The 144,179-nt window shown below is 32.2% G+C and overlaps 3 protein-coding genes and 1 long non-coding RNA gene across 6 annotated transcripts; 3 read left to right on the plus strand and 1 right to left on the minus strand.

The window, feature by feature from the left end:
• Positions 1-6,618: 6,618 nt before the first annotated feature.
• On the plus strand, positions 6,619-116,911 carry LOC127737785 (beta-arrestin-1-like). Of its 3 annotated transcripts, none has more exons than XM_052248705.1 (13): positions 6,619-7,175; positions 54,329-54,359; positions 61,323-61,383; positions 64,396-64,637; positions 77,280-77,339; positions 88,665-88,732; positions 92,231-92,366; positions 93,549-93,633; positions 97,501-97,573; positions 103,534-103,680; positions 104,080-104,166; positions 105,421-105,561; positions 116,629-116,911. In XM_052248705.1, exons 1-13 carry the CDS (start codon positions 7,120-7,122, stop codon positions 116,717-116,719), a joined length of 1,278 nt encoding a protein of 425 aa, XP_052104665.1. In that variant the 5' UTR covers positions 6,619-7,119; the 3' UTR covers positions 116,720-116,911. The 3 variants fall into 3 exon arrangements, with proteins under 3 accessions (XP_052104665.1, XP_052104664.1, XP_052104666.1); XM_052248704.1 differs by lacking the exon at positions 6,619-7,175 and adding an exon at positions 45,270-45,522; XM_052248706.1 differs by lacking the exon at positions 6,619-7,175 and adding an exon at positions 51,312-51,406.
• Positions 107,284-110,805, plus strand: LOC127737795 (uncharacterized). Its single transcript, XR_007999816.1, has 2 exons — positions 107,284-109,876; positions 110,317-110,805. It is a non-coding gene; the product is annotated as an uncharacterized LOC127737795 (long non-coding RNA).
• Positions 116,912-123,836: 6,925 nt separating the features above from the next.
• Positions 123,837-128,302, minus strand: LOC127737792 (LITAF domain-containing protein-like). Its single transcript, XM_052248712.1, has 4 exons — positions 128,243-128,302; positions 126,915-126,978; positions 125,064-125,280; positions 123,837-124,266 (listed from the first exon to the last, which is right to left on the minus strand). Exons 2-4 carry the CDS (start codon positions 126,973-126,975, stop codon positions 124,161-124,163), a joined length of 384 nt encoding a protein of 127 aa, XP_052104672.1. The 5' UTR covers positions 126,976-126,978; positions 128,243-128,302; the 3' UTR covers positions 123,837-124,160.
• Positions 128,303-136,256: 7,954 nt separating this feature from the next.
• LOC127737781 (macrophage-expressed gene 1 protein-like) lies at positions 136,257-140,569 on the plus strand. Its single transcript, XM_052248698.1, has one exon. The coding sequence runs from the start codon at positions 136,301-136,303 to the stop codon at positions 138,518-138,520; it is 2,220 nt and encodes a 739-aa protein (XP_052104658.1). The 5' UTR covers positions 136,257-136,300; the 3' UTR covers positions 138,521-140,569.
• The last annotated feature ends 3,610 nt before the right edge of the window (positions 140,570-144,179 follow it).

Below are 144,179 nucleotides of genomic sequence, written 5' to 3' on the forward strand. Positions count from 1 at the left end.
AAACAAAATGACAATGATCAACATAAATTAACAAAGGACTACTAGCAGTTACTGACATCCCAGCTCCAGACCATCATATGAAAATCAAGCACTATCCCTCCCGTTCGGGGCTTATATTATCATACCATTATGACCGGATGAAAAGCATGTTGATTATTTGGACTATCATCTTTCTGACTTTAATTATTATATCTTTTAATTATCATTATTAGCTCAAATATTCCCTCACAATTATCTTTTGGTTAAAAATGTATGTTTCTACTAATCCGATAATGGACCTCGTATCTACGTGTCAAAGACAGTTTAAGCAGATTATCTAAACAATGGACAATAATTGCTTAATCCGTAGTTACATGTATTTCTTTATTATTCTGTTTTATATACTTCTTAAAAATAATTTATATTCAGTTTTGGAAAGGTTCTCGAACCGTAAACACCGGACTCAATATTGTAACATCGTTTATATTCTTGTTGGATCGTTTATTAAATTGTTAAACTTTATACCGACTTGAATCTTCATTTAATACCCAGCAAATAGTCTGGCTATACCATCATAAAATATACGAGATGAACATAACCCGGCGTATCATGCCAACAACTGGTTTTAGAATAAATGTGTTTATTTCCGATGCAAAGACCCTATGAATATCAATATTAATTCCAAAAAATGCCATCTTAAATGACCTGATAACAGTATCGTAACTATATCCCCTCTGAATAAGTTTGTTTAAAGGTTTGGTTAGATTTTGAGATGAATTACGACATTTTTGTGCTTTGTATAGAATATTACCATAAAAGATGGGATGTGAAATAGCTGAACGTATAAGATGTCTGCACGAGTAGTTGGTTCTTCAGATTGGTGCTTATGATTTTTCATGAAGAAAAGGGGATAAAGTAAGTAAGAAGTCAAAATTTGAATGAAATTTATATACTGTAAGAAAAGGGGTAAAGTAAGTAAGAAGTTAAAATTTGAATGAAATTAATATACTGCAGGATGGGTATACGTTTAAGCTGCTAATAATAATCAGAACGATTGATGAATCATTTGGATTTTGGCATTACAGTAGCAAAACATTATAATGTTCGGGGAAATTAAGCAATAACGTTTACATCTTGCGCCCATTACCATTACATTTGAGCGTAAAAATCATTACATTTGTGCGCAGATTTTTATTACATTTGCGCGATTCATTTTACAGGTAAAAACAGGAAAGCTAGATAATACACATTCCGTTTCTTTACCATAACGGTTTTCAATATCTAAATTAGATAAGGTACTACTCATCGAATTCATTTTTGGACGATCGTTTTCGGTGGTCAGTACATAAAGAAAATTCTAGGTGTGCTTGACTCCAATGCGGCGTTCGTTATAAGAAAGTTAGGACATAGAAGACAAGTTAGATTTTATACTATTCAATAACCTTCATATATATTACTAGTACTTATTTACTTGCGCATATTGAATTTTGATGCATTTATATATATATATATATATATATATTTATAAACAAGTCTAAATTGAAAACGACGTTCAAACCTATGATTGCGTTGGATAAAAACCGCAATTTTTATACGTGTGCATGCAAAACAATTTCTTGGTAGAGGGGTCTAAATACAGCACAAACAACATTTTCCAAAAGACCAAAAAAGTGAAAAAGTATATTTCAACAAAATGCATTTGACTGACAGGTCGAACAACTGATGTTCTTAAACCCTGCTGACTGCCATTGGCGATTGCCAAATAAACTGATCACAAGATGTAACAAAATGGATCTTTAAAAATTATTAATCTAATACCAAACAGAAAACAATACACTTGCGGAAAAGATGGTATACCGCAAACAAAAGGTGCAAAAATTAGTACACCATATCCGGATTTCAACAATTAATGTCTCTTCAGTGATGTTAGGGATCGAAACAATATTTGGAAGGCCATAAAATTTACCTCAATTTAGGATAGACTCTTGAATTTTAAAGAGTCGAAATAGGATGAACGGATCATATAAACCCGAAGGAAAATATAATACAAGCCCAAACGAAAAAAATATAAACAAGTCTAAATATATATATATAAACGAGGAAATGTGGTGATTGCAAATGAGACAGCTATCCTTCAGAGTTAAAATAAAGTGGTAGTAAGCAATTATAGGCCACCGTACGGCCTTCAATATTGAAAAAAAAAACATTTCTTATAGTCGACTATAAAGGCCCCGACATGAAACAATTCAAACGAGAAAACTAACGGCCTCAAAACGTTCAAAATATGTTATCAAATGGGAAATCGCACGTGTCTATCCGTACGCTCAGCCAGTGATATCTGTAATTTGTCGAGCGATTGTATTTTCTAACTAATTTACACTTCCATATTGATTATGAAACTTCTTACATGTACAAAAGAACTCAAATACTTCCAAGTGTATTTCAACTATGCAACGGAGATTATATGTTGGCTTATGGTGGTAAATCATTTTTTAACATCTATATTGTTATCCACATATGACAATATATAAATAACACATAGCTGAGAGGGTGATAGAGCAGATTGTTACCCCGAGAAAACATTGTCAACTGAGGCGAAGCTAAGGTTGACAATGTCTTTTCGAGGGGTAACAATCTGCTCTATCACCCTCTCAGATATGTGTTATTTAATTTATTATACTGAATGTTCTGTTATTACTGTCTATTAAATTTCAAATTCAAAGTAATAAACTATGTCATCTTGTACATAACAATCATCCGTATTTATCAAAGCGCACACTTGAGCAAGCGTCTCCGTGAAGGGTAATAGAGTATTTGCCATGGGTTAGAGTAAATTGTCTCCCTCGTATTAACCAATCAAAATCTGACATTTTGACATGAAGTATAATAACATGTTTTGATACATGCAAAATTTCACATGACAAATACAATGTTTTCGCAAAGAAATCGTACAGTATAAAAAAATGTACAGATAACGAAGCGTACACAATTTGAAAATAAAGCCATGTAAAAACATGCATTTTTTTTCAGCCAATCCAGGTAACACAAAAACCTACAGTCTTTACAAGTTTTATAAGTCTTAACTATACTATTATCAAACATGTATGTTTTAAAAGATATGAGGCGCGGGAAACTTGAAATTCATAATTATTAAAAAAAAGTGAGCAAGCTTTCATCAGCGGCAAGGTCGTGCGTTGTTTATATTTGCCTATAAAGAGTCAGCTTAAGATATGAAATACTTTAAAAACCGCTTGCAGTAAGAGATGAGTAATACAGCAAAGAATATATTGACGAGAAATATCATCCGAAGAATAGATATTGGAATTTCCTGAAAATTGTAAATTCTTCTGTGTCTGAACTCCGTGGTACACGGTGTGTTCGATTCGAAAGCGTATACGTCCGGATTCATTTGTATCGGGGTTATACGGGGTGAACATAATTTAAATGTAGATAAATTTTCTTATATAAATTCATAAAATCATTTATATATTTCGCCGTGATTTTTACAGTGACTGGTGAGCATCTGCTCAACAGTGTGGACATTTTCTTCAGTGGCCATTACTGAATGCAATTAAAATTGAAATGAGTCAACATTTTTTTTATGTATCTCTCACTAATACAAAGCATGGACAGAAAGAAAAGATATGCTATCCTCCCTCCTGCAAGACACGCAAATCATGTGCTATTTTCTTTCAACATTAGAATACTGCCCCTTTCAATTGCCAGGGAATTGACGACAGACTCGATCTTAATTAACTTTATAAGTATTACAGAAGAAATTTAGCTTTTTCTATATTGTTGAGCCTGACTTGATCAATCGCATCCTTTGTTTGAAAGTAAATTTGATATTAATGGGGTCCGAATTTAAGTGGCCAAATATTTAGTCTTGACCAATTTACTGGTATTGGCAACATTAAGCATACCTTCTTAACCGTCTTGTCTTTGATAATGGAATTAATCTCTGAATGTCTCAGTTGTGAGATCTACCTCTTCTATAGAAAATAATGTATTGATGTTGACCTTTAAATGTCTTTTGGTGTGTTTGGTTGCTGTCTCATTACCGTAAATCCTACATCTCCTTTATCAATCGCATAGTTCTTCACCCCTTTATCATTGTACTCTTAGACTAGATGGTGTGATCAAAAGTAGATGAATATTATACTCAATCAATGCCTGGCAAAAGATTGAGGACAGAAAACAGCAACCAAACGACTTAAATTATCAAAAGACACATCAGTAAAACAGATTATATAGAATATCAACAGGTAAATATTCTTAATGGGTTACATAGACAACAGACAATAGACAATAGTTTATTAGCACATTCGCAATTATAACAATTGGTAAAGGCTCAATAAAGGTACATTGTATAGAAATACATAAAATACAAAAATGCAAAAATACAAAATTACCACAACTAAATAATCAATACTTTCTGATCAGAATATTGATATTTAATATCATCAATTGTTTTGTAAAATATTATTTCTAACTTTCGACAATTCAGAAATGTAATTTAAACATTTCTTTGATATTTTTACCGACCCACTGTTTTTATTTTATGCTATCAATATGTTTATTTCTAAAATTTGGGTAAAATTAGGACAATTTTGTCACAAGGATTTCTCTTTCTTTTTGACAGAGACATATGATTGTATTATATGTCTCTGTTTTTGATATTCAACTTGAGGCAATGCCAAATAAAGTGATTTTGATCTTCAATTTTGTTGCATGATATCTTTCATTGCTTACCGTGGGTAATTCTGTTATACCTCACTCTTTCTATTTCAAGAGAATGAGCACCTAATTTTATTCTAGCTCAGTCAGGATTCTACTTCGTCAAAATTATCTTCCCATTACGCCAGTTCATTTTTACAATCGTAAAAATGGAAGCCATTGTAGGGATGACGCGCTTCCAATTTAGCTCTTGAAAACCGATAAATTTATCCACATAGCACCATTACGATCCTTATATGCCAGGTGTATTTTAAAAGACAAATGTATCTACTAGCTAATGAGCATCAGTTAATGTACTTGTCTGCATTCAGTCAACTTAAAACTATTGTCGGATCGGTTGTCAGGTGGAATTTTTGGAAATTCATAAACATTTAAAAAAATTCTAATTAAATATTTCGTGGAAGGTCAGACTAAAAATTTTCAGTGGTTGAAGACTATAAACCCTCATTATCACACACAAAAAATGAAGTTTTTTCGAAGATATGCATTTTTAAGATCCAACTTAAAAGTCAGTCGTCAAGTACTTTTAGTAAAAATTTGCTATTCAAACACACCTATTCTGTTTTTGTGATTCATTAGAAAGGTATTTCACTTGACCCATATATTTAAATTTTTTAGTACTGTGAACTTTCGATGTTATAAAGTCAACCTGTAGCCTTGATATATAAAAATAATAGAATCTGAAGCGAGATGATGTATCAAATACTCTTGCTTTATACGTTTTCAAGACAAAATATTTAACTCAAACACGCCCTAACATAAAAAGGTGCACTCGATTTGATCTTTTCGATGCAATTGTTACCCATTTTTTGAATTTTTTCTTGAGTTACATAATGGAAGGGCAGAAACGAAAAGTAAGGAACAAATAGATTGATATGTTCTCCGTCCGTGGTAAAAAAAAATAAAAAATCGGAGGTTATGCATTTTTTAGATCCAACTGAATAGACAACCATGTCGTCGACTTGGTATCTAATTGTTCTGCTTAATTATGTAATAGATAAATTGATAAAACTTATGCAAATTGTGTTTTTATGAAAAAATACATCGTAATTTAGCCGAAAACTGTCATTTTATTTGTTTCTATTAACTTTTAAAAATTTTGTTACTATAGTAAACATTACAGTAAGCATTTATCGCCTTCTCTAACAAAGAGCTTCGATTCTTTTGTTCTCTTTCAACTGGGTTTCCGCCTGAGCTATAACAGAACGATCAGACTTGAAAGTAAGTTGATCAGCATAGTATGGTGTGCGTTCTCCTACCTTTGAAATATTACGGAAAAATCTAATTTTTCAGAATTTAAAAATTTGGAGCGTTGATCTTGTAAGTTTTAATCTAATATGCGCTGATTAGATTGATTAACAAATGTTTTAATAATGTCATAAAGGGGAACCCAAGTTTTTGTTGACATGTTACAACATTACCTGATTGCCCAAGGATTCGTTTTCCAAGTGGCTTTAAATAAAACATATAAGCTAATGTATGATCAGTTTTAACTAATGGTTTAAATATTTAATAGATGACATAATAATTTTAGTTCTTAAGGGAAATCTAGCTAATTCAGCTCTACTTTCATCGTTAGAAGTTTTACAAATTAACTCCTAGAATTTCTTTATTACATTTAATGTGAAATTTTTCATAAGGGTAAGAGTCACCAGAGACATATATACACTCTCTGGAGTCACATATTTACATATGAACATATCTGTAGCTTATAGTTTTGTAGTTTTTTGAGTAATCTAATATCTTATAAAGACAATATAATTGTTAAAATGGACATTATTTTGATTAAAGTAAATATTGGTTTCCTCTTCCGAGTCTGAGATGAGATTTATCGTGAATAAAAACATGGGTATCCTGTGTTGCAGGTGCCCGGAGGGAATTCCCTATCGTGACGTCATACAAATGTGTATTCTGGTCACGTGACATATGTGTCAATAAACGGAGAACATGAAACGATAATATTTTAATGGAAATCAAACGAGGATTTTTGTATTTATAATCACCATTCAGTAATTCTTTGTGAAATAATCGAATTTCAATACAAAGCATACATTTTGGAAGCATTGCAAAAAATATACTAATGTCTGTTTCATATTTAAAGTGATTATTGAAAAAGGTTATAGGTGAAAACATCCGTCAACATGGCGATTTTACATCTCGGATGATGCAGACTCGAAACTGTATGTTTTCTGTATGATCTCATAAATTTGAATTATAAAATTTCACAAAATGATAGGTTGCCAAATCGTTAAAAACGGTATAAGTTTGTAGTTCAGATCCTGGGATTTAACAGCTCACGCAGTCCATATAGACTCAGCATCCTTAAAATTGTGTATTGGACAGTAATCGTTTGTTTATTAACTGTTAATGGGCTATTGGAAATATTATTCATAATACCAACAAATGGCAGGGAACGGACAAACAGATACTGATGACCAGAAGCATAAACAGGGAACTAGGTGAGTTTTGCACCAGGTGAATCCAAATTGAAATAATTGTAAATAAATAAATATGTCAAGTAAATAAATGATAAAGTATGTTTGAATCAATTAACAATTAAAGTACATCATTAACATTGGCACCAAATATTTATTTAGTTTGTTCATAATCTCGATATTTCTTGAAACATAGTGATACCATAATTTTTTTATTGGTACAAAATAAACAAATGTATAATGGTAAATTATAGAGAAGATATTTTTGATTAGAATTTGAATGAGTTCTGGCCTCAGACAAAATAAACGGATAATGTCATTGTTTATTTCATAGGGTGGTAGTGACAAATATGGGATTGGAACTCTTAACCCTAGAATCGCCTAATGGTTCCCTTTTTGTCTAATAAAAGGTCCATTTTTCAGATCTTCATTTGTCACCAAAGGTAGCATATGTGTGGTCTGCCCATACATTGCACATGTTTATATGACAAGACAACCAAGAATCCTTTAACACCTCAATCATGTCAATAGACTATTTTCATATTATCGACTTTTGACTCCGGATTATATAATTTGTCGACTGGTTACCTTGGACATCATGGTACCAAGTCAGGTAAGAGCAAGCTAAAGAAGTAACACCAAGCGTTCAATCGGTACAATTTTTGGGGAAAATTACCTGCTTAACATTTTTTTTTCACTACAAAATCATCGGAAAACAATAAACTTTCCCCTCAAATTACACCGATTATATGTTTGATTTTACTTATTTTGGTCGCTCTTACTTGACCGAGTACCATGATGTCCAAGGTAACCAGTCGACAAATTATATAATCCGGAGTCAAAAGTCGGTAATATGAAAATAGTCTATTCAGTTAAATGGCTAGCCTCATATTTGTGATTTCAAACGTAACTTCCACATGATCTTTTTAACCCTCTTGCTGCTGGAGGGACACACATGTCCACACTAACTGTCCCAAGTGTGCACAAGGGACACATATGTCCATATTTTTAATTTATGCAAGCACCTGTTCAATACTGTACATGTATCTCTTTCAAATAAAACAAGTTCATACCTTGTATATAGTGTAATCTTTTTCCTCAGTGGGTCACCAATTGAAGCCTAAGGTCATCATTGTGTGACATCATATATCACTTGACTTCATAGACAGTTCAAATGCATTGTGACACCACAGATGTCCAGTTGCTGTATTTCCTGGCAAACCAAATGCAACCACATTAAACTAGAATCAGCAAGAAAGTAAAGACATCCATACTGTAACAGATACAATGTAATTTGATCTTTTAAAGCATCCATACTGTAACAGATCACATAATCTTTATTAGGCATCCATAGATTCCATACCGCAACAGATGATATGATCTGCTTAGGACATTAGTACCCTAACAAATCATATGATCTTTTTAAAGCATCCATACCATAACAGATCACATGATATGCTTCAGACATCCATATTGACTGTAACACATCTATCTTCCTCAGATATCCTTATTTACTGTAACAGATCATGATATCCTTATTTACTGTAACAGATCATATCTGCCTCAGATATTTTTATTTACTGTAACAGATCATATCTGCCTCAGATATCCATATTTACTGTAACAGATCATATCTGCCTCATATATCCATATTTACTGTAACAGATCATATCTGCCTCAGATATCCATATTTACTGTAACAGATCATATCTGCTTCAGATATCTATATTTACTGTTAACAGATCATATAATCTGCATATATACTTCAGACATCCATACAGGAACATATCACATGTTATTTATAAAACTTTGATGTAAGTACAGAAATAATGTGATTACTGCAGTAAACCCCTGCTTTATTTGTAAAACTTCAAAAACAGTATCTACATGTAAATGTTCTTATAGATTATCAATGGTTCTTCAAACCAGATGAAGTTCTCATTGAGATGACTATTTTACACTGTTAACTGTAATGATATAGTCGCAATTGTATAAATGGGTCTCTCATCACTTTATACAATAATGTTGAAAATCAACCAATGTTCAAACCTAGGTCTAACATCCATAATAAAAGTATTTATAATTTTGAAGCAGGATTTTTTTTGCAAGTTTTTGAATATATCTAATAAAAAATTCAAATTTTGGGTCCTCTTAGATTTCTTATTTCTATGTTGATTCCGATTTGTTTAGCATTACTGATTATAAATTCTTTATTGATTGAATGGTTGATGGTTTTTAGACATCCATTTTTAGGATAAGAATATGCTGTCATCAATATTTGACCTACATTTTGTATTCAATTATTCATAGTCATGATAGTACTGAAATGTTTACATGTACACTTGGAAGAAGGATATGGATACATTTGACCAAGGAAAACAAAGATGTTTGGTTAGGGTCTATATTTAGTCTTACACTACCACAAGTGCTGACACTGAGGGAACCCACCAATGAGATGTTATGTGTGTTCTTTGACTTCAAAAAGTGGGCATACAATAGCTAGTACTGGTAAAACAGTTCTTGACCATAACATCCCTTATCAGACCAGATATGCAGCATTTTTTACATCCCGTACATCCAAATTGACATTCAAAAAAACAATCTTTATAAACAGATGAAAGTTATTATAATTAGCTACAGTACTGTTCTTATTTTTTTAGTCATGGTCAAAAAAGTTTTGGAGAAACACCATACCCTTGACAATTTGTGTAACATATCTAAAATAAATGCATCCTAAAGTGAACACTCCTTAAACTGTTCGTATGCATAAAGATAGTGATATCACTTATATGGTGAAAATTCAGGTCCTATCAAGGAATGAGCATTTGTCTGTGAGAGCTTGGATTTTTATTACTGTGCATTTCCTATAAAAATTGTTTATGGACCAAACAATTTATAAAGCTGTATTCTGAATTTATACTTTCAGAGTTTTGAACAGGTAAACAATTTCTTTTCAGTGGCTGGTTAATTAATAATAAGTGCTCAAATTAAAGGCTTAAACTGCTTGCCTAGGCAAAGTAACATAATAGAAAATATACTGCATTATCAGTATCATTTATAAAAGATACATATTACATAATATAATAGCTATTTTGATTAATAAAGTTTTACATTTTATGTTGATGAAGGACTACATGTACATTTGTACTTTAGATCATCTTTATGTTGGTAATAAATATCTACTTATTTTATCAAGATAAAATGCAGCCTTAGAGTGTATGACATCTTTGATGTTTTCAAATGGAATGTTTTGATTAGAAAGTTGAAAAAAATATCGGTAATCAGAAGTACATGTATAATATCTGTATGTTTTGCATATATTTCAAACTAGTATTTATGCTTTAACAAAATTAAAAGCTTGTTGGATTTGGGTAACTTAAAAAATCATTAAAATTTAAAAGACAAGACAATGCTATACAGCCTTGGTGTTTTACTGGCTCAGAGTATGTAAGACATATATTTTATAGAATATGAAGTAATAAGTTTATAAGAGAGTTATCTCCCCTATTTTAGTTTGTTTTCATGCTATATTACTTAAGTTATATGATTCATATCTCTAGTTACTAACATTAAGCATAAGTAATTTTGTTTTTACACTACTGGACATGTGTCTCATCAACAGACACATTTCAGTTGATTCTTGAAAAAAATGGATATAAAATGTTATTATAAGCATACTGTCCTATTAAATAGAAATGTATACAGTTTAAATTTATGATAGAACAGAAGTTTGACAAAAGAATTTCTGTTTTCCAAATTCTGTATTTTTTCTCTGTTTAATTGTTGTTTACATTTAAACTATAAGTTTTTGTAAGTAAAAAGAAGATAGAGTTGAAACAAATATTTATATAGGTCATATAATTATGCATCTTTTGTTTCTGAATTATTTCAATATTTTGCTGTAAGAGCAAAATTGGAATTATAAATCAAAGTTGCAGTATACATTAAGATATGTACACACCTATATAATGTGTATAAACATGTATGATGTTATATTTACATATATCCTTCCTAACTGGTATATGTATGCGTAGTTTCTTAGGAAATCATCAGTTTTATTGAGGAAGAACATACAACTAATCCTCACTTTCCATTCTTGTGTTCACGTTCACGGAAGGACATTGCAGACCAAAATGTTTTATGAGATATTTTGTAAACAATACAATCCTTTGTGAGAACTCTAAAACTGCTGGGTCAGTTAGAGCCAATGTTGGCTAAAATTACAAATGTACATCATACGAAAACATCTTCCAAGTACATGTGTACTTATATATTTAAAAAAATATAAGTTGAAAATATGAACAGCTTTATCCAACATTTGTATAGATGCTTAACAGATTTTTGTGCATTTCAAAATGTATTCTCAATTTTAATTAAAGAAATGGTATTTCAGTATTGGTAGAATTTGTTATAAATGTATCTCTTGAAGATAAAAGATGAAACATTCTCTTTGGGCCTCAATAGGAAATGGAATCAATTTTCCGCCATTTATTGTACTCTAGGAAACACCATCAGAGTTATCTAATAAAGGTAATAACAATTTGTGTGAGCATAATCAAGAGTGAAAGTTGTCTGATAGTTCACTGACTATTGATGATGATACAGACAAATCTATATGTTTTAAACAAGAGATGTGCATTTAAGATCAGGTCAAAAACTTTGGAACATACATCTCAATATTAATACTTTAAAAATCCTTACAACCTCATGAATGTGGTTACAATTTAACCCCAAATTATATTGAAAGTTACATGTACATGGTTGTGTATATATAACCTTTGCACCTTTTGTTTGCGGTATATCATCTTTTCCGCAAGTTTATTGTTTTCTGTTTAGTATTAAAATTTTAATTAAGATCCATTTATTACATCGGTGATCCGTTTATTTGGCAATCGCCAATGGCAGTCAGCAGGGTTTAAGAACATTTGTTGTTCGACCTGTTAGTCAAATGCGTTTTGTTAAAATATACTTTTTCACTTTTTTGGTCTTTTGGAAAATGTTGTTTGTGCAGTATTTAGACCCCTCTAACAAGAAATTTGTTTTGCATGCACACGTATAAAAATTGCGGTTTTTATCCAACGCAATCATAGGTTTGAACGTTGTTTTCAATTTAGACTTGTTTATATACATGTATATATATATACACGTATAAAAATTGCGGTTTTTATCCAACGCAATCATAGGTTTGAACGTTGTTTTCAATTTAGACTTGTTTATATACATGTATATATACACGTATAAAAATTGCGGTTTTTATCCAACGCAATCATAGGTTTGAACGTTGTTTTCAATTTAGACTTGTTTATATACATGTATATATATATATACAAGTCTAAATTGAAAACAACGTTCAAACCTATGATTGTGTTGGATAAAAACCGCAATTTTTATACGTGTGCATGCAAAACAAATTTCTTGGTAGAGGGGTCTAAATACAGCACAAACAACATTTTCCAAAAGACCAAAAAAGTGAAAAAGTATATATATATAAAAAAAAATAGAACAAATTGTTTCATGATTGTCTTTAACCTAGCTTCTAAGGGAAAATGGTATTTTGTCTATACACTGTACAACCGAACTGTATACTTTTCTTAAAACCTGGTGGATACAATCACACACTGATGTATACATGAAGAGCATGCCAAGAAGGTAGTTAACAGGCTTAAAATATCAACAGTGTTGTTATTTCCAATGTGGTCCTTTATAATTATTGGCTTACTGTGGGTATTTATTATAAAGGTAAAAAAAATCATACTTAATCAGGGACATAGTATTGAAAATATTAAGAATAGTAATTAAGTTATTATCTAGAGATAGCATCTGACTACTTTTTTTATTAAATACTTGAAGCTGAATAATGAATTTAATGGAATCAGGTAATGCATTGCAATCCTGAATTGCTTTTTAATAAAATGCTGTTAATTCGATGCCTCTAATTTTAGACATTACATAGTTGTTATGAATTGACCTTGTATTGTGGTCATTGCGTTTGTTAATATTTTTAATTTTGTTGATCAAATAAGATGGACATGTATTATAAAAAAATCTTGTGAGCACTGAATCAGTCCAAGTTTGTATACGACCGCAAAAAAATTTTGTGGTCGTATATTGGTATGACGTTGGCGTCGTCGTCGTCATCCGAAGACACATTGGTTTTCGCACTCTAACTTTAGTTTAAGTGAATGGATCTTTTTGAAATTTGACCATAAGGTAAAATACCACTAAAGGAAGGTTGGGATTGATTTTGGGGGTTATGGTACCAACAGTTAAGGAATTAGGGGCCAAAAAGGGGCCAAAAATAAGCATTTTCTAGTTTCCAGACAATGACTGTGGAACGGTGTATGGATCTCTCTGAAATTATACTACAAGTTTCCATACCACAAAGGGATGGTTAGGATTTGCTTTGGGGGGTTATGGCTCAAACCGTTTAGGAATTAGGGGCAAAAAAGGGGGAAAAACAAGGTTGTCCTGGTTAATGGACAAATACTTTAGTATAAAACATAATTTAAAGCAGTGTAAGGGAGATTAATCAAATACATCATTGAAATTATCTCCCTTACACTGCTTTTAAATTATGTATAAAGTAATGGTTAATAAACAATAAAGATAATTTAAAACAGTGTAAGGGAGGTAATCCAAATACAACGTTTTGGTTACTTCCCTTACACTGCTTTTAAATTATGTTTAAAGAAATGCATATTTATAAAGGAAGACCAGTAAAAATATCTGCAAATGTTGCATCTTTTTTTTTTACAAAAAAATCCATATGAAAGATTTGACACTATATTTTTAATTCTATTATAAAATAGATTAAGTTAGCACTATGGTAAATTTAAATGGGTAATTATGGTTGCCAACTCCATTGGAAATTTGAATTGAGATTATGACCATATCTTGAGGGAAAGAATTTTTTTGGGGGAAAAAGGGGAGGGGGATAAAAAGAAATTGTGGGGGTTCAATTTTTTCTCATTTCAGATTTCAGAAATTAAAAAGAATTATTCTTCAAATATTATTTTTTTTTTCAAATTTCAAATATTGAAAAATTTCAAGAAGTAATCTTTAATTGCACAGTATGGCGCATTAGATTTGTAAAATCTTTGATCACATTTATTTATTTGTTATGCCGAATCTAACAGTGTATTTATATTTTTAATTTTGGGTCCAGTTTTCAAATTGGTCTACATTAAGGTCCAAAGGGTCCAAAATTAAACTTTGTTTGATTTTAGCAAAAATTGAATATATGAGGTTCTTTGATATGCTGAATCTAAACATGTATTTAGATTTTTGATTTTTGGCCCAGTTTTCAAGTTGGTCCAAATTTGGGTCCAAAATTAAACTTTGTTTGATTTCAACAAAAATTGAATATATGGGGTTCTTTGATATGCTGAATCTAACCATGTATTTAGATTTTTTATTTGTGGACCCCGTTATCAAATTGGTTCATATTGAGGTCAAAAGGGTCCAAAATTAAACTTTGTTTGATTTCATCTAAAATTGAATTATTGGGGTTCTTTGATATTCCAAATCTAACCGTGTATTTAGATTTTTAATTTTGGGTCCTGTTTTTTAAATTGGTCTACATAAAGGTCCAAAGGGTCCAAAATTAAACTTAGTTTGATTTTAACAAAAATTGAATTCTTTGGGTTCTTTGATATGCTGAATGATATGCCAAATCTAACCGTGTTTTTAGATTTTTAATTTGGGTCCCGTTTTTTAAATTGGTCTTCATTGAGGTCCAAAGGGTCCAAAATTAAACTTAGTTTGATTTTAACAAAAATTTAATTCTTGGGGTTCTTTGATATGCTGAATCTAAACATGTGTTTAGATTTTTGATTATGGGCCCAGTTTTCAAGTTGGTCCATGTTGGGGTCCAAAATTAAACTTTTTTTGATTTCAACAAAAATTGAATACATGGGGTTCTTTGATATGCTGAATCTAACCATGAATTTAGATTTTTTATTTGTGGGCCCCGCTATCAAATTGGTTCATATTGAGGTCAAAAGGGTCCAAAATTAAACTTTGTTTGATTTCATCAAAAATTGAATTATTGGGGTTCTTTGATATTCCAAATCTAACCGTGTTTTTAGATTTTTAATTTTAAGTCCTGTTTTTGTCGAGCCTGCGACTTTTGTCGCAGAAAGCTCGACATAGGGATAGTGATTCGGCGGCGGCGGCGTCGTTAGCTAACTTCTTAAAAGCTTTATATTTTAGAAGGTGGAAGGTCTGGATGCTTCATACTTTGTATATGGATGCCTCATGTTACGAAGTTTCCGTCAGTCACATATCCAATATCCTTGACCTCATTTTCATGGTTCAGTGACTACTTGAAAAAAAAGTTAAGATTTTTTGTAATGTTAAATTCTCTCTTATTATAAGTAATAGGATAACTATATTTGGTATGTGCGTACCTTGCAAGGTTCTCATGCCCGTCAGACAGTTTTCACTTGACCTCGACCTCATTTCATGGATCAGTGAACAAGGTTAAGTTTTCGTGGTCAAGTCCATATCTCAGATACTATAAGCAATAGGTCTAGTATATTCGGTGTATGGAAGGACTGTAAGGTGTACATGTCCAACTGGCAGGTGCCATCTGACCTTGACCTCATTTTCATGGTTCAGTGGTTATAGTTAAGTTATTGTGTTTTGGTCTGTTTTTCTTATACTGTATGCAATAGGTCTACTATATTTGGTATATGGAATGATTGTAAGGTGTACATGTCTAGCTAGCAGGTGTCATCTGACCTTGACCTCATTTTCATGGTTCAGTGGTCAAAGTTAAGTTTTTGAGTTTTGGTCTTTTTTTCTAATACTGCATGCAATAGGTCTACTATATTTGGTGTATGGAATGATTGTAAGGTGTACATGTCTAGCTGACAGGTGTCATCTGACCTTGACCTCATTTTCATGGTTCAGTGGTCAAAGTTAAGTTTTTGAGTTTTGGTCTTTTTTTCTAATACTATATGCAATAGTTCAACTATATTTGGTGTATGGAAATATTTTATGATCTATATGTCAGTCACGCAGGTTTTATTTGACCTTGACCTCATTTTCAAGGTTCATTGCTCAGTGTTAAGTTTTTGTGTTTTGGTCTGTTTTTGTCGAGCCTTCGACTTTTGTCGAAAAAGCGAGACATAGCGATCCTACATTCCGTCGGCGTCGTCGTCGGCGGCGTCCACAAATATTCACTCTGTGGTTAAAGTTTTTGAAATTTTAATAACTTTCTTAAACTATCCTGGATTTCTACCAAACTTTGACAGAAGCTTGTTTATGATCATAAGATAATATTCAAAAGTAAATTTTGTAAAAAAAAAATTCCATTTTTTCCGTATTTTACTTATAAATGGACTTAGTTTTTCTGCCAAGAAACATTACATTGACTCTGTGGTTAAAGTTTTTGAAATTTTAATAACTTTCTTAAACTATCCTGGTTTTTCTACCAAGCTTGGAAAGAAGCTTGTTTATGATCATAAAATAGTATCCAGAAGTAAATTTTGTTAAAAAAAAATCCATTTTTTCCGTATTTTACTTATAAATGGACTTAGTTTTTCTGCCAAGAAACATTACATTCACTCTGTGGTTAAAGTTTTTGAAATTTTAATAACTTTCTTAAACTATCCTGGATTTGTACCAAACATGGAAAGAAGCTTGTTTATGATCATAAGATAGTATCCAGAAGTAAATTTTGTAAAAAAAAAATCCATTTTTTCCGTATTTTACTTATAAATGGACTTAGTTTTTCTGCCAGTTAACATTACATTCACTCAGTGGTTAAAGTTTTTAAAATTTTAACAACTTTCTTAAACTATCCTGGATTTGTACCAAACTTGGACAGAAGCTTGTTTATGATTAAAAGCCAGTATCTAGAAGGAAATTTTGTTAAAATTTTGTTTGATTTTTTCCGTATTTTACTTATAAATGGACTTTGTTTTTCTTCCAGTTAACATTACATACAGTCTGCAGTTTAAGTTTTTAAAACATTTATTAGATTCATAAACTATCCTGGATTTTTACCAAACTTGGACAGAAGCTACTAACAATCAAAAGATAGTATAGAGAGGAATATTTTTATTTATTTTTTTCCTCATTTTTGTTGAGCCTGCGATTAACAGCAAAAGTAGGCGAGACACTGGGTTCTGCGGAACCCTTACAAATTTTTCTTAAACTATAAGCAATAGGTCAACTATATTTGTTGTATGGAAGAATTGTTAGCTTTACATGCCTGCCTAGCATGGTTCATCTGACCTTGACCTCATTTTCATGGTTCATTGGTCAATGTTTAGTTTACTTGGTTAAGTTTATGTGACAGTTGTAATAAAGCTTTATATTTAGGACTATTAACATAATATCAATGATTAGTAAAGAAGGCGAGACATTTCAGTGTGTGCACTCTTGTCTAAATTGGTCTACATTAAGGTCCAAAGGGTCCAAAATTAAACTTAGTTTGATTTTAGCAAAAATTGAATTCTTGGGTTTCTTTGATATGCTGAATCTAAACATGTGTTTAGATTTTTGATTATGGGCCCAGTTTTCAAGTTTGTCCAAGTTGGGGTCCAAAATTAAACTTTTTTTGATTTTAACAAAAATTGAATATATGGGGTTCTTTGATATGCTGAATCTAACCATGTATTTTGATTTTGGACATTGGACCATAATAGGTAAATAAAAAAAAATCAAGTTCTTAGACCACATTCTTTCTGTGTCAGAAACCTATGCTGTGTCAAATATTTAATAACAATCCAAATTCAGAGCTGTATCAAGCTTGAATGTTGTGTCCATACTTGCCCCAACTGTTCAGGGTTCGACCTCTGCGGTCGTATCAAGCTTCGCCCCAGCGAAGCATTTTATTTAATATGGTAGAACATTTTTTAAACTAGATAATTCCATTTGTTTTATACTAGTTCTTGAGCCCATACTTTTAATAAAATGAATTGTTTTGATTTGTGTCATTTAGTAATTTATTTTTCAAAGCTTGAGATATACCATCATCCCATGAGGAACAGGAATAATCAAAGTTACACTGTATAAGTTAAGGACCATACTCAAAGTGACACTGTATAAGTTAAGGACCATACTCAAAGTGACACTGTATAAGTTATGGACCATACTCAAAGTGACACTGATAAGTTAAGGACCATACTCAAAGTGACACTGTATAAGTTCAGGACCATACTCAAAGTGACACTGTATAAGTCAAGGACCATACTCAAAGTGACACTGTATAAGTTAAGGACCATACTCAAAGTGACACTGTATAAGTTAAGGACCATACTCAAAGTGACACTGTATAAGTTAGGGACCACACTCAAAGTGACACTGTATAAGTTAGGGACCATACTCAAAGTGACACTGTATAAGTTAAGGACCATACTCAAAGTGACACTGTACAAGTTAAGGACCATACTCAAAGTGACACTGTACAAGTTAAGGACCATACTCAAAGTGACACTGTATAAGTTAAGGACCATACTCAAAGTTTTCTGTGTTCAGCAGTTAAACAGATTGCACCTAATATGAACACTTTTTGATAATATTGTTGACTGCAGATTTTGGTCTGTCAATTCCTAAATATTTAAATAACACTTTTTGATTTTATATTTCCATTACAATTGATTTGAAATTCAGTTACATTTTTTAATTTCCTCTTTGGACCAAAAAGATTGGAGCAAACTCTCATTATTGATAAGCCAGTCACTACATAATTCTAGTTGGTTGCCAAGTTTTAGAGAAATAACATCATGGTTTTAATGGGAAAATATTACAGTACCATCATCTGCATACAGGATTTATTATTGGTGTTTAACACCATTTTGAGTACTCTTGGCAATATTATGGCTGCTAGCCCTTCCACAGGAAAACTGGCAACCCTTGTCAATGAAGATAGGAGTTGAAAGCACCTGCCACGAGCTGGGTTCATACTCATAAACTCAGTGTTGACAGTCTAGTGATTACTGTAGATGAACTATTTAAGACCACTTGGCCCCATGGCCCAGAATACAGGAGAAGTTTACGGTCAGAGTTAATGCCGATAGACATGCCATTGACATAACAAAGATAAAGTAAGGGTCCTAGGACAACTCCTTGTGGTACTCCAACGGTTATGTCTGCCAAGTTTAGTTCTGTTCCAGTAACATTAACCAACTTTTTTCTTCCAATTAAACATTACCCAAACCATTTGATGTTAGGAATTCCAATCACATGTAGCTATTTGCAAAGAATTTGATGGTCAACTGTACCAAATCCATTTTGAAGCTTGATCATTACCTTCCCGGTATACAGACCTTAAGATGTTTGAAATTTTATATGAATGAAGAAATGAATAAAAGCTGATTCAAATATGATCAGAAACTATACTACTAGTTATAGATACATGTAGATCAACTATATAGGTAATATGCATAGTTAGAACAGTAGCCACAGCTTTGATAAAAGGTTGTTTTATCCTGTACTTTTAAATGAATTAATCTTATTAAGATGATACATTTCCTTACATTTAAAATCTTCTGTTATCAGACTTACTCTATTGTTGAAAAAAAGCCAGAACTAACTTGGTAAAAATCTTGCTATTTGCTATGTTCAACTAATACATGGGTAACATGTTTCTTACAGATGAAACACACATGAACTTTAAGTTCAGATATACAATACATAGAGGTTTTGCTTAGTCATTAGGCAGGGATGTGATTTTTTTCTTTGAATCTGTGATGTTGAAATTGGCAATTCAGTGAGCTTGCCTTTAAAGGGATCAATATTTCTGTAACCTGGACTTACTAAATATTTTTCAGAATTATGTTCTCTTTAATTTAGATAAAACCCTTGGCAGTGATTTTTTTTCGCAAATATTTTTTATTGATTTTCTCTAAAATTGCTGGAAATTTTAAAAAGTGTGAAATAAAATATGGAGCTAGAGAAATTAAAACATACACATGATACAGGGAATCCTATAGTATATATTCAAGATGAGGAAGAGTTTTCATGATGAGGCATATACCTGTACATATTAAGCTATAGTCATACTCTAAATGGCACAGACCTGCAATTTCTAAGAAAAATTAGAATAAACATTACTATAAGATTTGAGCTAACAATATTACCCTATTAGATCCTATTACCATCATGTAGCATGTGTCATCTTACTGCTGTAATTGGCCCTATAGAATGTGTAAATAAACTTATCAGAAGCCTTATCAGAAACCAATGTACAAATTGAAACCCAAATTAAATCAAACAATTACTTGGCATAAAACATCCTAAGTACATTTATAATGGTTAAACAGAGAAAATGATATAGTGTTTTTATAGATTAAATGATTTCACTGTAAATGTTTACAGCTGTGTAATTAGTTGTTTCAAATTGAGCATTCATTGGTTGATGTTATTGAATATCTGTGTCAAAGATGACTGTGGATATTTATTAACAATAGTGAAGCTACAATCCCTTCTTCTTTTTCTAGATTGTGACATCTTTACTATGGTGTAGTACTTTGTAGACTGTTATTTGTCATTTTGTCGGAAATTGTCCGTCAACTCCTTATTGGAGTTATTGCTCATTAATGAGGATTTTTACCAATTCTTAATGTTTTTCTATAATCTTGAAAACTATAATAGATAGATATACATTTTATATATACCAAAAATGATCAGCAAAACGAGATCTTCAAATAAGTCAAACTGGACTGATATGGTTAGTCGAATCCTTATTGGTGTTCTTGCTCTTTGATGAAAATTTTACCAATTTTTTGTGTTTTTGTATATTGTCTTACTGTAATAGATATATGGACAGTTTACATTTATAACAAAAATTATCAGCAACACAAGATCTACAAATATGTCAAATTCTGCTTAAATCTTTCGTAGACTTTTATTCCATGAGTGATTGCCCTTGAATGATGATTTTTGTTACCCTTTTTTGTGTTTTGGGCAAAAACTGAAGAAGGTAGAGAGAAACTTTAAACAGAGAAAATGATCAGTAATACAAGATTTAAAAAAAAAAAGTTTCGTCATGAATTTTATTTGAGTCTACAATGTTGAAGTGTCCCTTGTTGAAGATGCACACAATTGACCTAGTTAGCGACACAGGCTCTTTAGAGCCTCTAGTTTATTTTGGCCGTGTATGTTATCTTAATTTTTTTCTTTGCCCTTAGATCTACAAATAAAAATTAATATCTTTATTAAATTATTCGGATAAAGATACAGTATACTAAAAACCAAAGTCAAAACCTTAGACATTAATTCATGTTAACAAATATCATTATTTTAAGCTTTATTATATACTTAGTAGTAAATACAGATAAATTGTATGTGTAATACAATCATTGGCAAGCGTGCTGTATCAGCCACCCGTGATGATATCGATATCAGCACTGTTGCAAAGGCTTTATCACACCTTTAATCTGTATGACGTCACGTCATCGATTGCAGTCACTGTTGCAAAGGCTTTATCAAACCCCTAATCTGTATGACATCATGTCAAACCTATAATCTGTATGACGTCATTTCAAACCTCCTTACCTGTATGACATCATGTCACATAAAAAACATCTACGTGAGGTATATGTATATATAATAAAGTGTATATGATATGGCTTTTTCAATATCACACACCGTATCAACCCTCAACCAATATAATCCCTCGAGCAGAAAAAAAGCCATATGATATTCTCTATTTATTATTCCACACTATTACATGATAATAGCCTACCAGATACAAGCTGTGATGGGTTATACTTTAAGAGAAAGTCAGGATAACCTATTTATATAAAAAAATAAGTAGATGTACCTTGTTTGATTCCAAATGAGAAAACTATCCACCAGAGACCAATTGATGTAGATGTAAGCAATGCATAGTGTGGATATCTATTAAATTTAAACTTAAGACAAACATAAGGCTTCCCTTACATAAGTTAGAGAGCTAGTGACAGAGAGAGACATATCTTCTTAATTTGTAGCTCTTTGTATATATACTAATACTTTAAATTGCTCATTATTTTAATCTAATCAAATTTTAAGTATAATTACTGTTTTTTTTTCTTTCTTTGTGTGATGTAATTTTATTTGAATGGATACCACTCTTTAGAATTCCTTAGATAAACTCGATAACCTAATGCAAATGGACCAGTAGCAGTTAACACACCAGGATTGATAATAGTTATCAACAAATAAGGATTACTAGTAACAGTCAATAAATAAGGATTATTAGTAGCAGTCAATACATAAGGATTACTAGAAGCTGTCAAGAAATAAGGATTACTAGTAATAGTCAACACATAAGGATTACTAGTAGCAGTCAACACATAAGGATTACTAGTAGCAGTCAACACATAATGATTACTAGTAGCTGTCAACACATAAGGATTACTAGTAGAAGTCAACAAATAAGGATTACTAGTAGCAGTCAACACATAAGGATTACTAGTAGCTGTCAACACATAAGGATAACTAGAAGCAGTCAACACATAAGGATTACTAGTAACAGTCAACACATAAGGATTACTAGTAACAGTCAACACATAAGGATAACTAGTAGCTGTCAACACATAAGGATTACTAGTAGCTGTCAACACATAAGGATAACTAGTAGCTGTCAACACATAAGGATTACTAGTAGCTGTCAACACATAAGGATTACTAGTAGCAGTCAACAAATAAGGATTACTAGTAGCAGTCAACACATAAGGATAACTAGTAGCTGTCAACACATAAGGATAACTAGTAGCTGTCAACACATAAGGATAACTAGTAGCTGTCAACACATAAGGATTACTAGAAGCTGTCAAGGAAAAAGGATTACTAGTAACAGTCAACACATAAGGATTACTAGAAGCTGTCAAAAAATAAGGATAACTAGTAACAGTCAACATATAAGGATTACTAGTAGCAGTCAACACATAAGGATTACTAGTAGCAGTCAACACATAAGGATTACTAGTAACAGTCAACACATAAGGATAACTAGTAGCTGTCAACACATAAAGATTACTAGTAGCTGTCAACACATAAGGATTACTAGTAGCTGTCAACACATAAGGATAACTAGTAGCTGTCAACACATAAGGATTACTAGTAGCTGTCAACACATAAGGATTACTAGTAGCAGTCAACAAATAAGGATTACTAGTAGCAGTCAACACATAAGGATAACTAGTAGCTGTCAACACATAAGGATAACTAGTAGCTGTCAACACATAAGGATAACTAGTAGCTGTCAACACATAAGGATTACTAGAAGCTGTCAAGGAAAAAGGATTACTAGTAACAGTCAACACATAAGGATTACTAGAAGCTGTCAAAAAATAAGGATAACTAGTAACAGTCAACACATAAGGATTACTAGTAGCAGTCAACACATAAGGATTACTAGTAGCAGTCAACACATAAGGATTACTAGTAGCTGTCAACACATAAGGATAACTAGTAGCTGTCAACACATAAGGATTACTAGTAGCTGTCAACACATAAGGATTACTAGTAGCAGTCAACAAATAAGGATTACTAGTAACAGTCAACATAAAGGATAACTAGTAGTAGTCAACAAATAAGGATTACTAGTAGCAGTCAACACATAAGGACTACTAGTAGCTGTCAACACATAAAGATAACTAGTAGCTGTCAACACATAAGGATTACTAGAAGCTGTCAAGAAATAAGGATAACTAGTAGCAGTCAACACATAAGGAATACTAGTAGCTGTCAACACATAAGGATAACTAGTAGCTGTCAACACATAAGGATGACTAGTAGCTGTCAACACATAAGGATGACTAGTAGCAGTCAACACATAAGGAATACTAGTAGCTGTCAACACATAAGGATTACTAGAAGCTGTCAAAAAATAAGGATAACTAGTAACAGTCAACACATAAGGATTACTAGGTAGCTGTTAACACATAAGGATAACTAGTAGCTGTCAACACATAAGGATAACTAGTAACAGTCAACACATAAGGATAACTAGTAGCTGTCAACACATAAGGATAACTAGTAGCAGTCAACACATAAGGATAACTAGTAGCTGTCAACACATAAGGATAACTAGTAGCTGTCAACACATAAGGATAACTAGTAGCAGTCAACACATAAGGATGACTAGTAGCAGTCAACACATAAGGATTACTAGTAACAGTCAACACATAAGGATAACTAGTAGCAGTCAACACATAAGGATAACTAGTAGCTGTCAACACATAAGGATAACTAGTAGCAGTCAACACATAAGGATAACTAGTAACAGTCAACACATAAGGATAACTAGTAGCAGTCAACAAATAAGGATTACTAGTAGCTGTCAACATTTACATAAAAACAACATATTATTATTCAATCACATCCTTTTGTTATTTTTAGGTCTTCAAACAAAGATAAATGAATAATGCATGAAATATTTGCCACTGGACATTTAGCAAACACCACTAATCAATAAACCAACAAACAAAACTAATTTGACATTTTCCATTGATTTCAGGATAAATTTTGAACTTTGAAAAGTTGTGAAAAATTAATGAAATAGGAATGTCACAAGTCAAAATATTCTTGATTTTCATTTACATGAATTAAATTCATGCAGCGACTGTACTTCTATATACATGTAAGAGATATGGTCAGTTTTTTAACAACATGGTGTATAATTTGTTATGTGAGATAGATTTTGAATTTATAATGGAACAGAATATGAGGTAGGTTACTATTGAGGCCTGTATCATGTTGTAATGTTCTGTGAGGCCACCATAACAAATTCTTTGTTTGATGTTGCCTACCCATGCCTTGTAGGGTTGGGTAGGTAGGTAGGGATTTTGTTTTTTTGGCCAACAACATAAGGTACATGTTTTAGACAAGAAAACAATGTTAGAGCACTAAAAAAACTTTAAAAAAATAAAGGAAACGATTTGCATCATAAATTTTTGGGTAGGCTGCTTTTGAGATGGGTATGTAGCCAACATCAAACAATTTCAATTTTATTTTTGGCCTGATTTATATTTGGATCCGTTTATATGGCCTATGTGCAAAATCAAAGTATACTTGGTGTAGGGATGCAGAGGATCATAACAATCTTCCAGTAAATATTGGTTGCACTGACCTTACATTTTATTGCTTTTTACAATGACTAAATTGCCAACCTCTTGCCTCACAGCAAGGTTATGAACTTAGTTGTGTAATAACACATGATGACTTCCAACACTAGTAGGTTTCTCTGATATTTATATTTTAATCCTTTAAAAATTGAAGTTAATTAAATTTGACTTCCATAACTATTTAATCATTATTTTATGTGAATTGTATAAAGTATAATCTAGAACAAGACATGCAGATTTATGCCTTTTTTTGATAATGTATGTGATAAATGTAGCATTGACTTCAGTATATTTGATTTGCAGATAATTTTATTCCTACATGTTGAAGTAGTCCAGCAACTCTGAAAATAATTCTTTAAGACAAGTGTTTAAAGGATTTTTATGCCCCACCTAGGGGCGTTATGTTTTTCGGTCTGTGTGTCCATACGTCTGTCTGTTCGTCCGTCTACCCCGCTTCAGGTTAAAGTTTTTGGTCAAGGTAGTTTTTGATGAACTTGAAGTCCAATCAACTTGAAACTTAGTACACATGTTCCTTATGATATGATCTTTCTAATTTTAATGCCAAATTAAAGTGTTGACCCAAATTTCACGGTCCACTGAAAATAGAAAAGGATAGTGCGAGTGGGGCATCGTACTAAGGACAAATTCTTGTTTCTGTATATTTAGGTTATAGTTTTAATTGATGAAGGTAACAGATCTCCAATTTTTTTCTTTTCTTTGACCAAAATTGTTTTAATCATTACTAAAGTACATTGTACTGTTGAATATTTGTTGCCTATACCAAAAGAATCCTGCATATTCATGAAAAAGGCTTCTGTTTTTTTATGTGTTTGTACATGTACATGTCGTAGCATATGTATATGATTCACGCTCCTTTCATATATTTCATTATAATTGACATTGACCTTATTTTTATGCTTCAGTGCCCAGATTAAGTTTTCAGGATTAGGTTTGTACCTCAACACTTATCCATGATAAATTATTATTATTTTTTTCATTTTCCTTGATTCAGTCTCAAGAGTTCATTCACATTCAAGTGTTGACTCGGAGGTATAAAAGTTTGGTCATCTGGATTTCTCATGTCCAGCTGTAAAACCCATGTAGAGGAGGCCTCCGTTTGGTAGTGCAGGATACAGTCACATCTGTTCTGAATGTTATTAAACCTGTTTCCTTGTTTATGGAGACTACCATGCATACATTCTGCATGTTATATAACATTTGTAACAACTCATGAGGGGTCTGTAGGTTATCTGTTACAATGCAACAATTTTGGCCTCTTTTTTTGCTAGAAGAAGTGCCCGACACCATGGTCATCCTACTTGCAGAACTATCCATCTTGATTTAAATTAATTTTCTTGTCCTGAATAATAATGCTGAATAGACATGAAATATTTGCCAATGGACTTTTTTAGCACAAAACAAACAATCATCTTAATTTCTTGATAACTTGTTAACTTCTCTATGTCAGTTGTTCTCTGGTTGAAAGTTGTCTCATTGGCAAACATACCACATCTTATTTTTATAATCAGTCAGTTAGAGTTGTTTGACCTCTGAGCCTCCTCATGGGGTTTTTAGTCCCCTACCAACGAAGTCGAAGGGGACTTTAGGTTTTTACTCCATCCGTCTGTCTGTCTGTCTGTCTGTCAGATCAAGGTCGAATTTTGTTCTGGTCTAATGATTTTGTGCAGATTTCTGGTCCTTGGACTTAGAAAATTCACTCAAATAATCAGTTTTCCTCACTTGTTTTTGTCATGCTTGAAGATGATGATTTGATAATTGATATATAGTTTTATCATGACAAGTTACAGATCAAGTTCGAATTTGTTCCAGTACAATGAATTTTTAACCGGTAGGGGACTATGTTAGTATGTATTGCCAGGCAATACTCACAGAATGCTTGTTGATTATGTGATTACTTGGCCATTTTTATAGTGATTATTTGATTACCAGACCAAATATTTCATGATTATTTGATTATTTGATAATCTAGGACTGTATTTTTTATTATTTGATTATCTTGTTTAAAAAAATAATTAATGATTATGTGATTATATGGGCAAAAATTTTTTTCATATGTGATTACTTGGACACACCCATGAGGGGCCTCACCTCTCTGAAATAGTTCAATGTTGCATCCGACTAGACATTTAAGTTGTCTTTGTGTCTGTTGATTTAAGAACTTTGCCTGTCCCATTGGTATTTCCCCCCTTTGTTATTTTAAAGATATTAGAATATTTCAATATGATGAAGAAAATTTGTTTGTTTATCATTTAGTAGTTTACCTTATTGAGACCTTCTTTATATGACTTCTTCTTCAATATCCTGAAAATCACTCAAATAGTACAGAAAAAGGAGACAATTATAACTATACATATTAAAAATATATATTTTGACATAATAAACCATACTGATGTTGCATGCAGATGTTTTTTTATTAAACTGAAAATTTTGCAGAATAAGCCCATCCTGTTATTATGACATAGTTCAGACTAATTCATTGTCTTATTGCACCTCAGCCAAGACCCTAATAAGTCCATCCTGTTATTATGACATAGTTCAGACTATTTCTTAGACTTATTGAGTCTACTCCCATACCACCTAGGCTTATATAACACAGCCTTGACATATAGATCTTAGTAAAATCATGATAACCAGAATCCTCAAGAGTCTGTATTGTATATTCAGCAGATATAAACCAAGATACTCAAAAGTTCATTGTGACTCCTGATCAATAAATATACAGGAAGGATTTTCACTTGAAGTTATTGATTTTGTACTTAAAAATTACAGATGATTCAAGTTCAAAACCATTCATGTGTGTAAAAACATTAGGATTAGAGGAAGTCTTTTGTTTTACAAATTTTGAATTATAAACCAAGCAATTTGGATTTTTCCCAATGAGAAGTTTATTAGTGTTGATACACATATTTTGGATTTTACCATCATCACTAGTGAATGGACATATCTTGACCACAAAATAAAAGTCCATCCATATTTTAAATCTTTGCCAAGAATTATTACATTAGATTTCCTGAAGGACTAGTTAAAAAAAACTTTCATGGTACAATATAAAGTACGGTTGCCTATAACATCCACTTCATTTGAACTTTGGTTGATAGTTGAACCATTGACAATCACATCACATCTCCTTATTTTTATATCTGTCAATGTTTATTGACCATCGGGGGGAGCAGAATCCCAACAATGTATACCAATGTGTTCAAGTTTCAGAAAGCTTGCTAAACAAAACCAAGTCACATTTGCCTTTTTATGCCCCTGCAGTAATCAACAGGGACTTATGTATTACCCTTGACGGTCTGACCTTCCGTCTTTCCGTCCGTCACTTCCATTTTTGTTGCAAAGCTTGAGCGGGGGCATTCACATCCTCAGACACATTCTTCTTTTATTTAACCATGTGAAGGCAAAGTCATTTGCAGTGGTAGATATTTCAAATTTAAAAACATGTACACCAGAAACAAAGGGAAAATTAAAAAAAAAAAAATGAAATCTGATTCTTAATTTTGATTTTAATTGACCAATTCAGAAATGCTGAATATTATGTGAACATGTTTTTTATGCCCCACCTAGGGGCATTATGTTTTTCGGTCTGTGTGTCCGTTTTTCCTTCTGTCCAGCTTCAGGTTAAAGTTTTTGGTCAAGGTAGTTTTTATACGACCGCAAAAAAATTTTGTGGTCGTATATTGGTATGACGTTGGCGTCGTCCGGCGTCGTCGTCGTCGTCGTCGTCGTCGTCCGAATACACATTGGTTTTCGCACTCTAACTTTAGTTTAAGTGAATGGATCTTTTTGAAATTTGACCATAAGGTTAAATACCACAAAAGGAAGGTTGGGATTGATTTTGGGGGTTATGGTACCAACAGTTAAGGAATTAGGGGCCAAAAAGGGGCCAAAAATAAGCATTTTCTAGTTTCCAGACAATAACTGTGCAACGGTGTATGGATCTCTCTGAAATTATACTACTATTTTCCATACCACAAAGGGATGGTAAGGATTTGCATTGGGGGGTTATGGCTCAAACCGTTTAGGAATTAGGGGCAAAAAAGGGGGAAAAACAATGTTGTCCTGGTTAATGGACAAATACTTTAGTACAAAACATAATTTAAAGCAGTGTAAGGGAGATAAATCAAATACATCATTGAAATTATCTCCCTTACACTGCTTTTAAATTATGTATAAAGTAATGCTTAATGAACAATAAAGATAATTTAAAACAGTGTAAGGGAGGTAATCCAAATACAACGTTTTAGTTACTTCCCTTACACTGCTTTTAAATTATGTTTAAAGAAATGCATATTTATAAAGGAAGACCAGTAAAAATATCTGCAAATGTTGCATCTTTTCTTTTTACAAAAAAATCCATATGAAAGATTTGACACTATATTTTTAATTCTATTATAAAATAGATTAAGTTAGCACTATAGTAAATTTAAATGGGTAATTATGGTTGCCAACTCCATTGGAAATTTGAATTGAGATTATGACTATATCTTGAGGGAAAGAATTTTTTGGGGGAAAAAAGGTGGGGGGGGGGGGGATAAAAAGAAATTGTGGGGGGTCAATTTTTTCTCATTTCAGATTTCAGAAATTAAAAAGAATTATTCTTCAAATATTATTTTTTTTTCAAATTTCAAATATTGAAAAATTTCAAGAAGTAATCTTTAATTGCACAGTATGGCGCATTAGATTTGTAAAATCTTTGATCACATTTATTTATTTGTTATGCCGAATCTAACAGTGTATTTAGATTTTTAATTTTGGATCCAGTTTTCAAATTGGTCTACATTAAGGTCCAAAGGGTCCAAAATTAAACTTTGTTTGATTTTAGCAAAAATTGAATATATGAGGTTCTTTGATATGCTGAATCTAAACATGTATTTAGATTTTTGATTTTTGGCCCAGTTTTCAAGTTAGTCCAAATTGGGGTCCAAAATTAAACTTTGTTTGATTTCAACAAAAATTGAATATATGGGGTTCTTTGATATGCTGAATCTAACCATGTATTTAGATTTTTTATTTGTGGACCCCGTTATCAAATTGGTTCATATTGAGGTCAAAAGGGTCCAAAATTAAACTTTGTTTGATTTCATCTAAAATTGAATTATTGGGGTTCTTTGATATTCCAAATCTAACCGTGTAATTAGATTTTTAATTTTGGGTCCTGTTTTTTAATTTGGTCTACATTAAGGTCCAAAGGGTCCAAAATTAAGCTTAGTTTGATTTTAACAAAAATTGAATTCTTGGGGTTCTTTGATATGCTGAATCTAAACATGTGTTTAGATTTTTGATTATGGGCCCAGTTTTCAAGTTGGTCCAAGATAGGGTCCAGTATTTAAACTTTGTTTGATTTCAACAAAAATTGAATATATGGGGTTCTTTGATATGCTGAATCTAAACATGTATTTAGATTTTTGATTATGGGCCCAGTTTTCAAGTTGGTCCAAATTGGGGTCCAAAATTAAACTTTGTTTGATTTCCACAAAAATTGAATATATCAGGTTCTTTGATATGCTGAATCTAACCATGTATTTAGATTTTTTTATTTGTGGGCCCCCCTATCAAATTGGTTCATATTGAGGTCAAAAGGGTCCAAAATTAAACTTTGTTTGATTTCATCAAAAATTGAATTATTGGGGTTCTTTGATATTCCAAATCTAACCGTGTATTTAGATTTTTAATTTTAGGTCCCGTTTTTTAAATTGGTCTACATTAAGGTCCAAAGGGTCCAAAATTAAACTTAGTTTGATTTTAGCAAAAATTGAATTCTTGGGGTTCTTTGATATGCTGAATCTAAACATGTGTTTAGATTTTTGATTATGGGCCCAGTTTTCAAGTTTGTCCAAGTTGGGGTCCAAAATTAAACTTTTTTTGATTTCAACAAAAATTGAATATATGGGGTTCTTTGATATGCTGAATCTAACCATGAATTTAGATTTTTTATTTGTGGGCCCCGCTATCAAATTGGTTCATATTGAGGTCAAAAGGGTCCAAAATTAAACTTTGTTTGATTTCATCAAAAATTGAATTATTGGGGTTCTTTGATATTCCAAATCTAACCGTGTATTTAGATTTTTAATTTTAAGTCCCGTTTTTTAAATTGGTCTACATTAAGGTCCAAAGGGTCCAAAATTAAACTTAGTTTGATTTTAGCAAAAATTGAATTCTTGGGGTTCTTTGATATGCTGAATCTAAACATGTGTTTAGATTTTTGATTATGGGCCCAGTTTTCAAGTTTGTCCAAGTTGGGGTCCAAAATTAAACTTTGTTTGATTTTAACAAAAATTGAATATATGGGGTTCTTTGATATGCTGAATCTAACCATGTATTTTGATTTTGGACATTGGACCATAATAGGTAAATTAAAAAAATTCAAGTTCTTAGACCACATTCTTTCTGTGTCAGAAACCTATGCTGTGTCAAATATTTAATAACAATCCAAATTCAGAGCTGTATCAAGCTTGAATGTTGTGTCCATACTTGCCCCAACTGTTCAGGGTTCGACCTCTGCGGTCGTATCAAGCTGCGCCCCAGCGAAGCATTTTATTGATGAAGTTGAAGTCTAATCAACTTGAAACTTGTACACATGTTCCCTATGATATGATAGTTTTTTTACCCCAATTTCACGGTCCACTGAACATAGAAAATGATAGTGCCCACTTCAGGTTAAAGTTTTTGGTCAAGGTAGTTTTTGAAGTTGAAGTCCAATCAACTTGAAACTTAGTGCTCATGTTCCATATGATATGATCTTTCTAATTTTAATGCCAAATTAGAGTTTTGACCCCAATTTCAAGGTCCACTGAACATAGAAAATGATCCATGTACTTTGGACACATTCTTGTTTATATCATTGATTGGGCAAGAAATTATGTTTATAGGACATTCAGGATGTGCAATGAAGTAAGATTCAAGGAAGAATATTGATATCTGAATTAGTTTTACAAGTAGTATAGAGACCAGGAACTTAAGTTGGCTTAAATAATCTTTTCCCTTTTATCTGCATATATGTTAATTCATAATTTTCAGAACCTTGATTCCTGTTGATTGAATGAACTTGTCTAAATTCTGTATAAGTATGGAATATCATGGAATTAAACAAATGGGACTAGCCTTGATATTTCCTGGCTCAGCAAGGATCAGCAAGGCAAGAGTCAACAAAATATTAGTTTTTAAAAATATAATTTATAAGGAAAGATTTTTAAACAGTTTTCTTTCACTTTCATTATCCTTAACCTATTTTGGTAGGTATTGTTAATATAACACAGTTAACACACAATTTAATGTACAATGTACAACATTTTTAGATATAAAATTTTGTTACAAGCTTTATCATTTTCATATGAACAACAATATAGATCTATATAATTTCCAAATATAACAAGATTGAAAAAAAAAATTCTTCACTTCTTCTGCAAGTGCATCATATGGTCATTTTCCCGGTTGACTGATTTTAGGTTATATGTATTGAAAAACACTGATGATTGTAAAAGTATGAGTCAATTTTTCACTGGGAAAATTAATTTAGTTTCAGCAGTTTATTCTTGTCTTTGGTGTCTTAAAAACTATCTGCTAATTGTGGGGAATGTTCTCATTTTAAGCACTAATTGTGGGGAATGTTCTCATTATAAGCACTAATTGTGAAAATGCCTTATGTGACCAATTAATGGTATCATGTAGATACCTTAATCTTAGCACTGTTCTCCTTATTTGTATTTCTAAGCTATGATTCTTTAAAGAAATTGTCCACTGGACAGCTGGGTTATATATCAAAGGAGTGTTGATCTGTAGTTATTATTTTCAGGTATTTGTTATTCTCTCTGTCTGGAATCATGGACTACCAAAGTTACTGATTGAAATATTGTAATTTTGCAATAAAAAATCGTCAGTATGGAGCCAGTTGATGTCATTATGAGAAATAAACAAGACCGAGAAAATTAATATGTTCTCTTAATAACAAGATCATATGGCAAATGAAGTCAATTAAATTATTCTATGTAATATTAGTGGAAACCAGTAGGTTTGGAAGTCAATAATATGCGCTATAAATGTTCCCTTAATAAACTTATTTTAATTAAACCAATTGTCTGCACAATGGTTGTAAAAAGTCTAAGGTCAAAGGACGATTCAGTGGCAACTGTATTGATAGAGTTTTTTGTTTTTCCCTTTTTTAATTGCATTATTTCCTGACAATGTGGCTAATTACTTTGCACTCTAACTTTAGTTTAAGTGAATGGATCTCTATGAAATTTTACCATAAGGTTCAATACCACAAAAGGAAGGTGGGGATTGATTTTGGGGGTTATGGTACCAACAGTTAAGGAATAAGGGGCCAAAAATAAGCATTTTTGTAACTTCCAGACATAACTTGTGTGTAAGTGTATGGATCTCTCTGACATTGTACCACAAGGTTCCATATCACAAAGGGAATGCTGGGATTGATTTTGGGGGTAATTGCCTCCAAATTTTAGGAATAAGGGGCAAAAAACAAGCATTTTTCTAGTTTCATGACAATAACTTGTGTTCAAGTGTATGGATCTCTCTGACATTGTATCACAAGGTTCCATATCACAAAGGGAATGCTGGGATTGATTTTGGAGGTAATTGCCTCCACATTTTAGGAAATAGGGGCCAAAAAGGGGCAAAAAACAAGCATTTTTCTAGTTTCATGACAATAACTTGTGTGTAAGTGAATGGATCTTTATGAAATTGTACTACAAGGTTTCATATCACAAAGGGAAAGCTGGGTTTGAGTTTGGGTGTAATTGCCCAAAAAGTTTAGGAATAAGGTGCAAAAAAGGGGCCAAAAATGAGCATTTTTCTAGTTTCCAGACAATAACTTGTGTTCAAGTGTATGGATCTCTCTGAAATTCTACTGCAAGGTACCATACCACAAAGGGAAGGCTGGGATTGATTTTTTTAGGAATTAGGGGCCATAAAAGGCAAAAAAACAAACATTTTTCTAATTTCCAGACAATAACTTGTGTTCAAGTGTATGGATCTCTCTGAAATTGTACTGCAAGGTACCATACCCCAAAGGGAAGGCTGGGATTGAGTTTGGGGTGATGAATCATAAGGGGGTTCAAAAAATTTGGGGGGGGGGATTTTTTTTTCCTTTTTTTTTTCTTTAAAATTTTCCATTTTAAATTGGTTATTTCTGATTTATATATAAAAGCAAATAATAATGATATGGTTTGAATAGGTAAATTAAAAAAATTTAAGTTCTTAGCCCACTTTCATTCTGTGTCAGAAACCTATGCTGTGTCAAATATTTAATTACATACATATACAATCCAAATTCAGTGCTGTATCAAGCTTGAATGTTGTGTCCATACTTGCCCCAACTGTTCAGGGTTCGACCTCTGCGGTCTTATCAAGCTGTGCCCCAGCGGAGCATTTTATTATTAGTGTTAACCAAATTTGGTTCAAGTGTACATTATGTTCAGACATTGCCACACTTAACTTTGGCCTCTTTTTCATGCTCTAACCAGTGGTCAGTGATTTATTCTCATGCTGAGGTCTTTTCCTTACTAATAGTAATTATTCATCATAGGTCAATAATAATTCTTATGTGCATTGATTGTAACAAGTATTGGTTGATAAATACAAATACAACTGCATTCCAGAAAACTTTGACTAACTATTTTTGAGTCTCTTCAACTTGCCTAATCACAAACTTTAACATATTAACTATGCACAAGTTTTAAAGACAATTATGGCTTTACCTTGAGGCTCAAAACAAAACAACATAAATGTAATGATGTATAAATACTTCAACTTTTGAAACTATATGACCAAATGGGACCTTACAAGAATAGTCAAAAATGACAAAGGCCAGCTTTGACTGATGGAATTGTATCTGAGTTTCTTAATAATTCTGAAATTTATCAACAGAAAATTATAAGAGCTCTGTGTATAACATCATCATCTAAAGTAAATATTTTTCAATATTGAATCCTATTCATTCATGATCATTAAAATTGTATTTAACAATGTAATGGATGATATACTCTTATTTATGAATGTCAATTTTATTCATTTCATTTCTCCTGTAACAGATGTTCAATTACTTCCACAAAACTATTTGATAGTTGTGCTGTTTAAGTAGTTTATACAGGCAGTTCATATTACTTAGTTCCTACATATAGAACTGAATTTTGGTTCCTGATGAGTTTATTTGGGCAGGACAGTAAGAAAATCATAGTTGATATCTCTGAGTACTTAAATTCAAAGTTGAATATCTTAGAGTACATTGGTTCATAGTTGGTATCTCAGAGTACATTGATATATAGTTTGTATCTCAGAGTACATTAATTCACATAATTGCTATCTCAGAGTACTTTTAATTCACAGCTTCACAGCTGGTATCTCAGAGTACTTTAATTTATATAATTTGTATCTCACAGTATTTGAAATCATAGTTTGTATCAAAGTACTTTAATTCATAGTTGGTATCTAAGAGTACTTTTATTCACATGTGGTATCTCAGAGTACTTTCATTCATAGTTTGTATATCTGAGTACTTTAATTAACAATTGGTGTTCGAGAGTATTTTGATTCACAGTTGGTATCTAAGAGAACTGAACTTTCATTTACAGTTGGTATCTCAGGGTACTTTAATTCATATAATTTGTATTTCACAGTATTTGAAATCATAGTTTGTATCAGAGTACTTTAATTCAAAGTTGGTATCTTAGTGTACATTTATTCACATGTGGTATCTAAGAGTACTTTCATACACAGTTGGTACCTCAGAGTACTTTAGTTCACTGTTGATAACTCACAGTACTTTAATTCATAGTTGGTATATCTGAGTACTTTAATTAACAGTTGGTGTTTGAGAGTATTTCAATTCACATTTGTTGTCTTTTGATTCTAAGTTTGTATCTTAGAGAACTGAACTTTCATTCACAGTTGGTATCTCAGAGTACTTTAATTCATATATTTGTATCTCACAATTTTGAAATCATAGTTTGTATCAAAGTACTTTAATTAATAGTTGGTATCTTAGAGTACTTTTATTCACAGTTGTCATCTCAGAGTACTTTAATTCATCATAGTTGGTACTCAGTGTACTTTAATTCAAAGTTGGTATCTCAGAGTCTGAGTACTTTTATTCAAAGTTGGTATCTCGAAGAACTTTAATTCAGTTGGTACCTCAAAGTACTTTCATTCACAGTTGGTACCTCAGAGTACTTTAATCAACAGTTAGTATCTCAGAGTACTTTAATTCATATAATTTGTATCTCGATTCTTTAATTCATAGTTGGTATCTCAAAAGTACTTTCATTCACAGTTGGTACCTCAGAGTACTTTAATTCACTGTTGATATCTCAGAGTACTTTAATTAGTCCCCTACTGATGAGGTCGAATGGGGACTTTAGGTTTGCACTCCATCTGTCTGTCTGTCTGTCCTTCTGTCAGTTCAGAAAATCAGTTTTCCACACTTTTTAATGCCCCACCGTAGCAGAGGGGGCATTAAGTTTTACCCTTGTCCATCTGTACGTACATACGTACGTACGTCCCAAAATTGGTTTCCATTCTCTAACTTTAGTTTGCCTCAACTAAATGTTATGAAACTTATAAACAATGCTTATTACCACAAAACTCAGATCAAGTACAAATTTGGGCAGCGTCACTTTTACAGTTATTGAGTTATGTCCCTTTATAACGTTATATGCAAGCAGGTGCATCATCTGTGTCCCATTGACACATTCCCCATTTATTTCTTCCTGCTTGAAGATATTGAAATATGTTTGGTATATAGTTTAATCATGACAAGTTACAGATCTAGTTCAAATTTTGTTCCAGTCTGAAGATTTTGTCCAGAGCTATGGTCCTTGAACTTAGAAAATTCACTCAAATAATCAGTTGTCCCCACTTCTTTTCCTAATGCTTAAAGATATTGATTTAATGATTGGTATATTGTTTTATCATAACAAGTTACAGATCAAGTTCGAATTTTGTTCCGTTCTGATGATCTTGGGCAAAGTTATGGTTCTTGGACTTAGAAAATTCACTCAAATAATCGGTTTTCCGCACTTTTTATACGACTGCAAAAAAATTTTGCGGTCGTATATTGGTATGACGTTGGCGTCGTCGTCGTCGTCGTTGTCGTCGTCGTCATCCGAAGACACATTGGTTTTCGCACTCTAACTTTAGTTTAAGTGAATGGATCTCTATGAAATTTTAACATAAGGTTCAATACCACAAAAGGAAGGTTGGGATTGATTTTGGGGGTTATGGTACCAACAGTTAAGGAATTAGGGGCCAAAAAGGGGCCAAAAATAAGCATTTTTGTAACTTCCAGACATAACTTGTGTGTTAGTGTATGGATCTCTCTGACATTGTACCACAAGGTTCCATATCACACAGGGAATGCTGGGATTAATTTTGGGGGTAATTGCCTCAATATATTAGGAATTAGGGGCCAAAAAGGGGCAAGAAATAAGCATTTTTCTAGTTTCATGACAATAACTTGTGTGTAAGTGTATGGATCTTTCTGAAATTGTACTACAAGGTTCCATATCACAAAGGGAAAGCTAGAATTGAGTTTGGGGGTAATTGCCCTAAACGTTTAGGAATAAGGGGCCAAAAAGGGGCCACAAATAAGCATTTTTCTAGTTTCCAGACAATAACTTGTGTTCAAGTGTATGGATCTCTCTGAAATTATACCACAAGGTTCCATATCACACAGGGAATGCTGGGATTGATTTTGGGGGTAATTGCCTCAAAATATTAGGGATTAGGGGCCAAAAAAGGGGCAAAAAACAAGCATTTTTCTAGTTTCATGATAATAACTTGTGTGTAAGTGTATGGATCTTTCTGAAATTGTACTACAAGGTTCCATATCACAAAGGGAAAGCTGGAATTGAGTTTGGGGGTAATTGCCCAAAACGTTTAGGAACAAGGGGCCAAAAATAAGCATTTTTCTAGTTTCCAGACAATAACTTGTGTTCAAGTGTATGGATCTCTCTGAAATTGTACTGCAAGGTACCATACCACAAAGGGAAGGCTGGGATTGAGTTTGGGGGTGATGAATCATAAGGGGGTTCAAAAAATTTGGGGGAGGGGGGATTTTTTTTTTCCTTTTTTTTCTATTTTTCCTTTTTTTTTTCTTTTAAAATTTTCCATTTTAAGTTGGTTATTTCTGTTTTATATTTAAAAGCAAATAATAATGATATGGTAGGAGATACACACCAAACAGGATGTGTAAATTATTATATAATAAGTATTGTGCAATAGCAAGAAATTTTCAATTGCACAGTATTGCACAATAGCAAGAAATCTTCAATTGCACAGTATTGCGCAATAGCAAGAAATCTTGAATTGCACAGTATTGTGCAATAGCAAGAAATATCCAATAGCACAATATTGCGCAATAGCAAGAAATTGTCAATTGTACAGTATTGCGCAATATCAAGAAATGTTCAATTGCACAGTATTGTGCAAAAGAAGATACTTCGTATAAATTGCTTATTTCTTGACCAATTTCAATGGGGTTTTATTCTTGAATTCATGGGGTTCTTTAATATGCTGATTCTAACCGTGTATTAAGTTTTTGGATTTTGGGCCCCGTTTTTAAATTGGTCCACATTTAGGTCCAAAGGGTCCAAAATTAAACTTTGTTTGATTTCATCAAAAATTGAATTATTGGGGTTCTTTGATATGCCGAATCTAACCGTGTATTTAGATTCTTAATTTTTGGTTCCGTTTTCAAATTGGTCTACATTAAGGTCCAAAGGGTCCAAAATTAAACTTAGTTTGATTTTAACAAAAATTGAATTCTTAGGGTTCTTTGATATGCTGAATCTAAACATGTATTTAGATTTTTGATTTTGGGCCCAGTTTTCAAGTTGGTCCAAATTGGGGTCCAAAATTAAACTTTGTTTGATTTCAACAAAAATTAAATATATATGGTGCTCTGTGATATGCTGAATCTAACCATGTATTTAGATTTTTGATTTTTGGGCCCCGTTATTAACTTTGTCCACATTGAGGTCAAAAGGGTCCAAAATTAAAATTTGTTTGATTTCATCAAAAATTGAATTCTTTGGGTTCTTTGATATGCTGAATCTAACCATGCGTTTAGATTTTGGAAATTGGACCATAATAGGTGAATGTCCAATTTAAAATTTTTAAGTTCTTAGACCACATTCATTCTGTGTCAGAAACCTATGCTGTGTCAAATATTTAATCACAATCTAAATTCAGAGCTGTATCAAGCTTGAATGTTGTGTCCATACTTGCCCCAACTATTCAGGGTTCGACCTCTGCGGTCGTATCAAGCTGCGCCCTGCGGAGCATTTTATTTCTATCATGCTTGAAGATATATTGATTTAATAATAGGAATATAGTTTTGTCATGACAAGTTACAGATCAAGTTCGAATTTTGTTCCTGTCTGATGATCTTGGGCAGAGTTAATTGTCCTTGGACTTGGAAAATTCACTCAAATAATCAGTTTTTTTCACTTTTTTCCTCATGCTTGAAGATATTGATTTGATAATTGGTATATTAGTTTAATTATGACAAGTTACAGATTGAGTTAGAATTTTGTTTTGGTCTGATGATTTTGTGCAGAGTTATGGTCCTTGGACTTACAAAATTCACTCAAATAATCAGTTTTCCACACTTTTTTTCGTCATGCTTGAAGATATTGACTTGATATTTGTTATCTAGTTTACACCATGACAAGTTATAGATCAAGTAAGCATTTTGTTCCAGTACAATTAATGTTTTACTGGTAGGGGACTATGTGTTGCCATGCAATACTCTCAGAATGCTTGTTCATAGTTGGTATATCAGAGTACTGTAGTTCACACATGGTGTCTACGAGTATTTTAGTTCACAGTTTGTATCTTAGAGTTCTTTCATTCACAGTTGGTATTTCAGAGTACTTTAATTTATATAATTTGTATCTCACAGTATTTGAAATTATAGGTTTTGTTGAGCTTGCGAAATTGTTTTTTTTTTTCACGAAAATCAAGAAATAGTGATCCTAGATTCCATCGGCGTCAGAGGCCTCAACATTTAGGTTCAGTTTGTGGTTAAAGCTTTTTGGACATCAACAACTTTGTCAAATATACATGGAATTTTATGAAATTGGGACAGAAGCTTCTTTATGACCAAAATAAAGTATTTAGAGCAAAATTTTGGAAATATTTATTTTCATTTTTCAGTATTTTACTGATAAATGGACTTAGTTTTTTTACAGTTAACAAGTAGATACAGTCTGGAGTTAAAGTTTGTTACACATCAGTTTGTCAAACCTTCATAGAGTTTTATTGTCGAGCCTGCGACTTTTGTCGCAGAAAGCTCAACATAGGGATAGTGATCCGGCGGCGGCGTTAGCTAACTTCTTAAAAGCTTAATATTTCAGAAGGTAGAAGACCTGGATGCTTCATAATTTGTATGTAGATGCCTTATTATATGGAGCTTCCGTCTGTTATATGCCCATTGTCCTTGACCTCATTAGCAAGGTTCAGTGACTACTTGAAAAAAAAAGTTAAGATTTTTTGTAATGTTAATTTCTCTCTTATTATGAGTAATAGGATAACTATATTTAATATGTGTGTATCTTGCAAGGTCCATATGCCTGTCAGACGGTTTTCACTTGACCACTACCTCATTTCATGGATCAGTGAACAAGGTTAAATTTTCATGGTCAAGTCCATATCTCAGATACTATAAGCAATAGGTCTACTATATTTGGTGTATGTAATGATTGTAAGGTGTACATGTCCAACTGACAGGTGTCATCTGACCTTGACCTCATTTTCATGGTTCAGTGGTTATAGTTTAGTTTTTGTGTTTTGGTCTGTTTTTCTATTACTGTATGCAATAGGTCAACTATATTTGGTGTATGGAAATATTTTACAATGTACATGCCAGTCTGGCAGGTTTTATTTGAACTTGACCTCATTTTCATGGTTCATTGCTCAATGTTAAGTTTTTGTGTTTTGGTCCGTTTTTCAAATACTGTATGCAGTAGGTCAAGTATATTTGGTGTATGGAAATAGTTTACGATGTACATGTCAGTCTGGCAGGTTTTATTTGACCTTGACCTCATTTTCACGGTTCATTGCTCAATGTTAAGTTTTTGTGTTTTGGTCTGCAAAAGGTCAACTATATTTGGTGTATGGAAATATTTTACGATGTAGATGTCAGTTTTGCAGGTTTTATTTGACCTTGACCTCATTTTCATGGTTCATTGCTTATGTTTAGTTTTTGTGTTTTGGTCTGTTTTTCTTAAACTTTCAGCAATAGGTCAACTATATTTGGTGTATGGAATGATTGTAAGGTGTATATGTTTGTCTGGCAGGTATCATCTGAACTTCACTTCATTTTCATGGTTCATTGGTCAATAAAATTGAGAATGGAAATGGGGAATGTGTCAAAGAGACAACAACCCGACCATAGAACAGACAACAGCAGAAGGTCACCAACAGGTCTTCAATGCACCGAGAAATTCCCGCACCCGGAGGCGTCCTTCAGCTGGCCCCTAAACAAATATATATACTAGTTCAGTGATAATGAACGCCATACTAAACTCCAAATTGTACACAAGAAACTAAAATTAAAAATAATACAAGACTAACAAAGGCTGTTCAGTTTTCCTGGTTAACCTTTGTTTCGTAGATACTATAAGCAATAGGTCAACTATGTTTGATGCATGGAATGATTTTAAGGTGTACATGTCTGTCTGGCAGGGTTCATCTGACCTTGACTTCATTTTCAGGGTTCATTGGTCAATATAGAATTTCCATGGTTTGGTCTGTTTCTTTTATACTATAAGCAATAGGTCATCTATAGTCTGTGTATGGAATGATTCTATTAAAGGTGTACATGTATTTCTGGCTTGGTTTATCTGACCTTGACCTCATTGTCTTGGATCATAAATGTTAATGTGATACTTGAAGTAAAACTTTATATGTAGGACTATCAACATAAAATCAATGGTCAGTATAGTTGGTAAGACATTTCTGTGTGTGCACTCTTGTGAAACTTTGGCAGTAGCTTTTTAACCATTAAGAGATAATGTCTGAAGCAAACCTTTGAAAATATTTTTTTTTCTATTTTTATACGCCCATTTACGGGACGTATTATGGTATACCGTTGACCGTCTGTCCGTCCGTCTGTCTGTCCGTAGTCAACATGTCGGACATTAATTCAAAAACTCTTTAACCAATATGCATGAAACTTTGATGAATTGTTTATATCTATTGACGTGAGCTCCCTTTCGTTTTTTATAAATTTCAGATTTACAGTTTCCGAGTTTTGGGGTTTTATTCAATAAAAAAGGGGGATTTTCCAGTTTTCAGACAATAACTCAAAAACAATTTCACCAATTTGCAAGAAACTTTGGTGAATTGTTTATTTCTATTGACATCAGCTCCCTTTTGATTTTTATAAATTTCAGACTATACGTTTCCGATTTATGGGGTTTTATTCATTACGAAAAGGGGGATTTTCTAGTTTTCGGACAATAATTCAATAATGCTTTCAGCATTTTTTATGAAACTTTGGTAAATTGTTTATATCTGTTTTTGTAAGCTCCCTTTTGAATTTTATAAATTTTCAATTTCTCATTTCCTAGTTATAAGATTTTATTTGTTTATAGTATGACATCAGATTTACTAAGTATTGCGCAACAGCACAGTGTATCGCACAACAGCAAGAAATCTTTTATATAACCAATTTCAAGTTCTTTGACTACATTTATTCAGAAACCTATAATATATCAAATTTTAAATTACAATCCAAATTCAGACCTGTATCAAGCTTGAATATTGTGTCCATTTTTGCCCAACTGTTCAGGGTTGGACCTCTGCGGGCGTATCCAGCTGCGCTCAGCGAAGCAGTTTATTGGTATTTTTCTGATAGAAACCCGCAGAACCCCTTATGAATTTTTATCATAGTGCTTTGATTCACAGTTGGTATCTTAGAGTACTTTAATTCATAGCTGGTGTCTCAGAGTACTTTAGTTCACAGTTGGTACCTCAGAGTGCTTACATTCACTGTTGATATTTCAGAGTACTTACATTCACAGTTGGTATCTTATAGTACTTTAATTCGTAGTTTGTATCTCCTCAGAGTACTTTAGTTCACAGTTGGTGTCTCAGAGTATTTTAATTCACAGTTGGTATCTTAGAGTTCTTTCATTGACAATTGGTATCTGAGAGTACTTTAATTTATGTAATTTGTATCTCGCAGTATTTGAAATCATAGTTTGTATCAAAGTACTTTTATTCACAGTTGGTAACTTGGTATATAATAGTACTTTAATTGATAGTGTACCTCGGAGTCCTTTAATTCACAGTTGGTATCTTACAGTACTTTAATTCAGAGTTGGTATCTCAGAGTACTTTAATTCACAGTTGGAATCTGGGAGTACTTTAATTTACAGTTGGTATCTCGGAGTACTTTTATTCACAGGTGGTATCTCGGAGTACTTTAATTCACAGTTGGTATCTCGGAGTACTTTAATTTACAGTTGGTATCTCAGAGTACTTTAATTTACAGTTGGTATCTCAGTGTACTTTAATTCACAGTTGGTATCTTACAGTACTTTTATTCACAGTTGGTATCTTACAGTACTTTTACTCAGAGTACTTTAATTCACAGTTGGCATATCGTTGTACTTTAATTCACAGTTGGTATCTTATTGTACTTTTATTCCCAGTTGGTATCTCAGAGTACTTTAATTCACAATTGGTATCTCAAAGTACTTTAATTCATATAATTTGTATCTCACAGTATTTGAAATCATAGTTTGTATCAGAGTGCTTTAATTCATAGTTGGTATTTTTTGAGTACTTTTATTCACAGTTGGTATATCAGAGTACTTTAATTCACAGTCATTACATCAGAGTATTTTAATTCACAGTATTTCTGATTAAGGACCAAATAAGCCTAAAACCATGGATTCTACTTGTAATATAATTTATCCAAACAGAAAATCATTTATGTTATAATTTTACCTAAGTCTTAGATTAAACCAAATTCATTTGATGTAATAATGTTGAATCATTATGCAAAACAAAAGTGATAAAGATTTGGAATAATTGTAATATTAATATTTACATGCAAAATGCTAACAAATCAACAGGCTGTATTAATTGATGGTTCATTTAGAATCAAGATTGGAATAATTTTACAATGTTTTAGATTACTAGCTATGAATTAGTATTTGAAATTTAAAAAACATTGATACATTTTAAATTTCAAATGCTGAAATTGGTGACTAATACATGAATTTATCTAATGGTTCCAGCTAAAATATATTGATTTCTATATATTAGTCACTTACATATGCTCTATACATGTTCTTAAAGCTATTGCCAGCTTCATGCAAAGGTTAACCATCATTGTTACATCATAATTGTTGACACATTGTAAATTATAGAGGGTCTTAGAATGGGTACAATACATTGTATAGAATAATATTTACGTAAAATGCAGCTTTTATTTGAATTCTAAAAGAAAAAGACCTGAAACAAATTGAAGGTTGCTGTCTCAATATATCCAAAACACCTTTTATTCATAAAAATAAATATATCGTTTGAAAAAAATAATGAATTCATATATCAAATTATGATAGTAAATCAAAGACATCTGATAAAAAGTATATTATTTTGAATATTAAGGGGAAAATGATCCTCAGCTCTTCCCCCAGTTGATAACACACATGCACGAACTACAGACAATGCACAAATAAATATGTGCAATTATAATTTTGTTAGATTATACATGATTTAGATGTCTTTTGATTATAGCGATGTTGGGTTGCTGTGTCTTTGTTAGTTACTGCAACATCTTCTTTAATTGATATTTAGGGAGATTATATAATTACTCAGACTTAAGATATTTGACACAACTGGTTTAAAATGTGGAAACTTTATTTACATAACTCCCAAATGTGTATTTTCTCTTGGAAAATAGAAATTTAAATTGCCTTACCATAATTCAAGAAGTGATTAATCAGTTGTTAAGAATCTTTCATAAGGATTTTGGACTGCAGTATAACTCCTCGGAGAGAAACATTCTTGTTTTAACAAAGAGATGGTAAATATAAGTAGAACTGGGTTCTTACTAGTTTGGTTTTGGCTGTGCAGGGGTAATGACTTTCCAATCACTATCAGTGAGAGTTTTGCCAAAACCTCGACAGTGAAAATACATTAACTGGGACATGAAGATGATTTATTCTGAGAAAAACAATGTACACTAATGTTTGTAAGGAATATTTTCAAATATTTATTGTGATTATAAGACAAGCGCCATTTTGGATGACAGGGTAAGATTGTACTTTAAAATTTCTGTTTATGCAGATTAAACTTAATGAATAGGGAACTTAGATGCTGAAGAAAAAATAATACAGTATTTTTTTGAAATGGGGTTAATGTAGAATAATCAGTATACATACAAAATATTATATTGGATTATATATCATTGATAAATTTACTCTGGCAAATTTTGAATTCCTAGATTGCTGTTGCTAAAACATATTAATCATGTCTTAATGATATCCCAAATGCAGTTATCTGATGGGCTTCTTTATCTGCTCAAAACATGTTTACAGCTGGAGAAGTACACATTTGCTTCTTACCGTAACTGTTATTTAATTAAATAAACTGTCAGAAACAATATGAAGGTTTTCTTATAATTATTTTGCAGAAAAAGACAGGAAAGTAGTTCAAACATAACTGATTTAGAAACAAAATGCAATTAAATTTTGTGTATGCAGTTTACCTCAACATTGACACAAAACTGTTACTAACAAATACACAATTACATTGTTTACATTGTTAAAGATTAAGTGCCACTAGAGAAGAAGGAACTAGTTTTCCTTTCCGGAGCACTTGAGTTCATCTTCTGTTTTTGATAGGGTTTTTCTTGATCTTATCTTTAGTTTACTGTGTAGTATTTTGGGGATTGTGGATTGTTGATTGTTGATTGTTGATTTTCTTCCATTTTGCCTATTGGAGGTTTGTTTTTTTCTTTGACTTATTTTTTGAAAGTCCTGATAAAAAATCAACTGTAAAAAATATTTTTGTTGACCATAATTTTTTCACAACAGATTTGATAGGTGATCTAAGAAGGATAGAATTCAAATGCAACAGACAGAAAATGGGTTTTACTTCAAACTAAGAAGATCTAATAAACAAGTATCAATCTTGTAGCTCTGAAATTATATAAAATGTGTGTAGCTAATTGAAATCAGTACATTGAGAGAATAATATACCGGGTATATAAAGAGCTGACACATAACTAAACATCTCAAATGGAGATATCCCTTTTGCCTTTTGAAATTGATCCTGTTATATATATCTCAAGGAAATGAAATGAAAATTAGTATGAACTCAGTGATCTTTAAACTATACATTTCCTTAAATTAGAAGAGATGAAATTTTAAAGGTATAATGAATGTTGATTAATTATTTTCTATATTGAACAGAGAAGTAATGAATCAGTTGGTAATGAATCAGTTTTTCGTCAGTGTTCCAATATTTTTCTGTTGCTTTAATTACTCAGGGATCTATATTTTGTGTTTAAATACTGAAGTCATATTTAATTGTTCCATAAGCTGATTTGTTTGAGGTTATTCTATTTTACCATTGATTTTTAATTTTTTACTTCTAAGACCTACAGTTCAAATTCAATTTTTAAAAGAGCAGCTGCATGTACCATTCAGTTTCTGTATATATATATATCTCAAGGAAATGAAATGAATATATATATGGCCTTGCAAAATAAGAAGTCAATGGTGTTGATCACACTATGAGGAAAACATGCAGAAAGTGGTATTATTTTGATTAACGCTTTTGCAAGTATAGCTCGGTGCATGGAAAAACCATATGGCATAGACATAATAGATGGATGATTAAAAAATAGAAAATACAGTTACATACATTGATGGACTCAATTTAGTATCTGACATAAATGCAGTTATTGCTGTGTTGTGGAATTAAATTTTTAATCATTCATGACAAATGATAAATAGAGTATGATGGTCATGATGAAAATAGTCCTTCATGAATAACTGAGCAATTAAAACATGTGTAGTCTACATAGAAAACTATGTAATGAGTAATTATTGTGTTTTTGTCCAGAATAATGCATGAAATGATTTAAAACTGGTTGTTGAGCATACAACAATCCATAAATCAATCCGTCAGTTTTTGCTATCTTAAAAATCCATAATATAAAGCAATGGTAATTAAGTGTAAGGGAAATCACCAACATGTAATTCATTTGCATTATTTTGCTCTGCTTTTAATCATTTTTTTTGTAGAAAATATGGTTGGGGCAAACATGAGTGTGTAGGGAAAAATGCATTATTTCTTATGAAGCAAGAAACTTTGCAATCTGATTGGTTAATTTCACGGGTGTAAATAGCATCTCACTCCAGGTAAACTATTGACCTGTGGGGATAAAAAACAAGTACCAAATTTAGTAAAACCTACAACTGATCAGTAGTTTCTGTGAGAGTATGTCAAGTTTCACAACAGAGAGGATAAAAAGGCATATATACTTGTGTATAATATGCTCCAGCAATGTCAAACTTCATTTTATTATCAGTTTTATACCCCAGTATGTAAAAATGTGTAGTGGAAGTTCTTCATAAGAATTTTCCTTCCAGTTAAAAAAATGAGTAAAGGAGTGCACCATAAGAAATAAATTTGTTTTGTTGGTGTATTCAGGAGTATACAGAACTTTACACCAGTGTTGAAATTTCCATACACCCCTTAGTACATAAAGATAACTATTATTGTCGAGCCTTCGACTTTTGTCGAAAAAGCGAGACATAGCGATCCTACATTCCGTCGTCGTCGTAGTCGTCGGCGGCGTCCACAAATATTCACTCTGTGGTTAAAGTTTTTGAAATTTTAATAACTTTCTTAAACTATCCTGGATTTCTACCAAACTTGGACAGAAGCTTGTTTATGATCATAAGATAGTATCCAGAATTAAATTTTGTAAAAAAAAAATCTTGTTTTTCCGTATTTTACTTATAAATGGACTTAGTTTTTCTGCCAGGAAACATTACATTCACTCTGTGGTTAAAGTTTTTAAAATTTTATTAACTTTCTTAAACTATCCTGGATTTCTACCAAACTTGGACAAAAGCTTGTTTATGATCATAAGATAGTATCCAGAATTAAATTTTGTAAAAAAAAAAATCCTGTTTTTCCGTATTTTACTTATAAATGGACTTAGTTTTTCTGCCAGGAAACATTACATTCACTCTGTGGTTAAAGTTTTTAAAATTTTAATAACTTTCTTAAACTATCCTGGATTTCTATCAAACTTGGACAGAAGCTTGTTTATGATCATAAGATAGTATCCAGAATTAAATTTTGTAAAAAAAAAAATCCTGTTTTTCCGTATTTTACTTATAAATGGACTTAGTTTTTCTGCCAGTTAACATGACATTCACTCTGTGGTTAAAGTTTTTAAAATTCTAATAACTTTCTTAAACTATCCTGGATTTCTACCAAACTTGGACAGAAGCTTGTTTATGATCATAAGATAGTATCCAGAAGTAAATTTGTAAAAATCAAAATTCCATTTTTTCCGTATTTTACTTATAAATGGACTTAGTTTTTCTGCCAGTTAACATTACATTCACTCTGTGGTTAAAGTTTTTAAAATTTTAATAACTTTCTTAAACTATCCTGGATTTGTACCAAACTTGGTTAGAAGCTTGTTTATGATCAAAAGTTAGTATCTTGAAGGAAATTTTTAAAAATTTTGTACCTGTTTATCAGTATTTTACTTATAAATGGACTTAGTTTTTCTTCCAGTTAACATCACATACAGTCTGCAGTTAAAGATTTAAAACATTTATTAGAGTCATAAACTATCCTGGATTTTTACCAAATTGGGACAGAAGCTTCTTACAATCAAAAGATTGTTTCGAAAGTAATATTGTTATTATTTTTTTTCCTCATTTTTGTTGAGCCTGCGATTAACAGAAAAAGTAGGCGAGACACTGGGTTCCGCGGAACCCTTACGAATTTTTATTTTCTTTCATCCCTTATTTTGTATGTATGATTTTTATGACTTGTTCCTGCAGGTTACTACTAAAACCACTAATGATGTTAATTGGACAATCATTATTGTTCCCATCATAGTGCTGTTACAACAACTCTCTCTTTCCTGCTAATTAAATGTATTTTATGACAACAGATTTAACTGGTTAAGACAGCTATTATTCCTAAGTTCTTGATTTATTTTCATATTTAGATAGAAACTATACATACTATTGTCACGAAAGTGTGTAGCAGTAGTGTTCTTGCGAACTTTTTTGTTTATATATATAAAATAGGGAGATGTGGTATGAATGTCATTGAGACAACTATCCACCATAGTCCAGTTGACGTTGATTTCAGTAACTGTATGTCACCTCAGGCGGCCTTCAACAATGAGAAAAACCACAGGCATTTGTCTTTGAGAAAAAAAAATTACCTCTATACATATGTACTGAATAGTAGGTAAACTATAAAAAAAAAGTCACTGACATGTCAGAATGTAAAATAATCAAATTTTATCTGACATACAATTTCACACTGGTGTCCTTCTTGAACTATGAAATAGAAATAAATTCATGTTGGTAATAGTAAAAGCAGAGTAAGAGGTCTCCTTTTGATTTTTGTATTGGAAGAACTGATTTATTACCTCTTTTACTGTGATTTTAACTGTGTTGAGGATGTGTAACACCTCTGAGGAGCCAAACATTTCTAGAATTAAACTTTTTGCTATTAACCTGATTTTTGGGTTTATATGACTGTAAAAAAAATTATTGGTGAAGAAAAAATCATATGGTGGTGCACTTCTTTTTTTGCTACGACCATTTGAAAGTACCCAATTTTGATGATTTTCCCATTTTTCATAAATTTTTACCCATTTTTGGGCTATTATCAGGAAAAAAATCACAGTTTCACAATTAAACTTTTTTTCATACTTTCACTTCAAAGATGAAGTGGACCAATCTGAATAGATTTAACTCAAAAAAACTAGAGGTAGGTGTTAATATAAGAAAGTACATGTATTATAAAATTTTGTTGCTTTTTCGTGTCAAATTTCCTATGCTGTCAATTTTGTAAATTTGGGATTTTTCTCTGTTTTTAGAACAAAAAGCATACTATTTCAACTTCTTTGTTATAAATGATTGAAAAAATACATATCTAAGAAATTTGAAAAGAAAAAATTGATATGGGATTTACATGTTTCTGGTAAAATCATTTCTTATACCCCTCACCCATTTTCTCGACATTTTGGCTAAAGAGACTGACTTGTTTGGTTATAAAATTTGAAATTTTTATTACTCAAAAACTACTTATTGTAAATACACAATTTTTTCACAGAGTTAAGTTGGATAATGATATTTTTTAAATTCATTGATATTTTCCACTGGTATCACATGTTTTGGAAATAATTTCCAGAACGAGATTTCAACGAGACTAAAACGTCAGAAGAATACATCCTTAAAGACTACAAACAAATTATACCATAATTCAAATTTTAGAAACAATGAAAAAACAAATAGAAGATAGAATGATCCATGGAATTAAATGATTTAAAGTACCTAGAATAAGAAAAGAAAAAAATCAGCTCATGGAAGATCTATGAAAATTACATTTCTCTTATGTATCTTATTTTTAAAAAAGAAACTTCAAGAGAAAAAATAAACAGTTTATATAGTAATCCAATACAAAATATGAAACACAAAGTTATGATTGGAAACTGTTTGTGAGATGAGTGTTACACATCTTCATGTACATATTGATTTTTATAGATCTTTTTAATGAACATTAATGTGCAAGAATTCTTTTTTATTGACATTTTTCACAGAAATTACAAACAGTGTGATCAACAGAATCAGTGTATTGATTGAGCTGATTGGCGTTCACCTGACTGTAATCACCTAAGGTCTTTGTCACGAACTTGTTCTTTTATTAATGTTACTTCATCAGCTTTCAGTGAAAATAGAAAAGTACTACACTTCAACGTGACAACAAAGCCGATTGAAAGTATCACATGTTAATGATATTAGTTAATTAAGTAAAAAGTCATTTGTTTAACAAGTCTTCATTGTGTGTGGTTGTTTCTCTGACCAACATGCCTTGTGCCAATAATGTGGGAGAAAGTCTCAAAATTTCAGCAAGTAAAACAAGGTAGGGTGTTGATATGTCTGTGTCTTTTCATCTTGCATTCATTTTTTTATGAGCTTATTTTTCATACTCTAGCTCTGTATTATCTAGTCAAATTAGTTAGTAATTCAATTTGATATCTAAAATTACAAATATTGTTTAATAAGTACTATTAAGTTGAATGAATAAGTACTATTAAGTGGAATAAATAAATACTAAATGAAATTTTAATGTAATAAAATGATTTAATTTGCATTATAAGAATTAATTGAAATAATTCATTTTAAATGGTCTTTGAACCATTGTCATATTATGTTTCTAAAATGCAAAAGCAAAGAAATTGTTATTTTTATGGATTAACGGTACTCAAAATATTTTTGCTGTTGTAGTCCATATTTACTTTTGGACATTTTACAAAATAAGGAAGGGATGAACTGAAGCAGGAAGCAATGTGGGAGGGTGGAGTAAGGAGTGTAAAAGTTCAAATAAAAGGTCAAGTGTTAAGATTAGCACTATTTCATCTCAAAACCCAACAAAAACATTTACAAGTACAAAATGTTAAAAATAAACATAATTTGTTTTAATTACATATATTTAATGGGTATGTCAATTAACTTTAAGCATCAAGTGTTCAAGTTCTGCCTACAATTATATGTTAATTAAGAATGCACAGTATTAAACAATACCTGTGCGTTTTTCCACTGTAGGGCAGCTAAAATTTACTTCTGAAGTGAAAATCTTTGTGGGAAATAGTTTATTTCATGAATTGAAATTAATAATCCATATGCTTTTAACCCCTGGAAGTGTTGAATGGAGAGATTTACTCTATATTAAAAAAATAGATGGAAAAAAAATAAGTCAAAAGAGTAATTTGCAATAGCAACATGTCAATAACTCTTTGTTACTTTTATTGTACAAACACAAGCTGCTTTGACTATAAACATCAAAAATGTTAATATTTTATGTGACAAATCACATTTTTTTAAGAACAGACTATACGACTTTATAAAGGGGAGATTTAATGTGAATTTCAGTCATCTAGCCTTGTAGAGAATTATCTAGTCGTTTTACAGATTCAGAACAAATTTGTCAATAATGTATCTGCTATCTAAAATTACAAATATGTTTCAAAAGTTTTATATTGGAATGAATACCAAAGCTACTTTTTAAAGCAATAAAATGATTTAATTTGCATTAAAAGAATTATACAGAAATAATTTATTTTTAATGGTCTTATGACTGCAAAAATATGAGTTGAAAGAAAGTTACTTACCAGTATACATTAACACAAGGTTTGACTTTGTTAATGGGTGTTGGTAGGAGAAATATATGATAGTGGTAGAGTGTACTGAGGATAGATTTGATTAAAACTTGATAAAAAACATTTACAAGTACAGAATGCTAAAAAAACATTTCTGTCAATTAACATCTAAGCATCACTTCAGAAAGTGTTCAAGTTCTGCTTACATTTATATAAGTGAATAAAGTAATGACATTATTATATAATATCTGTGCCTTCTACCATACCTGTGACATTATAAAAGACATATTTGATGCACTTGACTTGACAATGCAATATTTATTGATCTTCAAAACCAACATCCATGATTTTTACAGGTTAGTTAAGGTCCAGAACATATCAATATACATTTAAAACTCAACTATAAGTTATGAAATCTCTCCTTTATTTTATCCTGGTATATATTTGCATAATATACAAATTCAGAAATGTTTGCTGCTCTTGTTTTTGACTTTTTGTTAGATACTTGGAACTTTTTCCACTGGTCTATCCATATAGAAAATCTTATAAAATCCTTGTTATTTTTCAATAATTTAATTTTGGATGTAACGTGTCTTCTGATTGGCTGACGTTGTTTTGTTTATCAGCTCATAGACATAATTTTGTCATGTGACCGTGACGTCATCAACGTTTTTTCATGGTTTACTCCGGTTTAAAATGGAATTTAGAATTAAATTATAAGAAATGACTGTAAATATTTTTTCTGTCTATGAAGAAATAACATCAAAAATGTGGTGCACACTTTACGCGGGTTATTCAGTGTGCACCACATTTTTGATGTTATTTCTTCATAGACAGAAAAAATATTACAGTCATTCCTTAAAAGTTTTTGAAAGAAAAAAAGGTGCCAATGGTAAATAAATGAAAAATCTAGAGAGAGTCATCTACCACCAAACAATGTCTTATATCTCAAAAACAAGGACATGGACCTGTCAAATTTTTTTCTGCTTTTTTAGTTTGGTTATTTATACATTATCAAGTTATAACAGTCTTTTAAAAAGCTTGTTATTTTGAAACAGAGCAGCTAACATCCTTGATACTGAATTTGCTGTATATCAGAAGCTACATATATGGTGTAAATGCATAAACTTTTTAAAGTCTGACTCCTAATGTTGTCTTGCCAAGGATCCCCTTTCAAAATCCTAAATTTCGCCTTATCTTGAATCAGTGTGGGTAATTTAAAGGTATGGTATTAGATATGACATTTATATTTGATATGTAAAATGCAGTAAATTTATTGTAAAATATATTTACTGTAAATGCAGAATTTTTTGTATGCTTTTATAAAATTATCAAAAAAAATTCTTAATTTACAGTATAGGAAAATTTTATGATTGAGCATTTCTGAAGTGTAGATTTTTTATTCAATTCTATTCCATAACCTTGATGACACAGATAAAGATTTAGATAACATACATAAATTGGAAGGTTATTGTTTGTGTTAATATGCGTTCAAATAATGTACAATTACAAGTAGTTAAATTAAGGATTTCAAACCAGTGCATAATGCTTTCCATGATCTTCCAATACGGCCAGTGTTTTATGAAAGTTTCCTAATTTGTGACCATCTTGATTGGTTTACACGTGAAACTTGAGTGTTTGTATCTGATAATCAACTTTTAATGAAATAAATTTTTCTTTTTCAGAGTTTTCAAGAAAAGCAGTCCAAATGCAAAAGTAAGTATTGATTTTCGAAATTTTGGAAATTATCAAACTATATACAGAAAACAGTCAAACCTAATTGTAATTTGCCTTATTTTTCTTTTTGCAATTAGTACATTTTTTTTTCCAAATTATGGTGTATAAGATAAATTTTCTGTTGCAAAATGAAGTGGTGTATTGACAGAAGTTCCCAACCTAAAAACACAGTTTTCTTGCAATATTTAGTTTTTGTATTGCCTCAACTAAGTAAACAATGTAAGACTTAGGCGTGCTGTTAACAGCAACAATGTGTTTGTAAGTAGGTCAGTTTAAGGGCCTTCACTAATAGTAGGTCCATGAAATTGGTACGCAGTTTTAAAAGCATTTGAACATCTCATTTCCATGGAGATTATTTGGTCCGCCTCTTATGTCATGATTTATATTGACTTTGAAACTTACTATGAAATACTGTGAAACTATTTACTGGTGTAGTGGAATTAACCATATATGGATTCTAAAAAACTCTAAAAGAACTTCTAGATAATTTTAAATCTTGATCTCTCTCTGAAATTTACAACACTTTATACCACCATGCTCCATTTGAAATTGAAAAATCGTCTTAATAAAGAAATAATCCACAATTTTTTTCAATATAAAAATAGTAGCATACGCTATACATTTAGTGCTTTGGGATACCATACGGCATATTTTGTTAATAGTGAACAAAAAGGTACACAGAGGGACAAGTGATAAGTATGCTGGAGTTTCTTATTGACAACATATTCGTTGAATTTGGAGGTAGACTTTTCAACAAATTGTCGGCATTCCTATGAGAACGAACTGTGTGCCTCTCCTGGCCGACCTCTTCTTATTTTCATAATGATATGAATTGTAGTTCATTCAGACACTAATGTCAAAAACAAGAAGATCAAAGAAGCCAGATCATTGAATTTCACATTCAGATATATTGATGATGTTCTTACCATTTACAATCCAAACTTTTCTGATTGGGTTCCATTAATATATCCTCCAGAACTAGAAATTAAAGAAAAACAGACACAGCTTCCTCTGCCTCATTTTTAGACTTATACCTCGATTTGACATAAGTCACGGTTGCGAAACACGTGACTTCGTCGTGATCAGTTTCACGGAAAAATGGTGCCCGTCAAATTATTATAGTTCGCTTGGATGTAAACTTTAAAAGTAAGTATTTACATATCATCGTGTTCACACATAGGACCCCCCTCATCATATGCGTATTTTTCGTGCGAATATTTTAATGCATTTAAAGTTATATTTCACTGTTGGTTTCATAGAGAACATTCACAAACTATTTCAGACCTGCTGAAGATTGTTTGGGTTGGTGTTAACGATATGACCGTAAAATCACTGTAAATCCATTTGTGTGTCTTATTTTCACCAATCGTGTACAGAAACTTACCCAAATTTACTAATTCATTCATATAAACTAGCGTCGGTGTATATTTTTGACATTATTGCGAACTGAACGCAATAATATTTTTTTTGTCAATAAATGATCAGTGTACACGATATGTTTAAGTGATCAGTTCCACGGTTTAATTCTGAAACAGTATGATAAGATCACATTTAATGTTTGTGGTTGTAATATTGATGAACTGCAGAGTGCACGTTTTGTCTTTTGTTTTGTATTCCCTTTTTAGGCAAAGGAGAATATATTACTGTTAACGAACATTTGGTTGGAATGAATACAGAGCGCTTTGTGTGCCCTTGTACTTTCTCACGTTTTGGAGAAGGATAATGTCCCTCTGATATCTTTCGCACTCTCTCGTATTGTGACAGTGTATGGCGATTTTTATAATATCCTCATTAAATTCCTGTCTGTAATGTTGCAAAATTGATATTGTCTATTTGGTTAACTCTTTGGCTGTCTGACAGTTTTTTCTCGATGCTTTTGGAGTTGCTGTGAAAGCTTTGTTTTTTCCGCATAATGGGACCTATAATCAGAGAAAACTAGATATTGGCAATACCCCCATCCCACTTTCTGCTCTGCCATATGCACGAGTATAGTTCCACATATTTTAGATTAGACAGTGATGTTGGCATACAACTTCAAATTGTTACGCTGTCTGTAAGACACAAATGATGACCCCGCCTGACCATAAGAAATTATAAATTTAACAATTTGTATGATGATGTAACTGAAGGAGGACAAACCATTATCTGTTTATGCAGCTACATGTAGTACAACAAACAACCAATAGTCCAACTGCCTGTCTTTTCCAGAAAATTTGTAAAAAAAATAAAATCCTGTGGCCATGCACACCTACTTTCTGTGTTTGAACATCTTACAAAATATTAAAGCTGACCGTATCTTCAAAACCGTAGGAGGAGATAGCTAGACAAACAATGTATCCTAATCCGGACAGACGGACAGCAATAATCCTAGATAACACACACAACAAATGAAGTTTTTCTGAAGTTATGCATTTTTAAGATCCACTTGTAAAGTCTGTCGTCAAGTACTTTAAGTAAAAAAATGTTATTCGAACACACCGACTCTGCTGTTATGACTCATCAGTACGATCATTGACCAGAATATTTCTTTTTTAAGTACTTTGAAGTTTTAATGTTATTAAATCAACCTGCAGTGTAATCATATAACAATAATAGAATCTGAAGCGAGATGATGTAGCAAATATTTTTGTTTTAAACGTTTCAAGACAGAATTCTCAACTCAAACACGCCCGAACATTAAAAGGTGCACTTGGCTTTTTCTTTTCGATGCAATTATTGCCCATTTTTAGGATCCCCCAAAAAAACTATCTTTGGGAGCAGAGATGCAAATTAATATTTAAGAAAGATAAATCTATTATCTTTCTTTGGAATTTTTTTTCGGCGGAATTTATACTTATGCACAAAAAAAGATCCACTTTGAATTGAACCGGCTACACTAGATTGTTTAATGAAAATTTGTCTATAATTTAAAAGTTTACAAATATCTCGAAGCTCCGTTAAGTTAAAGTTATATGTTCCTTTATTATATCTTTAAAAGCCTAAAAAACAGATGTAAACAATTTAAATATACCAATTTAGCTTTTTCTACCTTCTCTGCTCTGGCAAAGAGTTTAATTTCTTGTTTAATTTCAACTGGATTTCCGCCATTTTCCCAGATAAACCTAATATGATCTTATCATACTGATTCAGAATTAAACCATGGAACTGATCATTTAAACATATCGTGTACACTGATCATTTATTGACAAAAAAAATATTATTGTGTCAGTTCGCAATAATGTCAAAAATATACATCGACGCTAGTTTAAATGAATGAATTAGTAAATTTGGGTAAGCTTTTGTACACGATTGGTGAAAATAAGACACACAAATGGATTTACAGTGATTTTACGGTCATATCGTGTACACCATCCCAAACAATCTTCAGCAGGTCTGAAATAGTTTGTGAATGTTCTCTATGAAACCAACAGTGAAATATAACTTTAAATGCATCAAAATATTCGCACGAAAAATACGCATATGATGAGGGGGGTCCTATGTGTGAACACGATGATATGTAAATACTTACGTTTAAAGTTTACATCCAAGCGAACAATAATAATTTGACGGGCGCCATTTTTCCGTGAAACTGATCACGACGAAGTCACGTGTTTCGCGACGGTGTAAGTGGTCATCTCAGTACTAGAATCTATGACAAACGAGACGATTTTAATTTTGAAATTATAAATTTTTCCCCCACCTTAGCAGCAATATACCTGAACTTCACCTGCATATGGAATATACATTTCCCAACTCCGTTTTGAATTTTCCTTGGAGTTCGGTATTTTTGTTATTTTACTTTTTACTTAGTTTACATGCAGAGGCGGATTTTGTGGGAAAATTTGGTTGATTATATAGGGAATCACTGAAGCTTGACTGGAGCGGGCCCCCTCTTATGAAAATTTCTGGATCCGCCACTGACATGTTAAAGTTTGTGATTATGTCAGTTTAAGGGGAAGCACTGAGTGTTTAGGTCAATGACATTTGGTATGCAGTTGTATTAGCATTTACACATCACAATCATTCCATGTGGTGTGGACACTGTTTATGACAAAACATATTTTTTGTAAATTGATTTGGAGCTTAGAAGTGAAAGGTTTTGCACTACAGCAGTATATTGACCTTCAAAGATGAAAATATTTATGATTTACTAATTAAAACAATTTACTCTATCATGTAATTCCTAGGTATTAATGGTTCAGCATATGATCAGAGGATGTTAATTGTATTTGACATTTTATCTGCTGTGTTCTGATGAGAGAGAGAAATCAATAGATATTTTCTGTAATATCTGAAGGGCATTATGAGTGAAGAAGAAATTATTAAGCATCCTTAATACAAAAATGACAAAATATTATCAATTTGAATAATTGGTTGTTTAGAGTACAAGTATCTTACACTTGAATTTTTACTTTGTTCAGTTGTATGCCTGCATACTAAAGATATTTGACATTCCAATTATTTTCAATACAACGACAAAACAATAAGGATTTATGTGTGCTGCATTCTTGTTATTCTGAAGGCTTCATGTTTTTCTTTACTTTTCTCATAATTTTGCTGGAAATGTAAAAAACCCAATAGAAAATAAATTAGTAAAAAGGAATTGAATATGATAGCAGCGTTACAGTCTAAAGAATCTATCACTTCTTGGAAACTGTTTGTTAGAATTCCATCAAACTTGAACAGATTCTACTACATGACATGTTATGCACCTGTTATTTAAATTTATGATCGTTTTTGTATTCCAACACCTGTTCCTTTTAAGTTATATCTGCTCCTATTATTGGAGACAACAAGCAAAACATGTTTTCAATGGAAAAAAGTAAAATCACAAAAATACTGAACTCTGAGGAAAATTCCAAAAGGAAAGTCCCTAATCAAATGGCAAAATCAAAAGCTCAAACACATCAAACGAATGGAAAACAACTGTCATATTCCTGACTTGGTACAGGAAGACTCTACAATTTTATACAACAGCAAACAAATTTTGAGGTCGTATATTGCTATCACGTCGTCGTCGTCATCGTCCGAAGACATTTGGTTTCCGGAAAATAACTTTAGTGTAAGTTTATGGATCTCTATGAAATTTAACCAAAAGGTTCAATACCACAAAAGGAAGGTTGGGATTGTTTTTGGGGGTGATGGTCCCAACCGTTTAGGAATTAAAGGTCAAAAAGGGGCCCAAAACAAAAAATATTTTTTGGGGGGAGGTCAATTTTTTTTTCTCAAGATTTAAGAATTTGTCAATTTTCCAAAGAAAAATTTGGGGTCACAATTTATTTTTCTAATTCTTTGTATATAGTCTGAAAACAGATTTACTAAGTATTGTGCGACAGCACAGTGTATTGCACAAAATCCTCAATTGAATATAAATTCAAATCATATAACCAATTTCAAGTTCTTAGACTACATTTATTCTGTGTCAGAAACCTATGATGTGTCAAATATTTAATTACAATCCAAATTCAGACCTGTATCAAGCTTGAATATTGTGTCCATTTTTGCCCCAACTGTTCAGGGTTGGACCTCTGCGGTCGTATCCAGCAGTGCTAGGCGAAGCAGTTTATTTACATTGCAGCTGTTCAATTTACTAGTTTTATCATGATTATAGATTATGTATTTGATAGATGCCCTGCTTTGAGTTGACTTTAGATTTAATTGGTATCCTTTGCAGTATTTAAATTACAGTAACTTCTTAAATTCACTGCCCATAAATGCTTCAAATAAATTATAAACTAGCTTCATGGGAAATATTTTTTGAAAATATCAATGCTCACATTAAAATTCAATGTATTATTTAACAGTCTAGTTCTGATTTTAATAACTTAGTTTAAATGCAAACTGTGACTGTATATATTTGCAAATATTGTACTGGTATGTAAGTGAAAAAAATTGATACAGTGACTTACACGCCACATCAAGTGGACAATTTTATTTACTTTTCAAAAAGAATTTTGACATACAAAAATATCTTATTAGCCTACCAGAGTAATTTAGAATTTGGATTACAAAATTAAGAACTGCAAATTTACAATTACCTACAAATTACTTATTAAACTGGTCAATGTATAATATACCAAAATAAGAAAGAATATGTAACTTTTGTAAAGAACATATTGGTGATGAATACCATGTATTATTCATCTGTAAAAATTCAGATATAGTTGAATTAAGAAACAAATATTTACCACAATGTGATAGAAATAATCCAAACTATGCCAAAACGGAAGGTCTTCTGATACTTTGCAATACTGAATTATAATAAGAAATTGTCAATATTTATTAGAAAATCATCTATTTAAATTTATAATGTCATATTCATTTGTAGCTAATCACATGCTAAATATATATATATTATCACCTATGACATTTTGTTACAAACTGTAAATGTGTCATAGTGTTTTCAAATAAATCTAGAAAAAAATCTTAAAATCTTGAAAATTAAGAATTTATAGATGAATATATATATATATATATAATCAGGATTATTCTGCAGAATAATACTATTTACCAATTATGTTTAAAAATGAACATTCTACACCAATATCTGTTTTTAGACCTGATGAAGTTTATTATTGCATTAATTGGATTTTTAATCCATTTTGTTTTGAAATATTGATGAAATGATAACATGCTATTAGGTAAATGAACAAAATGTCATGCATTATTGAAACAAATAAAAATCTTTAATTATGGCTGTGCTAATACTGTGCCAGTTATGAAGTGTACAGAGGAGGGAAAGACACACACCTTGTATATAAATAACAAAGACTAAGTGTATATGATATAGCTTTTTCAATATCAATAATCCACCTGGCAAAGTTCTTGGGATTACATAGGTGTCTTAGGTTGATGCTGGTGTTAATATATTGAAAAAGCCATATAATCTCTATTTATCACATCATTAAAATGTGATAATTTCAATGTGATATATTTATTTTATGCAATTCCTTTATGTTTTAGATTACAGCCTACCTGGGAAAAAGAGATTTTATAGACCACATAACACATATAGATCCTATAGGTTAGTACTTGTGTGAATAAGGGGAAACTTCTATCATGTTATGGACAGTTGTAATTTTCAACTAGTGTAAAAAGAATATAAAAGGCAATAGGACAGATGATAAATGCTCTTGTTCACACAGAATTTATGTATTCATCATAAAGTTTTTAAAAAAAATCATTGTCTTGAACATTTTTACATGAATAAACAAAGTTTTTGATGAAATTGATTAGCATTACAAATTTTGTGTATTTATTAAGTTAATTTGCAAGTACAGTTTGATTAATAGTTGTTTTTTGCATTACGTCAAGTGGCAAATATTTCACGCATATTGAAGACGAGGAAGTATTCTACAGTGAATGATGATAATCCAGTAAACATGCTAATCCATTTATGGTTTTGTCGATACTTAAAATGGATTTCAGAAATTACCAAAACATGAAAAATATTGGGACAGTACAACAGACCACTTAAACCACCATAGATTACCCATTGCCTTCAACAATGAACAAAACTAAACCGCATAGCAAGATATAAAAGGCAGCAACATAACAAATGTAAAACAATTCAAATGTTTACCTGAAGTCAACATGTGCCTATCCCAAGTCAGGAGCCTGTACTTCAGTGGCTGTCGTTGTTCATGTCAGGGCCTTTTATAGATGACTATATGGTATGGGTTTTTCTCATTGTTGAAGGCTGTATGGTTGCCAATAATTACTTACATCCAGTTCATTTGAACTTTGGTTTATAGTTGTCTCATTGGCAATCCTACCACATGTCCTTATTTTTTATAATGAGCAATTTTGGTTTTAACACTTGATATTTTTCAAAACAGATCTGCTAGAAAATTGGTTAAAAATGGTATGCACGAAAATTTTGAGGATTTTGGTTGTAATTAATGTCAAAGCTGGTTTCATGTACCTATTTTTGTATGAGCCAAGATGTTTTTTAATACAAGATGAATGTTTTCTGATTTTTTCTGATTTTATGAATATTCCTTCAATTCTTCATATTGTTCCATGTAAAAATGAATGTAGTTCATACCAATTATAGAATTGTATATTAAACTAAAAATTCTAATACATTTGTAAATCTTAACTTATATTTATTAATAAGGTTAAATGATCATGCTACATTTATTACATAAAGTTTGCATTATATACAATGTATACTTGAAATATGATGAACAGGTTATAAAATTATAATTCACAGAATATTTCTAAAATAAAAAATCAATTTTAGCCTGAATTTTACACTCTCTAAAGTGTAGTTTAATATCAGTTAATCATGCTGAAATGAATCCTTTAAAGTGTTGATTGGTTTGAAGAAACTTTACAGAAATTTTCCCAGGGCTTCGTTTCTAAATATCACTATGGTACAATCAGACTGTTATAATGAAAGCATTTCTAATCTTAGGTAATTCAGATCAACATTACAAGACTGATGTTAGATCTAGGAGTACAGACCCAGTAGGAAGATTGCTTTTACAAAACTATTGTGAATGACATTCTTTTCAAAATTGAAGGGTATTTTATGTTGAAACAGAAATAAATCAACATCTTTGTAAGACATTCTGTGTAGGATTACTCTATTTGTAAATACTGTCAGAATGGTTTCTGTCAGATCAACATAAATATAGGATATTGAAAAATAAATTATGCAATAAGATAAACAATAATATAAACAAACTAATTGCTTTATTCAAATCACAGTGCAAAGACCTAAGTGTTTAAATCATAACAGAATATAAGTGCAATAACATTCAGATATCTTACGTAGTACATCAAATTATCGCCATTACATGTACATGTATATATAAGAAAAGGACACAGCCTAAACAGTTAGCATTAAATATAAACATAAAACTAAAGATTAAAATAATATTTAAATGTATAAAAATATATTTTACTGATTCTTGTTAACCATTTTTATGTGCAAAAACAGAACAGGTGAAAAAAAATTCACATTTAACCAAAAAAGAAATAAGTAAAGAACAATGCTGTGGAGCTCTAAAGCTTTCTGTAATGACCAAACAACAACAGTCTGTAGATCTAAAGCCTTCTGTAATGACCAAACAACAACAGTCAATAGCTCTAAAGCTTTCTGTAATGACCAAAACAACAACAGTCTGTAGCTCTTAAGCCTTCTGTAATGAGAAAACAACAATACTTGGAAGCTCTGAAGACTTCTGTAATGAGAAAACAACAACAGTCAATAGCTCTCAAACCTTGTGTAATGAGAAAACAACAATACTCAGTAGCTCTCAAGCCTTCTGTAATGAGAAAACAACAATACTCAGTAGCTCTCAAACCTTCTGTAATGAGAAAACATCAATACTCAGTAGCATTCAAACCTTCTTTAATGAGAAAACAACAATACTCAGTAGCTCTCAAACCTTCTGTAATGAGAAAACAACAATACTTAGTACCGGTAGCTCTCAAACCTTGTGTAATGAGAAAACAACAATACTCAGTAGCTCTCAAGCCTTCTGTATTGAAAATGAACAATACTCGGTAGCTCTCAAACCTTTTATAATGAAAACAAAAAATATGCTCGTCAGCTCTTAAATCCTTAATTCCATTAGGATTTTAGTATAGTCAATATGTTTGACTTACGTAAAACTAATTACTGTAAATTCAGAAATTATTACGAGGTTTTTATTAATGGGAATAATGCGACTACTTGAGTATCGCAATAATAAGAACTCGCATTCTGTTATCAAATACATATATCGTAATAATTAAACTCGCGTTTTTGTTAATTCTTAAGAAATTGCAATAATAAATGCACGCAATAATTTCTGAATTGACAGTATATAACTGGTGATGCATGTATAGTAGGTCATATGTCTTACCCTGTTGTGTCCCACTCTCACTGTTATTTTAATTTCAACTGTCATTTGAGGGAATGTGGAGTTATTAAAATGAATACAAATTTTTTAAGTGTAAGAAAAAATCTATTGTCAGATCAGGCATTTTATTTTTTATTAGAAAATATCATATAAATTAAAATGTATAATTAATGTTATTTCAGATGGTGTAGTACTGGTTGATCCGGACTATTTAAAAGAAAGAAAAGTTTTTGCACATGTATTGGCAGCTTTCCGTTATGGCAGGGAGGACCTTGATGTCTTGGGACTTACATTTAGGAAGGACCTTTTTCTGGCCTCCATGCAAGTTTATCCACCTATTAAAGACCAACAAAGACCATTAACAAGGCTTCAGGAAAGATTAATCAAGAAACTAGGGCCAAATGCTTATCCTTTCTTCTTTGAGGTAATTTTTCATTGCAGTATTTTTTTATTTATATATTTGGAATATGAATGAAGATTTGGTATGATTCTTATAAGTTATACATTTAAAACCAGAAACAAACACAGATACCAAATTAAGGGTTCACAGACTTCGGGCAAGCTCTTATATTCTGTAACAGGTTTAAACCAGTTTTCAACAATGTTTAGAATTTCCATAATTATTTTTCATATTTTTGTGAATGATGATGGATGTATTGTTATAATTATAAAAATAAGAAGATGTGGTAGTATTGCCAATGAGACAACTATCCACCAGAAACCAAATGACATAGAAGTTAACAACTAAAGGTCCCAAATGACATAGAAGTTAACAACTACAGGTCACCACCTTAAAGCCTTCAACAATGAGCAAAACCAATACCCAATAGTAAGCTATAAAAGGCCCTGAAATGACAAATGTAAAACAATTCAAATGAGAAAACTGATGGCCTGATTAAGGTACAAAACAATAAACGAAAAAAAAATATAACAAACAGCAACAAACACCATCCATTGAATTACAGGCTCCTGACTTTAGGACAGGCACATACAGTATGTGGCAGTGTTAAACATGTTTGCTGGCGCCAAACCCTTCCCCTAACCTTGGACAGTTAATCTCGGGTGAGCTGTGAAATTCTGATATTAACGCCAGATGATATAAATACATTAACATAATGACATTATTTATTTATTGATGTTATATTAATATTTTTGTTTATTTGTCAACATATTATAAAAATACTAAAGTTATATCTAACTCCCTTTCAATTTTGACCATTTTTGAAGGTATTTAATGGCTGAAAACATGAATATTCAACCTACAGAAATCCTAGCTTTACTTTACACATAAGGCCATGTTTTGTTCAGTAACTTTATTACCTCCCATGCATGGTCATAAAACTTGGGTTGAGCAAATATAAAAATATAAAAATACATGCAATAGAATTTCAGAGGTTGATTATAATTAACCTTTAAGGAATTGCCTTTTGTTCAATATATCTGTATTTTGAAATAAAAGTGAATGATTTTTGTATGTGAATAATTGGAGACATTTACTGCTTCATTTGTCGATTACTGTTCAAGTTAACACAATAAACTGTGATTAACTTCATTTCTTCTCAAACATTGGAAATGAAATTGTCTTTTAATTCATTTATGTGCAGTGTTAAGATAAGATGGTAGCCATAATCCATTTCATTTCATCAATTGAATTGCCACAACATGTTTGATTCTGACAAAATGCAATCTGATTAATTTGAAATAAATGAAAAACTTTGATATTATACAAAGTAAGTCTTATACTTACTTACATTTTTCTAATTACTATTACTTGAAGTATGAATTTATCATATTCTAAAGAAATTTTATACAACATCATGATTTGATTTTTTCTAATGATTTTTCTCTGTTTCTCAATTGATGCAAACACCAAAAATGGACAGAATTCCTTGCTTTGTTTATGTCATCCATTTCACTTTTCACTTGTTTTTATGCCCCTGCAACTAAAAGTTGGGGGGCATATTGTTTTACCCCTGTCTGTCCATCCGTCTGTCCTTCCGTCCGTCCCATTATGGGTGTATAGTTATTCCACATAACTCCTCCTACAGTTTGAATGCTAGGAAGTTTTCACTTTGCTGGCTGTTTGTACATATATTGGAGGTGTGCATGTGGTTAGGGTTTGGATTTTTATTAATATTTGCTCTTTTGCGAGATAATTGAACTTTGTCATGTTTGGAGTATAAGAGGTGCATAACCTTATAGTTATTCCGCATAACTCCTTTTTCAGTTTGAATGCTAGGAAGTTTTCACTTTGCTGGCCGTGGTCAGGATTTTGATTTTTATGCCCCACCTAGGGGCATTATGTGTTTCGGTCTATACGTTTGTTCATTCCTTCTTTCGTTCGTCTGTCCGTCCGTCTGTCCTGCTTCAGGTTAAAGTTTTTGGTCAAGGTAGTTTTGGATGAAGTTGAAGTCTTATCAACTTGAAACTTAGTACACATGTTCCCTATGATATGATCTTTCTAATTGTAATGCAAAATTAGAGTTTTTATCCAAATTTCACGGTCCACTGAACATAGAAAATGATAGTGCGAGCGGGGCATCCATGTGATAACTCCTCCTACAGTGAACCATAGACCTATGTGCTCCCATTTACATTTTATTCTAAAATAACACTAAGCATCTGCGGGGGCATCATTTGTGTCTCCCAGACACAATAATATCTCAAAGAAATTCCTACATTGACTTTGTTATAATACAGATACTTCAGAGTGGAGTGCGGGGGCATCACTTTGTCTAGTTTTTAATTACTGCAAATTCAGAAATTATTGCGTGCATTTATTATTGCGATTTTTTAAGAATGGACAAAAATGCGAGATTATTTATTGCGATTTCAGGAAAATCTGCATATTGATATCTGTATCAGATACCAGAATGCGAGTTCTTATTATTGCGATAATCAACAAGTCGCATTATTCGCATTAATTAAAACCTCGCAATAATTTTTGAATTTACAGTACTTGACCAATTTGAACCAAATATGGCTTGATTGGTGTATGTAAGGCTATGTATGGAAATCCCATTGTTTAAATATAACATCATGTTGTATGTTACTTTGTGCTGATGTCATGTATTGCCTTAAAACAACATAAAACTCATGTTCAGAATGAAACCACTATTTTTTAACCAGTCTTTTATGGTATTGCTTTTTCATTAGTATTCTTTTAACAAGAGTTTTTTTCTATAAATATTACTTGGATTTTGCTTAAATTTACAGATTTTTCAGATGTTATATTTTAAAATTTAACATAGAGAGACTAACTTTGCATAGACTAGAACAAATCAGATTTCAAAATGACAAGTTACTAACTATGTAGAGACTTCATTAGATAAAGAAAAGACTGACAACAAATGACTAACTATGTACAGACTTGATTGATCAATTAAAAATTACAACAAGTGAATAACTATGTACAGACTTGATTGATCAATTAAAAATGACAACAAGTGACTAACTATGTACAGACTTGATGGATCAATTAAAAATGACAACAAGTGACTAACTATGTACAGACTTGATTGGTCAATTAAAAACTGACAACCAGTGACTAACTATGTACAGACTTGATTGATCTATTAAAAATTGACAACAAGTGACTTACTATGTACAGACTTGATTAGAACAGATAAAAATGACAACAAATGACTAACTATGTACAGACTTGATTAGAACAGTTAAAAATGACAACAAGTGACTAACTATGTACAGACTTGATTAGAACAGTTAAAAATGACAACAAGTGACTAATTATGTACAGACTTGATTGATCAATTAAAAAATGACAACAAGTGAATAACTATGTACAGACTTGAATGATCTATTAAAAACTGACAACCAGTGACTAACTATGTATAGACTTGATTGATCTATTAAAAACTGACAACAAGTGACTAACTATGTACAGACTTGATTATAACAGTTAAAAATGACAACAAGTGACTAACTATGTACAGACTTGATTGATTAATTAAAAACTGACAACCAGTGACTAACTATGTACAGACTTGATTGATCTATTAAAAACTGACAACAATTGACTAACTATGTACAGACTTGATTGATCTATTAAAAACTGACAACCAGTGACTAACTATGTACAGACTTGATTGATCAATTAAAAAATGACAACCAGTGACTAACTATGTATAGACTTGATTGATCTATTAAAAACTGACAACCAGTGACTAACTATGTATAGACTTGATTGATCAATTAAAAACTGACAACCAGTGACTAACTATGTACAGACTTGATTGATCTATTAAAAACTGACAACAAGTGACTAACTATGTACAGACTTGATTAGAACAGTTAAAAATGACAACAAGTGACTAACTATGTGCAGACTTGATTAGATTAATAAAAGACCAACAACAAGTGACTTATTATGTACAGACTTGATTGATCAATTAAAAAATAACAACAAGTGAATAACTATGTACAGACTTGATTGATCTATTAAAAACTGACAACCAGTGACTAACTATGTACAGACTTGATTGATCTATTAAAAACTGACAACCAGTCACTAACTATGTATAGACTTGATTGATCAATTAAAAACTGACAACCAGTGACTAACTATGTACAGACTTGATTGATCTATTAAAAACTGACAAGTGACTAACTATGTACAGACTTGATTAGAACAGTTAAAAATGACAACAAGTGACTAACTATGTACAGACTTGATTGATCAATTAAAAAATAACAACAAGTGAATAACTATGTACAGACTTGATTGATCTATTAAAAACTGACAACCAGTTACGAACTATGTACAGACTTGATTGATCTATTAAAAACTGACAACCAGTGACTAACTATGTATAGACTTGATTGATCAATTAAAAACTGACAACCAGTGACTAACTATGTACAGACTTGATTGATCTATTAAAAACTGACAACAAGTGACTAACTATGTACAGACTTGATTAGAACAGTTAAAAATGACAAGTGACTAACTATGTACAGACTTGATTGATTAATTAAAAACTGACAACCAGTGACTAATTATGTACAGACTTGATTGATCAATTAAAAAATGACAACAAGTGAATAGCTATGTACAGACTTGATTGATCTATTAAAAACTGACAACCAGTGACTAACTATGTATAGACTTGATTGATCAATTAAAAACTGACAACCAGTGACTCACTATGTACAGACTTGAGTAGATCAATTAAAAACTGACAACAAGTGACTATGTACAGACTTGATTAGATCAATTAGAAACTGACAACAAGTACTAACTATGTACAGACTTGATTAGATCGAATTTAAATCAGACATCAAGTGGCTATGCATTGATAAGACCAGATCTTGTTTAAAACTGACATCAAGCAACTTAATATGCACAGGCTAAAACAGATCAAAGTTGAAATTGACATTAAGTGACAAACTTTGCAGAAGTTAAGTAATATAACGTTTGATGGGATTGATAGGATTGATTGAATAATGATTGTTTTATGCCGAGGCATCAGTCACATTTAAAAAAGGATGAAATGAAATTATATTGAAATGAAAAGTTGGATGGGAAGGGATACAAAATGGAAAGAAATTTTGACTATCATAGGAAATAGATTGAGAGGTGAGTAGGGTTAAAAATTAATCCTTGACATCATCCCCCACATATGCCCACTGTTTAGTACTGAATGATTTTGGATGGATCTTTTTAGTGCTTGAAACTTAACACTCTCCTAACAGGTAAAACATGTATGTCCAGTCTAAACAAAGTGTTGCATATCTGATATGTCCAACATAACTTGTTGGTGTCATATCCCCTCAGTCTGATATTAAGGTCTAAAAGCGGGGTTCTCTAGGATGTAATTTAATCTGAAGGGAAGTATTGTATCAATCTCAACTAAGAGTTAAGCTGAAATGATTGCAAGCACGATATACCATTTAAAAAGTTTTAAATGCATAGTACAGAAAATAAAAAGATGTCTTCTTTTAGCATGGATGCCTTATATAGCTATCTAACTCACACATTCTATAGACATAATGACAGATTTACTGATGGCCAACCCAACTCATATAAATACATTTCACTACAACATATCTTCTGCTGTGGTTTATGGGTAATCAATTTTCTGTGAAGACATTTACAATAAAGGGAAGTCTGTATTTAATTTAAAAATAGACAAATCCAATCAGTGTACAGAATTGGTCACATGATATTAAGCATTTTGTATTTAATGTGACGAAATGTTTTGAACCAGTGACAGCTAAGGTATACAATCAATGTTTGTCTTCTTTACATGACTATATATTGATTTGGCTTGCAAAAAACTTGTTCATAGGCACTGGTAGTACTGCATCACAGCTATATTTCCTACAGGTGTTATTTGCTCGTTAATAGAGACAGTCCTGCATAACACCCGTTAGGTTAATATCTTTGCATAAATAAAGGTGTGTATTAACTAATTAGACATTAAAAATTTGAAGTACTTTTTGCTAATTTATTTCCTACATGAACATAATAAAGACCAGATTTAGGGTACCTATGTATTCAAGTTAGATTGGTTGACAGGTGTAGAATCTATGCTATTAATGTGTACCTGTCAGTATAAGTAGTGGATATAGAAATGTACTTGCCTGCATACAAAGGAGATAAATACATAGAAAAGGAAATTTACATTATATTCATAATAAAACTGAAATGCTCTTAAGATTCATTATGAAACTTTTAAATTTTGAAAATAATAGATTCCCAATTAACAATTGAACAATATCATAACAAATTCATTTTTGTCCACAATATATAAACTGACAGGTCTTGGCATTTGAAATTTGAAATTTCTGTTTCAAATAGGTATCCTATCTAACTTTTTATACGCCTGTTTACAGAATGTATTATGGTATACCATTGTCCGTCCGTAATCAACATGTCGGACAATAACTTAAAAACGCTTTAACCAATCTGCATGAAACTTTGGTGAATTGTTTATATCTATTGACATGAGCTCCCTTTCGTTTTTTATAAATTTTAGATTTTAAGTTTCCGAGTTATGGGGTTTTATTCATTAAAAAAGGGGGATTTTTCAGTTTTCGGATAATAACTCAAAAACACTTTCACCAATTTACAAGAAACTTTGGTGAATTGTTTATATCTATTGAAGTGCATGAGCTCCCTGTCGATTTTTATTAATTTTAGGTTTTAGGTTTCTGAGTTATTGGGTTTTATTTATTTAAAAAAGGGGGGTTTTCCAGTTTTCGGACAACTCAACAATGCTTTCAGCAGTTTTCATGAAAGTTTGGTGAATTGTTTATATCTATTGACATAAGCTCCCTTTCGATTTTTATAAATTTTAGATTTTACGTTTCCGATTTTATTCATAAAAAGGGGGTGATTTTCCAGTTTTTCGGACAATATCTTTAAAGTGCTTTGAGCAGTTTTCATGAAGCTTTGTTGACTGGTTTATATCTATTAACATGATTAAGCTAACCTCCCTTTAGTTTTTCATAAATTTCGGAAATGACATTGAGAAGTTATTGAACTTTATTCTTTAAAAAAGCGACAGGCGTATCATGCGCTCATGGTGCAGCTGTTTATTAGGTATTAATGAACTTTTTCTGTTGTTCTGCTCTTTTCCTGTATTGTCTATCATTTGCGCTCATTAATTTTGACTTTTTAAAGATCCCCCACGCCGTAATGTTCTTATTGATAGCATGGGATTTCTAGTTTATTATACCCCTAAAACGAAAGCTTCATGTGAGCATGCTATACCTTGCGATGTGTTTTCACATCCATCACTCATCAGCTTTCCGATTTTAATGCTCCATTTATGGGCATTATGTTTTTTGGTCTGTGCGTCCGTCAGTTCTTTTGTCCATTCGTACTTCTGTCCGTCTGTCCCGCTTCAGGTTAAAGTTTTTGGTCAAGGTTGTTTTTGATGAAGTTGAAGTCCAATCAACTTGAAACTTAGTACACATGTTCGCTATGATATGATCTTTCTAATTTTAATGCCAAATTAGATTTTTTACCCCAATTTCACGGTCTACTGAACATAGAAAATGATAGTGCGAGTGGGGCATCCGTGTACTATGGACACATTCTTGTTTTAATACTTAGTAGCAGGGGTATCATTAGTGTTTTAAAAGCTTTAAGACAAAGTGAATATCCATCCATGGCATTCAGAAGGCTTAATAGGATTGGAAACCAAAATTAAATTCAATTTTGATGCAGATTATGATCCCAGTAGCACTCTTATTGCATAGGTAATAAAACATTTCATGAGAATCAGTTGGTGTTGGTCAGGATATTTAAATTTTTGGAAGTTGAACTGTGCCATTAAATAAATACAATAGCTAAGTTGTCCTCTGCTGAGATCTTTCTATGGGAAGTTTAAATTTCTCCTTTAAAACCAATCATTTAGTGGTTAATTTTTCTGTATAAGATCCTAGTGATGGAAATACATGTACCAGTACTGAATAATGGCACATTGTCAGAGCAAGAGATAATAATTACCAAGTTATGTAAATTAAATACATGGCATTAAATACAGACTCTTTGTTGTAAATTCTGAGTTCATAAATTGCACAAGTGTGATAAAACTATAGTTGCAGCTACCTTAGGTAAAAGGTGATTATTTAAGGTTTGACTGTTGTATTTTAACCCTTTTGAATTTCATGCTATCAAAAAGTATGTGTTTTGGGTTTTAAAAATTTTTGCGTACAAGCATATCTGATGAAGGCTATGCCCGAAATTTTGTTGTTTACACAGACAACATACAGTATTCTTTTTTATTATTTATTTTTATAGTTTTTCTTGGATTCTTTATGAAATTTCTTGTCTGCTTTTTTCCCCTCTGATTTGACATTGTTTAAGAGATAAATTGTGGTTATCATGGGTTATAAAAGGACTTCCCCTAACTTTTACGTAGGAAAGGGTTTTTTTTTTATGAAATTTGTTTAAAATGTTCTTTAAATTCTAATTAATTTGCCAAAGTGACCACCTATAATAGAGAATTGTGAGTGTATAGATTATTTTATAGATTCATAAATTAGATTGGTTGATATAAACTGTGGAAATGATATGTTTAGAGGTAATCTGAAAAATATCTTTGACGTAGAATGGTTTCTAATTATGGTTCTATTTTCACAGTATGACTTCAAAAATAAATTGTAGATTGTAACATGAGGTAGAATATCTTTAAGATACAAGATAATGATGTATGGAGCTATATTTGGTTAATAATATATCAGTTTCTTTGTCATTCTCTATTTCAAATTCTAAAAGAATACCTATAGATATATTACACATTAAGTCTGTGCTCCTTTTTTGTAAAACTCCACTCATCAGAGTCAAACCCTTCAACAAAATACAGCTGGTGTTTTTTGTCTTGCAAGAAAGAGGTGTTGCCTTTTCGGCTGTGTCGGCTCGAATTGTTAAGTTTTTTGCTTAAGTCAGTTTGATAGGAACTACTTGTGATAAATCAATGATATTTTCTATAAAGTTGCATTACTATCAGTACAGTTTGATGACTATTTCGAGGCCTTGCCCCATAAGTCATGGTCCAGTGATTTTGAATTAATAAGCAATTTTCAATGTTAAATTTTTTGCTTAAGACAGACTGATAGGAACAATTTGTGATAGATCAATATTTTTGTCTGGCCTTGACTGAGTCAAAAAGCGAGACATAGGTATGCTGTTTCTGGCTTCAGCGGAGGCGTCAACAATGTATTAGTTTGTGATTAGGTCAGTTTATGGGGAACCACTAATGATAGGTCAGTGATATTTGGTATGCAGCTGTTTTAGCATTGGCACATCTCATTTCCATGGAGATTATTTGGCCCCATCCCCTCAGTCATGGTTTATTGACTTTGAAACTTTTGTTTAGTACACATATTAGTTTGTGATTAGGTCAGTTTATGGGGAACCACTAGTGGTAGGTCAATAATATTCTGTATGCAGCTGTATTAGCATTGGCATATCTTATTTTTATGGAGATTATTTGGCCCCACATCCTCTGTCATGGTCTATTGACTTTGAAACTTGTGCTTAGTTTAGATGTATGAGTTAGTGATTAGGTCATTTTATAGGGAACCTTTATTGGTAGATCAATTATATATGGTATGCAGTTTCTGTAGTAGTGGCACATCTCATTTCCATGGAGATTATATGGCCATGTACCTTCAGTCATGGTTCATTGACTTTGAATATATTGTGTAACTTATATGTTAAAGTATTGCTATTTTTAATTTTAACATTTGCTTTTTATTATCAAAATAATAAAAAATGTGAGACATATCTCTGTGTTAATAGTTTATTGTATAAAGTTGCATTACTATTAGTGCATATCAGTTTGACAACTATTTTGAGGCCCTGCCTCTGTAGGTCATGGTCCAGTGACTTTAATTGAATGATAAGTTTTTCTACTTAATTTAGTTTGATTGGAACTACTTATGAAAAACAATGATATTTTCCATAAAGTTGCATTACTATCAGTACATTTTAGTTTTTCAACCATTTTGAAGCCCTGCTCCCTAGTTCATGGTCCATCAACTTTGAATTAATTAGCAATGTTGCTGTTCATCAGATTGTCTTTTTATGAATTTACTGCCGACAGGTGAGACATATCTCTGTGTCAACAGTTTATTTCATATAAAGAAGCTTGAGTGTAAATATCCACAAATCTCAAGAAGAAATGATGTTAATGTTAGAAAAAGAAAAGTAGCAGTTAAATTTAAATAATCAATGTTTTGTTTTAATTGTTTAAAATGTGTCAGATTCCCTTTAATATATTTGAAAGCTGCTCTGCATTAACACAAACAAGCTTACTAGTACTTGTAATTATATGACAATTCCTAGCTGAAAGATAGACCAAGTATTGTAATAGGTTAAACCTTTAGCACATAATGAACTGAATCTGTAGACAGTCTCTAGATTTATTTCTAGCAATTTGTAATAAAAAGAACTTATGTTTATTTATATAATGCAAAAAATGTTATAAGACCAGTTTCCGACTTGCAAATTGGTAAAAGTAATTTCCTGTGTCTAGGTGGTTCTGGTAGTCATGTCAAGATAAATCATATTTGTATTGTTTCTATAGATAATACGATACACTTAAACCCTTTCTGGTTGTGAAAATGATGACACAACTTCCTTTCCATATATATTTATAAAAAAAAATTAAAAAATAAACTATTACAAAAAGTGCCTTTAAGATTGATCCTGCAATAGTATCTGATACATTACCGGTAGCTTCATTTGCATACAAATGTAATAATGATTTACTAACAACCATGCTTACATGATCAAGTTGTTTTACGCAATAGGTTATAACAGATAAGTTCAATTCAATTCAATTCTTTATTAACCAAATGTTTTACAACATATAGGTACATGTATAATCAATTTATACTAAATATAGATTACAAAAATATACGATCATGACAAAACAGACAGAAGTATTAAATACACAAAAAATAAATACTTATAAATATAATTCCAAAAAGCAAATATATGTAACAAAGTTAATAATTGTGTGTGTGGGCGAAAGTTTACTTGTTTACTGCATATTGATCAGGAAAAGAGTCATTATATACTCAAATTTCTTTTTCACATTATATTTTATTCATGGGAATTTTTTTAACAACTACTTTTATGTTAATGTTTAATAAATGCAAAAAAAATACTCATGTTTATATGGGTTTTTTTTCAGGAGTATTAACATATATTTTGTCATTCAGTTTGTGAAATAATCTTTTAATATTTTTCTATTGCTGGTCAATAATTCAGACACTAATAACAGTTCATTCAATAAAAAGAGTTAAACAGATAGGCATATGATCTGTAGCCATACTAAAACTCACAAACCAACATGGTATGTGCCTGACGGATAAATTCTTAAAATTTTAGATGGTCACACTGTCATTGAAATTGGAACATGAGATTCATGTCTGACCTAAATTTGTTTGATATTCTGCTAGATATATAAAGTCCTTGGCTGATATAAGTCCGCTTGAACCATATGAGTATATGACCATTAGGACTGACAGACATGGCAATATTTTGTATATGCATTTTGATTGTTCAGTAGTACTCTATTCTTGCCTTCATTAGCTCACCTGGTACATAGGGCCATGTGGGCTATAGCTATCTTCCATTGTTAAACATTTAAGATTTATTTCACTTTCTCTGAAAAAAAACTAGTCAATTTGAACCAAACTTAGCAGGACTAATATATGGAAAGTCCTTTATAAAGATTCTTCATTTCATTACAACTTGATGTGATAAAAATCAAGGCTGGAAAAGGAAACCTCTAATTCTGATTGGCCATCTTTAAAAATTTTCTGCTCTGAAACTTCAAGTATAAATGTTTTGAAACTTACGGACATTTTCATCATTTGATGTTGATTGGGCAACTTAAAGGGGCAATCTTTGCCATTCTTTATAGAAAACAATGGAAAGAATGCCTCAATCTCTACGTTTTAACTTGATATTAATTTAAGGATGCTCCCAATAGACTTGAGGATACATAAATTCTTGTATTTAAGAGAAGGATTATCACAGAAGATACGAATTTTTGCATTGGATCTGATGTTAGGAACAAAGGCCAGAATTTGATAGAGAATATGATGAGCTGATTTGTTGGTTTCTTAAAAGGATAAGGAGGTTTGGTATGATTGCTAACTTTGAGACAACTATCCAACAAAAGGTCAAATGACGTGGATTTAAACAATTATTGGTCACTGTTCATCCTTTAACAATGATCAACGTACCATATAGTCAGCTATAAAAGGCCCCAACACAACAAAATGTGAAACAATTTAAACAAAAAAACCAACGGCCTGATTTATGACAAAACCCAAATATATATTGGTGTACGGTGACATTTCGGTTCTGGTGGAGAGTTGCCTCATTGGCAATTATACCACATATACAATATGACATACAGCAACCACTGACAAAAACTAAATACATGTTTATTCCTCAAACTTATCTTCTAATTTCTGTGTCGGATTATTTAAGTGAAAAGGAACTAACGAAACTAATGAATGAGCTGAAGATCTTTAAATTTTTCAATTTATGAATTATGATTTTCTGTTGTTTCAGTTGCCACCAAATGCTCCTGCATCAGTAACATTACAACCAGCACCAGGGGATACAGGGAAGGTTTGTACATCATATACTTAGATCATAGTGTTTTTGTGTATTCAGAACTTTGAGTCTAGTAGTAGTAGATATTGGGTAACCACCAATCTAACAGCATTCTATTGCAATAAATTGTGAAATGAACAACAAACATTTCTGTCACACTTTATAGGGTATCATCACTTAACATATGATACTTATATTTGATCAGCAGCTTAACAGTGATGTGTTGTACCATGTGAGCACTTTTTATACAATCGCAAAAACAACGTTGTCGTCGTCCGAAGACACATTTGGTTTCCAGACAATAACTTTAGTTTAAGTAAATTGATCTCTATGAAATTTTACCAGAAGGTTCAATACCACAAAAGGAAGGTTGGGATTGATTTTGGGGGTTATGGTACCAACTGTTTAGGAATAAGGCCAAAAAGGGGCCAAAAACAAGCATTTTTGTAGTTTCCGGACAATAACTTTAAGTTTAAGTGTATGGATCTCTCTGAAATTGTACTACAAGGTTCCATACCACAAAGGAAGGCTGTGATTGAGTTTGGGGATAATTACTTCAAAGGGGGGGGGTCAAAAAGTTTGGGTTTTTTTTTTTCATTTTTTGGGGGGGTTCATACTTTTTTCTTTAAGATTTTTCAAAAAAAAAAATTTAAGGGGATTTTTTTTCATAATTTTTTTTTTTTTTTTTCCTAAAATTTTTTTATTTTTACATTGATTATTTCTGATTTATATATAAAAGCAACAAATACTGATATTGCAGGAGATACACACCAAACAGGGTGTGTAAATTATTATATATAACAGATTAACTAAGTATTGTGCAACAGCACAGTATTGGGCAATAGCACAGTATTGCGTAATAGCAAGAAATCTTCAATTGCACAGTATTTCCCAATAGCAAGAAATCTTCAATTGCACAGAATTGGGCAATAGCACATTATTGCGCAACAACACAGTATTGCTCAACAACACAGTATTGCGCAATATCACAGTATTGTACAATAGCAAGAAATCTTCAGTTGCACAGTATTGAGCAATAGCAAGAAATCTTCAATTGAAAATAAATACAAATCTTTTAACCAATTTCAATGGGATTAATTTAAAGTCTTTAATTTTTGGGGGTTCTAACCTTGTATTACTATTTTGAATATTGGGCTGCAATTTTAAATTGGTCTACATTGAGGTCCAAAGGGTCCAAAATTAGACTTTGTTTGATTTCATCAAAAACTGAATTATTGCGACTCTATGATATGCTGGATCTTATTGTGCATTTAGATTTTTTATTTTGGGCCCTGTTTTCAAATTAGTCCATATTAAGGTTTGAAGGGTCCAAATTAAACTTTGTTTGATTTCAACTAAAATTAAATTTTTGGTGTTTTTTTTAAATGCTGAATCTAACCATGTTGTTAGATTTTGGATATTAGACCATACTAGGTAAATTAAATGTCCCATTTCAAATTTTTAAGATCTTTGACAACATTTATTTTGTGTCAGAAACCTATATTATGTCAAAAATTTGATCACAATCCAAATTCAGACAGTATCAAGCTTGAATATTGTGTCCAAATTTGCCCCAACTGTTCAGGGTTCGACCTCTGCGGTCGTATCAGGCTGCGCTCAGCGAAGCATTTTATTGGGTCTGTCAGAGAATATCATACTTATATTTGATCAGCAGCTTAACAGTGATGCGATGTACCATGTGAGCACTTATTGGTCTGTCAGAGAATATGATACTTATATTTGATCAGCAGCTTAACAGTAATGTGTTGTACCATGTGAGCACTTTTTGGGTCTGTCAGAGACCTACTTCCTGTTATTCAATACTTTGAATTACTAGTGGGGGTATGCTAAACAGGACAACACTTTTTTGTCAGTAATTCAAAAATAAACAAAATAATTCTGAATTTCTAATAATGGCCTTTATCCTAAATAGGCCATTGGTTTTTTTTTTATGCAGAAAGGGGCAATGAGTTGAGAATCAAATGCTTAAACAAACCAAAAATATCATTTTTTCCATTTAGGTGAAAAACACAGTAGAGCCAATTTTTTTGCCCACTCCGTAGCGTAGGGGGCATTAAGATTTACCCTTGTCCATCTGTACGTATGTATGTACGTCAACCAAATGTTCTACAACTTATACACAATGCTTATTACCACAAAACACAGATCAAGTTTGAATTTTGGTGGCGTCACTTTTACTGTTCTGGAGTTATGCCCCTTTACAAATGGAAAAATTGCTGAATTTTTGTTTCCATTCTCTCACTTAAGTTTGCCTCAACTAAATGTTATGAAAAATTGAAAACAACACGTTTAATAATTTCATGCGTCCGAACTTATACACAATGCCTATTACCACAAAACACAGATCAAGTACAAATTTTGGTAGCGTCACTTTTACATTTCTTTAGTTATGTCTCTTTTTAACGTAATATGCAAGCAGGGGCATCATCTGTGTCCCATGGACACATTTCCCATTTATTTTTATTTTGATCATTTTATGAAACTACATGGTCAAATCATATAAAACATTATAGAAAGTATGACTGGGAAACCCTATATTTTAATTTGATAATAGTCTGGGCATATCTTAATGTTGCATAATAATAAAAAAAAATAGCAACCATTGTGCATAATTCCCAGAATGAACATGCTTAACTTGATTTTTTGACATGTTAAATCATGACATTAACCAAACTGTTTTTTTAGCTATGAGATCCAATGATTCCATAATGAATTGTTCTTGTTTATACATAATATAAACTTTTTTAATGATTGCATTTCATTGCTAAGGAATTTTTCCTGAAAATGAGAATTTCTTGTTCTGTGATAATTTGTGTTTAACTAGTTTTGGGTTCCATGAATACATCCATTCAGTAATGCTAGGATCAATAGTCACTAACTCTCAAGCTAGAAACTTTTCTTGTCAGAGTTTCATTTATGAGAAATATTGTTTTGCTAAGTCTTTTAGTATGATTGAGATCCATAACCTTGATTAATATAGTCTTTAAGCTTGACTATTAGGTGTAAACACTCAAGGAATTATTTTATATTTTTTGTTCAAAAATATACCTAATTACGGGTAAATGCTTATTATTTTTTTTATTTCAAACTTTAAGTAAACTATGTTATTATTATATATGTATATAGGAATAATGCCATTATGTATGAAGTAAAAATTTCAAAATGTAATCAAAATAAAGATTTTGATGAACTGGTCCAAAATTTGAATTTTACAAAATTATTGCCATCACTCTGGTTGTCAGTTAATGTTTTCTTTAAAAGATAAAATAATTGGTCAAAGGTACAAATACCAAAACAAAACAAAATAATTATTTGTTTTTTATGCCCCACCTACGATAGTAGTAGGGGCATTATTTTTTCTGGTCTGTGCGTCTGTTCGTTCGTTCGTTCTTTCGTCGGTCTGTCCCACTTCAGGTTAAAGTTTTTGGTCAAGGTAGTTTTTGATGAAGTTGAAGTCCAATCAACTTGAAACTTAGTACACATGTTCCCTATGGTATGATCTTTCTAATTTTAATGTCAAATTAGAGTTTTGACCCCAATTTCACCTTCCACTGAACATAGAAAATGATAGTGCGAGTGGGGCATCCGTGTACTATGGACACATTGTTGTTTTCCTTTCCTTTTAAAACACTGTAAAACCACTGGACCATGTGGAACCAAAGTTTATTGATCTTTTTAAAGATTGATTATTTAGAGATCCTTTACAAAGATATCTAATTCTGTGCTGATTGGGCCACCTTCATAGCTGCAATAATGCCACATAGATACCATTGAATCCAAAGAGAAATCATTTTAATTTTTTTGTCTCTCCTCAACAAAGTCATGGAGGATACTGCTATTTCTGGTGTCAGTGTAGGCGTCAAATTTTTTAAGTTTGCGATTAGATCAGTTTAAGGGGAACATTAAAGTGGTATGTCAATGATATTTGGAGGCAGATGTATAATCATTGGCACATCTCATTCCCATAGAGATAATTTGACCCCACCCTCTCAGTTTTGCATAGTTTACATGTTAAACAGGCAAAACATATCGCTGTGTCAACAGGTAATCTTTGAAAATATATGGTCATTCTGAACCTGGCTAACTAAATATCGAAATGCATACGGAAGATAATACTCAATATTGTTATGAATTACAGATGATCTTTTAATTACCGGTAGGCAAAAAAAATAAATTTTAAAGTCAGTTATATTGATTTTTAAATTATGCTTAAATTTCTGAACATTCCTGTAAAAAGTTGGACTTATTGCTGTCAAACTTTAAACAATTGATTACATAAAATATGGGTAAAGAGTGGTTATTATTGACATTGGGCATATATCTAGGGCTATGTGGTGGACTGGGTAGACAATACTGCATCTTTAAAGTCTATATTTTAACAAATATTGCACTAAAAGCTCTTTTCTGTATAATTTTTGTATTTTACATGCTAGTATTTCAGGTTTATTTGATAGGATCTAGTAATTAATCAGACAGATGCTATACAGATTATCACCATATGTATTTTGACAAGATTCTATCATCTACAATCTTTTATATATTTCATGCGTTTGAAAAAAATATATTACTGTAGATGCAATTTTTTGGTCACCAGATTAACTAAAGATATAGATTTTGGCATTTTTGTAAAACTTAGGAAGTTTGCTGTAATTTAGTAGTATTTTACAGATTGATAACTGTTTTTTTGGGCTATTGATTTAAATTTTGATGAATATTTAACTCATTGAAAGGATATTTAAGTTCTGGACTTTCATAGTGTTCTGAAAAAGCAGAACATTGAAATCATAACAGATGATTCTACTACTCAAACTGTTTGAACTATAATGACTGTGTCCTTACTACATTATAAATAGCTGGTTATCTGTATTGCAGTTCTGACACTTTTGCCATCCTAAATGAATTGTATAAATGTTTTATGAGATTGTGTTTACATTTCTTCAGAATAAAATACTGCCTGAATTTACTCTCGGGATTAAAGTCATCATTCGTTTTATATGACAAACAAATCTCTCATATTTTTTTTCCATTTAATCTCCTGTCAACATGGTAAAATTATAGCATGTTGGGAATTAATTCCTGTCTGCAATTTAGAAAATATGAAATTTAATTTGGAGGCTTATCTGGTTATTACAGTCATAATCAGAAAGTTTGATGATTACTTTATACTGTAATGGATTGAGTGAGCAAACAAAATTATGTTTATGTTATAAGTGTAAGCTAATGTTACAGTACCCAAATTGCACTGAGTACACAATTTTCACCCATTTTGCATAAAAGGTTAAGGATATCTTATATCTCCAGTGATAAAAGTAAAATGGAGACGTTGCATGCAACTTCTACAAAAAGTTGACTTTTAAAAATAAGAAATTAATGAAATTTCAAGGCATATATTCTTAAAAAATGCATAACAAGCATGGACTATTTCAAATCGTTCAAAAATTATGGAGAAATAAAACAAAACATCTCATTTTTGTCGAGCCTGCGACTTTTGTCGCAGAATGCTCAACATAGGGATAGTGATCCGGCGGCGGCTACGGCGGCATTAGCTAACTTCTTAAAAGCTTTATATTTTAGAGGGTGGAAGATCTGGATGCTTCATACTTTGTATATGGATGCCTCATGTTACGAAGTTTCCGTCAGTCACATGTCCAATGTCCTTGACCTCATCTTCATGGTTCAGTGACTACTTGAAAAAAGTTAAGATTTTTTGTAATGTTAAATTCTCTCTTATTATAAGTAATAGGATAACTATATTTGGTATGTGCGTACCTTGCAAGGTCCTCATGCCCGTCAGACAGTTTTCACTTGACCTCGACCTCATTTCATGGATCAGTAAACAAGGTTAAGTTTTCGTGGTCAAGTCCATATCTCATATACTATAAGCAATAGGTCTAGTATATTCGGTGTATGGAAGGACTGTAAGGTGTACATGTCCAACTGGCAGGTGTCATCTGACCTTGACCTCATATTCATGGTTCAGTGGTTATAGTTAAGTTTTTGTGTTTTGGTCTGTTTTTCTTATACTGTATGCAATAGGTCTACTATATTTGGTGTATGGAATGATTGTAAGGTGTACATGTCTAGCTGGCAGGTGTCATCTGACCTTGACCTCATTTTCATGGTTCAGTGGTTATAGTTAAGTTTTTTTGTTATGGTCTGTTTTTCTTATACTGTATGCAATAGGTCTACTATATTTGGTGTATGGAATGATTGTAAGGTGTACATGTCTAGCTGGCATGTGTCATCTGACCTTGACCTCATTTTCATGGTTCAGTGGTCAAAGTTAAGTTGTTGAGTTTTGGTCTTTTTTTCTAATACTGCATGCAATAGGTCTACTATTTTTGGTGTATGGAATGATTGTAAGGTGTACATGTCTAGCTGGCAGGTGTCATCTGACCTTGACCACTTTTTCATGGTTTAGTGGTCAAAGTTAAGTTTTTGAGTTTTGGTCTTTTTTTCTAATACTATATGCAATAGTTCAACTATATTTGGTGTATGGAAATATTTTATGATCTATATGTCAGTCACACAGGTTTATTTGACCTTGACCTCATTTTCAAGGTTCATTGCTCAGTGTTAAGTTTTTGTGTTTTGGTCTGTTTTTCTTAAACTATAAGCAATAGGTCAACTATATTTGTTGTATGGAAGAATTGTTAGCTGTACATGCCTGCATAGCATGGTTCATCTGACCTTGACCTCATTTTCATGGTTCATTGGTCAATATTTAGTTTACTTGGTTAATGTTAAATTTATGTGACAGTTGTAATAAAGCTTTATATTTAGGACTATCAACATAATATCAATGATTAGTAAAGAAGGCGAGACATTTCAGCGTGTGCACTCTTATTTATGGATGTGTAGTTAATCATGGGTGCAATTTAGGAACTCCTCATTAGAGAATCATAGATTGCTTGGAGGTCGGTTCAAACCCATTTTTCTATAATTCAGTATTGATTCAAAATGAAATTTGTGGAAAAAGGATAGATCTACAAAAAAAAAAACACAGAATGAAAACTTATGTCTGTTTCATAAATAAACAATAAACAAAGTTGATTTCCGTCCTCTAACTTTAGTTTGCCTCAACCAAATGTTATGAAACTTATACACAATGCTTATTATCACAAAACACAGATCAAGTTTGAATTTTGTTGGCGTCATTTTAACCGTTTTAGAGTTATGCCCCTTTACAAATGGAAAAATTGCTGAATTTTTCGTTTCCGTTCTCTAAGTAACTTTAGTTTGCCTCAACCAAATGCTATGAAACTTATACACAATGCTTATTACCACAAAATACAGATCAAGTTTGAATTTTGGTGGTGTCACTTTAACCGTTTTAGAGTTATTAGAATAAAGAAGTAACCTTGATGAATATAGGGAAGGAGTGTAGTAAATCCAGTTTCTAATGGTTATATGTGCCATTATTTTATCATTAATTCCTGGAAATGGTGTACCCTTTTAACTGTCTACCCTCTATGTTGGTTCAATCATTTTCTAAACATTTAATAATTTTCAGAAATATTTTTACATGTGTATAGAATTCCATAAAAAAACAACTTTCTACCTAAAAACTCTAATTTTCTAGATTTTAATGGCCCTGTCATCTCAGTCATGGTTCAATGACTTTTATTTTTATGTTTGCATAGTTTACATGTAAGTTATCTGATGAGGTCAATTTAATGGTAACCACTTGAAACAGATAACAGATATTTGTTATCCCTTTGAATTAGCATTATCATATATATCATTTTCATGGAGACTATTTGGCTCTGCATTCACCTTCAGTCATGGTTCATTGATTTTGAATGTTTTGCATAGTTTGCATGTAAAAGTATTGTTATTTTAATTTCAACATATGCAGCAGAAGGCAAGACATATATCTGTGTCAACAGTTTATTCCATTAAAAAAAAAAACGAAAAATCGAGTCCTCACTACAGATTTAAATAAATTTCCTATGTATCAAATGTCACATTAAAAAAAAATTCCCCAACATTACACAGATGAACAAAGTTTTTAAATAAATGGAAAGAATCAATAATTTAAGGGTTTTAGAATAAGTGTTGCATTATGATAGACTATCAGTATACTATATGTAGGAATATTTTGAAAAAATTCATATAAGACATCTGGATTATGACATTTCATAGTTGTGTAAATAAATTGTTTCAGTTTGTTTATATTATTCCTTTAGAAAGTAATTTCAGTAGGATTCACAGGTCAATGTCAGGACAAAATTAGATTTTTCAATAATAAAAATGATATTTTGATATCCGTTCTAATCAGGTTAATGTTTCAGGTTAATGTTTGCTTAACATAGTGGAAAGACATGAAGAGTTTAATAATAGTATTGAAAAGGCAAGAACCTTCATGTAAAATTCTTATTATCAGATAACAACCTCATATTTTTAGCATCAACAATTCCAATAGTTTGAGTGCATTGTTGTGCAAGAAATGACCATTGATCTTCTCCAGTTTGAGTGCATTGTTGTGCAAGAAATGACCATTGATCTTCTCCAGTTTGAGTGCATTGTTGTGCAAGAAATGACCATTGATCTTCTCCAGTTTGAGTGCATTGTTGTGCAAGAAATGACCATTGATCTTCTCCAGTTTGAGTGCATTGTCGCGCAAGAAATGACCATTGATCTTCTCCAGTTTGAGTGCATTGTTGTGCAGCACATTACCATTTGTCTTCTCCAGTTTGAGTGCATTGTCGTGCAAGAAATGACCATTGATCTTCTCCAGTTTGAGTGCATTGTCATGCAAGAAATGACCATTGATCTTCTCCAGTTTGAGTGCATTGTCATGCAAGAAATGACCATTGATCTTCTCCAGTTTGAGTGCATTGTTGTGCAAGAAATGACCATTGATCTTATCAAGTTTGAGTGCATTGTCATGCAAGAAATGACCATTGATCTTCTCCAGTTTGAGTGCATTGTTGTGCAACACATTACCATTGATCTTCTCCAGTTATCATGTTTTTCTGCTGATTTGATTTGTCTTGATTATAGTTCATCCACCATTTTGCAATATATTGCCATTGAGTAATATTCTTTGTTTTTTGTTTTTTTTTTTCATTGAATTCCTGTCTCATTGACATCTACCCAAACTTCCATTTAATTATGATTTATAATTTTATATGCTGTTATTTATCAATTGAATAGTGTTTAAACAATAAGCAAGAAAATGAAAATTTGCTTGAAATATTGTTGTGTAATCTGTTCCTGTTGGCAAAGAAAGCAAATGGATGTTTTATCAGATCTTACTAAAATGCGATACAGATTTTCAGTGTGCATGATTGTAGTATTAAACCTTGGTAAAATCGTGACAAAGTATTGGGTTTTCCCTAATCAGATTGGATAATTAAAGTAAAGAGCTTAAGAGTAGAACAATTTCTGAATGATTTATCATCTGTAATGATCACATGTTTCATTGCTTGGGAAATTTTTTTTTCTTCTTCAAGTGTGTTTAAAACTTATTTGTTTTTTATCACTCTTGGATAAATGGCATAATGTATTTTATGGAGTGGAGTGTTGGAGTGAACTTTTTATGCCTGGATAAATGAGGTCATTGATTTCAATGTAGAAAAAAAGTTAGAAGAAACTTAAGTAGGGTATTTATAAAAATAAAAGTAGAAGAAAACTATGGCCAAAAGAAAAAAAGATGAAAAGACAAACAAAAGTCCAAAGAAAACAAAAGTCCAAAGAAAACAAAAAAGTAACTGAAATGCCATCAATCACCTTAGGAGATCTCATGTGCTTCAGAAAAATCAACTTAGGAGATCCCATGTGCTTCAGAAAAATCACCGTAGGAGATCCCATGTGCTTCAGAAAAATCACCTTAGGAGATCTCATGTGCTTCAGAAAGATGAGTAGTTCCTGCTCCATCAGTGATACATATTGCATTGCCTACTTTTAAAATCTGATAAATTTAAATTGGTTAGAGCCCCTCCATACCACAGTGGATTGGTAGATATATGTAATCCTAAGACATCACCAAATAATTCTAAAAACCATCAGCACATGTAAATTCTCAAACTGTAAAACTTAACTGAATGTGAGAGCTTGAAATGAACATTTCTCAGGATAAAGGAAAAACAGCACTATAACCAACGAAACAAAAAAAAGTAGAATATCTGTAAATACATTAAAAAATACTATTATACATAAAAAGCATGAATCCCGCTTAAAACAATGGGGTGAACTCAGGTCCTCTTGAAATTCCAGATGGATGGCATTATGATGAATCATAAAACAAAACTTCAAAGGATAAATACAATGTATTTATACCCCACGCAACGAGTTGCGGAGGGTATAATGTTTTTGACCTGTCCGTCTGTCAGTCCGTCAGTCTGTCAGTCCGTCAGTTCGTCAGTCCGTCAGTCCTGTTTCTTGTCATCGCAACTCCTCTCAAACCACACTACAGAATTTCACGAAACCTTTTCAGATAATAAGGACATACTATGTAGTTGTGCATATCGACAGGAAATTACGATTCAATTCTTTTTCTAGGAGTTACGCCCCTTTGAACTTATTTACTTTAATGTACTACTGCAACAGTTTGTCATCACAACTCCTCTCAAACCACACAACAGAATTTCATGAAACCTTTTCAGATAATAAGGACATACTACGTAGATGTGCATATCGACAGGAAATTACAATTTAATTTTTTTTCCAGGAGTAACGCCCCTTTGAACTTATTTGCCCAATATACTACTGCAACCTTTTGTCATCGCAACTCCTCTCAAACCACACAACAGAATTTCATGAATCCTTTTCAGATAATAAGGACATACTACGTAGATGTGCATATCGACAGGAAATTACGATTCAATTTTTTTTCCAGGAGTTACGCCCCTTTGAACTTATTTGCCCAATATACTACTGCAACCTTTTGTCATCGCAACTCCTCTCAAACCACACAACAGAATTTCATGAAACCTTTTCAGATAATAAGGACATACTACGTAGATGTGCATATCGACAGGAAATTACAATTTAATTTTTTTTCCAGGAGTAACGCCCCTTTGAACTTATTTGCCCAATATACTACTGCAACCTTTTGTCATCGCAACTCCTCTCAAACCACACAACAGAATTTCATGAAACTGTGTAGATAATAAGGACATACTATGTAGATGTGCATATTGACAGGAAATTATGATTCAATTTTTTTTTCTTACACTTATTTTATTTCTCCAATGACATTGTGGGGACGTGGGGGTATGTGAGCGCGCTCACTAAGGTTCTTTAATTTTATTTATATTCCTGATGTTGTTTACTTTTAAAAGGAGATATGTATATGTATATTTTATTTTTTAGCCTTGTGGTGTAGATTATGAATTGAAAACTTATGTAGCAGAGAACCTTGATGAAAAGCCACATAAAAGGTATATAGAAGTGATGGTATTCAAATGCATCTTTTATTTTTAAACTTTCAGTGTATTAAAAGGAGATCTGAATCCTTTTGTGAATGTAAATATATATTGTAATTGTATAATTCATAATGAAATATTGTTTACACTAAAGGGAGATCAACTTCAGTTTCACCATACTAATTCATTCATTGGTGCAACATCATTGACAATTAACACTCATGTTGTATGATGTCACAGGAGTGAAATTATAGGTTTTATTTCACATGTGTAATGTAGTGTGATATCAAAGTATTTCTTTACAACCAATGTAATAGTAAACATTTATTAACTAGCTATGAGGACAATAAACTTACTATTGTTTTCGAATAGCCAGTAAATAAGTATTTTATTATACAGAAAGAAATTTGTATACATTTTGAAACAATATATGGTTATTCTCTTAGTCCTGTTACTTTGAAAACTGTTCCAAATGAAATATTTTGGGTAAGTGCAAGACTGGCAAATCTGTGACCTTCCCTAACATCTGGGACAAGCTTTATCAAGACAGGAAGTCTTTTCTTGTCTTTAGATTTTCAAGTCTTCCTTTCTGTCGATTACCAGATTCTGCTTTATGTATTAGGTCCGAGGACACAGTTATCGTCCTTTGATTTTTGTTGTCTACAAATATAGTCCCTAGTGTGGACAGTGTTTAAGACCCTGTTTGCACATGTATGAAATTGAACCGATCTTAAACAGACCAGTTAGCGTTTACATTTGCACAAGCAAGATCGATCGACATCGATCTTATTTAATCTAGTGCGTTTACACTGCAACATAAAAAGAACTGGTCTGAAATGATTACATTATACATTTCATAAACAAATAATCATAAAAATAGAATTGAATAATAACGAGTGCATTTCACGCGGACTAACACACACTGCAAAATTATGGAGAAAATAGTTGGATCATTGGAATTTTGTATGCAGTTATCAATTATCTTTTCGGTTCACACGTCATTAAACAAAGAAATGATAGAAGACTGTCACTTAAAAACAAACAGTCAATGCCTTTGAAGATGAGGATTTGCAGCAAAGAACTAGAATTTATCTATTCAGAAGAATATTCCAAAAATGGCGGAATCTATGTTTTCTTTTCTTATTCCATCCATCGTTTTTAAACATGTGTGTTTTTTTTCCGCCGAACATGCGCAGATTTGTTTTCATATCTAGATATAACATTCACTTGAAGAAAGATTGATCGGGATAGATCTTAGCATTCACACTTGAAGAAAAATTGATTCAAATAAGATCGATCTTTTTAAAACCACCTCTGGAGGTGGACTTTTTAAGTCTGATTGAAGATTGATCTTTCCCGTTTACATTAGACTAAAGATCGATCTTTTTTACAAGTGTAAACGAGGTCTACCTGGCAAATTTTTTTCATACACTCAATTTATTATACCCCACGCAACGAGTTGCGGAGGGTATAATGTTTTTGACCCGTCCGTCTGTCAGTCCGTCAGTTCTGTTTCTTGTCATAGCAACTCCTCTCAAACCACACAACAGAATTTCACGAAACCTTTTTAGATAATAAGGACATACTATGTAGTTGTGCATATCGACAGGAAATTACGATTCAATTCTTTTTCTAGGAGTTACGCCCCTTTGAACTTATTTACTTTAATGTACTACTGCAACAGTTTGTCATCGCAACTCCTCTCAAACCACACAACAGAATTTCATGAAACCTTTTCAGATAATAAGGACATACTATGTAGATGTGCATATCGACAGTAAATTACGATTCAATTTTTTTTCCAGGAGTTACGCCCACTTGAACTTATTTGCCCAATATACTACTGCAACCTTTTGTCATCGCAACTCCTCTCAAACCACACAACAGAATTTCACGAAACCTTTTTAGATAATAAGGACACACTATGTAGTTGTGCATATTGATAGGAAATTACGATTCAATTCTTTTTCTAGGAGTTACGCCCCTTTGAACTTAATTACTTTAATGTACTACTGCAACAGTTTGTCATCGCAACTCCTCTCAAACCACACAACAAAATTTCATGAATCCTTTTCAGATAATAAGGACATTCTATGTAGATGTGCATATTGACAGGAAATTATGATTCAATTTTTTTTTCTGATACAATTTTTTTTTCTTACACTTATTTTATTTCTCCAATGACAATGTGGGGACATGGGGTATGTGAGCGCGCTCACTAAGGTTCTTTCATTTCTTTATATTTTATGCATGAAATATTAAGTAGGGGGATGAAATTACATGTTTAAAAAATTTGGGTGATGAATTTTTATGTAAAGTTGTGATTTGGTCCAGTTAAAAAAGGTCAAAATTAGTATGTCATCATAAAATTGTCCATATTTTGAGTTAGAGTTGGTAGACTTTTCTATAATTTTGAAATTATTTGTCCCAAAAGTAGTACACTACACTGTAAAAATCTTTTTGAGATAGATCAGGTGCGATTTTTTTAATTTGAATTTATTGTCTAAAAGAAATGCATTACGACATAACTATGTTCTTGGGCCCTGTCTCTCTGCCCTGTCTTTATGACCAATTAAATTCAATAATTCTTTTCAGTGAAAAATTTTGATTTTGAAAGCTAAATCAAGTTGGTGTAATTTAATCTCTAAAGATTTAACATATGCTATCATAGATTCATAAATATGTAATCAGTCTGAAATACCAGTGTTTTTATCTGTTAAAAAAACGTTTTGAAGAGAGCTGACTACCTCTGTTGAATATTACATCATGATTTATATGTGCAAGGTTGTATGTGATCCTGAAATTTATGTTTCATTACATTAGATTGATTATGTAAGTTTAAAAGCATCAGTCAAATTCAGATATATAAAAACCACCTCTTGTGCAGATAGCCAGATTACTGTACACATGTGTAATGAATGTTCACTAGTTAAACAACTTTAAGTGTTCCATTATATTTACCACTTTGCCATGACACTAAATTCAACTTAGTTGCATGTAAATCAAGTGTACATATTTTATATAATAACTGTTTTTCAGGAAAGTCAAAATATTATTTTAATACAGGGACTTTCTTTGTGACGAAGAAAAAAAATCCCTTGAAGTTGGACCAAAAACCTTGTGTTATATAAAAGATACAAAAACTTGATATAAACTTTCTGAGGAAAGATTGCATATCTTCCATTCAATATAACTTAATTTCTGACGAAAGATTGCACATCTTCCATTAAATATAACTTAATTATTGAGGAAAGATTGCATATCTTCCATTAAATATAACTTAATTTGTGAGGAAAGATTGCATATCTTCCATTAAATATAACTTAATTTCTGAGGAAAGATTGCATATCTTCCATTAAATATCTGATATCTGTTTGGAATTTATTGTCAGAAAAAAAGAATAAAACATTAAAAAAAAAAATGATACCTAAATGAAACTGATCCATTTAAAAGTTTTGTAAAATGTTCTGCACTGTCACTAGAATGTTTTCCCTAAGTTTTATTTCTTTGTAGGAATTCCGTCCGGTTGGCTATAAGAAAGCTTACATATGCCCCTGAAGAACCGGCCCCACAACCAAGTGCTGAGGCAACCAAAGAATTCATGATGAGCCCTGGCAATATAAAACTGGAAGCATCATTAGATAAAGAAGTACAGTATCAATATACATTGTAAAATATATCTGAAAGTCATTGTTTCCTTTTTGATTACAATATTTCTACAATTGAGATAGTGGTTATTAAGAAATTTTGCTTTGAAGTTATGTAATCATTTGCTTAAAGGCTTTGACTTTCACAAACTTTGCTCTATATGGTCAGTGACTGCTTATTTAAAATGTTAATTCAGTCAATATAACTTTACTGTTGAATAGAATGTGACTCCTTATAGCACTGTATATAAAACAGACTTCTAAACAGGATTTTCATCTGCAGGTTAACTTTCTAAAAACTGGATTTTTTTTATGCCCCCGCCATAGCGGTGGGGGCAATAAGTTTTACCCTTGTCCGTCTGTACGTCCGTCCTAAAATTGGTTTCAGTTCTCTCACTTCAGAAAGCCTCAACCAAATGTTATGAAACTTATACACAATGCTTATTACCACAAAACACAAATCAATTTTGAATTTTGGTGGCGTCACTTTTATCGTTCTACAGTAATGCCCCTTTACAAATAGAAAAATTGCTAAATTTTTCATTTCAGTTCTCTAACTTTAGTTTGCCTCAACCAAATGTTATGAAACTTTTACACAATGCTTATTACCACAAAACATAAATCAAGTTGAATTTTGGTGGCGTCACTTTTACTGGTCTAGAGTTATGCCCCTTTACAGATGGAAATATAGCTGAATTTTTAGTTTCCGTTTTCTAACTTTAGTTTGCCTCAACCAAATGTTATGAAACTTCTACACAATGCTTATTACCACAAAACATAAATCAAGTTTGAATTTTGGTGGCATCACTTTTAAAGTTCTAGAGTTATGCCCCTTTACAAATTGCTGAATTTTATGTTTTTGTTCTCTAACTTTAGTTTGCCTCGACCAAATGTTATAAAATGTATACACAATGCTTATTACCACAAAACTCAGAACAAGTACAAATTTGGGTAGAATCACTCTTACAGTTCTTGAGTTATGTCCCTTTATTACATTATATGCAAGCGGGGGCATCATCTGTGTCCCATGGACACATTCCCCATTTATTTGTGTTATTGTGAGTATTTGGTGAAAAATTGTAAAATTAAGTTTTGACAAACTGCATTTTTAGCTTTAAAGATGCTGCTGCATAATCCAAAAAAATTGACAGCTTTTAAAATAAATTACCTATTATTTTTTTCAGAAATACTACCATGGTGAAAGTATTGCAATTAATGTTCTGGTGGATAATAACACAAATAAGACAGTCAAGAAAATAAAAATTTCTGGTAATTTAAACTTTTTTTTAGCAATATATTGTATTTATCTTAGATACATAGATAGCTGTTTGTTAAGACTTTTGTAAAATTTGACTGAAAATTGACATCTTTATTCTGTACAATGTAGGATCATATCAACCTGCACAGAGGTCAATAGGTCATCGCATAGATAACATACAATAACATTTACAACTGCTTCATTGAATTTATCATAAATTTAATAATGTATGGTCCTGTAGATGGCTTTTGAAATTCATTCTCTTCAATCTATTCATATACACCTAACAAAATTTTCTCTTTTTCTGTCGATTCCATCTTTTATATTTGTGCTATAAGTTTGTAGTGCCATTTTGGGTCTGAACCATATTGCCCATGATAAAAAGGTGTGCTCGGACCCTAACCCAAGGTTATATTTTGGAGTTCAAGGTCATACTTGTTATATGTATTGTTACTGTTTTCAGTTCATATACTGGGTATTCATTTTTGACCCAAAGTTATATTTAGAAGTTCAAGGCCCAAGCTGATACATGTATTGATGTTGTGTCTAGGTCTTATGTAGAAGTTCAAGGCCCAAGCTGATATATGTATTGATTTTTGGAAAGTTTGCTATAGCTTGCTATAGCAATATACTTTCCCAAGGCATCAGCCTCAAACCGGAAGTTGGACAGACTATCTTACTATGTCTACTCCTAGATAATGTAGTACTAGTGTTTGAATACTAATTCTAGGAAGATGCTTTTGAAATTTTGAGTTACTTCTATTTTGATTAGCTTACAGCTAGAATTAAAATGTACTGAATGTTCATCGATAGTTCAAATGAATTCAATTTCATTTTGAAAATTGCTATCACAAACATTACTTCGCGGATCTGCGGATTTTGCTCAGTTCTTATTATTTTTCTCCTTGGGTCTATATATGGGTATTTTGAGGGGCCTACAGAAGGGAGGGATTTACTAAAGAACCCTATGGGATTTTATTTTTTTTAATTTTTAAATGACTATAACCTGAAAACAGTAAGTGATAGACACACACACGCTCTTCAGTAATGATCACAGGACAATAAAACAAATCAAATAGAATACAGGTGGAGTCCCTGGGGTCACCCCACCCCCCTTCAATTTGAGAATGGGCTTTTATCTTGTAAACAGTCCAGATCCCCACACCTAAACCATATATATTCATGTATGGGATAATAAAACAAATCAAATGAAATATAGCGGGAGTCCCTCTGGGTCTACCCCACCCCCTCCTGTTTGAGAACTTGTAAACGGTCGAGATCCCCACCCCTTAACCATATATATTCTTGTATGGGACAATAAAACAAATCAATTGAAATATAGGGGGAGTCCCTGGGGTCACCCAACCCCATCCGGTTTGAGAACTTGTAAACGGTCGAGATCCCCACCCCTAAACCATATATATTCTTGTATGGGACAATAAAACAAATCAAATGAAATATAGGGGAAGTTTACATGGGTGACCCCCACCCCAAAACCATATATATTCTTGTACGGGACAATAAAACAAATCAAATGAAATATAGGAGGAGTCCCTTGGGGGTCACCCCACCCCATCCTGTTTGAGAACTTGTAAACGGTCGAGATCCCCACCCCAAAACCATATATATTCTTGTACGGGACAATAAAACAAATGAAATGAAATATAGAGTCCCCTGAGAATCAACCCCCCCCCCCTTTTTGAGAACTTGTAAACGGTTGAGATCCCCACCCCTAAACCATATATATTCCTGTTCATGATTTCAAGAGGATTTGAATGACATACAGGGTTCATCCCTAGGCGTCACTTATGCATATCACTTTACTAGACCAAACCAATTTGTACTGGACTTTGCCCAATGTCAGACGACCATGGGAATGACTAATTATGGGAGCTTTGTTTGGAAGACTTCGTAACAGCATCCTGTTACAATTATTTCTTGTATTAAGTAAAAAAATTCGGAAAAAAACCGTTAACCACACAATCTACTAATCTTAGTCCGAGTTTGTTCAATATATAACAATTCAAACAAGAAAACTAACTGCTTAATTAGTAATAATATAGTTTACCTATTTGAAATAATACACATCTACAACCTATTTGAAATAATACACATCTACAACCTATTTGAAGTAATACACATCTACAACCTATTTGAGATAATACACATCTACAACCTATTTGAAGTAATACACATCTACAACCTATTTGAAATAATACACATCTACAACCTATTTGAAATAATACGCATCTACTGTTGCAAACTTTCCACAGGTGCTATCCAGCACTTTGATTGTCTTGGTCATATTTAGAAGTTTAAGGCCCAAACTGATACAATTATTGGTATTTTGTGTAGGTCATGTTTAAAAGTTCAAAGCCAAGTTTGAGGCATGTATTAATATTTTGTGTAGGTCATATCTGTGCTTTAACTTCTGTAATCTGTTTACATTGTTCTGACAGTTCTAGTTTTTATTTATTTGAAAGATATTGAGGTAAATTTTGTAAAAGAGTATCTACGTTAGGGGAATACCAGTTTCAATTTTGGAATAAATAATTCAGATGAAATGTTATTTTAATGGTTCAAAAGCCATAAAATTTTGAAGTTAATATTTAATCCAAAGCTTTTCTAGATTCATAAACTTAAGTATGAAAATACTGTAATATATGTATTTTGTTAGTTTGTCAGCATACCGAGATATGTCTGTTTCAAGTCTCATTTTATGATTTTGAGACAACAAAATTTTCATCTGAATCGTAAGTTTATGGTATTAGCTGTGCCTGAATTCCTGATGTAAATAATAGACCAACATGCACACTGCCTTATATTATAATCAGATAAATCTTACCTTACCCTCATACAGATATAGAATGAATTATATAACTGGCATGAATACCTCAATGTTTTATATGTTACAATATGGAAATATCAGAAGAAGAAAAACTACATGGCAGTGATTACTTTGTTACATTCCTTGTTACAGTTTTTGTCAGACTGCTAAGAATGTCCTGAAGTGAGACCCTAAAGTAGTCATTTCCAACTCATGTTGTTATGTCTACTGGTTAGGTCTATTATGACATCCATACATCTCAATTGTTTGAGACTTCTCTCATGTATGCTGATATGACTGCCAATATTTACAATGCCCACAAATTTTAGATGTGTTTAAAGAAAATGTATAAATCATTATTATTTATTAGGTATATTGAGCTTTACTAGGCCTCCCATTCTGATTAAAAATAAAATGCAAAATCGTACTGTCTACCTTTTTATGCCCCACCTAGGATAGTAGAGGGGCATTATGTTTTTCAGTCTGTGCATCCGTTCGTTCGTCCGTCTCTGAACCGCTTCGGGTTAAAGTTTTTGGTCAATGTAGTTTTTGATGAAGTTGAAGTCCAATCAACTTGAAACTTAGTACCTGTGTTCCCTATGATATGATCTTTCTAATTTAATTAGAGTTTTGACCCCAATTTCAATGTCCAATGAACATAGAAAATGATAGTGTGAATGGGGCATCTGTGTACTATTGACACATTCTTGTTTTATAGTAAACTGTGGAGGAGGGGGGATTCAGGAAACTGATGGGATATAGCCAATATTTTTTTTTAGTACATTTTCTAATTAAAGAACCCCTAATGTTTCAAGGTCAACCCCTTTTTTGCAAATATTGGATCTGGTTATTGAGACCTACAAATTAAGTAACCTTTATTCTGCAATATACAAGAGAATGGTAAGACATATTTTATAGAAAGTAAAAGTAAATTTACAAGCAAGTGTTTCTATGGTGATGAGTATATATAATATTATATAATATAATATAAATATTTGCACAAGTTTATAAATGTTGTTTTATAAAGCATGCTTTATCTTTTGCACTACAGTTCGACAGTTTGCAGACATATGTTTATTTTCAACTGCTCAATACAAGTGTACAGTGGCAGAACTGGAAAGCGAGTAAGTGTAACCTATAATGGGATGTAACAGGAAAGGTGACAGTACACTTTTACAAAACTCTAACTGCACAAACAGATGTTTTATTTTCGGAATAACTTCTTTGTTTTTCTAAGATCATGTCTTCCTTTCAGATTCTAATTTCAAAACTTACATATTTATATACTTCATTTCAATACCTCATATTTTATTCTATTTATAGCCTGAAAAAATACATCAAGGACATAAATTTTCATCCTTGTCCATGTGGCTGCACATACAATAAGGGGTTATCTTAAGTTCAAATTGACATTTGAAATATTAGAATGTTAGAAACAACTGTAAACAGAATGTAAATGAAACTTCACCCATTGCACTTCAATTGTTTCATAGTCATGCCCTTGAAAATGCTGAAAAATGATAAAATATGAAAACCAGCTAGAGTTTATATTGTAACACAACCCAAGGAACTAGTAAACTTAGATAAGGATAGAGTTTAACATATTTTCAAATTTGTGCCCCATTATGAAGAAAATACACAAAATTTCAGGGCGAGTTCTAACTTTAATAGCATCCTACTCATTTTAACTGTATTTCACAAATGGTTCAGTTCATGGATTTCAGATATCTATTGGTTGCTGAGGAATCCAAGATTATACATTTTCTTATAATCTCTTTTCATTTAAATAAACCTTGTTGTTTAAATTGCATTAATATAACTGCTATCTCTTTAAAATATTATTTCTCTGACTGCATGATTTGTCTTTTATTATTTGTATTAAGTTTTTGTATTCACAAGAAAATGTAAAAATGTCTCTGCTTTCTTATTTAAAGAATGATTTTCATTTGTCTTCTTATAGTATATCAAAAAGGTAAACATTTTACATTGCAGCACAGTAATTTAGAGCTACATATAACCAGTATACATATATATATATATATTTTTGTCTTTTCACTTGTATTAGATCAGCAAAAAGGTAGTGATATGGGGTAATATTTGTTGTTTATTTTTATCCTCAATTAATAGTTTTTTTCTCCTTGATAATACATTTTTAAATTAAAATGTCAGTAAAAATACTTGTTTCATTGATAACCATTGCAGAGTGGCTCTAATAAGTGAAGGAATTTCAAACAATATGTGTAGATCTAAATGAAGAATTACTTGCCAGTGCTTCTTTGCAATGTTGACAGTTTGATGTGAAAATAAAAAACAATGCTTGGTAGTGAAAATAAACTGTTAGCCATGACACCAAACAAAATTCCATCATTTCCTTCAAATATAACCAATCCCTCATGAATACATGATATTTTGTCAGTATTTTGCATATCAAATTTAGTCCTTGTTAATTAATTCTCAATTATACTCTGTCAGATGTATGTTCATTTCTCTCCTTTATAATGCCTAACTTTACTTAATACATAATTATGGCATATTGCATAATGCCTTACTTTACTCAGCAAATAATTGTAAACATTGCATAAAGTCATTATGGAATTACTACACAAAATACACAGCTATTACATTGATATAAATATATGATTATACTTTGCATAATAATTAACACTGTTAGGAGATACATACAGCATTGCATTATTGCAAGTAAACGTACAAAAAATACCCAAACAAAGGATTTTGATAATCTTATATTGACTACAGGGGGAAGCATATCATCATTCTATTATACAACATATTATTTGATTTTTATGCCCCCGCCATAGCGGAGGGGCATTAAGTTTTACCCTTGTCCGTCTGTACGTACATCTGTCTGTACGTACGTCCCTAAGTTGGTTTCCCTTCTCTAACTTTAGCTTGCCTCAACCAAATGTTATTAAACTTATACACAATGCTTATTACCACTAAATACAGATCAAGTTTGAATTTTGGTGGCGTCACTTATACCGTTCTAGAGTTATGCCCCTTTATAAACTTAAGTTTGCCTCAACCAAATGTTATGAAACTTATACACAATGCTTATTATCATAATATACAGATCAAGTTTGAATTTTGGTGCCATCACTTCTACTGTTCTAGAGTTATGCCCTTTACAAATGGAAAAATTGCTAAATATTTTCATTTTTTTTTCTAAATGTCAGTTATTTTTAAAATTGGAGTTATCTTCCTTATTCCATGATTACAGTTGAATCAACTACAATCAATGCTTTATACAATGCAATGTTTAATTTTGCCTTCCACTGATAAATTAAAGCAATTTTTACCCTTCATTTCTAAAAATATTTTAAAGTCTTCTTTGAAAATTGAGTTATCTTTCTTTGTGCATAATGGTAGTTGAATCAACTACAACCAATGCTTTATACAATGCAATGTTTAATTTTGCTTTCCACTGATAAAACACAGATCAAGTTGAATTTGGGTAGTGTCACTTTAACCATTATTGAGTTATGCCCCTTTATAAATCTAAACATTGCGTCACTTTTACTGTTCTTCAGTTATGTCCCTTTATAACTATATGATATGCAAGCAGGGGCATCATCTGTGTCCACATGTGGACACAATCCACATTTATTTTATCTATAAAAGTACAATGTTGTTAAGATTAAAATGACTATATCTTATATTTGCATAGCTTCAGAAAAGGGAACATCTTAGCACGAATAACAGTAAACTAAATGTAAATAAATAGAATCCCGCCCAAAAATCCAGTGAATGTCCGCACCACATTGCAAACTTGATTTAAACACAAATATACAGCGTGACCACACCTTTCTTCATCACCTGAGAATCAGCTCATCATGAACAGGTTTCACATGCTACTTGACGAATCTACAGGTTTTAAAATGCCTAAATAAAAGTGGACAGTACATAATTAATTAGACATAAAATGTGGACATATAAAATACAATGTAGCCTGCAGAAAACACCAATACTGATGGTTTGCAAATTGAAATTAAGTTAATAAACCATAATGACTATGCATGTATGATCATGTATGTGAATAAGTAAGTCATACTGTGACACTTGCACTCATTCAAGTATGCTTGTTGTGATTTATTTCAAACTTTATCAAATTTATTTTTAATAGTATTCTTATGATTTCTATACCTTTGATGATTTTCCAGAACTATGGGACTTAAATCTTCAAAAATAAGCAACTTTTTCTCAAGTGTCGCCCACCATCTCAAGTTGTAGTATGTTGGACCCAACTAGAACTTATTATAACAGTCAATACCATAATTGACTAACAAGGAATAAATCTTTGATGGCCCCTTTTCTTAAATATGTTGCACAACACTCCCATATTGAATTTTTTTTTATTAATTTTGATGGAGGTTATTGGTTATGGTCAAGGTAGGAATGTTCATTAGGTGTTCATATTGTTTCAATGGTATTATGTTCACTTTAGAAAAGAGTAGTCTAAAAACCAAATAGTTTATTTTATATTGCCTTTCATGTAGATTAAACCTGTATTATTTTCCCTTCCAACATAATACCCTTTGCTTGCTATAAAAATTATTGGGTGTTAGTTATGAAGAATTCGTCTGAAAACGTATAGTTTTAATTTTATAGGTAATAGTGTATAATGTGAAAATATAGATAATATTTATTTTCTGTAATTGCTCTGGTGGAACAACTTGATTTATGCAACTTAGACATTATCTTAAGAAAATATGGCTATGGAATGACTCTCTTTGTGATAACTCTTACCACATTAACATAATCCACTAAAATAATAGTGAAAAATTTACCCAGATTTATTGGTCTTTTCTGATAGAATTCCCAGAATGTACAAACTGGGGGTAAGAATGAAAAACTTTGATAAGAATATATAAAAACATAGGCCATCAAAAACGGATTGTTTGAATTACTGTAAAAGCAGATATTTTTGAGGAGGATTTAATTTCGTTTATTTCGTGGAAAGAATATATCCACGAAATTAAAACCCCCACGAAAATTAAACCTACATATGATAGCATTTCCATTTACTGGAAACCACGAAATTAAATCCCCATGAAATCTTATATAGAGACAAAACCACGAAATTTTAACCCCACGAAAATTAATGTTTCTACAGTATTAATCTGCAAGATATATAGTCTCTTTTGTTAGGTTTCTTAGAATGTATACTTGTGAAAAACAGGTGAAAAATTCTGTCTGTTTTGAGAGTTTTTGTAAAACTTTTCTAGAATTGGTATGAAATATTTGGAACATTATTCAATTTTATTTATTTCTATTGTAACAAGTTTTATTTTTGTTACGGTTGTTGAATGAAATGTGTGTACTGTAAAGGAATATCTTATAGTCACTGTTGAATATTGATTTGTGTATTCTTATAACGCAGACCTTTGTAAACATCTTACAGTATGTTAAAAATCAAAACTTTATTCCCATTAAACACAGAATAATTTGTGTTTTGAGACATTGTTATAAGTTTACTATGCCAATGCTGGTGAGAAAATATAAAGTAAAAAATCAGTCTTAAGTGATTAGATGCAAAGTTTTATATTTATGTTCTCAAAGGTAATATGAAATAGAAGATGGCGAGAATAATCTCTGGAAAATTCTTCAAACATTGTATTTTGTATTGGCTTGTATTACCTCTGATAATGGGATTAAAATCCTTGAATTATAGCGGGATTACAGCAACCAAGTTAGCTTGTATTTACAAGATTCTGTCTCTCAGAAAAATGTATTGCTATTCAGAGGTGTTGCTTGATTGTTCTGTTATATTGAGAGTTTTCACCTGGAAATTGTTTAGCGGGACCTTATAACCCATTTAACATAGGCTTCTGTATTGCATTTTTATTTCAATTTAACTTTTGATGTAAAAAAATACTCTACAATAATCAATTGGAAAAACCATACTGTTAAAACAACAATGCATTAACAAACAATTGCTTTAAGTTATGAATAGGAGAAAAACTTTGTTGTCCAAAATGGATATTTTACCTCCCTTTCAGGAGACTTAACTTTGAGAAAAGAAGTTTTTATGCAACATTGGATTTGTATTCCAATTAATATAATATACCTAAACATAATAAATTATAAACTACTCAAATGTCCTTTTCCCTTCAATTCTCTTTCAGGATTTCCTTCTACATGCTAATATTGTACTAATCATTGTGCCAGCATTGATTGATATCATGAGTTAAGCATTGTCTTTAAAAGCAAGTTTAGTTGTTTGATCCTTTACCAATACATACTTACCCATCAGCCATGCAAAGACACTGACTCATTTATCTAATAAGATCAACAGCTTAAATGTCATGTTGAAGTAATTACATGTAGAACTGAGATCAAATAAACATTGTGCAAAGACATTATTTTACAATTACCTGAATTTTCTCTGCATACATGTTGCTGTATGGTGTTTTGATGGCCATGCTTGCTGACGGAAGTTGCTGTGCTTGCTAATATTTTGCTACCATTGATAACCAAACCAACATTGTTATAATTATATAATGCGTCTGTACTTTCCTTGTCCGAGTGTTTTGGAAATTTGCTGCTAATTTGCAGTTAATTGACTTGTTTTGATTAAAATGGACTTTTGTTACATGAGAGAAAAAAGATACTCAGATTGCTATTTATTGCAGATAAAATTCAAAAAAATGTTTGTATTCACTGGCTTTTTTATTTTATTTTATTTTATTTTTTCCTCTTTTCTGAATATGGATATTTTTGTGACTATCACTAACAAGCATAAATACTATACAGAGAATTCATTGTAATTTTGATGGTAAGTCTTGGGGCTTAATTAGAAAAGAACATTAATTATGGGTTCTGAGATAGGGCCAAATTATAATTCATAATAGTTTTCATGGTGGAAAACTGCAAAATTTGCAAAGAATACTTTTGTTAGGGATTCATTTTCTACAATATTCAGTGTTGTTTGTGAGATAAAATTTCTTTTTAGAAAATCATCTTTATTTCTTGGACTTTAGATATTTAGAATTTACTTGTTGACCTGACATTGTTATAATTTTGAAGAATTTCTATAAATTAATAATGTTTTTTTTAATTTTTACAGAGAAGGATTTCCGATTCAACCTAGTCAAACTGGATTTTGTAAAGTATACCACTTAACTCCATTATTAACCAATAATCGAGATAAACGGGGTTTAGCCTTGGATGGAAAACTAAAACATGAAGATACTAATCTTGGATCTTCAACCATGTAAGTCTCAGCAATTTTGCACATTAAAAGAACATGAAAAATTTTGTGAAATATGAATCCAGCAGCAAGTATATAAATACACAGATACTTAAAAAATAATTACCACAAATAAATTAGGTAAATTTATGAAAATAAAAATAGAAAAATAAAATTTGTGTTCATTTTACCTTTTCTTCTCTTGAAAAAGACCTTCAATAGTCTTCATATATTTCATTCTTCTTATACAAAAACAAGTTTGTGTTTACAAATATTTAATTTAGTTATGAAATTGAAATAATTGCTACGCTACTTGAAGTACAACTTCTTATTTGTTTCAGCATTAAAGGGACAAATTTTAACCCAGAACAAATATTTAACATGTTATATATAAACAGTAAATTATTTTTGTAACTTTTTCAGAATGACAGAGACTTGTCAGAAAGAAAACTTAGGGATTGTTGTTTCATATAAGGTTAAAGTTCGTCTCATCTTAGGATTTGGATCAGGGTAAGAATTGTGTATTGTTGTTGTGATTTGACTAAAAGTAGATTCATATTATATCAAAAAGACAAACAGTTTACTTTGAAATCAGATTTAAGATAAAAAAAAAAGAAAACCAAATGAACTTGACCAATCTTCAAAGTGAAGTTAAGCACCTCTTTTTTTGTCTCACCTCAAAGAAGTCATAATGTGAGACTTGGATGTGCTGTTTCTGACAGCAGATACAGTGAATCACTAATGTTAAGTCAATGATATTTGGTATGCAGTGGTACTACCGTACTAGCATTGGCACATCTTATTTCCATGATGATTATTTGGCCCTGCCCCCTCAGTCATGGTCTATTGACTTTGAAACATTTGCAGTTTAAATGTTAAAAGTTTTTGATTAGGTCGGTTTAAGGGAACCACTCATGATAATTGTTTCATATTTGGTATTATTTCAATTTAGATTATATGGCCCTTCTTCCTCAATCATGGTCTATTGACTTTGAAACTTGTACATAGTTTGCATGATAAAGTTTGTGATTAGGTCAGTTTAAAGGGAACCACTTATGATTAGTCTATGATATTGGGTGTAGTTGTATTGGCATTGGCATATCTCATTTCCTTAAAGATTATTAGGCCCTGCACCTTCAGTCATGGTTCATTGACTTTGAATGGTTTGCTTATTTTACATGTTAAAGTATTGCCATATTGATTCAGCATTTGCATGTTACTATATCATTACATGCAGGCGAGACATATCTCTGTTTCAACAGTTACAGTGCATTAAGTATCCTATCCATGAACATATCTAGAAATTCATCAATGAAATATTTCAATGCTTCTTTGTTTAAGTTGTGGAGTTATCTTCCTTTGCCCATAGTTGTAGTTGAACAAAGGAAGAAATCTCTAATTATAGAAGTGCCTTTCAAAACTTAATACAATGCTATGTTAGATTATTAGTTCCTATTGCAAAATAAAAAACCTGAATGCTACCAAAATTTTGTTTAATGGCCATCATGATTTTCTTATGTTTGTATCCCTAAATTTTTTCATAAAAAGATGAAGGAGAAACAAGATGTCTTTTTAAAACTTGTTTTCAAAGTATGAGTGATTTTAATTTTCAGTGATTTCTCACAAAGTATAATGATTTTAATTTTCAGTGATTTCTCACAGAGTATAATGATTAAAATGTTCAGTGATTTCTCACAAAGTATGAGTGATTTTAATTTTCAGTGATTTCTTACAAAGTATGAATGATTATTTTTTTTTTTTCAGTGATTTATCAGTAGAACTGCCATTTACATTGACACATCCTAAGCCTCTTGAGTCTCCACCTCCCTCAAGATCGGTGAGTCTGGTCCCTACAGAGGACGGAGATGTTCCAGTAGACACTAATCTTATACAGCTTGACACTAAGTAAGTATCAGGAGATTTATTGGTTTAACCTAAAACAAATAGGAATTTGAATAAAAGCATTAGAACCATTGATAAAAAAAATATCCTTTGTTTTCATCAAAATATATGTACAAAAATACATTCTTCAAAAGTAAGTGATATATTTTATTCTTTTCTTATAACTTTACATTGTAATGCTGATTCCATATTTTATGTACTTATAATACCAGATTTAATATTCATGTGAATTTATAAGAAAGTAAAGGGAAATGGAAAAGATTGTATAGAAGTATCCCATCAAGTAATATGAAATCAATTGTGATAAATATTTTTTTATGCATTAGCAAAAAGGAGGACTAAATTTTGTGGTAATTTTCTGAATGGACATTATAATTGTAAAAATATATCATGAAAGTCAAGCTGCATGTAAAAATAATGATAATCACCTTGTTGTCCCATATTATAGGTATATCTGGTTAACTTATGATAAAAATCATTTTAAAGTTCAACTTGGCAAGACGTAGCAAGAATCAGTTTGTTTAAACTTCATTTTGAGAGCTTGTGATGTCATTAAAGTTCTATAAAAGTATACTTTATGACATAGTTCTTTAATAATGCTTTGGTGTTGTTACATTACTGATACTATATAAACACCAGCATTTAATAGAGTGAGGGGTTCAGCCATATCTTGCAGGGATATCATACTCTCTTATGCAGGTATATTATGCTCTCTCATACAGAGATTTCATGCCCTATCATGCAGGGATTTCATGCTCTCCCATGCAAGGATATCATGCCCTCTCATGCAAGGATATCATGCCCTCTCATGCAGTAGTATCATGCCTTTTGATGCAGGGATATCATTTACTCTCATACAAGGATATCATGGCCTCTCATGCTGGAATATGGATATCATGGCCTCTCATACAGGGATCTCATGCTGGAATATGGATATCATGACCACTAATGCAGAGATATAGCCTCTTATGCAGGGATATCATGCCCTCTCATTCAAGGATATCATGTCCTCATGCACAGGGATATCATGCCCTCTCATGCAGGAATATCATGCCCTCTCATTCAAGGATAGCATGCCCTCTCATTCAAGGATATCATATTCTCTTTGAGAGGAATATCATGCCCTTTCATGGAGAGATTTCACTTATTCAAACCGAAAATCATACACTGTGTAATGTAACACAAATTCATATAAAAATAAGGAGATGTGATTCGATTGCCAATGAGACAACTATCCACCAGAGTTCAAATGAAGTGGATGTAAGCAATTATAGGCAACTGTACTCCTTCAACAATGAGAAAAACCTGTACTGTATAGCCGGCTATAAAAGGCCCCAGCATGAAAAATATGAAACAATTCAATTGAGAAAACTAACGTCCTAATTTATAACAAAACAATTTATGAAAAACAAATATGACAGACATGAACCAACGTCAACCACTGAACTACAGGCTCCTGACTTGGGACAGACACATAAAGAATGTGGCAGGGTTAAACATGTTTGTGAGCACTCAACCCTCCCCTAACCTGGGACAGTGGTGTAACAGTACAACGTAAGAACAAACTATATAAAAATCAGTTGAAAAAGGCTTACCTCATCTGATAGATAAAGATCAGAAAAACATCAAACAAAAACACAGGCAGTTTTTAGTTTATAGATTATTTTATCCCTTCGACTTCACTTAAATGTCCATCATCATAAACAAAATTTTGTTGCAGAAACATTCATTCTGGCCCTAATAACCATTTTGAAAACATTATGACTTTTAAGCTATAGTATGCAAATTATTAGATAGAATTGATCATGACAGATTATAAAGTGTCATTTTCCATATCATTCTGCAACTCTTTTCACAAAATATCTTACGAGTAAAAACACTCTTAAGTCTTGAACATTTCAGTATAACTTACGATCAAATTTAGTCGTAAGATTTTTTGTGAAAACAGCCCCAGAGTAACAGTCATCACCCATCTGAAGCCTCCCAAGTTAGTGTCAAACTGATAACACAGTTGATATGGAAATTGACAAGTTTTAATCAGTAAGAGACAGTTACTTTATGATAATAACCAATGTGTATAGGACCACCATCATATATCAAACACACAACCATTATGTATGTGCATGCTCAATGAACAGGAGTTATCAATATTGGTGTTCCTTCCTTTTACAACCTAAATGTTTGCACCATGAACATCATTTATATATACTATGATAACAATGTGTATGCTATGATGATCTACTACTCGAGAAGTTTCAAAATAAAAATAGTGGTAATTTTTTTCTTAAGGAAAGTCACATGCAAAAAAATGGTTAATGATTTAAACAGTTTAACTTCATACTATGAAAAGGGGCTACATGTGCTTTTTATACGACCGCAAAAATTTTGTGGTCGTATATTGGTATGACGTTGGCGTCGGTGTCGTCGTCCGGCGTCGTCGTCTGAATACATATTGGTTTTCGCACTCTAACTTTAGTTTAAGTGAATGGATCTTTTTGAAATTTGACCATAAGGTTAAATACCACAAAAGGAAGGTTGGGATTGATTTTGGGGGTTATGGTACCAACAGTTAAGGAATTAGGGGCCAAAAATGAGCATTTTCTAGTTTCCAGACAATAACTGTGGAACGGTGTATGGATCTCTCTGAAATTATACTACAAGTTTCCATACCACAAAGGGATGGTTAGGATTTGCTTTGGGGGGTTATGGCTCAAACCGTTTAGGAATTAGGGGCAAAAAAGGGGGAAAAACAAGGTTGTCCTGGTTAATGGACAAATACTTTAGTACAAAACATAATTTAGAGCAGTGTAAGGGAGATAAATCAAATACATCATTGAAATTATCTCCCTTACACTGCTTTTAAATTATGTATAAAGTAATGGTTAATGAACAATAAAGATAATCTAAAACAGTGTAAGGGAGGTAATCCAAATACAACGTTTTGGTTACTTCCCTTACACTGCTTTTAAATTATGTTTAAAGAAATGCATATTTATAAAGGAAGACCAGTAAAAATATCTGCAAATGTTTTCATCTTTTTTTTTTACAAAAAAATCCATATGAAAAATTTGACACTATATTTTTATTAATTCTATTATAAAATAGATTAAGTTAGCACTATGGTAAATTTAAATGGGTAATTATGGTTGCCAACTCCATTGGAAATTTGAATTGAGATTATGACCATATCTTGAGGGAAAGAATTTTTTTGGGGGAAAAAGGGGGGGGGGGGATAAAAAGAAATTGTGGGGGGCCAATTTTTTCTCATTTCAGATTTCAGAAATTAAAAAGAATTATTCTTCAAATATTATTTTTTTTTCAAATTTCAAATATTGAAAAATTTCAAGAAGTAATCTTTAATTGCACAGTATGGCGCATAAGATTTGTAAAATCTTTGATCACATTTATTTATTTGTTATGCGGAATCTAACAGTGTATTTAGATTTTTAATTTTGGGTCCAGTTTTCAAATTGGTCTACATTAATGTCCAAAGGGTCCAAAATTAAACTTTGTTTGATTTTTGCAAAAATTGAATATATGAGGTTCTTTTGATATGCTGAATCTAAACATGTATTTAGATTTTTGATTTTTGGCCCAGTTTTCAAGTTGGTCCAAATTGGGGTCCAAAATTAAACTTTGTTTGATTTCAACAAAAATTGAATATATGGGGTTCTTTGATATGCTGAATCTAACCATGTATTTAGATTTTTTATTTGTGGACCCCTTTATCTAATTGGTTCATATTGAGGTCAAAAGGGTCCAAAATTAAACTTTGTTTGATTTCATCTAAAATTGAATTATTGGGGTTCTTTGATATTCCAAATCTAACCGTGTATTTAGGTTTTTAATTTTGGGTCCTGTTTTTGTCGAGCCTGCGACTTTTGTCGCAGAAAGCTCGACATAGGGATAGCGATCCGGCGGCGGCGGCGGCGGCGTTAGCTAACTTCTTAAAAGCTTTATATTTTAGAAGGTGGAAGGTCTGGATGCTTCATACTTTGTATATGGATGCCTCATGTTACGAAGTTTCCGTCAGTCACATGTCTAATGTCCTTGACCTCATTTTCATGGTTCAGTGACTACTTGAAAAAAAAGTTAAGATTTTTTGTAATGTTAGATTCTCTCTTAATTTAAGTAATAAGATAACTATATTTGGTATGTGCGTACCTTGCAAGGTCCTCATGCCCGTCAGACAGTTTTCACTTGACCTCGACCTCATTTCATGGATCAGTGAACAAGGTTAAGTTTTGGTGGTCAAGTCCATATCTCAGATACTATAAGCAATAGGTCTAGTATATTCGGTGTATGGAAGGACTGTAAGGTGTACATGTCCAACTGGCAGGTGTCATCTGACCTTGACCTCATTTTCATGGTTCAGTGGTTATAGTTAAGTTTTTGTGTTTTGGTCTGTTTTTCTTATACTGTATGCCATAGGTCTACTATATTTGGTGTATGGAATGATTGTAAGGTGTACATGTCTAGCGGGCAGGTGTCATCTGACCTTGACCTTATTTTCATGGTTCAGTGGTCAAAGTTAAGTTTTTGAGTTTTGGTCTTTTTTTCTAATACTATGTGCAATAGTTCAACTATATTTGGTATGTGCGTACCTAGCAAGGTCCTCATGCCCGTCAGACAGTTTTCACTTGACCTCGACCTCATTTCATGGATCAGTGAACAAGGTTAAGTTTTGGTGGTCAAGTCCATATCTCAGATACTATAAGCAATAGGTCTAGTATATTTGGTGTATGGAAGGACTGTAAGGTGTACATGTCCAACTGACAGGTGTCATCTGACCTTGACCTCATTTTCATGGTTCAGTGGTTATAGTTAAGTTTTTGTGTTTTGGTCTGTTTTTCTTATACTATATGCAATAGTTCAACTATATTTGGTGTATGGAAATATTTTATGATCTATTTGGCAGTCACGCAGGTTTTATTTGACCTTGACCTCATTTTCAAGGTTCATTGCTCAGTGTTAAGTTTTTGTGTTTTGGTCTGTTTTTCTTAAACTATAAGCAATAGGTCAACTCTATTTGTTGTATGGAAGAATTGTTAGCTGTACATGCCTGCCTAGCATGGTTCATCTGACCTTGACCTCATTTACATGGTTCATTGGTCAATGTTTAGTTTACTTGGTTAATGTTAAGTTTATGTGACAGTTGTATTAAAGCTTTATATTTAGGACTATCAACATAATATCAATGATTAGTAAAGAAGGCGAGACATTTCAGCGTGTGCACTCTTGTTTAAATTGGTCTACATTGAGGTCCAAAGGGTCCAAATTAAACTTAGTTTGATTTTAACAAAAATTGAATTCTTGGGGTTCTTTGATTTGCTGAATCTAAACATGTGTTTAGATTTTTGATTATGGGCCCAGTTTTCAAGTTGGTCCAAGATAGGGTCCAGTATTTAAACTTTGTTTGATTTCAACAAAAATTAAATATATGGGGTTCTTTGATATGCTGAATCTAAACATGTATTTAGATTTTTGATTTTTGGCCCAGTTTTCAAGTTGGTCCAAATTGGGGTCCAAAATTAAACTTTGTTTGATTTCAACAAAAATTGAATATATGAGGTTCTTTGATATGCTGAATCTAACCATGTATTTAGATTTTTTATTTGTAGGCCCTGCTATCAAATTGGTTCATATTGAGGTCAAAAGGGTCCAAAATTAAACTTTGTTTGATTTCATCGAAAATTGAATTATTGGGGTTCTTTGATATGCCAAATCTAACCGTGTTTTTAGATTTTTAATTTGGGTCACGTTTTTTAAATTGGTCTTCATTGAGGTCCAGAGGGTCCAAAATTAAACTTAGTTTGATTTTAGCAAAAATTGAATTCTTGGGGTTCTTTGATATGCTGAATCTAAACATGTGTTTAGATTTTTGATTATGGGCCCAGTTTTCAAGTTGGTCCAAGTTGGGGTCCAAAATTATACTTTTTTTGATTTCAACAAAAATTGAATATATGGGGTTCTTTGATATGCTGAATCTAACCATGAATTTAGATTTTTTATTTGTGGGCCCCGCTATCAAATTGGTTCATATTGAGGTCAAAAGGGTCCAAAATTAAACTTTGTTTGATTTCATCAAAAATTGAATTATTGGGGTTCTTTGATATTCCAAATCTAACCGTGTATTTAGATTTTTAATTTTAAGTCCCGTTTTTTAAATTGGTCTACATTAAGGTCCAAAGGGTCCAAAATTAAACTTAGTTTGATTTTAGCAAAAATTGAATTCTTGGGGTTCTTTGATATGCTGAATCTAAACATGTGTTTAGATTTTTTATTATGGGCCCAGTTTTCAAGTTTGTCCAAGTTGGGGTCCAAAATTTAACTTTGTTTGATTTTAACAAAAATTGAATATATGGGGTTCTTTGATATGCTGAATCTAACCATGTATTTTGATTTTGGACATTGGACCATAATAGGTAAATTAAAAAAATTCAAGTTCTTAGACCACATTCTTTCTGTGTCAGAAACCTATGCTGTGTCAAATATTTAATAACAATCCAAATTCAGAGCTGTATCAAGCTTGAATGTTGTGTCCATACTTGCCCCAACTGTTCAGGGTTCGACCTCTGCGGTCGTATCAAGCTGCGCCCCAGCGAAGCATTTTATTGTGACATATCTTTATAAAATACAGATATAAATTTTGATTGATATTTTATGCATTGCTTTAGAATGTAGCAAAGTGTTGTACCTGCCTCAGGCCTATTGATCTATTGATGCTGTCATTTGGAAAAGAAAAAGAAAATAAATCAAAACAAGATGATATATATATATATATATAAAAAAAAGTGAACCCACTAAATTTTATGTGAAAGACTTCTAAATCCTTTTAAAGTATATCCATCAGTGCTTACAATACTAGGTTTGATTTTTATTCGTTCATCAGCTTGAATGCCAGAGTGAGTGAACTATTGCTATCTATTTGTTTTCTTGTTTATTCTTTCATATTTTAATCAACTCCTAGGAAGCAACAAGGTCAAATTGAACTTGACAAATAAATGTATGCTCTGTCTTTAATTATTAAAATTTTGTTCTGATGGACAATTGACATGGTAATCTTTTGATTGATTGTAGTAATTCTTGATTCTGAATGAGCAATTAATGTGACTGCTAGAGCAGTTCTTGATTCTGATTTTCAAATGAATGAACTCACAAAGGGCATATGATGGTCAGAAAAAAACAAAAAATTACAGTACAATTAACCAAAAGCAATTCTCAATTGTGATTTTTCAGTTTTCAAACTTTTCATCATTGTAAAGACTATAACTTATGTAAGAATATTGAATCAGAAACCATTTTAAATTTAAAAAAAAAAAGGTTTGTTGGTGCTACTTTGATGATTACCTGTCCATGGTGGCAATAATGCCACATATTCCCAATAAATACATGTAGAAATCACAGAATGTAGCAGGTCAAACAAGCCTGAAAGCCCCTTCAAAATACAGAAAACATGGTTTGCTGTCAATTAGATAACTCATTGTCTATTCTTCATGGTTAATATAACCTATACTTGACAGGAATTATGTGTGGAAGGTCCCTTATGATAAAAGTAGGTTCTACTAGCACTAAAACACATTGTCAAATAAAATAATTCTAATGACTAGATAGTCAGCATTAAATTTCTTCTTCCCTGAAACTACAAAGTAATATCTTATAAAATTATATAACAATAATGATTTTTAGAAAGGATTGTTATTTGCATTGGAAAGCATACAGGGTCAACTCTTGCAGCATTGAATTTGATTCAACACAATGGGAAATTTCATTTTTGATTTTTATCCCCTGCTCGACAGAGTCTGGGGTATATAGGAATCGTCATATCCATCCATCGTTAAAAGTTTTGGTTTCCAGATGATAAGTAGAGAACAGTTTTTATACGACCGCAAAAAAATTTTTGTGGTCGTATATTGGTATGACGTTGGCGTCGTCGTCGTCCGGCGTCGTCGTCGTCGTCCGGCGTCGTCCGAAGACACATTGGTTTTCGCACTCTAACTTTAGTTTAAGTGAATGGATCTTTATGAAATTTTACCACAAGGTTCAATACCACAAAAGGAAGGTTGGGATTGATTTTGGGGGTTATGGTAATAACAGTAAAGGAATTAGGGGCCAAAAATAAGCATTTTTGTAACTTCCAGACATAACTTGTGTGTTAGTGTATGGATCTCTCTGACATTGTACCACAAGGTTCCATATCACTAAAGAAATGCTGGGATTGATTTTGGGGGTAATTGCCTCCAAATTTTAGGAATTAGGGGCCAAAAAAGGGGAAAAAAACAAGCATTTTTCTAGTTTCATGACAATAACTTGTGTGTAAGTGTATGGATCTTTCTGAAATTGTACTACAAGGTTCCATATCACAAAGGGAAAGCTGGGTTTGAGTTTGGGGGTAATTGCCCTAAACGTTTAGGAATTTGGGGCCAAAAAGGGGCCAAAAAACACATTTTTTTCTAGTTTCCAGACAATAACTTGTGTTCAAGTGTATGGATCTCTCTGAAATTGTACTGCAAGGTACCATACCACAAAGGGAAGGCTGGGATTGAGTTTGGGGGTGATGAATCATAATGGGGGTTCAAAAAATTTTGGGGGGGGATTTATTTTTTTTTCCTTTTTTTTCTTTTTTTCCTTTTTTGTTTCTTTTAAAATTTTCCATTTTAAGTTGGTTATTTCTGATTTATATTTAAAATCAAATAATAATGATATAGTAGGAGATACACACCAAACAGGATGTGTAAATTATTATATAATAAGTATTGTGCAATAGCAAGAAATTTTCAATTGCACAGTATTGCACAATAGCAAGAAATCTTCAATTGCACAGTATTGCGTAATAGCAAGAAATCTTCAATTGCACAGTATTGCGCAATAGCAAGAAATATCCAATAGCACAATATTGCGCAATAGCAAGAAATTGTCAATTGTACAGTATTGCGCAATAGCAAGAAATATTTAATAGCACAGGATTGTGCAAAAGAAGATACTTCCTATAAATTGCTTATTTCTTGACCAATTTCAATGGGGTTTTATTCTTGATTTCATGGGGTTCTTTAATATGCTGAATCTAACCGTGTATTTAGTTTTTGGATTTTGGGCCCCGTTTTTAAATTGGTCCACATTGAGGTCCAAAGGGTCCAAAATTAAACTTTGTTTGATTTCATCAAAAATTGAATTATTGGGGTTCTTTGATATGCCGAATCTAACTGTGTATTTAGATTCTTAAATTTTGGTTCCGTTTTCAAATTGGTCTACATTAAGGTCCAAAGGGTCCAAAATTAAACTTAGTTTGATTTTAACAAAAATTGAATTCTTAGGGTTCTTTGATATGCTGAATCTAAACATGTATTTAGATTTTTGATTATGGGCCCAGTTTTCAAGTTGGTCCAAATCGGGGTCCAAAATTAAACTTTGTTTGATTTCAACAAAAATTGAATATATCGGGTTCTTTGATATGCTGAATCTAACCATGTATTTAGATTTTTGATTTTTGGGCCCCGTTATCAACTTTGTCCACATTGAGGTCAAAAGGGTCCAAAATTAAACTTTGTTTGATTTCATCAAAAATTGAATTATTGGGGTTCTTTGATATGCCGAATCTAACCGTGTATTTAGATTCTTAATTTTTGGTTCCGTTTTCAAATTGGTCTACATTAAGGTCCAAAGGGTCCAAAATTAAACTTAGTTTGATTTTAACAAAAATTGAATTCTTAGGGTTCTTTGATATGCTGAATCTAAACATGTATTTAGATTTTTGATTATGGGCCCAGTTTTCAAGTTGGTCCAAATCGGGGTCCAAAATTAAACTTTGTTTGATTTCAACAAAAATTGAATATATCGGGTTCTTTGATATGCTGAATCTAACCATGTATTTAGATTTTTGATTTTTGGGCCCCGTTATCAACTTTATCCACATTGAGGTCAAAAGGGTCCAAAATTAAACTTTGTTTGATTTCATCAAAAATTGAATTCTTGGGGTTCTTTGATATGCTGAATCTAACCATGTATTTAGATTTTGGATATTGGACCATAATAGGTGAATGTCCAATTTAAAATTTTTAAGTTCTTAGACCACATTCAATCTGTGTTAGAAACCTATGCTGTGTCAAATATTTAATCACAATCCAAATCCAAAGCTGTATCAAGCTTGAATGTTGTGTCCATACTTCCCCTAACTGTTCAGGGTTCGACCTCTGCGGTCATATCAAGCTGCGCCCTGCGGAGCATTTTATTTTAAATTAATTCAATTTTTGATGGAATGTTTTGGACCACTAAAGACAGGTTAAATTTAGTTTTTGTTGTTTTCACTTTTATCATTCCAGAGTTAAGGTACTTGATTGTTGGAAAAATTCAAACATTTTTTTGTTTCCAGAAGATAAATAGAAACCGTTATTTGAAATTAATTGATAATTTAATGGAATCTTTGGAACTACTAAAGACTGGTTCAAGAGTTCAAGAGTTCAATTTTCAATATTATTGATTGTACTTTGTTGTTGGAAAAATTAAAAATCTTCTGGTTTCCAGAAAATAATTGGAGAACCCCTTATTGAAATTGATTAAAACTTTAATGGAATGTTTTTGACCACTAAACAAAACATGAGCTCTCAGTTGCTGCAGACAGGGGGATCTGTGATCACTCTAGCATCTCTGTATTTTTTTTCGAATCCGACCTCAATGATGTAGGGAAGGTTATTCAAAAAGGTCCTTATTTTAATTCCATTGGACAAAAACTTAGTTTCTTGAGGCAGATCTTAATTCTGTTTGATCAAAAATAAAATAGTGAGTGCTTCAAGCTCTTTAGAAAAAAGAGAGAGAAAATACCAAGGGGCAGGCAAAAATCATAATAATAAAAACAGAAGAAACCATGGCTGCAAAGAAAAACTATGAAATTACAAAACAATCATTACAAAAATCTAAACAGAAAACTACAAAATTGAGCAACACAAACCCTACCAAAAACTGGTTGAACTCAGTGCTCTAGAAGGGGAAGCAGTTTGTGCCACTAGTGCATGGCTTCCGTGTTAGAGTGTGTTGTTTTTTCAACAGTGATTTAAGAATTGTTTTATTTTTCAGTGGTGAGTTAGATCAGAATGATGATTTCATCTTTGAAGACTTTGCAAGATTACGACTGAAAGGACATGAAGGAGATGACACAGAAGCATAGTAAATCTCATAGAATTGATGTACCACTATTAAATCCATGCTTGTTGATCAACCTAAATATAAAATGTATCTCTACAGGGATGAAGTATAAAACTTGGCTATTTTTAGATTGCCTGTTAATTATATTTTATTAATTATAAATTATTAACATAGATTTATGTTTAAGATACAATGTTTCTCCACCTCAGATAAGTTAGACCTAAGTAAGGATGTTGGAAATCTAAAAACCCATGAGAAATGTTACCGATGATTGATAAAGAAAATGCTTCCACTGTGATTGCAGTTTAAGTTGTAATAATTGGTACCGGGAAAATATGGTGGTGCCATAATTAAAAATCTATCACAGCACATGAAATTAGTCCTGAAGTGAATGTTGGGGTCATTTTTTAAAACTTTCTCTCTCTGTGGTTATTTTAGCTTTTTAAATTGTTTTCGCAAATATGTACACAATATCGGTAGAAAATTTAATGCATAACTTAGTAAAAAGATAATTGATGTAATAATCAAGACAAAGTTTATCATTAGTAAAGCTGATATTTGATAAATATTGATAATTTCGATATAAAAAGCTCATATTGAAAAAATCAGTCGATATCATCATTGAAAATAATTATCATTACACAAAATTTGTTTATAGTTTTAAAGGTCTGAAAAAAGCATATTAATCTTATGAATTCCATGAATAGAAAATCCTAGTCTAAAATCCATTGATGCTTTTCACAAAAGTGCTTAGATTGGGAAAAAACTCATCAAGGGCACATGGCTTATAATTTTGTGTACCATTGATTTGAACTTTGGACAAGTTAATATGATTTGTTTTAAGATAACTTTGGGGAACAGAGCAATGTCTCATCTTTAGTCAATAACATAAATATTTTAAGGATTAAACACCTGGTACGCACCCCAAAAATTTGAAACTTTTTCATGAAAAACCCATAATGATACATAAATATGTTATTATATTTCCATCTTGCTTTCATCAATGCTAAATTTAGCCTAGCCTTGTCCATAAGTGGCATCTGACTTGATGTGTTTGCATATTATCCAAACAATAACTAATTAACACTTTTCAACTCAAAATACATACCTGAAATTTCTGGAATTCCATGTATGGACTTTTGATTAATGGTAAATCAAAAATGGTTCCAGACTTGAGCTGTACTTACTAAAACTCCTGGATCCAGGTCTTACAAATATCCCTTAAAACTTAAGTTGTACTTAATAAAAATTCTGGATCCAGTTCAGATAATATTTCTTAAAGCTTCTAGCGGTACAAAATGTACTTGATTGAAATCCTGGATCCAGGGGAGACAATATTCAATCAAACTTTAGCTGTACTGAATAAAAATTCTGGATCAAGTTCTGACAATATCCATTTAAACTTTAGCTGTACTTACCCGAGGTACTGAAAGCCAATTAATTTTCACGAGTGATTTATTTTCGTGACCTTTACAAGTAGAACAATGACGTGAATATAAATCATTGCAAATATGTAAATCTTGGATCTAACCTGAAATAAATACTCCCAAGAAAAATATAGAAAATTTTAAAATTAATCACAGCAAAGTCAGCTAGTATGGGCTTAACAAGAAATAGTAAAGTATCCATGAAAATAAGTTGGTTTATAGCATTCGAAATCCTGGATCCATTAAGATCATCTTCAGTATACAGTGAAAATTAGGGTAGTTTTCAGATGGGGCAAGTAAGGCTCTTACTCCTTAATATTACAGGGGAATATATATTTTAGATTTCAGTCTTTGGAATGATAATGCATAAACATGCATAATTTTTTGCATTGCTTTGCTCAGCATTCATGTTATGGTAGTCAGCTCTTATCACAAACTACTTGATTAGTGACTTTTTAGATGTTGAAATATGCTTATTTTAAAAATGGTTTATCGATTTGTATAATAGCAGATTTGTATCAATGTAAATGTAGACTATGCTTCATAGTAATGTGAATTGTAACATAAACCACATGTTATATTAATGTTGTATTGTATTGGAAAACATTTATACATGAGTGACTGAGAAATTTCTTGGAATGAAAATGAGATATATTTGTCATTTTAAAAATGGAGATCATATTAGTGGCAATCATGTGTGTTTTTATTGTTACTTTACATCATTCAAATATTCATTCTTGTTCCTTGGAATAAGTTAAAATAAGAAGTCTCTATTTGTCATAAAATTTTGATGCTTTTATTCCAGATATCTAGTTATTAAGTTTAAATAACTTAAGATAATTTTTTTTTTTTTTATAGACATTTCTTATTTTTTTATATCAAAAGGTAAGCAAATTTACTAGGATGAATAAGTTTCCACACACTATGTTGACAAAGATTTATTAGTTGTGCAATACATTGTTTATCTCATAATCTTGATAACACATTGTTAATAGCTCCTCCAGTCGGTCTTGTGTTAGTGTGTTAATGAACTAGAAGTCCCAGTATTTATTTTACCACAGAAATACCTCTGTATTGTTAAGGTATGTAATCATCTACATGTAAAGTATAAAATAGGCTTTTCTCTGATTGTGATAGGCTCAGACAACAGAATGCATGCATTTTTAAGCTTTAGTGTTGAGAAAGCATCTTTTGATGAGCCTAGATTTAATTTGCTTCTTACCTCTAACAAGTGAATATACCTCTTTAGTTATACCACCTATTATGGAACTCTCTGTCTATGTAAAGGTTTGGTTAATTGAGATAGGGTCTAATTGACTTAATTATTGCTATGATGTTTGATAGTTATTCTTCTGTTGATAACTTAGGTAGTTGTAGGAATAATGCATTGCTTTACATATTGTGTGAAAAAATGAAGAATATTTGATGATGTTAATATGTATCTGTTATATATGGCAGTTTGTATTATCTCAGCTGTCTATACGTAGATGTGTGTATTATCTGAGCTGTCTATACGTAGATGTGTATGTCATTAATTTTCTGTAAGCAAAGATTATTGGCAGCTGAACATGAAATGTATTTATTATTAAGATGGAAACACAACATGTATCCAAAAGTTAATCACATAATAGCAATTTGAAGATGTTAGGCATGTAGTACTAATTGTTGAAATATAGCAAATGTGATTTCTATTTCAATAGCTATGTAGTTTTCTATTATGTTTTAGGAAATAAGTACTGTATTGATTGCTTGCCAAAAAATAGTCTTTTCAAAATAATGACATTATTGTCTTTTAAAAATCCAATATTTTTAGCCCTCGGCAGGAACCAGCTGTTCAGATGCTAAGCCTTTGACAAAAGTTTAAGAAGTTTTATATGTGAGGAGTGTATATGCCTCTCTGTAAACTTTTTTTTTTTTAATTGCTAGATTCAAATATACAGACTAGTGTAGAAAGAATTTAAGACATGATGAAACCACTTTAAGAAGTTAATTAAAGTTATTTTTTTCTATCCGTCGAATTCCAGCTTTTGAAAGTAAAAAATGTCAATGAATTTTTTGAGTGACAGATGATAATCAACTGTAAAGTTATTATATACTTTTACACTATATTTTGCAGGTGATCTGTATTTTTCTATGTGAAGATTTTGTTATAATTTCAAAATAAGTGAATATTGCATGATAAAATTAATTATATCAGAAATGCTTTCTTATTGATCTTGAAACGTTATGTAAATTTTTAGTGTATCAGGACAAAAAGAATCTATGAGTCATCTCCCTTTTTGAGGAGTAAATATAGCTTTATTTTGCATATTATGCATAATTTCAGTAAATTTTAATTTTAATACATTTTATTATATTTGGATATATATAAAATCATGCAATTTCACCTGACAGTAAGTATTAAGATAAAATGTATTGAATAATTATTATAGGCCAGGATGGTATGTTTGAACATAAACTGAAAAGGATATAAAGTACACACTGCATTTCAAGCTTAAATTAGAAATTATTATACACATATATATTGTATAGAAAATATTGAGTTTAAGCATTTAATTTATGTGGTCATTGATGGTATTCCTATAGCAATTGATATCCTGTTCAGTCCTGACCATGACAAATTGTTTGAAGATAAAGTATCCTTCATTTTACACCTTTTTCATCCAAGTTAACCTAAGATTAGGTGAGCTGTCAATTTAAAAAAAAATGAGGAAAAATGATTTGTGTTTACTATGGTCACTTGGAAAACTATTTTCAAAGGTTCATATGCCAGATAGATCTGATACATGTAAAATCGTATAATATTGTTAGCTGTATTTATACTAATGTACATATAATATAGATGTGATGTATACCTTAATATAGTTGTTTATTTATATGGTGCTTTGTTGACAAACAAAACTCTAGCTTGTTGTCTGTATACATGTTCATTTCATGTAATAATTATGTCAAATAAATCTGTCTTAATAGAGTCAAAATCTTTCATGTTTATTACCTGTGTTGCCAACATCAAAAGCAGGTGTAGTAACCGCTCCACTCCATCCATCTGTCCCAGAGACCTCAGTATTTGTCTTGATTTTGTTTTTTATTAAGTGTAGACTGTCAAATCTTTTTATGCCTAATACCATCGGCTAGACCTTTCTAAATCTTAGAGTTTTATCTTAACCATTTTGTGCTTTATAACTTCTAAGTTTCTTTTGTTTCGGAGAACCAATGTCAATATTTGAGGCCTCATGTTAACACTGATCTTCATATTATTCACAATGGTTTGTGCTTTTGTATGACGACTCAAGTGTGCATTATATTAAACTTCAGATACTGTGCAAGTCATATTTTATTACTCTTAATTTCAAATTACTAGGCTGTAGTGCTGATTAAAAAGTATCTATCAAATACAAGATTTTCACACAAATGCACCAACACCAAATTTGTTTACATTATATGCAACTGTTGTTTTTAGTCCCCTACCGACGAAGTCGAAGGGGACTTTAGGTTTGCACTCCGTCCATCTGTCCATCCGTCAAATCAGCTTTCCACACTTTTTTTCTTCGTTCTTGAAGATATTGATTTGATATTTGGTATATAGTTTTATCATGACAAGTTATAGATCAAGTTCGAATTTTGTTCCGGTCTGATGATTTAGTCCAGAGTTATGGACCATAACTCTGGACCATATCTAATGTTAGAGTACCATGTTAAACCATATTTCTGTACAAAGGGAGATAACTCATTTTTTTAAAGGCATTCTTTGTTAAATTATTTGAAGAATTTTTGGCAGGTTTGTTTGTTATTTAGTATAAACTGATTTTCTGAATGCTATAGATATAAAAAAAAATTATGATAATTATCTATTTTTATTACTGTATATATTTCAATACATTACATTGTGTAGATAAAAGTTGTTGACATTTTATAGATAAGTTACAAATCTCTATTAGTTTGTAACAAATGAAAGAAAAAATATTTGGAACTATTAATTATATTTGATTATAATTTGAAAATAAGATATACACTGTATTACATCATATCTAATTTTAGAGAATTATTAATCATATTTAATGTTTTTTTCACTCATATAATCAGTTTGCCACAATGTTTTTAGTCATGCTTGAAGATTTTGACATGATATTTACTTTTTGTTTACACCATGACAAGTTATAGAACAAATTAGAATTTTACAAAATGAATTTTGACCCGGTAGGGGACTATGTATTGCCATGCAATACTCTCAGAATGCTTGTTGTTGGTGATTTGACTAATTTAACATTTGTCAAGTGTTCTAGAATCATTTGTTCACATTTTTAAATTTCTTTTTGGGAAATAAAAGTTGATTTGTTCTTGGAATTACAACAAACTACCAAATACAACTAGAAATTAACAGGAATTTCACCAAGTTCTGAACAAGCATTTTCCCTCAATCCAATTCCTGTGGTGAAAATAAGGGTGGGAGAATGATGATTTATATATATATATATAGATAGATTATCCAAGCATTGTATTGTATTCAGATTGGCTTTAAACAACAATCCGTCACCCAACTGAGTCATGGTCTTATTCACTCGACTAATCTTGAACCATTTGCATAGTTTAGTTACATTTTATAAGTGTTGACACTTTAGTTTTTGCTTTGCATTATACTATCAAAATTACATAAAGGGGAGACAAATATTAAATGGCAACAGTTGATGGAAAGATTTCAATCCAAAACTAGTTGCCCCTTACTAGCTTGTATTGCTAACGTTGCTAGTATGCCTCGTGTCCAGAATGGCAATGCCAAAGGCATTCATATAACAATGGAAAATGAAAAGAAACACAAGACAAGATGTCTTCTGGATTTTTTATGTTGATAGGTTGTGGTATCATTGATGTATACTCTCTTTTATTCATAATAAATATAATTCATGGTACTGGCAGCCAGTTGGCCTCCAAAAGGAAATGTGGGGTATACATGAAACAGCAACCCAACCACACAAAACACCAATAACCTCATTTGTCAGAGAAAGTGATTTGAAGAGTTTTTAACCTCTCCTCTTTTTTATAAACTATTTATACAGGTCATGTTGGTTGGTCAGAGGATCAAAGCATACTCTTGAAACTAGACTCCCTGTGGAAAATTGTGATTTCTTTTGATCAGTGCTGCAAGAGGATTTTTTAAAAGGTTTATGACTGACCACAGAAGCAAAGTGATGGCAATAGCCTTTTCTTCTACTTTAAATAAGAAATGCGGGTCAATATCTCCAGGCATTTACTATGTAATGAGTGGTAGGGATGAGCCGCTGGAATAGGTTACTACTTATAGCTTGATAAGGTAGAGAAATTAAGATGATCAGAAATATATGACAAGGTTGCTGATGAAATCAAAAGTATCTGAAACACATCAGATGTTGATTTTTTTCACAGATGCGATAAAACCACTGTCATAAATGCACATGACAATTGTCAAATCTATTTATCACGCTATGAAAAAGAGTAATCATGATAGCTAAAGGTACCATTTTTTTTCTTCAAAAAATCAACCGTACCACAAAAGGATTGAAGAGTCCCCTATCAAAAATTGATACAAAACAATAAACCCAAGAGAGAATAAATACAACAAATATTATTGACCCTGAAGTGAAAAAAATTCTTGGAATCTAAAAAACTTCCTCAAAATTACCACAATAGGCTATCAATAAATACTGACTGTTTGAACAAAAACAATGTAACTCAATCTAAGGGTAGTTGATTCAATTTAATAATTCTGTAAAAATATAAATAAATTATAAATGAACTTTTATGACAAAACACGATAGAAATATAAATAAACATATAAATATAAATATGTCCTCATAGAAACAAAGTCTCATTTACATATCTGACAGTTTCACAGGGAAGATAATGAAATTATTATTAGGAAAATGATTAATACAGCACTAATTAATCTGCAATTGACAACCACTTTCACTTGTTATCCATCACATCAGATTTTCATCATTTTCTCCCAATATTTAGCTTTCTGTAAAATTTATTCTCCTCGTAAATTTTCATGTTTTTTTGTTACATCCTTTTGTATTTTCCAATAATGTATTTGCAGTTTGGACACAAATGGACGACATCTTTCCATCTACCCACACAGCATGGAATAAAGCAGCACAAGTAGAACCTAAAAAAGAAAGCAGGGTAGACATATATCTGCAGCAACACTCAAATGTCTTGCCTGCCTTTAAAATGTGATGAAAGCTATGTGTCAGACAGGTGAGCTCACCTGGACACAGGATCTGTTTTACAATCAGATTATTAAATCAGACAATATACTTCCATATACCAAATACTGCTGACTTGTCATATATAGATCTGTTTCTAAGTAACTATACCTGACAGGTCATCACAACTAGATATGATTATTTTTTGTATGCAGTAGTTATATTCTATTTAGAATGCAATATTTCCATTTATACACAAATCTTTTTACAGATTTTAATATGACTACATTAAAACAGGTTAGTTAAGTACATTACATATCAAGCATATATTCCAATTATCTTGTAGACATGACACTTGAAGATTTCATTGATAAAATTTACTTTAAAAAAATTATTTTCATTGTCAAAATAAGAAAATAACTCTGGAAAGGAAACAAGTTTTAAACTTACCAAGTTTTATCAAAATAAGTTATATAATACAGCTTGTTATTTTCATTGCAGAGAGAATTTTGTGAATTATAATTCTAAATAATAAAAATAATACTGTAAACCAAAAGTTCAAGCAATGTTTAAAGAAAAACTTGCTTGTGACATTTGCAAATCCAGTAATTACAACTGTAAATCTTAAAAGTTTAATTCAATCCTGAATTTTTAATGCTAGATTATAATTTCTGGCTAGCTAGGTATTTCCAGCTGACTTAGAAGGATGGTACTTAGATTCTAATAGGCATACAACAAACCATAGCTTAAAACCTACCCAAAGAGACAGAGAAGGAATGTTGCCAAAACTGTAATACAGCCAATCTCAAATTTGATTTGGGTCACAACGTTGCTTTTACAACTTGGACATTTTGTTGTAATTGGACAGTCCCGAAGAGCCATACCCATTGGAGGATTATCATTTCCTGCAATCACTACAGTTGTACTGGATTGTTGTGAACTCTGTTGACCAGCAGGCTGACCAGCAGGCTGACCTAACAAGAACAGATATACGTATTATTTGCATTATGAAACTGAAATAGAGATGTAGAATCAAATTTTGCCTCAGTAATGAATATTCTACTTGGTATATACATGTTTTCTATTTCAATAATTTATTTGACATTTTACCCCCCAAAATATTAAAGTTAAAACAAAAATTAAGAAACTGATTGTTAATTAAGACACACCAGAAGTATTATATAATAATCAGCTTCATATTTATTCTATGTTTAAGTCTAGTGTTTGTGCTGGAAAACCCAAGGTTCAGTTCACAGAGTTGGAACAAAATTTCTTGTCTTGGTGAATATCAAACAGGGAATATAATTGATTCCATCACACTTACAGCCTTCTTCCATAAATCAACAGCATATAAAAGAACTGTAAATATATGCATTACCTTACAGGTAGTTACCAATACCTCGGTGAGGTAGAATTACATTGTACTTTCAGTCTGAAGAGAAGAGAAAGTCATGACTTGCCTTATGGGTAGGATCCGACATTTTGTGAAATTAATCAGGACTTACCTTTGGAATCATTCAACTGCATATATAGGGAAAGGAATGTATTTGATGTCTGAATTAAGACTAACATTGTTTGAAAAAAAGTCTTGAAAAACAAACTACACGTGTTAAGAAAAATAAAACAAAAATAAGCGTGAAATGTATCTAAGCATAACCTTCTCTTGTAGCAGTCAAAATCATAAAACTGTACTAAAAAACACAATTGTCAGCCATAAGGAGTCATCTGGGCCCTCCCTCCTAGTACAAGGGAAAATCACTAAAAACAATGTTATTCATTATGAAGCATGTTATTGAGATCCATGTTGGGTGAAACTTGCCAAGCAGACATGTATACCTTAAAATAATTCTAAAGACCAAAGGTAGCGATCTAAACTGACCTTCTAACACAAACTTAGCATTGGTCAATAAACAATGAAAATAATGCCAAGTTAGATAAAATCAGTCAGAAATATACACCTTATAATGATTCTATAGACCAATTATAGTTTGCCTATTGCTAATAAACTTATTTAGTGCAAATGGACAGGATAATTGAAAGTGAAAATTACCTTGTGTCAAACAGCATAATGAAGACGGGAGTAGTGGCTTGTCTTGTGGATAGAGTCAAACATCTTTTCATGAAAGGAAGGTGAGACTATGTGGGTAACATCCAAATAGCCAGTGGAATTAAGAAAGCATGGTGCAGAGAAAGTGTTGCTTACCTTGAAGATAATATCCAACAGTCTGTAGAGGGGGAGCAGCCTATGGATGAGAGAAAGAGGGCAGCAGAGGTGTTGCTTACCTTGTGGGTAATATCCAACAGCCTGTAGAGGAGGAGCAGCCTATGGAGTAAAGCAAGAGGGGATCAGATGGTGTTACTTACCTTGTGGGTAATATCCAACAACCGGTGGAGGAACAGCCTGAGAAGGAGCAACCTATGGAGTAGAGAAAGAGTGGAGCAGAGAATATCTTGCTTACACCTTGGGTGTAATATCAAATGGAGAAGCAGCCATCGGAGTAGAGGTGGTGTTGCTTTAATACCTTGAAGGTAATATGCAACAGCCTGTTAAGGAGGAGCAGCCTATGGAGTAGAGAGAGTGGAGTGGAGCAGAGATGATGTTGCTTACCTTGAGGGTAGTATCCAACAGCCTGTGGAGGAGGAGCAGGGGCTGTTGCTTGTACTGACATGATCTGTAATAAACAAACAAAATTCAGACAGCAGTACATTTGCAATATGAAAATAACACTTTATAACTTTGTGCATTTGGTTGATTGATTGTTGGTTGCTTAACATCCAGTGGCATTGTGCATTTGAAGTACTCTTCAGAATCGGGGATTCTTCAATCAAAACATTTGAAAGCCGTGATGCTATTTATAAGGTTACATATTTATAAAGTTACATATTTATTGAAATATATATAAAAAATTGGGTATAGTGAGAGTTTTAATCTAAGCTCACTGATTTGAACAGAAATTTTAAAAGTCTTGGTCATGAATGGTAACCTACCCTCTTTAATATAGTATATATATAATTCAATTCTACTTTTCAGACAATGTTCATTTTTGGTAATTTGAGATTCATTTTTGTTCATCACTGCAGTAGATTACATGGTTAAATAACCAAACACCTGAATTATCATTTGATACAATACTGTCCATTCACACTAATTAAATCACCTATTGTTGTGAAGACATCTTCTTGGAAGAAACAAACTCTCAATCACAATAAAAAAAAAAATATCCTTCAGAAACAAAAAATGCATTTTACTTCTCTCTAGTGGGTGCTAGGCTTTTCCAGCTGCACAGGTTCGGCAATCAGAGTAATTTTTTAAGTGTAAACAAACATTTTTGTCCATATTTTATGATGAATCGTAATCGAACCCTTTTAAAGTATTTCTACACAAATTCCAAATGTGTTTTGCTCTATATTTCATTTAGACAGAGACATCTAGTACCATATATTATCACACTTGTGCGTGATTGGGTTAGGGAGCTACCATTTGATTTTTATGGTGGGCTAGGATGAAAAATTTTGTCCTGGCTTTTTATTTTTCCCTCTATTCGGTCCTGCCTTTTTATTTTTCACTCTATTCGGTCCTGCCTTTTTTTTTTTAGTTTATCCTGACTTTTTTTTTAACATAAATTGTCATCCTGCCATTTTTTTTGCAATAATCTCATCCTGCTTTTTTTTTTACTCAAAACTCCTCAGACCTGTCCTGCCTATTTTTTTCAAATTTCATCCAAGCCCCCCCCCCCCCCCCCCGCAAAAATCAAATGGTAGCTCCCTTATAACGTGTAGACTAGTCACTATTATTGTTGAACTGTTGAAGAGGTCTATCGTATTAAATCTAGGAAATTAAATTAAAGAACAAAATTCGATCTAAATGAAACAGATTAGTATTAGATAATCTAGCTTAAGTTATCTAAAATTGTTTCATACTTTTTGCTAGCTCACCCTCCTGTATACTTTACCGCCCTGTTCTGGTGTTAATGGACACTGTAAAAGTGTAATTGGTCTGTTTGATTCGATATATATACATATAAGAATATACTGGGCATGCGCATGATTGGAAGGACACTACTCATTGGCGTAGTCAGAGACATGTATACACATGTATATATGTCTCTGGCGTAGTTGAGGAAACCGAGGCACCTTCCTCAGTAAAAAAAATATAAAAAAAACCTTTTTAATCTTTTAAACAATTTCCACCTTGTGCATCAGAATCGCTACTTAACGCTAATATTCCAGACATACCAACTTGTATCGTCTTATTGCTATTGATTCATAACCTTTGCCAGTTCAAGACTGATGGAACATTGTCCTCTCCTTATTGGAGATCTCCTTTGCGGTAGTTTTCAGTAATATGACAAAATTGAAGCAAAAAGATTTATTTAATCCTACCCCATGCAAAATTAGTAAAATAGATGATGATCCAACCCTCGAGCCTTTTCCGATCGAATATCTTGACCCATTCGGAATTTTTTTAATTTTGTTTTTGAGGAAATAAGTTATAGTACATAAGGATCTGGTTCACGGCGGTTTACAGAATACAGAAAAATGTTCTGAAATTAATTTGAACTTAAAAGGAATAGAGATAGTTTTTAAAAAAGGTGCTAAAATATAAAAGAAAGGAAATTATGGGCGAAAAGAATTAACAATAAGTACCTGAAGACCACTATCCAAACCCTCATACATATAACCGGTAAGTAATAGTTGTGTGTTGACATTTCACCCTACGTGAAGTACTCCAAATAACCGTCCGAGTCTCATTGACTTTGATACCAATCAAAATGAAATATACATCATTCAACATGCACAGAAAATAATGTGCATGTTGGTCTCAAGTTTTATTCTTGCTATTTCAAATTTAGTGTTTCACTAGCAGGGAATTTTAAATATTTAAAGGAGTCATTAATTTAAGAGACATATATGGTATTAGTCTGATAGTTATGGTGGCCGGATGCGGCCATTTCGCCTTTTCGCGTTTTCTCCTTTTACTTTTACGCGAAATCGAGAAATCGGGAAATAGGGAAATAGAAATATAGAGAAATCGGGAAATCGGGAAATCGGGAAATCGAGAAATCGAGAAATCAAGAAAGCGAAAACGAGAAAACGCGAAGACAGGAAATAGATTTCTCGATTTCGCGTTTTCGCTTTCTCGATTTCTCGATTTCCCGATTTCTCGATTTCGCTTTCTCGATTTCCCGATTTCCCGATTTCTTGATTTTCACGATTTCTCGATTTAGCGTTTGTAAAGTGAAAGGAAAAAACGCGAAAAGGCGAAATGGCCGCATCCAGCCACCATAGATAGTTCATACAGATATCAGAGTACATTTATGTACTAGTATTCATCTGAACATTGAAAATGATGTATGTACCAGTTATCAACTTATAAATCTATAATATAACTTAGTGTAAGGCATACTTACATTATTATGATGAAATAGATTTGAACAACCACTATCATTTTTAATAGATTTTTCTTGTTCAAATTGCAGAACCTCTATAGCTTCAGGGGTACACAGCACCCCAGACCCCCTGCCTCGGTAGTAACAGAGGGCAAGCTACGCCATTCACTCTTTAATCGTACAGATATTTATGAATAAATCGTGGGGCACTGATTGGGCTACAATAGGATACCACTCAAGGTCACGATTAAATATGCCTTTCATGAATTCCTTAAATTTTTAGGAACTTTTTTCAATAAGTTGTCGGTTGAGCGCCCCTCCTAGTCCCTTCCCCTCATTTGCACAAATCTACGATAACTGTAGACCATTACATGCGAGGGAACAATTTTACTAAGTAAATAAGTAAAAAAAAGTTTATTTGGATTCGGCATATTTGACAAACATATTAAACATAAGCTCTAATGAGCTTTTCACCGAATATAATACTCCACTTTACAATATCTTATACTGACTTTGATCCAGTACTGGTTAGGGGATATTAATTCAGTATGTCCAAAGGATAACTGTAGATCATTACGTGAAGGAATAATTTTACTCTACTTTAGAATACTTAGTATCTTATAACTTTGAACCAGTACCAGTAAGGGGATTACATTAATCCAGTATGTCAAAGTGACAACTGTAGACCATTACATATGAGGGAATGATTTTACTCTACTTTAGAATATCTTATAACTTTGATCCCCGGTAAGGGGATTACATTAATCCAGTATGTCCAAAGGACAACTGTAGACCATTACATGTGAGGGAATAATTTAACTCCACTTTTATAGAATACCCAGAAGTCCATTACCAGGAGAAGTGTGCAACACCAATGTGACATATTTTTATTCTGAATATACAACGGTTTACTTTCAACGTGCCACTCGATTACAGAGCGAAGCAAGTTATATATATGGTTCCAAATAACTGATACATATTTGAAAAGCGGGGATTTATGATAATGACTATGGGGGCTCAACACATGGTCTAGTCCTCCAACACCTTTGCAATAAAAAGGATGATATTCGTGAAGACCTGTACTGACGATGGAGATTTGACTTGTGATTTTTTAAGTGAGTTTGCAAAAATCAAAATGCAGTATTTTCTGTTTATTGGATTCTTGTTGACGCGTGACTTTGGAAACCATGCCTTATACTTATCTTACTTGTTCAACCCAAACCCCCCGGACATGTATGATTCTCCTATCAATGGTATATACTTATCTTACTTGTCCAACCGAAACACCCGGACATGTATGATTCCCTATCAATGGTATATACTTATCTTACTTGTCCAACCCAAACCCCCGGACAATGTATGATTCTATCAATGGTATGTACTTATCTTACTTGTCCAACCCAAACCCCCGGACATGTATGATTCTCCTATCAATGGTATGAACTTATCTTACTTGTCCAACCCAAACCCCTGGACATGTATGATTCCCCTATCAATGGTATATACTTATCTTACTTGTCCAACCCAAACCCCCGGACATGTATGATTCCCCTATCAATGGTATAAACTTATCTTACTTGTCCAACACAAACCCCCGGACATGTATGATTCCCCTATCAATGGTATATACTTGTCTTACTTGTCCAACCCAAACCCCCGGACATGTATGATTCCCCTATCAATGGTATAAACTTATCTTACTTGTCCAACCCAAACCCCCGGACATGTATGATTCCCCTATCAATGGTATAAACTTATCTTACTTGTCCAACACAAACCCCCGGACATGTATGATTCCCCTATCAATAGTATATACTTATCTTACTTGTCCAACCCAAACCCCTGGACATGTATGATTCTCCTATCAATGGTATATACAAAACTCTTAATATTAACCTGCTCCACACCCCATTACCTGCAATCGGTACGGCAGGTGTAATACAAGCAACGCAAGTCAAAATCTGCGCATTTGCAAAATTTATTGTACTGCAATGGCAATCGGAAATGCACACAAAAATATGATTTACACAATAGCCAAAACAATTGTTTTAATAGAAATCGGGAACACAGATCGCCGGTATGAAATAGGATGTGTGGCCTTCAATTACGGAAAGTGCGAATCGAAAAATGGTTATTGGTGTACGGAAACAATTGACAAATTTCTGTTCTTAACGAAGCAATATAGGAGAAATAAACCGTTTCGTTGGTTTGCACAGAAAGGAAGATAGAATTACGGCCCGATTTTTTGCTTTTCGTTTCATCTAAGGTTTTATACGATACATAACTCTATTGTTGATAGAAAGTTTAAACTTGAATCACAAGGTACATTATATATGCAATTATAACATGACCAACGATGTCGTAATTTTCACGCGACCTTTTGAAATAATCATGAGGTGGTCAAAAAGCAAAAATGCCTTTGTCCTCAAACTTCTCTATAAACAGTTTAGGTGGCATCGTGGAAATTGGCGTGTAATCAATACGTCAGTCGACTACTTTTATGAGTAAATTGCCCTTCTATTACGTTTTTACTAATTTTTGCCTTTTGGCAATAATCATGAAAATCCTACAATAGAACAAAAGATCAGCTGGATAGGATCTACAAATAAGACATTATAACCGAGAATCTGAGTCGACTCCTTATGGAAGTAACTGTTTCCTTTGTATTACTATTTTTGGCTGAAATAACGAAAACTATATATAATGGATCAAGAAGAACTAAATAGCAAAAATCATCAGCTATGTAAAATCTACAAGTTATTTAATATACTGACTGACTTTAAAAACGAAACACTCATTTTGTTGATTTTTTTAACCAAATCATGGTTGATCCTCATACAACTACTATTCAACAGACTATCGGAATTCCAATCGGAACTAATTGTGCCCCTCTTCTTGCCGACTTGTTTCTTTATTATTATGAGGCTGACTTCATACAGGAACTTCTTAGGAAGAAAGATAAGAAATTAGCAATATCCTTTAACTCTACGTTCCGCTATATAGATGATGTTCTCTCGGTAAATAATACAAAATTTGGTGACTATGTTGAACGAATCTATCCCATCGAACTAGAGATAAAGGATACTACAGATACAGTTAAGTCTGCCTCATATCTTGACTTACATCTAGAAATTGACAGTGAGGGTCGGTTGAAAACAAAACTTTACGACAAAAGAGATGATTTCAGCTTCCCAATTGTGAACTTTCCATTTCTATGTAGCAACATTCCAGCAGCGCCTGCATACGGAGTATATATCTCCCAATTGATACGATATTCCCGGGCTTGTGTTTCCTATCATGATTTCCTTGATAAAGGATTGCTGCTCACAAGGAAGCTATTAAACCAAGAGTTCCAAATGGTGAAGTTGAAATCATCCCTTCGTAAATTTTACGGACGCCATCACGAGTTGGTTGACCGTTATGGAATAACCGTTTCACAGATGATATCGGATATGTTCCTTATGTCGTAACTACAATACCCTTCCCTTTTCATGTGAATGTGACTTACCGAATTAGACTATTTACCGGATTTGTAATAACATAAGCCACACGACGGGTGCCACATGTGGAGCAGGATCTACTTACCCTTCCGGAGCACCTGAGATCACCCCCAGTTTTTGGTGGGGTTCGTATTGCTTAGTCTTTAGTTTTCTATGTTGTGTCATCTGTACTATTGTTTGTCGGTTGGTTTTTTTTTTGCCATGGCGTTGTCAGTTTGTTTTCGATCTATGAGTTTGACTGTCCCTCTGGTATCTTTCGTCCCTCTTCTATTCATGCTTACCATACTTCTTCCTCTTAAGAAAAAATCAACATCTGACTTTCCTGTGGTTATTGAACATACCGGATTATTGAAGTCGCACGAATTTCTTAATGCGAAATTTGGAACCCATAAAAGATTTTTTCAGTTTTTTCTTCTTCGTGAAACAGTTCTTTCAATCCATGGCCACACTTAAATCAGTTAAAACATGTTGCCTCTCTATATTGCCAAGACTGAGGAATAAAAAACTGAATCAGCCCATAAGAATATTGCAAACAGGAAAACGTGAACGTGCTGCTACCAGACAATTTGACGTCATAAACTCGTCTTACTGTCCTTCCGACAACGATACAGGCAGACGGGATTTGTTGATGATCATCAATGACCCAATCAACATGTAGTGACAATGCAACGTCAATAGAATTTGATTACGCAACGTCATTTGCGAGCCATGTTGACGGCCGCAACGTCAACTGCTAATCCAATTGCCGACTGCCATTGCACGCAGATTCATGCCATAAATGTTTACCATAAACTGAAATGCCAAAGAATCGACTGCAGAAAAACATTCAAAGCCCTAATGTTTCACCAGCATAATTGCTAAAACACACTGTGATGAGTGGAACAAAGGCAAAATCAGAAGGTGCAAAACAGAACCCAAAACACGCCGAACAGAATTGGTTGACCTTTCTGACAATCATTTTGGCGTTGGTTACAGACAGTCATTGCTTTCGTCGATGACACATCCATTGGTAAGGGTAAACCAGGGTTTCAGTGTATACCACATGATTTAAACACTAAAAATGACGTAATCAATTCATCTTTCGAACTGCAAATTTTTTTAAACAATGAAAAAATGAATGAAATTTCTGTTCATAAGTTTGTTCAACAAAAATTGCATATTTGAAAATGGGAATTAAAAAGAATAATCTAGTGTTGCGTTTCTAAAGTCGGTCAGTACTAGTATATGACATCATCTGACTTCTTATAAATATTCGTATCTTTAAATGACGATTTTTAACAAATCTGTATTACCATTTCTGGTGAAAAAATATATAAGATATTTAGATAGTAAACAGCATTATGGCTGCAATAATAATCTGCTAATAAAGTCTTATGACCGACAGTCTACTCCAAATAGATGACGCGAACGTTATTGCGTCAATACCGCGAAATCATCCCATCCCAATTATATAAAGCAGCTCTTTGTGAAAAATCATAATCGTTGCATTATAGCATCTTCATATCTATAAATATATACGCTTATATTTTCTCACAATTCGTATCTTACTAAATTTTGCTGGCCAATCATTACACATCGTGAAGTGGTGATTATTGCATCAGTTTATTTTTTTTAAGTAAGACTCGATTCGCCCACTTCTTCATTTAACAAAAATGAGGACTTCTTTCCTATTCTCAGAATTAAAAGGGAAACATTGCATGGTTATTACATTCTATTTCCCGATCATCTTAACTTTACAGTTAGAAGTATCAGTATCTATAGTTTTCTTTAATACTAACAACGTTGCCGACAAAAAAGAAAAAGAAATCGGCAATAAACGTCAAATTTTGGAATTACTGATTAAGACACAATATCATACGTTACGTCAATAGGAATATATGCCATTCAATGATGATTTTTACGTCTGGCTTTAACCTTGAAGACTTTGATAGACATAAAATTGAAACGGCAAAAATTATCAGCTAAATAAAATTTTAAAATAAGTCAACATGGCCGAAATTGTCAGGAGCTTTTGGCCTTCAAAGAAGATTCTTACCCTTTTTCATATTTGGCTACGATAACGAAGAAGAAAGGGACCGGATCGTAAACCTTGGCTAGCGAAGATGAATGAAAGTATACTAGAGAGAAACTAGAGAGAAAGTGTAAACAATAAAGACCATTTGCAAACAATACCAGATCTACAAATAAGTAAAGTTGACCGAAACAAGCAGCATTTTTTGGTAAATATAGGAATTATTGCCCTTATCCAACAGTTTTCAAGATATTTAGTAAATCTGTAAACTAGCAATAACTCTTATAATAATAGGTCTATTGACCATTCCACTCATGTTGACTTATTTGTAGCTCTTCTTTTGCTGTTTACAAAAGCTATTTGTTATAGTTTTTAAGATAAGGCAAAAATGCGATAATGGGTTGAAATCATGATTTAGGAGTCGTCTGACAATTTTGGTCAAATGGATGGTATATCGTCTTTGAATTTGACATTCTCTGTATTTTTGCCTCGCCAGATTTTCTTTATCCATATCGTTTGCCAAGATATATGATTACTATCATTTCATCCTTATTCTAAATGTTTAGTCGTTGTAGCCATGTTTTTTGTGCAGATGGTATAATCAACATATATTCCATAGTAAACTGGTCTCTAAGTTTGGTCCAGATATCTCCTTGCTTGTCAAATTCGATTATTGAACATGTAGGTTGTTACCGTTTAGACACCAGTCATTTTATTGGTTGGGAAAATTAACTAAATATTATTTAATTGGTTTGTGTATAAGAAAGCCAAGTATGCGAAATACGAGTAAATGATTTCATAGCAGAGCAAGTCCCTAAACACAGTTAACATTTAACAATTACAATGTTTGATTTTTTGTTTAAAAAAAACACTCTTAAATGAACTTTCAGTTTTAAATTTCTTCCTTGTAAACAAATTGAATGAATCAGAAAATGAGAACTTGTGACTTGATGCTAATGTTAATACGGAAACAACTCATTTAAGGGCTTATTGTCATATATAGAAATTTAAATGGGACTTCCCTCTCAATAGATCTATCACGTGAGTTTTGTTTATTTTCCTTGTTCGATCATTTCATAGCCACAGTGTTGCGATGGCTGGTCGAAAGGGAAACTTCCTAGTTTTTATTCTTTGGATGTTGGGTTCAGCAATTGCTACCCAGGAATCCAGGACCGACCTAATTCCAGCTGGAGACCCAAGAAGATGTTACTCAATCTTAAACGACAAAAACCTGATTAGATATGAAAGTCTACCAGGGAATGGATGGGATAATTTAATGAATAAAGATGCCGGAATTGTTGTAAATTTCAATTTCTCAAAATGTAAAACCACAGACGATGGTCGTTACATTGTGCCAGATACGATCTACACCATACCTATAAAATCAAGCAGAGTTGAGACATATGCAGAACTTTTTGATCATTGGACGAATTATACATCAACAACTTCACGTTCTATAAATGTTGGTGCCGGCCTCACTTTAACTCATTTTGGAATAAGTGGTAAATTTTCATCAGAATCGGAAAGTATAAAATCCCACCAAGTACATGACAAGGCCACAACAACACGTGTTCAAGTACGTTATGTGCGCTACACTGCTAAACTCCAGCCTGACACTCCGTTACACCCAACATTTAAATCTCGTCTGCTAAGCATTGCAGCACATATTCAGTTGAACAACACAAATATGGCCACATATGAGAGTGAACTGTTAGTGAGAGATTTTGGTACACATGTTGTTACAAGTGTAGATGCTGGAGCAGCCTTGGTTCAAGTCGACGAAATTAAATCAACATTTAGTCGAGACTACAGTTCGTCAAAGAGTAAAATCTCTGCGTCGGCTAGCGCCTCGTTTTTCAGTGTATTTAAAATAAGCTCTAGTTATGAACACCAAACAACAAAAGAAATGATCGATCAGTATCTAGGAAACAGATCCCACTCAATAGTGGAAACATATGGCGGTCCCATATTCAAACCAGTTAATTTTAGTTTAAATGACTGGGGAGACAAAATCGGTGACGATCTCGTCCCCCTTGATCGTGCTGGTGATCCGCTGTTCTTTCTGATAACACCATATTCTCTGCCAGAACTACCAAATTCTGTAGTTTACAAACTTATCCAGTCTGTCAAATCTGCCATTGAAATGTACTATAAATTCAATATATACCGAGGCTGTACAAACACTGATTCTCCAAATTTTAGCTTCCAAGCAAATGTTGATGACGGTACTTGTAAGGCTCCATCTACAAATTTCACATTTGGTGGTGTTTACCAAAAGTGCAACAGAAATGGAGGACTGTCTAGAAATCTTTGCAGTGGTTTAGACCAAAAAAATCCTTTGACAGGAGATTATTCATGTCCACCGAACTATGAAGCCGTCTTGATACAAGAATCTACCAGATCTTCATCTGAATCAGTTCACAAATGCCACAGATGTTGGCTAATCTCACACTGTTGTAAAGACCGTACTGTTTATGGAAGTGCAACATATTCTGCATACTGGTGCGTGGCTAGAGGAAGTGTTCCAGAACAATCAGGATTTTTATTCGGTGGTCTCTATACAACTACAGTGAGTAACCCAGTAACACGATCTAAGCAGTGTCCCCTATATTTCTATCCACTTAAAATTGGAAATGACATGAAAGTTTGTGTCAGTGACGATTATGAGCTGGGATATGAATTTTCTGTTCCGTTTGCTGGTTTTTATAGCTGTAGGTCTGGTAATCCTCTAATGATCGGATCGAAGTCGGACAGCAATTTATTAAAATCTACTCACACATTAGGTTCATACTTCCAACAGTCTGGATCGGGACAATGGCCAAAAGGATGTCCAAACGGTTATAGTCAGCATCTTGCCACAGTAGAAAATGGCTGCGAAATAGACTACTGCGTTAAAGCTGACGCTTTTTCACCCCATGGACTACCACCTGTTCGTCAGCCTCCTTTCATGGAAATACCTGCAGAGGGATTCACGGACACTTCGTCGTACTCCATTAGTGACGATGGACTTATTTGGAAAATAATGACACCCGAGGAAGCGGACACAAGTAAAACCATAGGTGCTGCCGATCCCGACTCGTCTGAAAATCCTGGACTTTCTAAAGGAGTTGTAGCTGGAATTTCCATCATAGCTACAATCGCCTGTATCGTAGCAGCATCGGCAATTATCGTGAAATATCGAAAGTATAAAAGTCTGTATCGTCCACTTCAGATGTCTGCTCCGTTATATAGGGAGAAGACTACGAACAGTCCCAGCCGGGTCCATTACGGTTCACAGAACGAACATCAAACTGAAATTCAAGTAGAAACATAGACCAGATTTTGTGTGGTTGTGCAAAATACAATTGCCCCCAAAATGTATGTTCTATGTACTATTTAGATGTCTTTTCTTTGTTATAGGACGAATGTATTTGTATTCCGATGAATATTTTGAAAATAAGGCAAGTAGGTCGGCTTATGTTTTTTAATTATTTTTAAAAGTTATTACAAAGTCTGACAAAGCTTAGTTACAAATAAAAAGTCCGCGATTTATCGAATTAATCAAAACTATGTCTTGGTTTGGAATTATCGCATCTACAAATCTTAAAACAAGAGCATAGATACAAGATTGGTTTACAAAATAAAACATTTTAGGCAAAGCAATGTTAGTTAAGCGTGGTGTTTAAGTTATACTGACTTTCTTGTGCATAAATACCGGCTTTATTATACAACAGCGAGATAAGATGATTCAACTTGAGGACTTTAGTGTACACTTGAAGCAACATGTGTTAAGCATAAGAAATAGACCAAACTGAATTATTTCCCCTCTTATAGCTGACATCTTTTCACTGGAGTTCTTTAACAATTCTATATCACACAGTAGTTATTGCCAATGAGACAACTCTCCACTAGAGACCAAATGACGTAGAAGTAAGCAACTGTAGGCCACCGTAGGACCTTCGACAATGATCAAAACCCACACCGCATAGCAAGCTATATAAAAGACCCGAAATGACAAATCTAAGACAATTCAAACGAGAAACTATGCTGGAAAGATTTATGTACAAAACAATAAACGAAAAACAAAAATGACAGTCAGCAGAAAACGACAACCACTGAATTACAGGCTCCTGACTTGGGACAGGCACATACATAATGTTTAGTTCGTTTTGGATATTTATATTTTATATGTAGGTGTATTTCGTATGATCACTGGTGGTATGTATCAGGAGTGTATGTTCACAGAAATGCTCACACGTCTTGAAATGTAAAAACATATTTGATAAATACATGCAACATACTTAACAAGAGTGGTCGGTGCCAAAACTTTTGAATTTTGATATTTGCCAATGGATAACAATACACGTCAATACTGATGTCGCAAGTTGTATGTCAAGAACTACTTGTATACTACCAAGAAAGAAATTCTTTACTTAGTAAAAGAGAATTGTATATTGTATATTTGTAAGAGCTATTTTGATGTTTTATTTTTATATTTGTTTTCATTTTGCACAATGTTGATGATGATGTCGAAATTTTTGTATTACCACTGTAAGCATGGTTTCGGTAGGGTATATTCACAGTAATCCTCTCACGCTACGAAAGATAAAATTACTTGTTGATTGCATATCCTAAACACATAATCGCAGAGCGTGGCTGACGTTGTCCATAATGCTCTTCAACTTCGTACTTTATTTGGCCTTTTTAACTTTTTTTATGTTATATTCTTGACAGCGTCACTGGTGAGTCTTTTGCAGACGAAACGCACGTATGGCGTACAAAATTTTAATCCTGGAATCTATGATGAGTTTTTTCATATAATGTTTTTATCTGGGTTTTTTTACAGGTATATCCTAAACTGGTCCGCCGTTCCATCTATAGCTTCGCAGTGTAGCGATAAATGAACACAACAGGGGTCTAGTTTAGGTATATCCTTGCCCTTTTTACAGGCATATCCTTGCACAGATTGCCCGTAATAGCCTTTACCAGTCCATTATATATAATTTATAATTGTATTGTAGCAAACAAAATTACATTTGTTTATAATTCTGAATAGAGGGAATCCCGGGGGTTTACTTAGATGGCACACAAAGGCATAATGTGATAAAAACAACATTTATGACTCACCATATATTCTCAATATCACTATGATGTTACACAAATGAAATACTATGTTTTGTACAAATGGAACTCAATTTATATTTGTTTATTGTTTTTAAGTTTGTATATTTTCTGTATTGTTTTTATGTTTGTATATTTTTTGTTTTGTTTTTATGTTTGTATAGTTTATGTATTTTTTTTATGTTTGTATATTTTTATCAGTGTTATAATTGAATTTTATGTAGGATGTCTCTGAAAAAATAAAATAAATCTTTACTCAGAACTCCACAATGACATAACAAATATCTACTCAATATCTACAAAGAAGGCTAAAAACGGAGAAGGAAACGTTTTTTTTTTTTTTTATTTTTTAATGCCAATAACAATCGATTCGCCGAATGTGAAACAAGGCAGATATGATGATACAATGTGATTTTAATGTGAACTGTGGGTCTCTCATGCCCACATTTTAATGGGAACTGTGTCACTCATGCCCACATTTTAATGGGAACTGTGTGTGTCTCATGTCAACATTTTAATGGGAACTGTGTGTCACTCATGCCCACATGTTTGCCACACGATCAACAATAAATAAGGATTTGTTTTATAAGAGAATACTCTAATCATCTACCTCCGAAAGTTTCAAAAACATTTCGCCTTATTGTTTCAGAGAAAACGATTTTTTTGATTGGCCAATCAAAATTAGACTGGCTTAGATGGTCTGACCGTTGATGCAAAATACATGTATGGTCTGACAATTTTTTAAGAGTCTAACCTGATAAAAGTTCCCATTTTAACAATTTTACTGATGTAACTTGTATTAAAAAATCCCAAAACCAATTTGTAACACACAGTTATCCTATAAAGTCCATTTAACACACAATCAAATGAATATACAATGCAATATATACACAGCTAGGGCTGTAGCTAGGTATTCAATGAACTGTAGGCACATATTGCGACAAGGGCCTGCATGGTGGCCGCTTGGGGCTCACAGCAGGTTCAGTGCGGTGGTTCATGGGCTTTGCTCCTCGACGGAATACGATAATATACATTAAAAAAGATCCTCCACATTATTTTTTTCACAAGCATTTCTGTCGAGCCTGCGACTTCTGTCGCAGAAAGCTCGACATAGGGATAGTGATCCGGCAGCGGCGTTAACTACTAGTTACTTCTTAAATTTTTTATATTTTAGAAGGTGGAAGACCTGGATGCTTCATACTTTGTATACAGATGCCTTATGTTATGAAGTTTCCGTCTTTCATATGTCCATTGTCCTTGACCTCATTTTCATGGTTCAGTGACTACTTGAAAAAAGTTAAGATTTTTTGTAATGTTAATTTCTCTCTTATTATGAGTAATAGGATAACTATATTTAGTATGTGTGTACCTTTCAAGGTCCTCGTGCCTGTCAGACAGTTTTCGTCTGACCGCGACCTCATTTCTTGGATCAGTGAACAAGGTTAAGTTTTCGTGGTCAAGTCCATATCTCAGATACTATAAGCAATAGGTCTATGATAGTGGGTGTATTGAATGAATGCAAGGTGTACATATCCAAGTGGCAGTTGTCATCTGACCGTGACCTCATTTTCATGGTTCAGTGGTTAAAGTTAAGTTTTTGTGTTTTGGTCATTTTTTCTAATACTATATGCAATAGGTCAATTATATTAGGTGTATGGAAATATTTTACGATGTACATGTCAGTCTGGCAGGTTTTATTTGACTTTAACCTCATTTTCACGGTTCATTGCTCAATGTTGAGTTTTTATATTTTGGTCTGTTTTTCTTAAACTATAAGCAATAGGTAAACTATATTTTGTACATGGAATGATTGTAGGTGTATATGTCTGTCTGGCAATCATCTGACCTTGACCTCATTTTCATGGTTCATTGGTCAATGTTAGGTTTTCATGGTTAAGTTTGTTTCTTAGATACTATAAGCAATATGTCAACTATAATTCATGCATAGATTGATTGTAAGGTGTACATTTCTTTCTGGCATGGTTCATCTGACCTTGACCTCATTTTCAGGGTTCATTGGTCAATGTTAAGTTTTCCTGGTTAAGTTCGTTTCTAAGAAACTATAAGCAATAGGTCAACTATATTTGTTGTATGGAATGATTGTAAGGTGTACGTGTATTTCCGGTTTGGTTTATCTGACCTTTACCTCGTATTCATGGATCATATTAAGTTTTTGTGATACTTGCAGTAAAGTTTTATTTTAGGACTATCAACATAAAACCAATGGTCAGTGAAGCAGGCGAGACATTTCAGCGTGTGCATTCTTGTTAAATTAAAAATTAATGACAAAGTTTAGCGTAGATGCACTTGAAGTCGTCAAAACTCTGTAATAATCAAATGTCAATTGTACATTATATCAAGGATTTGTATAGTAACTATACAAATCCTTGATTATATGGTCTTTCATCATTAGTGCTTGACTTGAGTGTTGGATAGAATTTTATGTACATTATATTCCACTTTATATAGAAACAAAAACTAGAACCTGTCTATTTAGCACTTGTGTAGTTGACTTTTGGTGTCGGTAGTAGTGGCTAACGTTTTGGTTCAAGCGTTATAGTATTAGAGGTTCTGGTGTTGACAGTACAGAGCGTTCTGTATATGTTAGTGGAAAGACAGCGTCGTTACTCGTTGATGGTGATCGTGTTGTTGGTATCATGAGTTGGTTTAGAAAGGCATCTCGGTTAGGTGTTGGTCTGGGTTTTTTCATCGAGTATTGGTTAACACAAAGCAATAGGAAGTCGTTGTTGTTGTTACAAACCAGCGTTGGGGTATGTGTGTCAATTTCGGTTGGAACATGGTATGCTTATTGGTGTTATTCTTTGAAGGCTAACTGAACGTTAAATCTATGTAAAGGAGTAACATAAATTTGAATAATTTTCAGGGACTCTGCATTCATGTCTCAGTTTTCCCCGCTCATGGTCAAGTATCAGCATCCAATTGATGATTTGTTATCAAAAGAATGTTTACTTTTATAAAATATCAGGCTCTCTTTCTTAAACATAATCCGATTTTGAAAAGAATCCGTTGACAATGAACAAGATTTTCGCAAGTTTTGATAAATTACACGTACTTTTGTGGTCTATGCAGGTTCATTGTGGTCTTTTCATTTTCCCGTTCTGGTTATAGGCATAAACGATTTTGGCATTTAGCATTTCTTTTTCTTTTTTTGATTTAAAAAATTCTTTTACCTTTTCCTTTATAAGATCCATATTTGAGGGAAGTCCATAAATAATTAAAAAATGTAAGTTAAGTTTAAATAAAATCTATCAGAGTTTTAAGTCTGTTCAGATCTTTACATTTCCCCATTATGTCCGACTTTTGGCCTTAAAAATAATTTTCAAATTTGATAAAATCATTTTCCTTTTCTTTAACAAAATTTCAAATTTGAAGTAGGTCAACAAAAAACGTTATTTACGTTTAAGAAAATCTACCTGTATATTTCAAGGTCATTGAGTCTTTTCATTTTCCCGTTTTGGTCTCATCTACATCTACATGGGTAGTCCATAAAGAGTCGGTTGACTCATCACACGAATATGTTGAATTAAAGTTGTGCTGTCATCCAAAATGTGCTCTTTTAAAATCATATGTACAGGTGTAATATATATATAATATATATATATATATATATATATATAGGTTCCAGTGCAGATAAAAACATTTGTGTGTTGGTTTACGGATATCTGTGTGCTATGAGGTGGGTCTTGAATGCCTCATAGTCATCAATGTCCAATAGGGTAGGCGGTATAGTTCATTCCAGCAGAGACGTATAGTGATGGTTCTTACGAAGAAGCTATGTTTTCGTTGTTCAGAACTTGATCCTAATCTGACAAATCGTCTTTGATGGAACTGGCGCGTCAAACTTGCTGGTG

This window comes from Mytilus californianus, unplaced genomic scaffold (genome assembly GCF_021869535.1).
Source record: "Mytilus californianus isolate M0D057914Y unplaced genomic scaffold, xbMytCali1.0.p SCAF_4, whole genome shotgun sequence".
Lineage (NCBI taxonomy): Eukaryota > Metazoa > Mollusca > Bivalvia > Mytilida > Mytilidae > Mytilus > Mytilus californianus.

Coding starts and splice junctions, on each gene's coding strand:
- LOC127737785 (XM_052248704.1), top strand. CDS start 45,446: ATGTACACTAATGTTTGTAAGGAATATTTTCAAATATTTATTGTGATT. Junction 64,638..77,279: donor CTTATCCTTTCTTCTTTGAG/GTAATTTTTCAT, acceptor CTGTTGTTTCAG/TTGCCACCAAATGCTCCTGC. Junction 88,733..92,230: donor GATGAAAAGCCACATAAAAG/GTATATAGAAGT, acceptor ATTTCTTTGTAG/GAATTCCGTCCGGTTGGCTA.
- LOC127737792 (XM_052248712.1), bottom strand. CDS start 126,975: ATGTCAGTACAAGCAACAGCCCCTGCTCCTCCTCCACAGGCTGTTGGA. Junction 125,281..126,914: donor TGTTGGATACTACCCTCAAG/GTAAGCAACATC, acceptor TGTTCTTGTTAG/GTCAGCCTGCTGGTCAGCCT. Junction 124,267..125,063: donor TTCCTTCTCTGTCTCTTTGG/GTAGGTTTTAAG, acceptor TTTCTTTTTTAG/GTTCTACTTGTGCTGCTTTA.
- LOC127737781 (XM_052248698.1), top strand. CDS start 136,301: ATGGCTGGTCGAAAGGGAAACTTCCTAGTTTTTATTCTTTGGATGTTG.